The sequence below is a fragment of the Humulus lupulus genome, chromosome 9 (genome assembly GCF_963169125.1).
Source record: "Humulus lupulus chromosome 9, drHumLupu1.1, whole genome shotgun sequence".
Taxonomy (NCBI): domain Eukaryota; kingdom Viridiplantae; phylum Streptophyta; class Magnoliopsida; order Rosales; family Cannabaceae; genus Humulus; species Humulus lupulus.
Window position 1 is genome coordinate 72,910,590 of NC_084801.1, and position 144,179 is coordinate 73,054,768.

A 144,179-nucleotide genomic window follows, 5' to 3' on the forward strand; every position below is an offset into this window, starting at 1 on the left:
GCTTGTGATAAATTCAGACCATATCTGATTGGTAACAAAGTGATTGTCTACACTGATCACTCTGCCATTAAATATTTGATGTCAAAGAAAGATGCCAAGCCTCGCCTGATTAGATGGATTCTTTTGCTTCAAGAATTTGACTTGGATATTCGTGACAAGAAGGGCAGCGAGAATGTGGTGGCTGATCATCTCTCTAGACTTGAGGTGGGGGAGACTGAAAATAAGAAAGCAATGCAAATCAATGATCACTTTCCTGATGAGCAGTTGTTTGGGGTAAGTGAGACTTTAGTTGTCCCTTGGTTTGCTGACATAGTGAATTTCTTGGTCGCCAAGATTGTGCCTCCTGAAATGTCAAAGCAGCAATTAAAGAAATTCTTTTCTGAGGTGAAACACTACTATTGGGAGGAACCTATTCTCTATAGGCACTGTGTTGATCGGATTATCAGAAGGTGTGTTCCTGAAGAAGAGATGCAGTCCATTCTTAATCACTGTCATACTCAACAATGTGGAGGGCACTTTGGAGCATCAAGAATGGCGGCTAAGGTATTACAAAGTGGTTTTTATTGGCCTTCATCATTCAAGGATGCCAATGTTTTTGTCAAGGCTTATGATAGATGTCAGCGAACTGGTAACATCTCGAGGAGAAATGAAATGCCTCTACAGGGGATTCTTGAAGTGGAACTGTTTGATGTATGGGGCATCGATTTCATGGGGCCTTTTCCACCGTCTTACAACAATGAATATATTCTATTGGCAGTGGATTATGTATCCAAATGGGTGGAGGCTGCAGCAACTAGAGCCAATGACAGTAAAACTGTGCTTAATTTTCTGCATAAACATATTTTTACTAGATTTGGCACTCCCCGAGCTCTGATTAGTGATGAAGGGAAACACTTTGTGAATAAGCAACTGGATGCATTGCTGGCTCGTTATGGAGTTTATCACCGAAAAGCATTGCCTTACCATCCTCAATCAAATGGGCAAGCTGAAGTTTCAAATAGAGAAATCAAAAGCATCCTTGAGAAGACCGTTGACAGTTCAAGGAAAAATTGGTCGAAAAAGTTAGATGATGCGATTTGGGCTTACAGAACAGCATTCAAAACACCAATAGGCATGTCTCCTTACAGGTTGGTGTTTGGTAAAGCATGTCATCTACCAGTTGAATTGGAGCATAGGGCATTCTGGGCTATGAAAAAGTTGAATTTTGATTGGAGTGCCGCTAGTGAACGAAGGCTGTTGCAACTGAATGAACTTGATGAGTTCAGAAATGAGGCTTATGAGAATGCCAAGATTTATAAAGAAAGAACAAAGGCTTGGCATGACAAGAACTTAATCAGAAAAGAGTTCCAACCAAGGCAGCAGGTACTTCTTTTCAATTCAAGACTACGACTGTTTCCTGGAAAATTGAAGTCAAGATGGTCAGGCCATTCACTGTTGTTCAAGTTTTTCCGTATGGTTCTGTAGAAGTTCGGGGCAACTCAGGTGATTCTTTTAAAGTCAATGGTCAGAGATTGAAGCCCTACTTGGGTGGTAGTTTTGATCAAGCGAAGTCTATCCTCCTTCTGAAGCCTCTCTGAAGAGGGGTTCAGCGTCCGGCTAAATGACGTTAACGACAGCGCTTGTAGGAGGCACCCTATGTTTTACTTGTTATTTATTTTACTTTTGTATTTGTAAACAATGGATATTTGGTTTATTTTTGGACTTTTAGAATCGTGAAAAACGTGAAAAATAAAAAAAAACTTTAATAAAATCAAAAAAATAAAAAAAAATAGAAAATCCTTAAGGGTCGCGGCATAGCCATACGATGCCGCGGCATTGGGGGTTCCAGAGGCCCACAGATTTTGAAGTATAGGGGTGGGCCGTGGCATGGATGAGGAGGGCCGCGGCATTAAACCCCAGTTTTCCCAGAATGTCGAGGCGGGCCGCGGCATAGGTATCATGATGCCGCGGCATTATTCACTGGAGATTTGATGCGGGCCGCGGCATGGTCAAAGTAATGCCGCGACCCGAGTCCGAAATTTGGGATAAAAAGCCCTAATTTGGCCAAATTCTCACTCATTATCACTTTCAGAATTTGTTCTCCTACTCAAAACCTCTTTTTCTCTCTAATTCTTGAGACTTCCATTAGCCAAGGAGACAAAAAGGAGAACTTTTGTGCCATTCAAGTAAGTGTCTCCTATATATTCTAGTGCTTTTGATTGGAGAATAGTTTGCATTGTGGTATTGTGGATTGCTCTATGCTTTTCTTGTGAGACATTTAAGGGGTTTATCGATTGTTTATCTGGGAATTAGTGTTTGGGCTGTTGATTGTGTTAATCAGTAAGTTTTGGGGGAGTGACACCAAAGGAAAATTGTACTCAAGTTCTTGAAAACCTATTTGGGGGTTTACTTTGTTCTTGTTTTGAAAGACACTATGGGTCCTAAGAGAAATACCCCTAGAGGTACCTCCTCAAAGAAAGCCTCCTCATCCCGCACTCAACCACCACCAACACCACCTGCCCCAGCTGATTATGACACGAATTTATTTGTCAATAAGGACGCAGCTGATTTATTTAAAAAGATTCATAAGAGATTGGTGGTAAGGGAAAGGGGGTTTGAGCTTAATGAGGCCACTATTGTACAAAACCCTGCTTATGACATTATCAAAGTTGAAATAGTGCGACGTAATTGGGGTTTCCTATGTGACTCTACTTATGTGGGCTCAGGCAACTGCTCTCAGATATATGAATTCTTTGCCAACTTCTCATATCTTGATGCAGAACAGAACAATTTTATCAGGGGTAAATTGGTGCTTACAACATCTTATGCTTTTAACCAATTACTGGGCCTCCCCTCTTTGTCTACACAAGAGGATGAACATTGGCAGTTGGCCCATTTTGAGGAGCCCGACTATGATGCTGTCGCTGCCATTTTGAGTGTGGAAGGTGCACGCTTTAACTATCATAACAGAAAGCCCAAAGAGTTGTACAGGTGGCAGCTAGATCCAATTGCGAAGACGTGGGTTTATTTTGTGAGTTCACGTTTACTGCCGACATCTCATCTGTCTTCTATTGATCGAGAGCGCTGCTTGTTGGTGTATGCTATCATGACTCAAATGAAAGTTGATGTGGGCCGCGTAATCCGCTATAGCATTTGCAACATTAGCAGATTCAATACTACAGCTGGTGTTGCCCATGGTACTTTCCTCTCGACTCTATGCAACACTAATGAGGTACCAGTCTACACCAGCGATCTAGTCCGGAGGCCAATGGGGGCAATCAATCAGACTATGTTTACGGCATTCCCTTCAGCCTCTCTTACGCCGCCTGCCTCTAGCCAGCAAAATAAGCGCAGCCGGGCTGATGACATAGTGGACATCGATCAAGCTGAGGAGGAGGAAGCAGATGAAGCAGGTCCCAGTAACCCACCTTCGAATTTGGAAATTGGTGGACTGATTGATGAGCACACGCAGCACATGCAGCGCACGCATGCTCGATTGGATTACCTTATTCAGCATAATCAATACTTAATCCAATCGCATCATGCGCAAAATCAGCACTATAATGACTTCATGGTGCAACAAAATGAGTACGGGCGGGTTCACATTGAGGAGTTGGATGCTTTAGTAACAAGGTAAACTATGAGCTCCGCTGATGAGAATTACTTCACTCCTCTGCCCTAGTACACTCCATACCAGTGGCCACCTCCACCACCTCCTCTGCCATACTGATGTGGCGCCCGGTAAGTTCTCTTCCCTTGTTCTTTCTTTACCACATTGGGGACAATGTGCATTTTAAGTTTGGGGGGGAGCTTATTTTGTTTTGTTTTCTTTTATGCGTTGTTTAGTTTAGTTTTTAGTCTGTTGTATTATTTTCTGTGTTGTTTAGTGTAACTGTTAAGCCATCATTCTTGTCTGTTGTTGCTTTGTCTTTGCTCGTGAAAAGGAAATTGAATTCAACTGTGTGCTTGGCTCAATTGTTTTAGAGTTTAATCTAAAAGTTTTGTGGGAAATTTTTAATATTTTTTGAAAATGCAACATTTTGGATTTTATTATATGAGCTTGACTACGGTTGGTGGAATGACAATTTGACTTTGATAGAACTTGCATTATTTGGCCTTTGAGGCGAAATCATTGATGACATGTGTTTAGAAAAGTGATTTAGGCAATTTTATTGGATCGATTTTGCCTTTCAAGCCAACCTTGATTTAATTATCCTTAGTTACCCTTTTTGAGCCTTAAACTTGGTTTTTGTTCTTGATTATACTATTTGAGCCTAAATTTCCTAACTTCTTTATTTTTGTTTTCCTTTTCCTTTGTTATCATAAGCATATAATTTGTGGGAAAGAAGAATGAAAAATAGTAAGGAATTGGTATGATTGGAATGTAGTATGATTGTACAAAAAAGAGAGAGAGAGAAGTCTTTGAGAAAAAAAAGAAAAGAAAAAGAGAATCACTTTGTCACACTCCTTGATTATATAGATATAGAAAATCTTAAGTTTGGGGGAGTGTGATTAAAAAAAAAAAAAAAAGAAGAAAATGATGAAAGTGTTGTAATCTCTCTCTCTCTAATTGTATAAAAGGGTGAATTTTGGTGTGGTGAAGAGAAATTTGGCTGGTTTCAAGGTTTTTATGCTTATGGTAATGATTGATCCTAAATGACAATTTTATCTACCCTTGCCTAAGCCTAACGCTATAACCTGTGAAAGTCCTTTTGATTTCAAAACACGTGTTATTGACATTAGTGGAGAAGGTCAAGTAATGCAAGCATATTGAAGAGTTGGTTTGTGGAATTGTCTGGAATGAGTTGAGCACATATGACAGAATCCAAGTGTTGTAGTCATTTTCATGATATATTATTGATTTCCCTAATTGAACTGTACAAATTGGACTTTAAGGCAATTGAGCTGAAATTCTGGTTATAAATATTGCAATTGAGATTTCATGAGTTTTGGCAAAGCATTGTAGATGGTAATGATGGTTTAGCTCGTTCGTTTGTGTTTGTTTCTTTTTGTTAGTTTAACTTGGTCTTTACTCGAGGGCGAGTAAAGGTTAAGTTTGGGGGAGTTTGTTGAGTCTAGTTTTTGTTATGTTTTGGTGATGTTTTTAGTAGTCTTTTATTTCATTTTTCTTTCATTTAGTGCGGGTTTATGCTTTGTTTGTCTGTCTTTGTGAATATCAGGAAGAATTGAGCATGTGGAAGAAAATGCCAAAGAAAGGGAAGAAATAACCAAGTTTTTCATCATATTTTGATAAAGAATGGTTCTCAACACAATTTGGAAGTGTTGGTGAAATTTTGGGATGAAAACTTGAAGAATTGAGAAATCCCTTAAGAGCCACGGCATGAGCAAAGTGGAGCCGCGACTAGGGGGGAAACAGAAGCATTGTTTTTTAAGGAAATCTTCGGGCCGCGGCATGGCTTCAGATGGCCGTGGCATGGAGAGGGCTTTTTCCCCAGGAATTTGGACACGGGCCGCGGCATACTGTATGTAGAGCCGCGGCCCGCCTCTTTAAAATTTTAAATCCTAGGTTTTAATATGGCGAAAAAGAAGAGAGAAGGAACGTACGGACGAGCGAGAGAGGGGCTGGTTTTGAAGACTCAAGCTTAGAGTATTTTTACATGTTTTTCTTCTTCCTGATGTTATTCTTAATTTCTGTTGTGATTAGCACTATGGCTAGGAACTAATTTTCTGTTTAGGATGTTTAATTGAATCAATTGAATCTCTGTTATGAACTAATGCAATTTTAATATTATTCTTTTTCAATCTTCTTCAATTCCATATAACATGTTCTTATAGATTGATTATGTGTTGGCCATCTTTAGTCATTTACATATGTTTTTAAGTCAAAATCTGAGAAGTGAGATTTAATTCTGCTGTGGTTATATTGGACATAATTCTAATTTAGAACGAAAGTATCTGTATTAATTGTGTAACTGTTATAAGTTGTTGAGATTAATGCTACCTCTGTGGTTCAATTTACCATAGAAATATGGGAAAATTGTCACCTAGGTTGAGTTTATAATTCATAGTATGATTATAGGCTGCTGTATCAACTTGTTAATTGAATTAGGTAAAAAGAAGAAGAATTCACACTTTGCATTAGGGAATAATAGGGAGGATAGTTGATGAGATTGAATATCCTAATTGTTTCTCAGTGATTAAATTAAAAAAATTTCTATTAGTTGTTATTCCATTCAATTTTTAATTATTGTTTCTGCAATTTATAGTTTCTTTTGGTGTATTTACAAAAATCAAGAATTTCAATTCATCAAATAGAACAAGAAATTAATTGACTGGTAATTGATAAATCAGTCCTTGAGGACGACACTTGGTTTTACCATTTTATTACGAGTTTGCGACTGTGTGCACTTGCATAGCAAAAATATCGCAATAGCCCTCGACGGGCTAAAATCACAAACATACCCCTAATATATAAACGAGGCCCACATGCATATTTAATTCAACTAAATATGCATCTCTATCACATATTCGCATAAATTCACATATTATAACAATAATTCACTTATTGCCCTCCAGGCACACTAATCAAGTCCCTAAGCCTAATTAGCAAATTTGGTTCGTTACAAATAATCTCCTAATATCTACGACATTAAATATCACAGCCTGGCCATAGACGATCGTATGAAGTATCCGGGTCTTCAGGGATCAGCAGACACGCCATATCTCCAAGTTGCCCCGAGTTGGATATACCGTCGAGCTCGTACTATGGAAGCCATGCCTTCTAAATATTATAAGCTCGCACTTATCAATTTATGCATCCCTAGCTTGTACGACCATCATGAAAACCGTGTTGTCTGCATGTGTTTACCATAGATTTGGCCAATGACACGGAGTCAAATAAATGATAAAAAACAAAAGGAAAACAAGAAGAGAATCAAATGGAAGGAAAATTACACAAGCGATTTATAGTGGTTCGGCCCCAACTAGATGGTAATGACCTACGTCCACTTAGTGTTCTTATTGATATTGAATCCCAATATTGTGATCAATGAACTTGGGTTCACGAGTTTCACAAGCCTTAAGAGGATTACAATTTCAGTGGATAATCACACTTGTAACGCCCTACTCCCTTAGAGCCGTTACTAAGTGAATTTTTAAGACAAAACAGTGCAATGAACTCGCTAACCGAGGTTTTGAGGCAAAAGTGTGACTAATAAAAGTTAAGGCTGTATTCCTTGAAAATGCGTTGACTCAATAAAAACTTCTAGTTTTAAACAATTGGGATCCCAAAAATAAGGTTTGAAAACCATTTTCATCTTGAAGTAAGTTTACAGTTGATCAGTTATAAAATCATAGATTATTACAGCCAATTTCAAATAAACCCCCAACCAAAGCAGTCGGGCAGGCCAAACATGTACGCGTCGCTTCACGCTCTCCGTACTCATGGTTGGTTGACTCAGTCTTTGCCCTACCTGCAACACGGAGCACCCGTGAGCCGAAGCCCAGCAAGAAAACTCATGCAGAACATAACATATGCAGTTAATACAGTTTATCATAACAGATAATCCTCAGATAAACAAGTCAATCAATAGACTAAGCAAACACGGCCATGCCGCCCCAGAGCCTTACCAAAGCCCTGGGGTATCGGTTCTCACCGCGAGGATAACTCATGTATCCCTTGGGTCCCACCCTGAATATAGCATCCCATGTGCTAGGTGTTACTTTCGGCCCACAGCCGCCCCGGCCTACGCCGTTCTCGGCACTTGCCGTTCATTTCATCATAATTACACATATAGTACATTCAAAATAATCATTCACACATCATGATTCATTTAAGGTTAAACATTTGCACACAACACAATCTGGGGCCATGCCCTGCAATCATCTCATCATGCAACATGCAATATAGGGCCATGCCCGGCAATCACACTATGGGCCCATGCCCTATCCTACGGGTGTTATAGTTTTCTTACCTTAGTTCCAAATGCTTTAAATAGAAAATGACGGCCCCCGAGCACGATCCACTTCCCGAGCACTAGCTTAACACCTAGTCACAACCAAGATAATGGATACCAATAAGATTAATCTTAAATGAGTTTCTAAACCAAGTTCTAGTACTCGGAACGTTGAAATTCAGCAAACATTGTAAAAGACTCAACCCCGAGCACCCTAGGTTAAATTCCCAAGCCCAAATTCTCAAAATCCCAAAATTCCTTAAGCGCCGCGGCATGGCCCAACCATGCCGCGGCATGGCCCCCAAATAGAGCCACAAAATGCCCAGAAACAGGAAAGGGCCGCGGCCCTACATGGACCATGCCGCGGCCCGCCCTCCATCCTCAGCACAACTAAGCCTTCAAGGGCCGCGACCCTCCAAGAACCATGCCGCGGCCCGACCCTTCGAACCCAGAAAAACCCACCATTTTCAAGCTTAAAACCTCACCTTAAGCCATCCCAAAGCTCCCAAATCAAAACCAATTAATAATCACAACATTAGGATGGTTTAAACAACACAATTCCACCAAAAATCCAACCTAACACTCACCAAGATCCCAATTCCAAATTTCTGAAATTTCAAACCTAAAACTCAAAACCAACCATGGAAATTCTCAATTTCAACCATCAAACTTTAATTTAAACCTTACCTCAGTTGTAGAATCATTTCCCAAAGGATCCCATGACCTATCTTCAAAGTTTCAAGCCTCAAACTCCACCTTGAACATCAAAATCCATAAACATTCACAACCCAACAAAATCTCAGAAATTTAACTTGAGAAAAAGAATTAATTGCTTACCTTTACCCTGATTTGTTCTTGATTAACTCTTGAGCTAAACCTCCAAATCCCACAATCAATTTTCAGAAATTCAAGCTTGATTTCTCCTAAGATTTCTGTGGATTCATGAAAGAAAGAGGAAAGAAAGAAGAAGAAGAGAGGGTGGAGGCTGGGTCGGTTTCTCTAAGTCTCCAAATGGTTTATTTGTTTTGTTTTTATAACTTAAGCTGGTTACCTCAAGGTTCGGGGTACCAAAATATCCCCGAGGCAAAAAATGGTAAAATCCCCCAGTATTCCCGCCTAGACATCCTAACCTCAAATATATCTCCAATTATTTATTTCCATAACCCAACATCAAAAATACTCCTTGACTCGCTCAAAGTCAAACATAATGCCCCGTTGTGACTTTTCCCCGCTATCCAGCTCTAGGATCGTCTCGTGCCGAAAGTTACACATCACGGATATACCCACATACCACTGTGGTCTCAACAATCATCACATATTAATACAGTTATGCCCAACATGGCCAAAATTACAATTATGCCCTTCTAACGCAATCCGGGCCTACATGCATACTAATATACATAGTCATGCATCTCAAATAATCAAATAGTCACATAACACGCTTTAAATCATAACCATGCATTTAACTCATAAAATCACACATAAATCCCAACATGCCCTCCTGGCACACTAATCAAGGCCCTTAAGCCTTATTAGCGAATTTGGGTCGTTACAACTATCCCCTCCTCATAAAAATTTCGTCCTCGAAATTTATCCAACACATCAGTCAGTATCGCAACTCGGACCATAATTTCCAAGGCCCACCGCCTTTACTTTACTTTCCAATGACACTCTCACAAGAGTAACAATCTTGCCCCTCAAGATTTTGTCTAATAGCCAAGTTCTCAATAGCTCCTCGCTTACACCGCAACCTTGCTGAAGCCTCAGGGTCTGCCTAGACTACAATGACCAATTCATTGTCTTATTCCTGATTCCAGAGATACTCAAAAGTCATCACCTCTACCAGGTGGGATCAACTTGTAGGCCCCGCTGGCCTAACCCTTAGTACAACTTCGGAATTTTATGTTGAATCCAGAGTCAGAACTCTCCCTTCTTTCTCTGAACACCTTACAGGTCCTCGTCTGTTATTGCGCAGAGATGCAAGTCTTTCCTTCCGGAGCTTTGTTTCCTCGTAATTTAACAATTTACCAGCTCTTATGCTTTCAAATAGACAGACACTCTTGCCTTAAGAAGTTTCAACGACCTTCTTGGCTTTCCCTCTGAACTAAAGCCAAACTGTAGTATTCACTATCCTTCACCTCTTACCATGTCCTATGTCGTGTTACTTTAACAAGACGCCAGCATTTGCCACCACGGCCAACTCAACAGGGATTACACTTCCCTTAATACCTCAAGTATTCGCCTACTCAGCGCTTAATTCCTTAAGATATCCGATAAGCTTTCAGACTGCCACTACACTTGCAATCAACTGATAATCCCAGATTCCCACTCTGTTCTTTTCGTTCTCTAAATCCATTCCAAAATTTAAAATACTATAGGGTCTCAATTCGATATCATCGATGCTCCATCCTGAAACTAGTTCACTTGACCCAACCACATTAACTCCATTAACTGAGTTAAAACTTTTCATGTACAAACACCTTACTCAAGGTCTAAAGTGGTCTATTCCCATCATACACTACCACATCACTTAACCCCTCAGGGTCCAAAGGAAAACACTAGATTCTGCCACCTGCTCAACCCTCCCGGTACGACGTACCCTAGGAGGTGGAATGATATCCATTCAGAATTCTCGTTCATAAACCAAATCTAATTGGATCCTTCATCCATTCCTGGTATCCCAACTTGTACTACCTTAGCAGGGTCCTTCCTTGCTTCAACTCAAGCCAACACTTTAAATTCCATAGATCATTGACACTCACCAGCTAATCATACCTACTAGCGTTACGCCAAACTCGGTCGTCGCCTTGTCCACTCTATCACAGTCTATGGCGCTATCCCCTGACTGACACACGCCTCACAGCTAGGAGTTCCGTCTCCAATTATAACTCCCCTCGCTCAATCGAGGATTTCAAACACTGATCATCCGTCTGTTACTTTTCACCACATCTGTGTCTCAACGCTATCTCTCTTACTATTACCCAATACTCAAGCACCTTATGATATGCATAACTGTCAACTTAATGTTCTAAGTGTATCAACCAGGTTCATACTTTCATCTCCCGCAAGGTTCGATCCAACCTCGCGCCAGGTGCGCCTGTGCGTGCCTAATCTGTGATGCGCCCCTACAAGTCCATGTCCTCATCATAGATCAAGTCCTTTATGCCATCACTCTTTACTTAATCATAACACACAAAAATTCCATCATCGTCCGTAACCAATCAAATCTTACCTTGTCTTCTGAATTTCTTTCTGATTTGACACCCCTCAATCCGTCTAACCTCAAGTTTTGCTGTTCTTCTCATCTCTGATGTAGTCGTCTCCGGAGGTGCTTGTGCAATAAATGACGCTCTTACCGGTCTTGTCATGCTTTCAATTCTTCAGACGCTCTTCATTAGCTTCTTTGCGGCTTCAGATCAATTCTTCTATTACCTGTCCTTTCTTCTTGCAGCTGTAATTTGAGAACTCCTGACGACACCCAACTAACACTCCGTAGAACCTTACCTGAGACTCTGCTTTCTGGGTACTAACGTCTTCAGCATAATAATCAGTTGCTCACCATTTCCGTCTGGGAGTAATCCACATGCACTGCTCGTGAGCTTGAAGGGGACTTGCCCACGCCGTTCATGCATTCTCTGTCTAAAGAACTTACCTGTGCTACTATAGCTTGAACCATTCCAGAATCTTTGTTACCAACTCCTCACACTCTAGCCGGCGCAAACTAGACCATCCACGAAATGTCTCTATCCTCGGTTTCCAACTGGCAATAACCATGTCATAGACCAACTCTTGGGGACATCGTCCCATCTTGTATCCAACATTGTACTTTTCGTCCTAACCCGACGATACTAGCAATCCTCGCAGTATAACACTCTGGCTAATCCAAGATCAAATTCCTTCGATTGCTTCATTAGATTTTCTGCCAGCCATAACCGTCCTTTACCTCGTTCCTTATACCAATCCTATCTGTAGTCCAACCTTGAAGTACTCCCAAATATTTCTTTTCATACCCACATAATTTTTCCACTGGTCAGCTCTGTCTCCTTTACGTACTCCAGATGATATCCTCGACAATCCATCTGCCAGAGTTTCTAATTCCTTCTCAATAAGTATTACTGTCTTCGGCCTCTCAAATGGCACCTTTGAGGTAACCTCTCTATGTCCATCTCCTTCTCGGAACATTCTTAACACCGAGCCCTTCCAGTTCGTTACATGTCCAAAGTATAAGTTCGTCAGTTAAATACTCATCCTTGAGGACTCAGCCTCGAACCTCGAATGTATCGATGCATTCCAGTTCTCCGTTTCCCGCACCATGGGAAATCCATCCTAACATCCCGAGTCATTCTACGTAGAAGTCATGTCCTCACCTGACCTCCTCTCAGGTGGCATCCTCCTCCTCATGTGCATACCAATTAACCTCCTGGTTCCTGTCGCCATCTCGATAACTACCCTTTTCGATCAGGCTTCCTTCCAATCTCAATCTAGGTGCCCAAGCACTGTCTGGAGTCCTTTTTCCCTCAAAATTGAGAATCCGACCTCGCTGCGTTCTGTCAACAAAAGTACCGTCTTATCAGTTAGACTTTCCCCCCCTTTCTTGGCAATCCAGAAGCCACAACACTATCCGGGGTTCTTTCAACTTGATTATCACGAATCTATCTTTACTAATTCCATCAAAGGAAGCACCGCCCTTGCGGCTCTAGCACTCCTGCTCTAATCATCAACCATCAGTTCCTCGAACAACATGGCCCTCTCTGCCATCAACATGCAGACGATAAACTCAGTCCAAACCAAACTTATAAGTCCACCAGTCTCCACAGTTCAATTCACGTATTTATAACCTCTAACAATTCATCATCTAGGTTCTTCCCAACCTATTAAGCCAGTACCTGAGCCCAGTACCAACTCCAGGCATCCCTCTACCTCAACATTTAACATAACCCTCTAATCAGGATCTCTCATCCTCTTAACCATGGGTGGAGTTAACTCTGCTCGTCTATTGATAAATTCCTTGTCAACTCGAACCTTCCTCAACACTAGAGGACAACACCCTATACCCCTTTCATATAGTACCCTTATCTGTCCATACCTCACAGTAAACCAACACCGGTAACCTTACTGTTAAAACCTCAAAATTAGCTATTTCCCCCGAGAAATCCGCTGATCACTTATCCCATCTCGACTAACAAACTCCACAGCTTACCCACACACTAGTGACCCTCTGCTGCTGCATCCAGGGATAACTGGAGATCCCCACTCCAACTTATATCTAGAATCCCCTCTTTAACACAATATCAGGTCCACGAAACCCTTCTAGGAACAACCAACACGAGTTCACCCGTCAAACCGACCAAACTCCTGAACTCTGTGGTTCATACCCTGAACCAAACCACAACTAGGTCCAAATATCCACAGGTATAATGCACACACAAGCATATACTAGGTCAAATCCACAATAATATGCATTTAGCTACCAGATTCTATCATCACTAAGTATAACCATACTCATCATGCTTCATACAAGCCAATATACAGATATAACATATGAATTAAATCCAGAAAATTATCCACATACACTCAATATGCGAACCATTATGCCAATATTCATCCATATGCATAATAGTACTATTCAGCATGCATCAATCTCAACATGCAATAATCAAGGGCTCAGCCCAACAGCATCTCCTGCATATGTCAACTCATTTCTCATGCTCCATATAGATAAGCAGGCAAACAGGGCAATCAAACATATATTCAAGCATATTAATCATTCATAACAACCAACCCTGAGTCGAGCTTGTCACTGACAGCGAGCGTACATGTTCGGTCGATCTCCAGAACCAATAAACCTTGGCTCGCTCTGATACCAAGTTGTAACGCCCTACTCCCTTAGAGCCGTTACTAAGTGAATTTTTAAGACAAAACAGTGCAATGAACTCGCTAACCGAGGTTTTGAGGCAAAAGTGTGACTAATAAAAGTTAAGGCTGTAATCCTTGAAAATGCGTTGACTCAATAAAAACTTCTAGTTTTAAACAATTGGGATCCCAAAAATAAGGTTTGAAAACCATTTTCATCTTGAAGTAAGTTTACAGTTGATCAGTTATAAAATCATAGATTATTACAGCCAATTTCAAATAAACCCCCAACCAAAGCAGTCGGGCAGGCCAAACATGTACGCGTCGCTTCACGCTCTCCGTACTCATGGTTGGTTGACTCAGTCTTTGCCCTACCTGCAACACGGAGCACCCGTGAGCCGAAGCCCAGCAACAAAACTCATGCAGAACATAACATATGCAGTTAATACAGTTTATCATAACAGATAATCCACAGATAAACAAGTCAATCAATAGACTAAGCAAACACGGCCATGCCGCCCCAGAGCCTTACCAAAGCCCTGGGGTATCGGTTCTCACCGCGAGGATAACTCATGTATCCCTTGGGTCCCACCCTGAATATAGCATCCCATGTGCTAGGTGTTACTTTCGGCCCACGGCCGCCCCGGCCTACGCCGTACTCGGCCCTTGCCGTTCATTTCATCATAATCACACATTTAGTACATTCAAAATAATCATTCACACATCATGATTCATTTAAGGTTAAACATTTGCACACAACACAATCTGGGGCCATGCCCTGCAATCATCTCATCATGCAACATGCAATATAGGGCCATGCCCGGCAATCACACTATGGGCCCATGCCCTGTCCTACGGGTGTTATAGTTTTCTTACCTTAGTTCCAAATGCTTTAAATAGAAAATGATGGCCCCCGAGCACGATCCACTTCCCGAGCACTAGCTTAACACCTAGTCACAACCAAGATAATGGATACCAATAAGATTAATCTCAAATGAGTTTCTAAACCAAGTTCTAGTACTAGGAACGTTGAAATTCACCAAACATTGTAAAAGACTCAACCCCGAGCACCCTAGGTTAAATTCCCAAGCCCAAATTCTCAAAATCCCAAAATTCCTTAAGCGCCGCGGCATGGCCCAACCATGCCGCGGCATGGCCCCCAAACAGAGCCACAAAATGCCCAGAAACAGGTAAGGGCCGCGGCCCTACATGGACCATGCCGCGGCCCGCCCTCCATCCTCAGCACAACTAAGCCTTCAAGGGCCGCGGCCCTCCAAGAACCATGCCGCGGCCCGACCCTTCGAACCCAGAAAAACCCACCATTTTCAAGCTTAAAACCTCACCTTAAGCCATCCCAAAGCTCCCAAATCAAAACCAATTAATAATCACAACATTAGGATGGTTTAAACAACACAATTCCACCAAAAATCCAACCTAACACTCACCAAGATCCCAATTCCAAATTTCTGAAATTTCAAACCTAAAACTCAAAACCAACCATGGAAATTCTCAATTTCAACCATCAAACTTTAATTTAAACCTTACCTCAGTTGTAGAATCATTTCCCAAAGGATCCCATGACCTATCTTCAAAGTTTCAAGCCTCAAACTCCACCTTGAACATCAAAATCCATAAACATTCACAACCCAACAAAATCTCAGAAATTTAACTTGAGAAAAAGAATTAATTGCTTACCTTTACCCTGATTTGTTCTTGATTAACTCTTGAGCTAAACCTCCAAATCCCACAATCAATTTTCAGAAATTCAAGCTTGATTTCTCCTAAGATTTCTGTGGATTCATGAAAGAAAGAGGAAAGAAAGAAGAAGAAGAGAGGGTGGAGGCTGGGTCGGTTTCTCTAAGTCTCCAAATGGTTTATTTGTTTTGTTTTTATAACTTAAGCTGGTTACTTCAAGTTTCGGGGTACCAAAATATCCCCGAGGCAAAAAATGGTAAAATCCCCTAGTATTCCCGCCTAGACATCCTAACCTCAAATATATCTCCAATTATTTATTTCCATAACCCAACATCAAAAATACTCCTTGACTCGCTCAAAGTCAAACATAATGCCCCGTTGTGACTTTTCCCCGCTATCCAGCTCTAGGATCGCCTCGTGCCGAAAGTTACACATCACGGATATACCCACATACCACTGTGGTCTCAACAATCATCACATATTAAAACAGTTATGCCCAACATGGTCAAAATTACAATTATGCCCTTCTAACGCAATCCGGGCCTACATGCATACTAATATACATAGTCATGCATCTCAAATAATCAAATAGTCACATAACACGCTTTAAATCATAACCATGCATTTAACTCATAAAATCACACATAAATCCCAACATGCCCTCCTGGCACACTAATCAAGGCCCTTAAGCCTTATTAGCGAATTTGGGTCGTTACAACTGTACTCTTTTCTCCGAATACCAAGATCAAAAGTTCAAAAGTCCCTCCCTTGAGTTCTTTGATTCTTATTTATAGGTTCAAGAAGGTTACATGGGCCAACGGGCCTTAATTACAATTAAGATTTTTGTATCAAGGTAATAAAGGAAAATACAATTCATGCAAATATTACAAGCTTACGCATCCAAAAGGAAATAGATGAAAGTGTGCGACCAGACTGGTCGCACCTAAGCATGAGGCTTGACAAATCAATAACTATCTTGTCGATAGTCATACAAGACTCATTTATCTACAGTTACCACGTGTAAGTCAATCCTACCACGTCACCATGAGCCGTTTTTGGGTAAACATTTGCCCCCCAAGTTTATTTTAATAAGGCCAACATAAAGTAAACTTGAGCAACCACCTTTTCGTATGCCCTATCAAATCTGACAGAGCTGCCCATGGCTTCTCGATAAGGCCAACCAATCATGTATTATCGGTTTCCCAAAAGTGGTCTGACGGCAATTACACTTACCCATGCCTCAGAAAGTTACCCCTTATGATTACCTTGGAAACTGTTCCTTGTTTAATATAAATAACCCCTCACAATCATTTTTCACTTTTTACGTTTCACCTTATCCTCACGAACACCGAAGAACAAGGCATACAAACTCAAAATCCCAAACGATCCACAAAACTCCTGCCCAGCCAAATCGACTTAGCATCTCAGAAATTTACTCCAACTTTTATCTAAGTAAGTTTCTCAAACTTTTCAGTCGTTGAGATGCCATGCTATATCTTTTTCATATCTGTTGCTTTTAACCTAATATGGTAGGAAAATAACACTTTGCAGGGATTAAGAATCAGTTTCAGAGTAAGGATTATTAACTTAGGGCGTAAAATCGAAGTAAAAATTCAATTTTTAAGCTTTTAGAAAAAACTAGGTCTTTCCCACCCCTTCAAAGTCGAAAAGTTTTTTCTGAAAAACATTTCACTTTTGCTTTTTAATCCGTTTTCCGAACTGTTCCCTTAGATTTCAGTATTTTTTCTAGAATGCTGCTGGTTGTATAAAAGCTTAACTTTTATACACGAGCAACGTTGTTCCAACTTTCACACTTCTTGGTCTTTTAGTTGTTGATTCTCATCTCCCCTTCTCTGCTCGTAGATTTTCATGCACGATCTGTGGGGAGGTGAGAGGTTAATTGACGACGACCAGCTAGCTCAACTGCTCGAAGACAAAGAACATCCTTCGTTGCTGATTCAAGAAATTCCTTTTTCTCGTAACCCTTCAGATAATCCTTCGACCAGACCGCAAAACATGGGTCGAGTAAAATCCATTACCCAAAAGAAAAGGCAAACAAACATTCCTGCCAAACAGCCTGCTCCTCAGGCTGAAATTCCTTCGTCCAGACCTCCACCCGAAAATACACCCCAGCAAGAAATCCAAACAAAGGCCCAACTCCAAGACGTCTTTCGACCAGAGGTCGAATGGTACGTGGCACCACCTAGAAACATCATTGTTAGGATGGTAGGGAACTATCTCAAAAAGTAGAGACTTTCTGGGATAACCCTAACTTAACCTTCCATCAACCAACGGGCAAACTTGCCTTGGGGTGCTTACAGCGCCTGGCCGAGATTCCATAATGAGCCAGGGGGAACCTTGCCTCTTCATCCATTTTTACAGGGGGTGGCCAACTATTTTGAGTGTAACGCCCTACTACCTTAGAGCCGTTACGAAGTGAGTTTAAAAACATGCATTCAACTAGCTAATCGAGGTTTTAGGTCAAATTGTGTAATTAAGCTATAAACAGAGGAAAAACTTTAGAGAAAACATTTTCCATAATAAATCAGAAAAGTTTTACACTTGGGATCCCAAAATACAGTTTAGAAAAATTTACAACATTTAAACTGAACCAAGTCGACTAAACGAAAAAATCTAGGTTTATTTACAAGCAACTCCCAAAATCCTCTGGCAGTGGCAGCCAGGCTGGCCAAACATGTACACGCCGCCTCACGCCTGCAACACTCATGGTTGGTTGGCCTTCTCTTTACCCTTACCTGCACCACAAAGCATCTGTGAACCGAAGCCTAGCAAGAAAACCCACAAACAGATAACATATGCAACACATATATCAATCTTATAAATAGGCCACCAATGGCTAAACACATACGGCCTAGCCATCCCAGGTGTTTGCCAAGCCCTGGGATCGCGGACCACGCCGTGAGGATATCCCAGGTATCCTTTTAGGGACACGCCCTGGTAACTCGCACTCCACGTGCTCAACTCTGCACCCGGCCCCCTACTGTTCTCGACCTTGCACTCAACGTGCCCAACGCCGTTCCCGGCCCTTTGCCGTTCTCGGCCTACACCGCTCCCAGCTCTTGCCGATCATTCACACAATAGCATACATAGCATAACAAGCAAGTACTGAATTATAGCATATTCAGTTAAAGGGCTGTACCCCGCAGTTCAAACACAATGGGCTCAGCCCTGCATACCAGTTCTACTCAAACATACTTGGCTCAGCCCTGCATACAAGCTCTATGGGAACAAGGGTTTTCTTACCTGAGTCCCGAGCTCTCCGAGTACCGATCTCCCAATTGCAGTCCTCTAACTTGAGCCTCTCCGAAACCCTAGTCACAACATTTTAACAACATCCATTCATCAAGTTCAAATCCAATAAACAACTTTGAGCCATAACCCTAACCTCCGGGTCCTTGAATTCTATCATTCTGGGTGATAAAATCCAAACCGAGCCTTAACCATTGAATTCCCAAGATTAAACACCCTTAAAAATGCAGACTAGCACTAAGAACCACGGCCCCACCCTCAAGCGCCGCGGCTAGCCTCAAAACAGAGGCTAGCACACCCTTGCAACACACACAGGCCGCGGCGCGCACACCAAGCGCTGCGGCGCGCATGAACTCCTCGGCCACACTCAACCGCAAATGCACACGGGCCGCGGCGCGCCACTCCTAGGGCCGCGGCCCTCACCTCCAAACCCAAAATTCTCCATCACCTTCCCTGCACTTTCCTCAAACTAACTCACTCAAAGCTTATCTAACAAACCCAGATAATTAACACATACTTCCCAGCTCTATATCAACATCAAAACCCCATTAAATCCTGCTCCAAAGCTCAACTAAAACAATTAAGATAGATCAAACTTAACCAACATGCAAACTCTTACAAACCAGCAGCAAATCTGAGCATAACCTTATAATTAAATCTTACCCCTTGCTGAATTCAATCCCTGAAGTTGATCCTTATTCCACAAGCTCCCAGCTCCCAAGATTTCTCAGCTGAAATCCTTCTAGCTTCTAGCTAATTTCCCCAAGTTCTCCTTAAGCCTCCAAAGAGAAGATAAGAGTGGTGAGAAGCTATCCTTAGCTGAAAGGAGGGGTATAGGTCCGTTTCCCAAAGTTTCTAAGAGATTCCTCTTTTTTTTGTTTTACTTAACTTATGTCTATAGGGTTACCCCAAGGCTCGGGGTACCAAAGCGTCCCCGAGGGCAAAATGGTAAATTTCCCCAATATTCCCTCTGAGACATTCTATCCTCAAATATATATCCAAATATTTATTTTCATGTTCTGATAACCCCAAAATATATCTAATACCCAAATTACCCCTCAACTCGCCCCGAGTCTGAATCTCAACCCTGTTGTGACCCTCTGCCTAACCGCTCCCTAGGACTGTCTCGGATCGTGTTCACAGACATATCACATATATATCACATTTATCACACTTCTACCCCTAATATCCTGACGAGGCCCACATGCACATTTAACTCAACTAAACATGCATCATTATCATTTATTCACATAAATCCATATGTAAGCATATTAAATCATTTATTGCTCTCTAGGCACACTAACCAAGGCCCTAAGCCCGATTAGCAAATTCGAGTCGTTACATTGAGGTCACCCCCTTCCAAATTACCCTAAACGGATATAAAGTGCTTTCTGCTCTCTATATTCTGTACAGCCACAAGAAGTGGCTTGTGCCTACACCGCATGATATCAATTACCTATTTGATCTCAAGTCCAACCCCAATCACAACAACATGTTTTTTTTTCAATTTTGTCATCATGAATCTGCTTGCACTTTCCTAAGTGAGACCACCTACTAGTCCATTGTAGGAAAGTACTTCCAGGAGTACTTTTTAACCACAGACCTGGTCGCCAACAACGTGGCCTTCACTGAAGGAGGTAAATTATTTATTCACTTGCCACTTAAATTCCTTTAGCTTTCCCATGCGTTTCTTAGAACATTTATGCCATTCAGGTCCATGGCATCGGCCAGCTCCCAGTCCATATATGGAAATACAAGAACCAACTTTGGCTAGCATGACTGACGTAGATAAAAGTGTCAAATAGCTGGTTACAGAGGCCAATCTAAGGTTGGTTGGTCTTTTGGCACCTCACCAGGATGTGAGGGAATCAACGGCAGGGAGTGATAATCGAGCAGAAGTTCCCGAGCAGCACCAAGACGTGTCACGACCTCCGAGAAGGATAATGACTAGGGTGACAATCAGGGAACCCTCCAGCACCCCGCAAGTAGCTGCTCCCCCTGTGTAACGCCCTACTTCCTTAGAGCCGTTACTAAGTGAGTTTTAAGGCAAAACAGTGCAATGAGCTCGCTAACCGAGGTTTTGAAACGAAAGTGTGACTAATAAGGAAGTTAAGGCTGTAATCTTTGAAAATGTGTTGACTCAATAAAACTTCTAGTATTAAACAATTGGGATCCCAAAATAAGGTTTGAAAACTAGTTACATCTTGAAATAAGTTTACAGTTGATAAATTCTAAAATCATAGATTATTACAGCCATTTTCAAATAAACCCCCAACCAAAGCAGTCGGGCAGGCCAAACATGTACGCTCTCCGTACTCATGGTTGGTTGACTCAGCCTTTGCCCTACTTGCAACACGGAGCACCCGTGAGCCGAAGCCCAACAAGAAAACTCATGCAGAACATAACATATGCAAATATATATGGTTAATCATATCAGATAATCCACCAATAAACAAGTCAACCATTAGACTAAGCAAACACGGCCATGCCGCCCCAGAGCCTTACCGAAGCCTGGGGTATCGGTTCTCACCGCGAGGATAACTCATGTATCCCTTGGGTCCCACCCTGAATATAGCATCCCATGTGCTAGGTGTTACTTTCGGCCCACGGCCGCCCCGGCCTACGCCGTACTCGGCCCTTGCCGTTCATTTCATCATAATCACACATTTAGTACATTCAAAATAATCATTCACACACATCATGATTCATTTAAGGTTAAACATTTGCACACAACACAATCTGGGGCCATGCCCTGCAATCATCTCATCATGCAACATGCAATATAGGGCCATGCCCGGCAATCACACTATGGGCCCACGCCCTATCCTACGGGTGTTATAGTTTTCTTACCTTTCCTTCAAGAGCTTAGATCACCTGACTGCTTGAGCACGATCCCACCCGAGCCTTAGCGCACACCTAGGCACAAACATAGGTCAAAGTCAACACCGAACCCCAAGTCCGAATACCTAGCCTCGGGACCAATCCCGAGCCCCCGGGAAGTCCTAAATCCCCAAAACAAAGCGGCGGAATCGAGCCCTGAACCCTAGGTCAAAATCCCTCATAAAAACCCAAAAATTCACCTCTGTGAACAGTGCAGCGCTACAGCGCACTGAAGAGGGCGTTGTAGCGCTACAAGCAGAACACTCCCCCCAGAACAGGGGCTAGCGCTACAGCGCCCACTGACTAGCGCTGTAGCGCTAGTTGCAGCCCAGCAGAACCAAAAATCGCATCTTGCGATTTTCTCCTCCCATTTCAACTCCAAACTTGTCCAAACCTTTTCCAAACCCAAAATCAAGCTTGTACACACTCCACACTCATCCCAAGCGTCCCAAGAACTCAAAACCCAATCACATTCAACCCAAATCTCAAAATCTAACATGATGAACTCAAAAACCAGAAATTCAATCAACAACAAAGTTAAAGGCTTAGAATTCTTACCATTGATGCAATTTCGACCTTGATTCAACCCTAGGCCTCCTTAGCTTGTTCATCCTCAAAGCTTGCCCAGAAATCCCCTAAAGTTCCCAACAACTCAGTTCAAATCACAGCTCAAACCAGCCAAAACCCTAAAACAGAAATCCTCAAGAACTTACCTCAAGTTTCAGATGTTCTTGCTAATCCTTGCCAAGTCTTCAAGTGTGACCTTAAGATTCTTGATGCACAGCCTATCCTAGCTCCCCACTAAGCTTGACCTCAAGAAAAATGAAGAGAAGAGGTGCTAGAACCCCCAAATTGATCCCTTAGAAAACCCATCAGCTTTCTCTCTTTTCTTTCTTTCCTTTTTCCTTTCTTTTTCAGCCCCTTTACTCTATTCTACAAAATCCACTAAGTGTATAAAGCCTTATTTATTCTATCTTCAAAAGCCAATTGACCAAAATGCCCTCCCCATTAATTCTAGACCCTTTTACCCAAGTAGGGCCATTTTAGTCATTTACCCAATTCGCGCTAATCCTCAAGTGTCTCTAATATTTTCCCGTTGCTCTCCAACACCCGATAAACCACCAAATAAATATCCCCCATCATCAAAAATAAATCTCAATCTATTCTCTGAATTCCTGTTCATACCCCCAGGCTCGCCCCGAGCCGGGTATAAATTCCCGTCATCACTTTCCGCTAGCCTGCTCACTGGGATCGCCTCGAGTCACAAATCGCAGATACACCCACACACCACTAGGGTCTCAACAATCAACACATATCAATACAGTTATGCCCAACATGGCCAAAATTACAATTATGCCCTTCTAACACGATCCGGGCCTACATGCATACTAATATACATAGTCATGCATCTCAGATAACAAATAGTCATATAACATGCTTTAACTCATAACCATGCATTTAATTCATAAAATAATCTCACATAAGTTCCATCATGCCCTCCTGGCACGCTAATCAAGGCCCTTAAGCCTTATTAGCTATTTTGGGTCGTTACACCCTGCTCCTTTGGGGAAGGGAAAAATGAATGTTTTCGAACACCCTGCGCCCATTGATGAATCTTTAGATGAGAACGGTACTAACCTCTCACTCTTAAACAAATTTCCCATTCCCTATCATTTATTTGACGGGGACGGCAACCTTAAATACACACCCAATTTAAATTCAGATTTCATCCACGTAGTGAGTGAGTGTAGAGGTAGTACAGTAAATAATGTAGCGACCAATAGTTATATCTTGAGTATTTCACTTGTGGTTTCCCTGCTCTTATGTCCTTGACATAGTAGCACTTGTATTCATATTGTCTAACTGCTCATATGTTTGAGCTTTATAGCGTACCCGTTGCTCCTCCGAGCAAGAAAAAGGAGAGCAAGCAACACCGTGGAGAGAGCAGCAAGGCCCCTCCAATGAAAAAGGCTCGGACTGGGGATCCTCCAGCAGCAGTTCCATCAAAGGAAATAATGCCTTCTTCGTCTCCCCTCAACCAGATGTCTCCCCCAACACCAGTCAACCAGAACCCTCCTCCACCAGCACCTGTCGACCAGACACCTCCTGACCAAACTGGAGATGTCCTGAAAAATGTCGTGGTTAGCTCAGCCAGAGAGAGAATGACCAAACTCTCAAGGCACAAACACAGTCGAGAGGCCAGTGTCAGCACAGACTCCATGGAGGTCGACCAGATAATTAATCAAGAACTGAATGAAATAGCCATCATAAGCTGCTATCTATTGCTGAGCCTTTATTTAGGCGAGTTTCCTGATGTGTTCCCAGTAGACTTGCCAGGGTTACCACGACACCGAGAGATCGAGTTCGTCATAGAATTGGTGCAAGGGGCGAATTCCTATCTAGGACACCTTATAGAATGGCTCCAGGGGGTTGAAGGAACTGATGATACAGTTGCAGGAGTTACTAGATTTGGGATTCATTAGACCGAGTTTTTTTCCATAGGGTGCTCCATTGTTGTTCGTCAAGAAGAAGGATGGATCCTTAAGGATGTGTATTGACCGTAGAGAGTTGAATAAGTTGACCATCAACAATAAGTACCCACTGCCCAGGATCAACGACTTGTTTGACCAACAACAGGGGAAAAATGTTCTCCAAGAATGACCTTCAGCCAGGTTACCACCAGTTAAGGATTAAAGAGGAGGACATACCAAAGACCGCATTTCGCACGCGGTATGGAGACTATGACTTCCTGGTCATGTCCTTTGGATTAAATAATGCCCGAGCAGCCTTTATGGATTTGATGAATAGGGTCTTTAGGGATTATTTTGACAAGTTTTTGTTCGTATTCATTGATGACACATGTACTCTCAGTCAGAGGCATACCACGAGCAACACCTTCGCCTTGTACTACAACGGTTAAGAGAGAACAAGTTATATGCTATGTTCAGCAAGTGTGACTTTTGATTACCTAAGTAACATTTATGGGCTACATTGTCGGCAAGGAGGGGATTCTGGTAGACCCAAGAAAGATTGAAGCGGTGAGAGATTGTGTAACGCCCTACTTCCTTAGAGTCGTTACTAAGTGAGTTTAAAGTGTGCTAATCACTCGCTAATCGAGGTTTAGGTTAAAAGTGTACCTAAGTTGAGACAAAACCCTTTTCCAGTCATTAATTACAATATATTTGGATATTTATTGAAATGTCAGAAAGTTTTACAGTTGGGATTCCAAAACAGTGTTTCGAAAATGTACATGTCGCTTCATGCTCTCCATAGTCATGGTTGGTAGACCTCTCCCTTAACCTTACCTGTACCATAGAGCACCTGTGAGCCGAAGCCCAGCAAGAAAACTCAACACAAACAACTAACATATGCATATCTATCAATCAGCATATAACAAATCAGCAAACAGGCTTAACACATAACGGCCATGCCATCCCAGGCTCTTTACCAGACCCTGGGTTTGCGATCTACACCGTGAGGATGACTCATGCATCCATGAAGGGTCTCACCCTAGCGGCTTGCACTCCACGTGCTCAACGCCACTTCTGGCCCCTTGCCATACTCAGCCTTGCACTCCACATGCTTAACGTTATTCCCAGCCCATTGCCGTACCAGGCTTCTTGCCATTCTCGGTCTACGTCATTCCCGACCTTCATCGTTCATTTACAAATTTGCAATACGTAGCATATAATCAACAAATACTTAAATAAATATAATCATAGACAATAGGGCTACACCCTGCAATTCAATCACATAGGGCGTGCCCTGTAATACAAACTATAGGGCCACGCCCTGCTCTATGGGTACAACAATTTTCTTACCTGTGACCCAAGCTTCCTAAGCACCGCAATCCCCAATCCGACCCTTGCTGAAAGCCTAGTCACAATGCATTGACAAAAGCTATCCATCAAGCTCTATTCCATCAAACAACTTTGGACTGTAATTCTAGTCTCTGGGACCTTGGATTCTATCAATCGGGGTGACAAAATTCATCTCGATCCCTAACTTTTGGGTTCCCAAACCAAGAACCAACAAAAGGACAAAATAATGAATTAGGGGTGCGGTCCAGCCCCTTAAGGGTTGCAACGTGCCCCAAAATAGAGACACAATGCCTCCCTGCTGGGAGATAGGGGCCACAGTGTGCTTCAAGAAGAGAGGCCTCCTCAGGCTTCCACGCACACACGGGCCGAGGCTCGCACACCCAAACCTAGAAAACCTCCATTTTCCCTGCATTTTCCTCGAGCTCAAACCTCAACTTTCACAATTCAAACATCTCTTAAGCTCATAATTGACCTAAATTCCTTATACACATACCCTAATTAACACAAGAAGCCCAACAACAACCCCATACATCAGAAAATAGCCATGATCAATCTCTAGAACTTATACTCATGGAAGCTTATATTTCAAGAAGAATTCAACAACCAAACAAGTAAAATAAGTTAGATTAACCCTTACCTCTGTGGTATCTGTAACGCCCTACTTCCTTAGAGCCGTTACCAAGTGAGTTTTAAGACAAAACAGTGTGCAATGAACTCGCTAACCGAGGTTTTTAAAACAAAAGTGTGACTAATCAAAAGTTAAGGCTGCAATCTTTGAAAATGCGTTGTTTCATTAAAAACTTCTAGTATTAAACATTTGGGATCCCAAAATAAGGTTTGAAAACTATTTACATCTTAAAATAAGTTTACAGTTGATTAGTTATAAAAATCATAGATTATTGCAGCCATTTCTCGAATAAACCCCCAACCAAAGCAGTCGGGCAGGCCAAACATGTACGCGTCGCTTCACGCTCTCCGTACTCATGGCTGGTTGACTCAATCTATGCCCTTACCTGCAACATAGAGCACCCGTGAGCCGAAGCCCAGCAAGAAAACTCAAGCAGTACATAACATATGCAAATTATACAGTTAATCATATCAGATAGTCCACAGATAAACAGGTCAACCAATAGACTTAAGCGATCCGGCCATGCCACCCCAGAAGTCTTACCAAAGTCTGGGGTCTCGGTCCTTACCGTAAGGATATCACATGTATCCATGGGGTTCCACCCTGACTACAAGAACTTCACGTGCTAAGTGGTACTTCTGACCCCACTGCCGTTCCCGGCCTTTCGCCGTTCTCGGCCTTTCGCTGTTCTCGGCCTTTCGCTGTTCTCGGCCTTTCGCCGCTCTCGGCCTTTCGCCGTTCTCGGCCTTACGCCGTTCTCGGCCTTACGTCGTTTCATTCAACTATAATCACATATAGTCTAACTCGAATAACAATTGAACATATATCAATACAATCAAGTCTGCACCCTAACATGTAATGCAATATAAGGCCGTGCCCTGCAACCACACTATGGGCCCATGCCCTGTCCTATGAGTGCAATAGTTTTCTTACCTGTCAATTTGATAGCTTTCAACACTTGACTCCTTGAGCACGATCCCACTCGAGCCTTAGCGCACACCTAAACACAGCCATAGGTCAAAGTCAACACCGAACCCCAAGTCCGAAAACCTAGCCTCGGGACCAATCCCGAGCCCCCGGGAGGTCCTAGATCCCCAAAACAAAGTGATGGAATCGAGCCCCGAACCCTAGGTCAAAATCCCTCAACGAAAGCCCAAAAATCCCTTTCTGTGAACAGTGCAGCGCTACAGCGCTCTAAAGACGGCGATGTAGCGCTACAAGCAGAACCTCACCCCCCAGAAACAGGGCCTAGCGCTACAGCGCCCACTAACTAGCGCTGTAGCGGTAGTTGTAGCCAGACCACACCCAAAAATCGTTTCTGTGATTTTCCTTCAACCATTCTCAACCCAAACTTCCCCAAATCTTTACCAAACTCAAAATCAAGCTTACAAACAATCTCCACTCATCCCAAGCATCCCCAAATCTCAAAACCCAAGCTCATGCATCCCAAATCTCAAGATTCACCATAGATGAACCCTAAACCCATAAATTCAGTCAAACACAAATTTCAAGGCTTAGAATTCATACCGTTGATGCAAATTTGACCTTGATTCCTTTCCTAGACCTCCTTAGCTTGCTCTTCCTCAAAGCTTGCCCAAAAATTCCCTAAAATTCCCATCATCTCAGCCCAAAACACAGCTCAAACCAGCCAAACCCTTAAAAACTGAAAACTCTAAAAACTTACCTCAAAAGTTGATGTGTTCTTGTTAATCCTTGCCAAATCTTCAAGCCTAACTTTAAGATCCTTGATGCTCAGCCTATCCTAGCTCTCCACTGAGCTTTGCCCCAAGAAAAATGGAGACAAATGGTGCAAGAATGCACAAACCGATCCTTTAGAAAAACCCCTCTGTTTTCTCTCTTTTCTTTCTTTCCTTTTCTTTCTTTTCGTTCTTTCTCTCCACAGCCAACACACTTTCTCTATAAATCCCACTAAGTGTAAAGCCTTATTTAATCTATCTCTAAAAAGCCAAATGACCAAAATGCCCTCCCTATTAATTCTAAACCCTTTTGTCCAAGTAGGGCCATTTTAGTCATTTTACCCAATTCCCGCTAATCCTCAAGTGTCTCTAATATTTTCCCGTTGCTTTCCAATACCTGATAAATCACCAAATAATATTCCTCGATATCAAAATAAACGCCAATAAACTCAACAGATCCTATTTATACCCCAGGCTCGCCCCGAGCCGGGTACAAATTCCCGCCATGACTTTTCTGCTAACCTGCTCTCCGGGATCGTCTCGAGTCACAAATCATAGAGGCACCCACATCACAATGTGGTCTCAACAATCATCACATATCGATACTGTTATGCCCAAAATGGCCAAAATTACAATTATGCACTTCTAACACAATCAGGGCCTACATGCATACTAATACACATAGTCATGCATCTCAAATAGTCAAATAGTCATATGACACGCTTTAAATCATAACCATGCATTTAACTCATAAAAATAACACATAAATCCCAACATGCCCTCCTGGCACACTAATCAAGGCCCTTAAGCCTTATTAGCGATTTTGGGTCGTTACAACTATTCCCTCCTCATAAAAATTTCGTCCTCGAAATTTACCCGTACACATCAGTCGGTAAACCCGCAACTCTGACCATGATTTCCAAGGTCCACCACCTTTACTTTAGTTCCCAACAACACTCTTTCAGGAGTAACAATCTTGCCCCACAAGATTTTGTCTAATTGCCATACCTTTGTTAGCCTCTTGTTTACACCGCAACCCTGCTGAAACTTCAGAGTCTGCTTAAATTACAATGATTACCTCGCTGTCTTATTCCCAATACCAGAGATATTCATAAGCCAGCACCCCTACCAGGTGGGATCAACTTGTAGGCCCCCCTGGCCTAACCCTTGTTACAACTTCAGAATCTTTATTGAATCAAGGGTCAGAACTCTCCCTTCTTTCCCTGAATACCATACAAATCCTTGTCTGTTATTACGTAGAGATACAAATCTTTCCTTCCGGAACTTTATTTTCCCAAAATTTAACAATTTACAAGTTCTTTTATTCTTTCAAATAGGCAGACACTCCTGCCTTAAGAGTTCCAACAACCTCTTTGGCTTTCTCTCTGAACCAATGCCAAATCGTAGTATTCACTATCCTTCGCCTCTTACCATGTCCTATGTCGTGTTACTTTAACAAGACGCCAGCATTTGCCACCACGACTAACTCATCAGGGATTACGCTTCCCTTAATATCTCGAGTCTTCGCATACTCAGTGCTCAATTCTTTAAGATATCTGATAAACTTTCAGACTGCCATTCCACTTGCAATAAACTGATAATTCCAGGTTCCCACTCTGTTCTTTTTGTTCTCTAGATCCTTTCCAAAATTTAAAATACTATAGGGTCTCAATTCAGTATCATTGACGTTCTACCCTGAAACCAGTTCACTTGACCCAACAACATTAACTCGATCAACAGAGTTAAAACTTTTCATGTCTGGATACCTGACTTAATGTCTATTGTGGTCTATTCCCACGATGCACCACCACATCACCTAACCCCATAGGGTCCAAAGGAAAACGCTAGATTCTGTCACCCGCTCCACCCTCCCGGTACGACATACCCTAGGAGGTGGAATGATATCCATTCAGAATTCTCATTCATAACCCAAATCTAATTGGATCTTTCATCCAATCCTGGTATCCTAACTAGTACCACCTTGGCAGGGTTCCTCCCTGCTTCAACCAAAGGCAACACTTCAGATTCCATAGTTCAATGGCACTCACCAGCTAATCATTACTTACTAACGTTACGCCGAACTCAGTCGTTGTCTTGTCCACTCCATTACAATCTATGGCGTTATTCCCTGAGTGACACACGCCTCACAGTTAGGAGTTCCGCCTCCAATTAAATTTCCCCTCGCTCAATCGAGGATTTCAAACACTGATCATCCGTCCATTACTTTTCACCACATCTGGGTCTCAACGTTATCTTTCTTACTAATACCCAATACTCAAGCACCTTATGATATGCATAACTGTCAACTTAACACTCCGAGTGTATCAACCATGTTCATTCTTTAACCTCTCGCAAGTTCGATCCATCATCACATAAATTTGCACCTGGGCGTGCCCAATCTATGGAGCACCCCCACAGTTCCATATCCTCATCATGGATCAAGTCCTTTATGCTATCACTCTACACTTAACCAGATGGCACACATATTCCAGCATCGCCAGATACCAATCAATTCTTACCTTGCCTTCTGAATTTTTCTGACTAGACACTACTCATTCCATCTAACCTCAAGTTTTACTGTTCTCCTCATCTCTAATGTAGTTGTCCCCAGAGGTACTTATGCAATAGATGACGCGCTTACCAGTCTTGTTATGCTTCTACTCTTTAGATATTCTTCATTAGCTTCTTTGTGGCTTCAGATCAAATCTCCTCATACCTGTCCTTTCTTCCTATAGCTCTATTCTGAGTACTCTTAACGACACCCAAACTGACACTCCGTAGAACCTTACCTGTGACCCTGCCTCCTGGGAACTAACGTCTTCAGCATAATAATCAGTTGCTCACCATTTCCGTCTAGGAGTAATCCACAAACATTGCTCATGAGCTTGAAGGGGACTTGCCCATACCGTTCATGCATTCTCTACCTAAAGAACTTACCTGTGTTGTTGTAGCTTGAACCATTCTAGAATCTTTGTTACCAACTCCTCACACCCTACCCGATGCAAAATAGACAAATTCACGAAATGTCTCTTTCCTTGGTTTCCAGCTGGCAATAACCAGGTCATAGATCGACTCTTGGAGACATCGTTCCATCTTGTATCCAACATTGTACTTTTCGTTCTAACCCGACGATGCTAACAATCCCCGCAGTATAACACTCTTGGCTACTCCAGGGTCAAATTCCTTTGATTGCCTCGATAGATTTTCTGTCCGCCAAAACCATCTTTTACAACATTCCTTATACCAATACTATCTGTAGTCCGACCTTGAAGTACCCCCAAATCTTTCTTTACATACTCACATAATTTTCCCACTGGCCAGCTCAGTTTCCACTCAGTCTCATTTACATACCCCAGATGATATCCTCTACAATCCATCTGCCAAAGTTTCTAATTCCTTCTCAATAAGTATTAATATCTTCAGCCTCTCGTATAACACCTATGAGGCAAACTCTCTATGTCTAACTCCCTCTCGGAACATTCTCAACACCGAGTTCTTCCAGTCCATTACGTAACCAAAGCATAACCATTCAGTTGAACACTCATCCTCGAGGAATCAGCCTCGAACTACGAATGTAGCGAGGCATTCAAGTTTTCTGTTCCCTCACTATGGGAAGTCCATCCTAACATATCGAGTCATTCTATGTAGAAGTCATGCCCTCACCTGACCTCTTTCCAGGTGGCATCCTCTTCCTCATGCGCATACCAATTAACCTCCCTGGTTCCTGTCACCATCTTGATGACTACCTTTTCAATCAGGGTTCTTTCCAATCTCAAATTAGGTGCCCTAGCACTGTCTGGGGTCCTTCTACCTCAAAATTGAGAATCTGTCCTTGCTGCATTCTATCAATAAAAGTACCATCTTATCAATCAGACTTTTCCCCCATTCTGGCAAAACCAGAAGCCACAGATCTATCCGGGGTTCTTTTAACTCGGTTATCACAAATCTATCTTTACTAACTCCATCAAAGGAAGCACTGCCATTGCAGTTCTGGTACTTAGGCTCTATGCATCATTCATCAGTTCCTCGAACAACATGGCCCTCTCCGCCATCCACATACAGACGATAAGTCCTTACATCAGAGCGGCCCAAATACCTTAGAATATTCCAGATTTCAAATCCTTAAATGGGTCGCCAACTATTCCAGATACATCCATCAGTATAAATTTCCGAAATGAATTACCCAATTCACCAAACCCATTGATTTACACTATTGTTACCCTATCAGTCCAAACCAAACTTATGAGCCCACCAGTCTCCACAGTTCAAACCATGTCTTTATAACCTCCTCTATCAATCACCATCTGAGTTCTTTCCAGCCCATTAAGCCAGTACCTCAGCCCGAGTACCATTTCCAGGTATCTCTCTGCCTCAACATTTAACACAACCCTCTAATCAGGATCTCTCATCCTCTTAACCAAGGGTGGAATTAACTTTGCCCATCTATTGATAAATTCCTTGTCAGCCCGAACTCTCCTCAAAACCAGAGGATAACACCCTTTAAGCCTTTCATATAATACCCTTTTCTGTCCATATCCTCACAGTAAACCAACACTGGTAACCTTACTGTTAAAACATCGGAATCAGCTATTTTCCCAGAGAAATCCGTTGTTCTTCTGTTCCATCTCAACTAATAAACTCCACAGCTTACTCACACACTGGAGACCTTCTGCTGCTGCCTTCAGGGATAAATGGAGATCTCTAACTCCAACTTATATCTAGAATCCCCCTTTCAACGCAATGTCAGATCCACTTAGCCATTCTAGGAGTCAACAAATTGAGTTCATCCGCCACTACTGACCAACTCCTGAACTCTGTGGTTCATACTCTGAACCAAACCACAACTAGTTCCAAATATCCATAGATATCATGCACACACAAAGCATATTTAGGCTAAATCCACAATGATATACATTTAGCTACCAGATTTTAACATCACCAAGTATACCCAGGTCTCAACATGCTTCATACAAGCCAATAAACGGATATTACATACGAATTCAATTTAAACAATTAACCACATAAACTCAATATGTAAACCATTATGCCAATATTCATCCACATGCATAATAATGTTATTTAGCACACATCAATCTCAACATGCAATAGTCAAGGGCCCAGCCCCAACAGTATCTCATGCATATGTCAACTCATTCCTCATGCTCCATATAAATAAGCAGGAAAACAGGGCATTCAAACATATGTTCAAGCATGTCAATCATTCATACCAACCAACCCTAAGTTGAGCTTGTCACTGACAGCGAGCGTACATGTTCGGTCGATCTCCAGAACCAATAAACCTCGGCTCGCTCTGATACCAAGTAGTAACGCCCTACTTCCTTAGAGCCGTTACCAAGTGAGTTTTAAGACAAAGCAGTATGCAATGAACTCGCTAACCGAGGTTTTTAAAAAAAAAGTGTGACTAATCAAAAGTTAAGGCTGTAATCTTTGAAAATGCGTTGTTTCATTAAAAACTTCTAGTATTAAACATTTGGGATCCCAAAATAAGGTTTGAAAACTATTTACATCTTAAAATAAGTTTACAGTTGATTAGTTATAAAAATCATAGATTATTACAGCCATTTCTCGAATAAACCCCCAACCAAAGCAGTCGGGCAGGCCAAACATATACGCGTCGCTTCACGCTCTCCGTACTCATGGCTGGTTGACTCAATCTATGCCCTTACCAGCAACACAGAGCACCCGTGAGCCGAAGCCCAGCAAGAAAACTCAAGCAGTACATAACATATGCAAATTATACAGTTAATCATATCAGATAGTCCATAGAAAAACAGGTCAACCAATAGACTTAAGCGACCCGTCCATGCCGCCCCAGAAGCCTTACCAAAGCCTAGGGTCTCGGTCCTTACCGTAAGGATATCACATGTATCCATGGGGTTCCACCCTGACTACAAGAACTTCACGTGCTAAGTGGTACTTCCGGCCCCACTACCATTCCCGACCTTTCGCCGTTCTCGGCCTTACGCCGTTTCATTCAACTATAATCACAGATAGTCTAACTCGAATAACATTTGAACATATATCAATACAATCAAGTCTGCACCCTAACATGTAATGCAGTATAGGGTCGTGCCCTGCAACCACACTATGGGCCCATGCCCTGTCCTATGGGTGCAATAGTTTTCTTACCTGTCAATTTGATAACTTTCAACACTTGACTCCTTGAGCACGATCCCACTCGAGCCTTAGCGCACACCTAAACACAGCCATAGGTCAAAGTCAACACCGAACCCCAAGTCCGGAAACCTAGCCTCGGGACCAATCCCGAGTCCCCGGGAAGTCCTAGATTCCCAAAACAAGGTGATGGAATCGAGCCCCGAACCCTAGGTCAAAATCCGTCAACAAATGCCCAAAAATCCCTTTCTATGAACAGTGCAGTGCTACAGCGCTCTAAAGACGGCGCTGTAGCGCTACAAGCAGAACCTCACCCCCCAGAAACAGGGCCTAGCGCTACAGCGCCCACTAACTAGCGCTGTAGCGGTAGTTGCAGCCAGACCACACCCAAAAATCGTTTCTGTGATTTTCCTTCAACCAGTGTCAACCCAAACTTCCCCAAATCTTTACCAAACTCAAAATCAAGCTTACAAACACTCTCCACTCATCCCAAGCATCCCCAAATCTCAAAACCCAAGCTCATTCATCCCAAATCTCAAGATTCACCATAGATGAACCCTAAACCCAGAAATTCAGTCAAACACAAAGTTAAAGGCTTAGAATTCATACCGTTGATGCAAATTTGACCTTGATTCCTTTCCTAGACCTCCTTAGCTTGCTCTTCCTCAAAGCTTGCCCAAAAATTCCCTAAAATTCCCATCATCTCAGCCCAAAACACAGCTCAAACCAGCCAAACCCTTAAAAACTGAAAACTCTAAAAACTTACCTCAAAAGTTGATGTATTCTTGTTAATCCTTGCCAAATCTTCAAGCCTAACTTTAAGATCCTCGATGCTCAGCCTATCCTAGCTCTCCACTGAGCTTTGCCCCAAGAAAAATGGAGACAAATGGTGCAAGAATGCACAAACCGATCCTTTAGAAAAACCCCTCTGTTTTCTCTCTTTTCTTTCTTTCGTTTTTCTTTCTTTTCGTTCTTTCTCTCCACAGCCAACACACTTTCTCTATAAATCCCACTAAGTGTAAAGCCTTATTTAATCTATCTCTAAAAAGCCAAATGACCAAAATGCCCTCCCTATTAATTCTAAACCCTTTTGTCCAAGTAGGGCCATTTTAGTCATTTTACCCAATTCCCGCTAATCCTCAAGTGTCTCTAATATTTTCCCGTTGCTTTCCAATACCTGATAAATCACCAAATAATATTCCTCGATATCAAAATAAACGCCAATAAACTCAACAGATCCTATTTATTCCCCAGGCTCGCCCCGAGCCGGGTACAAATTCCCGCCATGACTTTTCTGCTAACCTGCTCTCCGGGATCGTCTCGAGTCACAAATCATAGAGGCACCCACATCACAATGTGGTCTCAACAATCATCACATATCGATATAGTTATCCCCAAAATGGCCAAAATTACAATTATGCCCTTCTAACACAATCAGGGCCTACATGCATACTAATACACATAGGCATGCATCTCAAATAGTCAAATAGTCATATAACACGCTTTAAATCATAACCATGCATTTAACTCATAAAAATAACACATAAATCCCAGCATGCCCTCCTGGCACACTAATCAAGGCCCTTAAGCCTTATTAGCGATTTTGGGTCGTTACAGTATCTCCTCCCCTAGACTGATTCCCTAAAACAGAGTAACCTAAGTCCCTCAATTCTTCAGCTTATGGCTCACAAATTCCTTCAAGATTCTCAATCACCAAAGAGAAGAGTGTAAACCGAATGGGAGAGAGACTTAGGAGTTTTAACTTTTCTTTCTCCTGCATTCTAGTGTTTTCCTCAAGCCTCTAACTGTATTTCAATTTTCCAAAAAGACTACATTACCCCTAAGCCTAACTCACCCCTTTAGTACCACCAAGGGCATTTCATTCATTTGCCAAATCCCATTACGTCCTCGAGTATTCCTATAGATCCGTGTGTTAATCCCGTTATGTCCAATAACTACTAAACTACTACCCATTACTCAATAAATTCCAAACACATATTATATATCCAAAATGCCCCAAGGCTCTTCCCGGGCTGGGTATTTGACCCTGTTGTCACCTTCTAACTAAACCGCTCCCTAGGACTGTCTCGGATCGTGTATCACAAATATATCACCACTCACACGTGGAGTCAATCACAATATACACAAATATTGCATTTATGGCCCTTAGCAAGCTAAAATTACAAACATGCCCCTAACAACCAAAAGGAACCGACATACGTATATAATTAACCTAAACATGCATTTCTAATCACATACAAATCAAATTCACAATTTAATACAATAAATCAATTATTGCCCTCCATGCACACTAATCAAGGTCCCAAGCCTTATTAGCAAATTTGGGACTCTACAACAATCCCTTCCTTATAGAAATTTCATCCTCGAAATTACCTGAATAACTCGGGATACCAATCTAGCATATATGACTCAAGCTCCCACGCCGCCTCTTCTATCTTGCTGTTTCTCCATATCACTTTCACCAAGGCAATGGTCTTATTTCGCAAGACTTTATCCTTCCTGTTGAGAATCTGAACTGGCTTCTCCTCATAAGACAAATCATGGTCCCGCTCCAAGTTCTCATAGCTCAGCACGTGCGTAGAATCTAATACATACTTCCGGAGCATGGACACGTGAAATACATCATAAACCCGTAATAGAGCTGGAGGCATCTCCAATCTGTAAGCTACCTCTCCAACCCGTTCTACAATCTCAAAGTGGCCAGCAAACCTAGCGCTCAGCTTGCCCCAAACACCAAACTGGTTCACTCCTCTCAAGGGAGAAACCCAGAGAAACACATGGTCAACGAATTGAAACTATACACTCCTGCATTTCAAGTCCGAGTAGCTCTTCTAGCGACTTTGGGAGGCGAGCATTCAAGCTCTAATCTTTTTAATCACCTCATTGATTCTCTCAACCATCTCAGGACCCAAGTATCTCCTCTCACCCGTCTCATCCCAGTGTATAGTTGATCTGCACTTCCTCCCATATAACAACTCATACAAAGCCACTCCAATAGTCGCCTGGTAATTGTTGTTGTATGAAAACTCAATCAAATGAAGATACTTACTCCAAGATTCCCCAAAATCCAGCACACAAGCTCGTAACATATCCTCCAGCATCTGAATCATCCTCTCAGACTATCCATCCATCTTAGGATGCTAAGCGGTACAAAACCGCAGCTGCATGCCCAAAGCCTTCTGCAAGCTCTCCCAAAACTTGGAGGTGAAGGTTGGAACACTATCAGATACTATCAACCTTGGAGCCCCATGAAGTCAAATAATTTCCTTTACATACAACTCAGCATAGTGCTCCACATTATAAGTCATCCTCACTGGAAAAAAGTGTGCGACTTTTGTATACCTATACACAACCAACCACATTGAATCATGTTGTCCAACAGTCTTTGGCAAACCAACCACGAAGTCCATGGTAATATCCTCCCACTTCCACTCTGGAATCCCTAGAGTATACAATAACCCTGCTGGCCTCTGATGTTCAGACTTTACTTGATGACAAGTTAAGCACTTGGCCACATAATCTACCACATCCCTCTTCGTTCCCGACCACCAATACAAGGTTCTCAAATCTTGGTACATCTTCAACGTACCTGGATGTAAAGAATAGGGAGTGGTATGAAATTCATCCAAGATCTCTCGCCGGATAATAGAATCCATCAAAATTCAGATCCAACCTTTGTACTTCAGTAGTCCCATCTCTGAAATAGAGAAGTCCCTAGCCACTCCGACTAAGACACTCTCTTTATGCCCTCTTAATTGGGGATCCTCCCTGTAGCGACCCAAATTTTCTAATAAGGCTTGGAGCCTTGATTAGTGTGCCTGGAAAGAAATAATTGCTATATTATATTAATATATGTGAATTTAATGAATACGTGATTAGAGTGCATGTTTAGGCGATTAAATATGCATGTGAGCCCCATTTGGTGGTCAGGGGCATATTTGTAATTTTAGCCCGTTGAGGGCATAAATGTTATATATGTGATATAATGGTGATATATTTGAGATGCACAATCTGAGACGGTCCTAGGGAGCTATTTAGCTAGGAAGTCACAACGGGTTCAAATACCCGGCTCAGAAGGAGCCTAGGGGTATTTCAGGAATATTATAACGTGAGTTTGGGAATTTGTGGGTAATGGTTAATGGCACTTTGGGAACTTGGGTAACTATAGGTAACCTTTGAGGATAGTTACTTTAGGTGTTGAAGTGGTATTCTTGCAAAAGGATAGGGAAAAGTCTAGGTTTCCCTTGAGGATTAGTTAGACTATAGGTTATATGGGAGGGCAAATGGGTCATTTTGGCCTTGGGAGTAGATAAATTTGGCTGAGGAAAAGTCATTCACGTTACTTTATTCTAGGTATAATATGAATGTTGTGTTGGGGAAACTAAAGGAATCAAGAAGCTAGAAGGAAAGGTGGAAGAGGGAGAGAGATGGGTATTTTGAGGATAAGAAGGAGAATCAAGGCTGGATTGAGGCAACTAAAATCAAGCATAGGTCAAGATTGATCTAGAGGTAAGCTTTATCTCTGAATTTTGGTGTTCTTGCAAGTTCTTTTAGAGTTTGGGTTGAATTCTAAAAGTTGGGTTTTGGTTTAATAATTATGGGAATTCAGCTTGGGAATCAAGAGGGATTAACTTGAAGCTTGAAATGGAGGAAGCTCAGAGTTGAATTTCAATTTAAGGTAAGAGTTTCATGCACCTCTGTTTTGTTGAGCTGCTGTGGTTTAAGTTTCTAGTTTGTTGGTTTATGTTTTATAGACTTTTAAATCAAATTGTTAATTATGGGTTTGATTGTGTGCCTAGGCTTGTTGTTGATGTTTCTGAGGTGTTAGATGGTTTATATGAGGTTTTGGATTGAATTTGAGACTTAGGTATACATTGGGAAGTGTTTTGGCTCGGGAAAATGTTGGGGAAAAACCCAGAAATCTGGGTTCGCGAAGGGGCGTCGCGGCCCTGCTCTTCTGCGCCGCGGCGCTAGGCTGCATCAAGTGGCGGGGGCCCTTCTGGGTGCCGCGGCCCTCTTAGGATGGCGCCGCGGTGCTAGGCCATTTCTGGGCAGGGGGAAATTTTAGTTTTTAGGCTTTGTTTCAAGGGGCTCGGGGGACGCTTTCGCCACCTTGTGTGGGGGTCCGGGAGGTGTTTTTGAATTGGTTAGTAATGGGAGTGCTCTGTATGTGATGTGACTAGGTTCTCGGTGAGGCTCGGTCTACAGGATCGTGCTCGAGGGTTTAGTGCTCAAGAAGCTTGGGACACAGGTAAGAAAGTTGTTGTACCCATATGTAATGTCCCAACTACTCTAGACTTTGGACCATTAACGAAAACTATAGATAGACACTAATCCTTAATAAAAATTACACATGAAATGATCATAACTTTATTAAAAACTTGTAAAAATAAATGTTAAACTTACATAAAATTTAAAGTAGGTTATGGGATCCCATTGTTTTAAAAGGAAAACATAACATAATTGTAATTAAAAGAGATTACATAAATAAGTGCGGAAAAATACACATAAAACCATAAGTAAAGACTTCATCCTCGAATCGAAACTCTCGGCTCTTTGAATCCATTCCGCCTCAATACACATTCCCCAAGCTTCCAAGAACCTTTCCCGCCACTAAAGATATTTTCTTGCACATATAAACATAAAGGAAGTGAGCCTAATACCCAGCAAGGAAAATCTAACACATAGACCATATACATAAATTTCATAAAGAAACATAAAACATATAATAACACTTATATCACATACATACTATAATGGCCATTATTACTTGGGGTCCCATAAACTAAACAAGTCATATGCCCACTAAATTAGTGGGGCTCGCTAGCTAAGCAAGTCATATGCCCATAATCTATTTGGGGCTTGTTAGTTGTATAGGTCATATGCCCAAGTCTACAAACATACTTAACATAACATATTACATAATATAAAATCATAAGATAACATATAAAATCATAAAACACATAAATCCTATCCTATTTTCCTTACAAAAATTACCGGGAAATGAGGACAGAGTTGGGACTTTGGAACACTCCTAAAAACCATTTATAACAGGGTGAGTATATTGAAGAATAGGGATGAAAAGAATGGAAGAACTATACCATTGAGAATATACTTACCAAAAACTTATGTGCAAGTTCTTAAATTTCCTAATCAAGAATAAAGAGTAAGGTTAGAATGGTAAGTAGAAGACTATGAGAACTTAAAGAAAAATAATACCAATTGAACTAGAGTTTGGAAATACCTTGAAGACATATATGACCAATCTAAAACTTGAACTGAAATGAGAATAAACCTTACTTCCCCAAGTGTTTGGTAAGCTTATAGTGATCAAGCTTATGATCCCCAACCCAAGTGTTTACACTCTCACAACAACCTAGCAACTTGCAGCCTCAGAACTTAGCTTGAAGAATGAATAAATGGCTGGGTACTAGGTCCTATTTATATAGTTTAGGAATGAACATATCTTCATTTAACTTGAATAAAAATAATGGCTTTTTAAGTGAACAACATTTGAATTATCGTTCAGCAGAGGCTGAAGACTCGTTCAGAAAGATGCTGGACTTATCAAGAGGTTGAAGATTTGAATGGAGAACATTTTCAAAATGTTTCAAAATGCCCTGAAGGAGGAGATATATCGCCCTCTGTAGGCCAGTATGCCCGAGGCTATCGTGCAACGTTTCGTGTTTTTCGTATCCCCGTGCTGCGATATATCGCCCCCTATAGTTGCGATATATCGGCATACGCTGATTATTTAAACACGAAATTACACGTTTTTAGCTTAATTTGAATTGAGTAAATAACCTTGACTAATCCCTCTAACGTTTTCAAAGCTGCTGACTAACCCTAGGATATTCAAATTTCAAACTTAATAAACGTATTCCTCAATATCAGCCTTAAATTTATCTTAATAAACGTATTCCTCAAATTTCAAACTTATCTTATTGGGTCTTATATAAACCTTATAATATAATAAATATCACCCTCAATATCAGTGATTTTAGTCAAACCTTAGGTTAAAATTAATATTCTTAAACTATAGCTTAAACTTAGAAAATCTACAAGTGTTACTATGAGTGTTCAAATAAATCCCGGTCTGAACCATAATCCACAGTCATAAAAATTCTACTACTATTAACTAGCTAAGTAAAGTTCTTGGACTCTACAATTCTCCCCTACTAAAAATAATTTCCTTCTCGAAATTTACTTACCAAATAACTCTGGATACCGGCCTTGCATGTCCTCTTCCATCTCCCACGTTGCCTCTCGTTCAGAACTATTACTCCATAGGACTTTGACTATAGGAAAGCTCTTGGACCGTAACTGCTTCATCCCCCTATCTAGGATGCTAACCAGTCATTCCTCGTAACTCATGTCTTTCTGGAGTGCTATCGTATCGTACTTGAGGACGTGAGATGGGTCTGACACATACTTGCATAGCATCGAGATGTGGAACACATTGTGACTATCTGCTAGTGCTGGCGGTAGGGCTAGTCTATACGCAACTGCTCCCACTTTGTCCGATTTCTCAAAAGGACCTATGAATAGGGGACTTTGAACTCCCAAACCGCTTTACACCTTTCATAGGAGATATCTTCAAGAAGACTTGATCTCCGACTTTGAACTCCACATCGCGTCGCTTGGCATCCGCATAGCTTTTCTGACAGCTTTGAGCAGCAAGCATACGCTGTCTAATAAGCGCTACTACTTCTTGAGCTTGTCTAACAGTTTCGGGACCAAGTAGCTGCCTTTCTCCTACCTCGTCCCAGTGCAATGGTGATCGACACCTTCTTCCATATAGAAACTCATAAGGTGCCATCCTAATCTTTTACTAGTAGCTATTTTTGTAGGAGAATTCTATCAACGGTAAGTACTTATTCCATGATCCTCCGAAATCAAGTACACACATGCATAGCATATCCTCTAAAATCTAAATCGTACGCTCGGACTGCCCGTCTTTCTGAGGATGAAAAGCTGTACTAAGACTTAACTTAGTACCCATAGCTTGCTGTAAACTTCCCCAAAATCTCGATGTAAACACCGATCCTCTATCCAACACTATCTTCTTGGGGATTCCATGCAACCGTACTATCTCTTGGATATAGATGTCTGCATATTGGTCTGCTGTATATGAAGTCTTAACAGGCAGGAAATGAGCCATTTGGTTAGTCTATCTATTACTATCCAAGCAGAATCATGTTGCTTATTCGTCTTTGGCAGACCCATCACGAAGCCCATGGCTATATCGTCCCATTTCCATTCTGGTACGCTAAGCGGTTACAATAAGCCCGCAGGCCACTGATGCTCTGCTGTCACTTGCTGGAATATAAGACACTTGGACACAAATTCAGCTATGTCCTTCTTCATCCCTGGCCACCAATAGATTGCCTTGATGTCATGAGTCATCTTGGTAGACCCTGGGTGAACTGAGTACGGGGTGCTGTGCGCTTCTTCCAGAATCCTCCTCTTAATCTTCTGATCATTTCGCACGCATACCTGATCCTTATATCTCAATAAACCTTGACTAGATATTGAGAAATCTGTAGTCTTGCCTTCTCTGACTGCGTCCATATGTGCTGCTAGTGTGTCATCATATACCTAACCATATATCTTCTAGTAGATTCGACTGGATAGACAAGTTAGCCAGCTTGCCTACAACTACTTCTATTCCGGCACTGATCAGCTCCTGCTGTAGCGTCTTTTCTATTCTGGCTAAAGCTGCTAAATTTCCATAACTTTTCGTACTAAGTGCATCGACAACTACGTTAGCCTTCCCCGGGTGGTATAGGATTTCGCAGTCGTAATCCTTTACTAACTCCAACCACCTGCGCTGCCTCATGTTGAGCTCCTTTTGAGTAAAGAAGTACTTTAAACTCTTGTGGTCCGTATAAATCTCACACCATTCTCGGTAAAGATAATGGCGCCAGATTTTCAACGCAAAGACCACCACTGCCAACTCCATATCGTGAGTTGGATAGCGCTGCTCGTACTCCTTCAATTGTTGTGACGCATAGGCTATCACCTTGTCATTTTGCATTAGCACGCAACCTAATCCTTGCTTTGATGCATCGTGGTAGACTACGAACTTATTGTTGGGTGTCGGTACACTGAGTACTGGTGTTGAGCAAAGCTTATCCTTAAGCAATTGGAAGCTGTCTTCACACCTATCATTCCAGTTAAATCTTTGTTGTTTCCGGGTCAGGTTGGTGAGCGGAGTGGCTATCTTAGAAAAGCCCTCTACAAACTTCCTATAATAACCTGCTAACCCTAGAAAGCTTCTTACTTAAGATGCGTTCTTTGGTCTGGGCCAATCCTTGACGGCCTCCACCTTTGATGGGTCTACTGCAACTCCGTCTTTCAATATAATGTGCCCAAGGAATGCCACTTGCGAAAGCCAAAATTCACTTTTCTTGAACTTGGCGTACAGTTGATGCTCCTTCAATCTCATCAAGATCCACCTCAAATGTCCCTCGCGCTCTACATCATCCTTGAAGAATATTAAAATGTCATCGATGAACACAACGATGAATTTATCTAAGTAATCCTTGAAGACCCTATTCATTAAGTCCATAAACGCGCCTGGTGCATTAGTAAGACCAAAGGACATAACCAAGAACTCGTAATGTCCATAACGAGTCCTACAGACTGTCTTAGGAATATCTTCTCCCTTTACTTTGAGCTGATGATACCCGGACTGTAAATCAATCTTTCAAAATACAGTCGCGCCTCGAAGTTGATCAAACAAGTCGTCGATCTGAGGTAGCGGTTACTTGTTCTTAATTGTTACCTTGTTCAGCTCACGATAGTCTATACACATCCGCATACTTCCGTCCTTCTTCACGAATAGCACTGGAGCTCCCCATGGCGAATGGCTCGGCCTAATAAAACCCAAGTCTAGGAGTTCTTGTAGCTGCGTCTTTAACTCCTTGAGTTTCGTAGGTGCCATCTGGTATAGTGCCTTAGAGATAGGCTTGGTGCCTGGTACTAATTCTATCATGAAGTATATTTCCCGAGTTGGCTGCAATCCTGGCAAGTCATCGGGAAATACCTCTGGAAATTCTCGTATAACACGGACATCTCCAACCTTAAGTGGTGTCTCCCTTTCCTCATTTGTGATGCTGGCTAAGAACGCTTGACATCCTTTCTCCATCATTCTCTGAGCTTTGAGAGATGATACTAACTGGGTGTGTAATCCTGAAACTTGTCCCATGAAGAATAGTCTTTGGCCGTCAGGGGTCTCGAACATCACCTTCTTGTGTTTATAGTCGATGGTTGCGCCATGCCGTGCTAGCCAATCCATGACTAGTATCACATTAAAGTCCTTGATCACCAATTCTATCAGGTCTCCTTCTAGTTCTACATCCTCAATCTTGATCTGTACGCCTCGTACTATATGTGATGATAGAACTACTTTGCCCGAAGGCAACTCGATTACAAACCTAGTTCTAAATCTTGCACAAGGTTTGTCTAGTTTTTCTATCATTCCTAACGAGATATACAAATGAGTGGCTCCCGAATCAAATAATACAGAACATAAGTTATTGAGGATAGAAACCTGACCTGTGACCACCTTATTGCTAGCATCAGCGTCTCCTTGGGTTAATGTAAAAACCCTAGCAGGAACCATCTTGTCATTTTTCTTCCCTTCTGGCTTGCGCTGGGGACAATCTCTTTTCCGATGCCCTTCCTGACCACAGTTAAAACATTCCTTGGTGTTTCCGCGACATTCTCCAGGATGTTTCCTCTGACACTTAGCACATGGCGGGTATTCCACGTAACTCGGCCTATTTCCCCTATTATTCGTCCGTGCCCTCTTATCACTGTCGAATTGCTTGTTATCCAGATGCCCTCTTTTCTGGCTGTTACCATTGTTGCCGGACTGATTGTTGCCATTATGGTTGTTGTTCCGACTGATCTGAGGTTGACGCTGCTGTCTAGGTTCAGGCTTACTGGCTTCCTCTTTACTTACATTGGCCTGCAACCTCTCTACTTCTATTGCTGTCTCAAGAACGTCGGCATATGTAGTATTCCCTGGGTTCGCTCGCTTAACCCCCATCTCTATCTTCGGTCGAAGTCCTCTAACAAACTTGATTACCCTCAGAAAATCGGTTGGAACCATCTCAGATGCGAACTTAGCTAAGCGGTCGAACTGACGAGCATACTCTGCCACTGATAAATTTCCTTACTTCAAGTTGGCAAACTCCTCGATTCTTGAAGCGAGTACAACCAAATTGTAGTACTTCTTGTGGAACAGCTCCACAAATCGAGTCCATGTCATGGTGGCAACATCATGCGATTGCTGGACCAAGTCCCACCATATCCTGGCATCCTTCTTGAGCAATGTCGAGACGCAGGATATACGGTCTGCATTACTGAGATTCATGTGCGTCAGAATTGGCTCCACATTCCTTAGCCACTCTTCTGCCTCAAAGGGGTCTGTAGTCCCTTCAAAGTTTGGAGCGTGCTGTTTGCGAAATCTTTCATACACTGGCTCCATATTCTGTACTGGATATGGCGCGTAGTTCGCCACTGGCCATCCCCCATATGGACCAAGTTGTTGGGGTGATGAGGCCATTCGTTGTTGCTGCGGCTGCGGTGGAGGCTGAGGCTGAGTCTGAGTCTGAGCCTGTTGGCATTGTTGCTGCAAAAATTCCTCGACTTGTTGTCGCAGTCTGGCGATCTCCGCAGTGTTGTCAGCTTGTGGTGCCGGTGCGTTGCGACTAGCAGTAGCACACACTCCCCTTCTGCAAACTGGAGGGGCTTCATTGGTCGCGGGAATAGCGTTGGAGGCGTTTCCGTTGGTGCGTGCAGATCTTTGGAGTGACATCGTAGCAGAGTTCTAACAGTTGAAAGAAACATGTTAGAACTTTACCTAATAGGCTTTAAGGCAAAAACTTATTCTAAACCAAACATATCTCGGACCTATTTATTATGACTTCTTATGAAAAATTATGTAAGTCTTTATTTATTATTTAGAGTGGGTTTTTATACTTAGAAAAACAAGCCATCTTTATTTTCTTAGTCTGTTTCTAATTATCCTATATGACTTAATTCTCAGGCTCGAAACTTATCATTGTTCCAAAGTTAACCATATTGAGGGAGGGCTGGGATCAATAAAATCGTTCCCACTACTATGGCCCCCTAACTCTCAATAAGGAAACTTGGTTCATTGATTTGTATCCACCCTCACCGAACTTAGTCATTATTCATTTTATTTATTATTTATTATGATTGAAAAAATAAAATCAAACTCATACATGATAATAAAATAACATGATATTCATTTGGAAAAATAGTTTTTCACTTATTACAACCATAAAATAAACATTAAATAAAACAAACAATGAAAAACTAACTATTTTAAAATCCAGATCTTCTACATCCGATCCTTCATCTAGCATATCATCATCCAATTCTTAATAATCCTCATTGTCATGTGCATCAAAATGTCCTCTAGGAAGGTTTGTGAAAATCCTATGTTTTTGCTCATTACTAAACTGAAATTCGGATTTTGAAGTGAACCTAATTAGAAGAAAGTAATATCGCATTGCTGCTGGTAGTTCATCCTCATCATCCATTGTTTCCCATATTTCCTCTAAGGCTGCTATTATAGGATGAAAATCTTTAAACAGTCTAATTACTAATACATATTGTTCCGTTGCTCTCATCATGATTTGCTTAGATTCTTGAAGATGACCTATCTCTCGATGGAGCAAAAGCAATCTCCGAGTGATTCTCTCTAGTGTTCCTATGGTGTTTCTTGGTTCCCTTATTCTTTTTAAAGCCTTAATGGCTCGGATATCCTCATAAGTTAATGTTCCGTTCATACTTAACTGAAAACATAAATACTAGAAATCGTTAGCTATACACATAAGTAAAATAACTATAACTTAAATACTTACCTGGCAGTCAAATTCGGAGCTTTTGAGTGTGTGTAACAAGGAGATCTTCATGCGAAGGAACCTGGCTCTGATACCAACTGTAATGACCTAACTACTCTAGACTTTGGACCATTAACAAAAACTATACATAGACACTAATCCTTAATAAAACTTAACGTGAAATGATCATAACTTTATTAAAAACTTGTAAAAATAAATGTTAAACTTACATAAAATTTAAAGTAGGATATGGGATCCCATTGTTTTAAAAGGAAAACATAACATAATTATAATTAAAAGAGATTACATAAATAAGTGCGGAAAAATACACATAAAACCATAAGTAAAGACTTCATCCTCGAATCGAAACTCTCGGCTCTTTGAATCCATTCCGCCTCAATACACATTCCCCAAGCTTCCAAGAACCTTTCCCGCCACTAAAGCTATTTTCCTACACATATAAACATAAAAGGAGTGAGCCTAATGCCCAGCAAGGAAAATCTAACACATAGACCATATACATAAATTTCATAAAGAAACATAAAACATATAATAACACTTATGTCACATACATACTATAATGGCCATTATTACTTGGGGTCCCATAAACTAAACAAGTCATATGCCCACTAAATTAGTGGGGCTTGCTAGCTAAGCAAGTCATATGCCCAAGTCTACAAACATACTTAACATAGCATATTACATAACATAAAATCATAAGATAACATATAAAATCATATAACATAAATCCTATCCTATTTTCCTTACAAAATTTACCGGGAAATGAGGATATAGTTGGGACATTGGAACACTCCTAAAAACCATTTATAACAAGGTGAGTATATTGAAGAAAAGGGATGAAAATAATGGAAGAACTATACCATTGAGAATATACTTACTAAAAACTTATGTGCAAGTTCTTAGATTTCCTAATCAAGAATAAAGAGTAAGGTTAGAATGCCGAGTAGAAGACTATGAGAACTTAAAGAAAAATAATACCAATTGAACTAGAGTTTGGAAATACCTTGAAGACTTATATGACCAATCTAAACCTTGAACTGAAATGTGAATAAACCTTACTTCCCGAAGTGTTTGGTAAGCTTATAGTGATCAAGCTTATGATCCCCAACCCAAGTGTTTACACTCTCACAATAACCTAGCAACTTGCAGCCTCAGAACTTAGCTTGAAGAATGAATAAATGGTTGGGTACTAGGTCCTATTTATAGAGTTTAGGAATGAACAGATCTTCATTTAACTTGAATAAAAATAATGGCTTTTTAAGTGAAAAACATTTGAATTATTGTTCAGCAGAGGCTGAAGACTCATTCAGAAAGATGCTGGACTTATCAAAATGCCCTGAAGGAGGCGATATATCGCCCCCTTTAGGCCAGTATGCCCGAGGCTATTGTGCAACATTTCGTGTTTTTCGTATCCCCGTGCTGCGATATATCGCCCCCTATACTTGCAATATATCGGCATACGCTGAATATTTAAACACGAAATTACACGTTTTTAGCTTAATTTGAATTGAGTAAATAACCTTGACTAATCCCTCTAACGTTTTCAAAGTTGCTGACTAACCCTAGGATATTCAAATTTCAAACTTAATAAACGTATTCCTCAAAAATACGTAATCATTATTAAACATACACATGACATGTGCTATTATCTTATTGGGTCTTATATAAACCTTATAATATAATAAATATCACCCTCAATTTCAGTCATATTAATCAAACCTTAGGTTAAAATTAATATTCTTAAACTATAGGTTAAACTTAGAAAATCTACAAGTGTTACTATGAGTGTCCAAATAAATCCCGGTCTGTACCATAATCGACAGTCATAAAAATACTACCACTATTAACTAGCTAAGTAAAGTTCTTGGACTCTACACCGTAGAGCAGGGCAAGGCCCCATAGTTGTGTTGCAGGGTACGACCCTATATAATTATGTGTTAGGTGTAGCCCATCATTTATGCTGGTATACGCTTATGATATGTTTAATTAAGCTGGGTATGCATATTTGTGAATAATCGGCAAGGGCCGGGAACGGCGAAGGCCGGGAACGGTGAAGGCCGAGAACGGCTAGGGGCCAGGAGGAACGTTTATCACGTGGAGTGCGAGTTGCCAGGGTAAGACCCTAGGGGATACCTGGGATATCCTTATGGTGTAGACCGCAACTCAGGGACTGGTAAAGCGCCTGAGGCAGCATTTCCATACATGTTTAGCTTGTTAACAAATTGGTTATATGCTAAATGGTTCATATGTATATGTTATCTATTTATGTGGAGTTTTCTTGCTGGACTTCGGCTCACGGGTGCTCCGTGGTGCAAGTAAGGGAAAAGAGAAAGTAAAATGATCATGAGTGTGGAGAGCGTGACGCGACGCATACATGTTTGGTCTTCCTGGCTGCCACGGCCAGGGGTATTTTTGGAAGTTGTTTGTAAAGAACCCTATTTTTTCATTTAGTCAACCTTAAGTATATTTTGAGTTGTAAATATTTATAAACAGTATTTTGGGATCCCAAATGTTAAATGTTTTATGATTTTCAGTAAAAGGAATTATTCTCCAAGTTTATGTCTCTGTTTATGATTTAATTACACATTTACCTTAAAACGTCGATTAGCGAGCTAGAAGCACATTTTAAACTCACTTAGTAACGACTCTAAGGAATTATGGCGTTACACTCCCCCTGCACTTCCTTGATCCTTCCAAGGAGTGTAGACTGAAGAGTGATGTTGCCTAACCGACCAAGCACCAACTCTATACCCGCTCTAGTCATTTCCTCAGCTAACTTAACAGATATCTGCCTCGAACTGAACAATTATCTTGGGCCCTTCTGTAGAGTCCCAGAACTTTACTTAGCTAAATGTAGTAGTAGTAGTAGCTAGTAGTAGTTATAGTATGATAGTAACTGTGGTTTTTGGGTTCAAGTCGGGACTTAGTTGAACACTCGTAGCAACACTTATAGATTTTATAAGTTTAACCTATAGTTTAAGAATATTAATTATAAGATAAGGTTTGATTAATATAGCTGAATATAAAGATGTCATTTATTATACTATAAGGTTTAGATAGAATTATTAAGAACATGACACTTTTCGTGTGCATGTTTATTTAAGGATTTAATTAAGAAAGTTCTAGAAACTCTAGAATCTTTCAAGACCATTAAGAGCATGACACTTGTCATAATCTTATTTATTTGAGGATTCAAGCATTTTAAGTGGATAATTCAAAAATAGAAGTTTCTAGAAGCTCTAGACCCTTCTAGAACTTGCTGGAATCACGTATTACTCAGTCAAACCTAATTAATCAATTTAAATTATGTTGAAAAAGTGCAATTACCTGTTTAATATATTCATGTATGGCGATATATCACAGCATAAGGGCCGATATATCGCCTACGGAAGATACGAAAAACACGTCGACTTTGCACGAACAATTGAACCAGCCTTGGGAATACTGTGAGAGGCGATATATCACCTATAGGGGGCGATATATCGGCCCCACCTATGTATTTTTGAAAGTTCAATTTTTCAATTTTAAAAATAGCCTTAACCTCTTGACTTGCCTCTGAACGTTTTTGACCAAGTCTTAAGCACCTGCTGAACAAATATTCTAATATTTGTCAATTAATATTCATTATTTTATTCACGCTAAATGGAGGTAGTTTCACTCCTTACACTCTATAAATAGGACCTAGTACCCGACCATTTTTCTGATTCTTCAAGCTGTGTTTAGAGCCTTCAAGCTGCTAAGGTTACTATAGAGTGATAAACACTTTGGTTGGGATAAAAGCTTTATCATCTTAAGCTTTATAAACACTTGGGAAGTGAGATATAGAGTTTGTTTTTAATATCGAGGTGTGGATCAGTTCTAGTGCATCCAAAGGTATTCTTATTCTCAAGTTAATTTTTGTATGGTTCTTTAGTTCTAAGTTTTCTTTACTCAAATCCTAACTCATTGTTTTCGATTCTTGGTTAGGTGTTTAAGTTCTTTGAACTTAAGGTTTGTCTTTGGTAAGTTTCTTCTTGGTGGTTTAGTTCTTTTCTTTATCATCTATTATCCTTAGAAATACTCACCATCTTTATTGTTGGTTTTAGGAGTGTTCCAAATCACATCCTTGTTCTCAAATATCCCGGTGTTGGTAAGGAAAATAGGATCATTTTTATATGCTTATATGTTATGATATGTTATGATATACATATATATATGAATATGTTTTTATGTTGCTAGGGGCTCATAGGTGCTTAGCTAGCAAACCTCAACGTATTTTGAGGCTCATAGTTGCTTAGCTAGTAAACCCCAATGTTTTTATGTTATCTAGGGCTCATAGTTGCTTAGCTAGCAAACCCTAATGTTTACCATGTACATTGTTCAAAGTTGTGATATATGTTTTATAGTGTATGATATGTTTTTTAGTCTTATGTTTATGTTTAATGTTGTATGTGCTAGTAGATTTTCCTTGCTGGGCATTAGGCTCATTCCTCTATTTTTTTTTATGTATGCAGGAAAATAGTTGTGGTGGTGGAAGGGTTCTTAGTAGCTTGGTTTGTGTATTAAGGATGAAGGGATTCGATGGACTGCGTGATGATTCGAGGACGACGTTATTTTTAGTCTCTTTGAATTATGTTTTTATGTAGTTTTCCGCATTTACCTTTGTAAACAATTTCCTTTAGTTTAAAGATATGTTTTCTTTTAAAACAATGGGATCCCATCCTGCTCATTTATGTATTCCAATGTTTAGTTTGGAGTTTTTAATAAAGTTATGAATATTCCTTATTTATGTCTTATTTAAGTTCGTAGCTATCTCTAGTAGTTTTAATGGCCCAAGGTCTTAGAAATAGGGGGTTATTACACCTTCCAACTTAATGCATCAACCACTACATTAGCCTTCCCAGGATGGTATAGGATATCGCAATCATAATCCTTTACCAGTTCCAGCAACCATCTCTAGCGCATATTCAGATCCCTCATAATAAAGAAGTACTTCAAACTCTTATGGTCGGGGTATATTTCGCACTTCTCACCATATAGATAATGTCTCCAAACCTTATGTGAAAATACCACCACTGCCAACTATAGATAATGCATGGGATATATTTTCCCATACTCCTTCAGCTGTCTCGATGCATAGGCTATCACTTTTCTGGCTTGCATCGGTACACACCCCAAACCCTGTCTGGAAGCATCACAATAAATCACAAACTTCTTATTGTCTGATGGCAGACTCAATACTGGAGTGGTGATCAGTCGCCACTTCAATTCCTTGAAGCTGTTCTCACACTAGTTTGTCCACACATACTTAGTCTTCTTTCGCGTCAATTCAGTCAACGGTGTGGCTATTCTAGAGAACCCCTCAATGAACTTCCGATAATACCCTGCCAATCCCAGAAAGCTCCTAACTTCTGGTACACTGCTCGGTCTAGGCCAATCTCTCACTGCCTCAATCTTGCTTGGGTCAACAAAAATCCCCTCCCTACTGACAATATGGCTCTGAAACGTAACTTGCAGTAGCCAAAACTCGCACTTGCTGAACTTAGCATATAACCTATGCTCTCTCAACCACTGTAATAGCAGGCTTAAATGCTGCTTGTGCTTTGTCTCTGACTGATAATACACCAATATGTTGTCAATGAACACAATCACAAACTTATCCAAATAGTCCTTGAAGACCCTATTCATCAAATCCCTGAAATTTGCTGAGGCGTTGGTTAATCCAATGGACATAACTAGGAATTCATAGTGTCCATATCTCGTGCGGAAAGCGGTCTTCGGTATGTCCTCATCTTTAATCCTTAACTTGACGGATGGTCAATCTTAGAAAATAGCATCTTCCCCTGTAGCTAGTCAACTTGCTCAGCTCCCTGAAGTCAATACACATCCTAAGAGATCCATCCTTCTTCTTGACGAACAACATTAGAGCACCCCATGACAAGGAACTCTTTCTGATGAACCCCAAATCTAGTAGCTCTTGTGACTGAATCTTCAACGTCATTAACTCTGCCGGAGCCATTCTATAAGGTGTCCTAGATACTGGCTCCGCCCCTAGAGCCAACACTATTACAAACTCGTTCTCCCAAGGTGGCGGCAACCCTGGCAATTCTGCGGGAAAAGAATCTGGAAACTCACTTACCAATTTGGTCTTACTCGATCCAACTGACACAACTCTAGAGTTATCCACAATGTTTGCTAGGAATCCTATGCAACCTTCCAACATCAGGTCTCTAGCCTTCATTGTCGAAATCGTAGGTACTCGTGGTCCACTAACTGTCCCCACAAATACAAAGGGTGCCTCCCCTTCTGGTTCAAAAGTCACGATCCTGCGCTTGCAGTCAATCATCGCTCCATACTTTGATAACAAATCCATCCCTAGGATCATATCGAAGTCATCCATCGCCAACTCAATAAGATCGGCAGACAACTCTCTACTGTCTATCTCTACAAGTAATGCTCTAACCCATCTTCCTAGAGAGTACAAGTTCCCCAGTCGGCAACAAAGTCTGAAATCCCGAAGCATAAAAATCACTAGGACTACACAGTTGATCTATCACTCTAGCAGACACAAATGAATGAGTAGCCCCAGATCAATCACTATAGTAAAAGAAGAACCAGCACTAGAAATCTTACATGTCACGACCGATGGACTAGCCTCAACCTCAGTCTAGGTCAAGGTGAATACTCCGGAAGGAGCGAGACTTTCTCTCTGCTTCGGCTCCTCTTTCCTAGCTTGTGGCCAGTCCTTCTTCAAATGGTTTACACTCCCACAAATAAAGCAGGCCCTGATGCTGCACTCTCCCTCATGCCATCGTCTACATCGAGGACACACTGGGAAACTCCTCCAATTGTCACCCCTGCCCCGACAGCCGCTGAAAGCACCCCATGATTTTCCATTCGAGATAGGAGGAACGAAAGAGTCTGAGGCCTTTCACTTCTTCTCACTGGGGCCATTGCCTCAACTAGATCCGGAAAACGGGGGCACTATCCTCCGAGCATCGCACCTAACAACACACTCTCTCCATATCTGATACTCGGCCCCCTCAGCTGTGAGGGCCTTGTCCACTACACGAGCATACGTAGTAGTCCCCGCACAAACCTATCCCTTCGTGCCGCATCGGTTGGCACCAAATTCGGCGCAAACTTTTCCAACCTATCAAACCTCAAGGCATACTCAGTAACCGTCATCTAGTTCTGAGTCAGGTTGGTAAACTCATCAACCTTTGCAACTCAGACTGCGACACTGTAATACTTCTTGTTAAAAATGTTTTCGAACTTTTCTCAAGTCATAACTGCAACATTTCTTCTCTGAGTTACCACATCCCACCAGATCCGGGCATCCTCTCTAAACATGTAACCGGCACAAGCTACCCTCTCATTCCCTTCAACCCTAATGAAGTCCATAATGGAAGAAGACATGTTCATCCACTGCTTCGCCCGCAGTGGGTCTGGTCCACCCTCGAAGGTGGGAGGATGCTGCTTCTTGAACCTTTCATACAAGGGTTCAAATCTATTCTCCATGACAGGCTGAACTGGCACTAGCGCAACAACATGTTGAACCTAAAACCAAATGCCCTGAGGAGGGGCCTGTTGCCTCAGCTATTGAAGCTCTTCTTCTGTTCAATGAAGTCTAGCATCCATTTTGACAAACAACTGTTGCCAATTATGTGGGGCAGGTGGAGGGTCCTGACCCTGGTTGTCATCCTTGGCCATAATGTCGCGAAGTCTGATTGATCATCGAGGCATCTCAACTATTTTCCTGCAATCAATGACACGTCTCATCAGGCATGATAACAACATCCAAAACCACCTCCCAATACATAACAACGTACCATAAACAACAGTCCACAAAACACAGATTGAACACAACAATCAAGGGGCCAGGACCTAACATAATGCATATGATAACACATTCAACATGCTCTATATAAAATAATCAGGCAAACAGGGCACTTAAACACGTAATCAAGCATATAACTCAATCATTATCAACCAACCCTGAGTCGAGCTTGTCACTGGCAACGAGCGTACATGTTCGGTCAATCTCTAGAAACCATAAACCTTGGCTTGCTCTGAGACCAAGTTGTAACGTCCTACTTCCTTAGAGCCGTTACTAAGTGAGTTTAAAGTGTGCTAATCACTCGCTAATCGAGGTTTATGTTAAAAGTGTAGCTAAGTTGAGACCAAACCCATTTCCAGTCATTAAATACAAAACATTTGGATATTCATTAACATGTCATAAAGTTTTACTATTGGGATCCCAAAATAGTGTTTAGAAAATATTTAAAACTCAAAATATAAATAAGGTCGACTAGGTGTCAAAATTCAGGTTAATGCATTACATTTCCCAAAAATACCCCTGGCCGTGGCAGTCAGGCAGGCCGAACATGTACACGTCGCTTCACGCTCTCTGTACTCAAGGTTTGTCGACCTTTCCCTTGCCCTTACCTACACCATAGAGCAACCGTGAACCGAAGCCCAACAAGAAAAATCAACACAAACAACTAACATATTCATATCTATCAATCAGCATATAACAAAGCAACCAACAGGCTTATGACATAGTGGCCATGTCGTCTCAAGTGCTTTACCAGGCCCTGGGTTTGCGGTCTACACCGCGAGTATGACTCATGCATATGTGACATGTCTCACCCTAGCGGCTTCCACTCCGCGTGCTGAACGCCACTTCCGGTCCCTTGCCGTACTCAGGCTTGCACTACAAAGGCTTAACACCGTTCCTGGCCCCTTTCCGTACCTGGCTTCCTATCGTTCTCGGCATACGTCATTGCCGACCTTCGCCGTTCATTCATAAATATGCATTACGTAGCATATAATCAACAAATATTTAAATAAATACAAACATAGACAATAGGAATATGCCCTACATTTCAATCACATAGGGTCGTGCCCTACAATACAAACTATAGGGCTAAGCCCTGCTCTACGAGTACAACAATTTTCTTGCCGGCAATCCCCAACACAATCCTCTAGTCAAAGCCTCGCTAAAAACCTAGTCACAATGCATTGGCAAATGTTATCCATCAAGCTCTAATCCATTAAATAACTTTGGAATGGAATTCTAGTCTCCAGGACCTCGAATTCCATCAATCAGGGTGATAAAATCCATCCCTAGCCCTAACATTTGGGTTCCCAAACAAAGAACTAGCAAAAGGCCAAAACATTGAATTAGGGTCACGGCCTAGCCCTTTAAGGGCCGTGGTGCGCCCCAAAACAGAGGCACAATGCCTCCCTTCTGGGAGACACACATCATGGCATGCTTTGCCTATGCCTGCGGCACGCCTCAAGAATAGCAGCCTCCCCAAGCTTCCATGCACACACGGACCACGACTCGCATCCCCAAACCTAGAAAACTTCCATTTTTCCTGCATTTTCCTCATGTTCAAACCTCACCTTTACAATTCAAACATCTCTTAAGCTCATAATTGACCTGAAGTCCTTATACACATACCCTAACCAACACAACAAGCCCATAATCAAACCCAAACACCAGAAAACAGCCATGATTAATCTCTAAAATGCATCCTCATGCAAGCTTATATTTCAAGAAGAATTCAATAGCCAAATTAGTAAAATAAGTTAGATTAACCCTTACCTCCATGGTATCTCCTCCCCTAAACTGATTCCCTAAAACACAGCAAGCTAAGTCTCTTAATTCTTTAGCTTAAGGCTCTCAAATTCCTTCAAAATTCTCAAGCACCAAAGAGGAGAGTGTAAACCGAATGGGAGAGAGACTTGAGAGTTTTAACTTGTCCTTCCTTTGAGTTCTAGTGTTTTCCTCAAGCCTCTAAGTTTATATCCATTTTCCAAAAAGACTAAATTGCCCCTAAGCCTAACTTCCCCCCTTTAGTGCCACCAAAGGCATTTCAGTCATTTGTCGAATCTTGTTAAGTCCTCGAGTATTTCTATAAATCCCTGTTTAATCCTGATATGTCCAATAACTACCAAACTAATACATGTTACTCAATAAAATCCAAACATATATTATATACCAAAAAATACCCCTAGGTTCTTCCCGAGCAGGGTGTTTGACCCAGTTGTGACTTTCTAGCCAACCCCGTTGTGAGAACAGTTTGAAGAAGTTGAAGCTGGACTGATCACCGCTCAAGTATTGAGTGAGTTGTCATACAATGAGAATTTTGTAGTCTACTACGATGCTTCCAGACAGGGTTTGGGGTGTGTATTCATGCAAGCTAGAAAGATAATAGCCTAAGCATCGAGACAGCTGAAGGAGTATTAGCTGAGATATTCCACACATGATCTGGAGTTAGCAGCAGTGGTATTTACACTGAAGGTTTGGAGGCATTATTTGTATTGCTAGAAGTGCCAAATATACATCGACCATAAGAGTTTGAGGTACTTCTTTACTCAGAAGGATCTGAATATGTGCCAGAGGCATTGGCTAGACTTGGTAAAGGATTACGACTGTGATATTCTATACCCTCCTGGAAAGGCCAATGTAGTGGCTGATGCATTGAGTCGGAAGGGCCCTGGACAATTATTCAGTTCGAGGTAGATATTAGATATGTTAGCTGAAGAGATGACTAGAGGAGATATTGAGTTTGTATTTGGTCAGCTAGCAAACATCACTCTTCACTCCACACTCCTTGAGATGATCAATTAGGCATAGGGGGAGGATCCCCAGTTGAGAGAACACAAAGAGGGCATCTAAGGCAGAAAAGTTAAGAACTTTTCTATTTCGTTGATGGGTTTCTAAGATATCAAGGTCGGATTTGCGTTCAGATAGATTTCGATATCCGACAAGAGATTTTAGATGAGTCTTGTACCACTCCCTATTCCTTACATCTGGGTACGATGAAGATGTACATGGATTTGAGAACCTTGTATTGGTGGCCGGGAATGAAGAAGGATGTGGTTGATTATGTGGCCAAGTATTTGACTTGTCACCACGTAAATGTTGAACATTAGAGGCCAGAAGGGTTAATGTAGTCTTGAGGGATTCCAGAGTTAAAATGGGAGGATATAATCATGGACTTCGTCGTTGGATTACCAAAGACTGTGGGACAACATGATTCAGTATGGGTGACTGTGGATAGGTACACCAAATCAGCCCACTTTTTGCCTATTAGGACAACTTATAGTGTAGCAGTACACTTAATTATATGTGAAGGAAATTGTGTAACTACATGGGGCACGAGGTCAATAGTATCCGATAGGGACCCAACCTTCACCACCATGTTTTGGGAGAGTCTGCAAAATGCTATGGGTACACAGTTGCGGTTTAGTACTGCCTATCATCCTAAGATGGATGGACAGTCTGAGAGGACGATTCAGATACAAGAGGATATGTTGCGAGCCTCGTAATTGATTTTGGGGGATCTTGGAGTAAGTATCTCCCTTTGATTGAGTTTTCGTACAATAACAGTTATCAGGTAACTATCGTAGTAGCTCCATATGAGATGTTATATGGGAGGAAGTGTAGATCACCCATCCATTGGTGAGACTAGTGAGAGGATGTATTTAGGTTCTGAGGTTGTTCAGAGAACCAATGAGGTGATTGAGAAGATTAGAGCTCAAATGTTCGCCTCCTAGAGTTAGCAGAAGATTTACTCAGACTTGAGACGTAGGAGTGCAGAGTTTCAGGTCGGTGATCACGTGTTTCTTAGAGTTTCTCCCTTCAAAGGGGTGAAACAGTTTGGGGTAAGGGGAAAGTTGAGCCCTAGGTTTGTTGGCCCCTTTGAGATTCTCGAATGGGATGGAGAGGTAGCCTAAAGATTGGCGATGCCTCTAGCTCTATCAAGGGTTCACAATGTATTTCATGTATCAATGCTCTAGAAACATGTACCAGATTCTATACACGTGCTGAGTTTTGAAAACCTCAGAATGGATCAGGATTTATCTTATGAGGAGAAGCTTGTTCAAAATCTAGACCAAAAAGATAAATTCTTGTGGAGCAAGACCATCGCCTTAGTGAAAGTGTTGTGGAAGAACTGCAGAATGGAAGTGGCGACTTGGGAGCTTGAGACTGATATGTCGGATTAGTATCCTGAGTTATTTAGGTCAATTTCCAGGATGAAATTCTATAAGTAGGGGATAATTGTAGCGTCCCAAATTTTCTAATAAGGTATAGGGCCTTGATTAACGTGTTGGGAGGGAAATAATTGATTTAATTATGTTAATATGTGAATTAAATGATTATATGACAAAAAATGCATGTATAGGTGAATTAAATATGCATGTGGACCCCATTTAGTTATTAGGAGCATATATGTAATTTTAGCCCGTTGAGGGCATAATGGTGATACATGTGTTTATTGTGATTGATACCCCGAGTGTGTGGAGACATGTTTTTAATGTGCGATTCGAGACGGTTCTAGGGAACGAAATAGTTAAATTGTCACAATGGGGTCGAATACCTAGCTCGAGAGGAGCTTAGGGGTATTTTGGGAATATAGTATGTGTTCGGGAATTGCCGGGTAACGGGTGGTGATTTAATTTTTATTTCAGTGTATCAGGAATTAAATGGGGATTTATAAGAACACTAGAGTGTTTAGCGAGATGTGGCAATTGACAGAATTTCCCTTGGTGATACTAGAGTCTTTAGGGCATTTTGGAATTCCTGGGACACAGATAGACTTAAACATTGGGTAGCTGAGACTCTATAACCACTTAGAAGAAAAAAACAGTTCTCATAGCTATCTTACTCTCTCTTTCTCTCTCACGGCTCCCTCTATCTCTCTTTTGTGCTTGGAAATTTGAGGAATTCTTGAGGACTCCAGGCTAAGGACATGGAGGATTGGACTAGCTAATGTAACGACCCGAATTCGCTAATCGGACTTCGGGCCTTGATTAGTGTGCCTAGAGGGCAATAAATGGACTAATATGTTAATATATGGATTTATGAGAATATATGATAATGATGCATGTTTAGTTGAGTTAAATGTGCATGTGGGCCCCGTCTGGATATTAGGGGTATAAATGTGATAAATGTTATATATATGTGATTGGTCTGTGCAGCACGAACCGAGACAGTCCTGGGGAGCGGTTAGTTAGAATGTCACAACAGGGTTGAGATTCGGACTCAAGGTGAGTCGAGGGGTAATTTGGGTATGAGGTGTGTTATGGGATAATCGGGATATGGAAATAAATATCTGGAGATATATTTGAGGATAGAATGTCTAGGAGGGAATACTGGGGGAAATTCACCATTTTTCCCTCGGGGACGTTTTGGTACCCCGAGGCTTGAGGTAACCACATAGACATAAGTTGAATAAGACAAACCTTAGAACTATAAAGAACACTTAAGGAACCGACTCATTCTTTCTCTCTAAGCAAGTGGATATCTTCTCTTTGGAGGCTTAAGGAGAACTTGGGGAAAACATCTAGAGGTTAGAGGGATTCAACTAAGAGCTTGTGGATTACGGATCAACTTCAGGGATTGAATTCTGCAAGGGGTAAGCTTTAAATATAAGATTATGCTTAGATTTGTTGCTGGTTTTTAAGAGTTTGCATGTTGGTTAAGTTTGATTTGTCTTAAGTATTCTAGCTGAGTCTTGGAGCAGATTTTAATGGGGTTTTGATGTTGATATTGAGCAGGAATGTGTGTGCTATTTACCTGGGCTTGTTAGATAAGCTCTGAGTGAATTCTCTTAAGGAAAATGCAGGGAAGAAGATGGAAAATTCTGGGTTTGGAGATGAGGGTCGCGGTCCTAGGAGGGGAGCGCCGCGGCCCGTGTGCGCGCGCGGCCGCGATCCTAGGAGGGGCGCGCCGCGGCCCGTGTGTGTTGCAGGGGAGTGCTAGCCTCTGTTTTGAGGCTAGCCGCGGCGCTTAAGGGTGGAGCCGCGCCTCTTAGTGCTAGTTTGCATTTTTTTAAGGATATTTAGGCTTGGGAATTCAATGGTTAAGGCTGGGGATGGATTTTATCACCCGGATTGATAGGATTCAAGCTCTTGGAAGTTAGGGTTATAGCATAAAGTTATTTATTGGATTAGAACTTGATGGATGGATATTGTTAATATGTTGTGACTAGGGTTTCGGAGAGGCTCAAGTTAGAGGACTGTGCACGAGACATCGGTGCTCGGAGAGCTCGGGACTCAGGTAAGAAAACCCTTGTTCCCATAGAGCTTGTGTGCAGGGCTGAGCTCAATGTGTTTGAATAGAATTGGTATGCAGGGCTGAGCCCAATACGTTAGAGCTGTGGGGCGTAACCCTTTAACTAAATATGCTAGAATTCTGTACTCGCTTGTTATGCTATATATGTTATCATGTGAACGATCGGCAAGAGGCGGGAACGGTGTAGGCCGAGAACGGCGAAGGGCCGGGACCGGCGTTGGGCACGTTGAGTGCAAGGGTGAGAACAGCAAGGGGCCGAGAGCAGCGTTGAGCACGTGGAGTGCGAGTTGCTAGGTTGAGTCCCTAAAAGGTTACCTCGGATATCCTCACAGCGTGGTTTGTGAATCCAAGGCTTGGTAAACGCCTGGGACGGCCAGGCTGTATGTGTGACGCCCCACGTCACTATGGCTGCTTTCTGGAATGACGACTTGCCCTACAAACCAAGACAAGTCTTTCCAGCGTGCTTTGTCCTCACTCACACACTTCCTGGGAAAACATCGTAAGAGGTCACCCATCCCTAGATTACTCCAGGCCAAGCACGCTTAACCATGGAGTTCTCAAGTGATGGGCTACTGAAAAGAAGATGCACCTTCCTGATATAGGTAGTACCCATCAATCCATTTAAGCCCTCTTCAACTGTGTAGTCCCATACCTACACAGTCTTAGAATCATCATACTTGACCTTCCCCAGGTGGTGTGGGAATGTACAACTTACCTGGTCTTTCCCCTTACGGATCACAGGATACTGACTATCACAATCACCCCCCCTTATGGGCCCGACGTCCTCATTGGCCACACTTCCGGCTGGGTCAAGGCTCTGATACCATTATGTGACGCCCCACGTCACTATGGCTGCTTTTTGGAATGACGACTGGCCCTACAAACCAAGACAAGTCTTTCCAGCGTGCTTTGTCCTCACTCAGACACTTCCCGGGAATCTTCCCAGGAGGTCACCCATCCCTAGATTACTCCAGGCCAAGCACGCTTAACCATGGAGTTCTCAAGTGATGGGCTACCGAAAAGAAGATGCACCTTCCTGATATAGGTAGTACCCATCAATCTATTTAAGCCCTCTTCAACTGTGTAGTCCCATACCTACACAGTCTTAGAATCATCACACTTGACCTTCCCTAGGCGGTGTGGGATTGCACAGCTTACCCGGTCTTTCCCCTTACGGATCACAGGATTCTGACTGTCACAGTATGTGTTTAGCCCATTGGTGGCCTGTTTATATGCTTGTTATATATGTTGCATATGTTATCTGTTTGTGGGTTTTCTTGCTGGGCTTCAGCTCACAGATGCTCTGTGGTGCAGGTAAGGGTAAAGAGAACGTCAACCAACCATGAGTGTAGCAGGTGTGAGGCGGCGTGTACATGTTGGGCCAGCCTGGTTGCCACAGCCAGAGAATTTTGGGAGATGTTTTGTAAATAAACTTGGATTTTGTCGTTTAGTCGACTTGGCTCAATTTTTATGTTGTAAATACTTCTAAACTGTACTTTGGGATCCCAGGTGTCAAACTTTTATGATTTTCAATGCCATGGTGTTATTTCTAAAGTTTTTCCCCTGTTTATGGCTTAATTACACTGTTTTACGTAAAACCTCGATTAACGAGTTGAAAGCACGTTTTTAAACTCACTTAGTAACGACTCTAAGGAAGTAGGGCATTACAGCTAAGCTTGAGGATTAGCTTAAGGTTGAAGGTGTCTCAGAGGTAAGGGTTTAAATTTGAGTTAATTTCTTCTTAATTTTGCTGAAAATTTGAAAGTTGCATGGGAGTTGTGTTTTGATTTGGTTTTGGGTGTATGGTACGGGTTTTTTTCTTATTGTTGTAAGGTCTAGGCTATGTGGATGAGGATTCTAGACTTGATTCTAGAATTAAGTGGTGTTTGGAGTGGGAATTATTGATTTAGGCTTGGGAAAAATGTAGGGAAATGGTTGATTTCTGGGTTTTTGGGACACACGTCGCGGCCCTATTCTACAGGCAGTGCGTCCCGTGTGTGCGAAAGGGCCTGGGTAGCCCTGAGATATCTCAGGCGTCATGGCGCAGGGCTTAGCATGATGCAGTTTGTGTCCTCCAGTAGGGAGGGCTTTGCCCTCTGACTTGTCGCTGGTCGCGGCCCTAGGGATATGTCGCGACTCAAAATGGAAAGAAAAAGGAGAAATGAAGGTTTATAGCATGGGAACCCAAATGTTAAGTCTCGGGCTGGATTCTACTACCCGGTTTAGTAGATTTCAAGGTCCCACAGGCTAGATTAATGTTTTGAAGTTATTAACTCGTTTAAGGCTGTAACGACCCAAATTCGCTAATAAGGCTTAAGGGCCTTGATTAGCGTGCCAGGAGGGCATGATGGGATTGATGTGTGATTTTAATTATTTAAATGCATGGTTATGATTTAAAGCATGTTATATGACTATTTGTTTATCTGAGATGCATTACTATGTAGGTTAGTGTGCATGTAGGCCCGGATCGTGTTAGAAGGGCATAATTGTAATTTTGGCCAGGATTGGGCGTAACTGTATTGATATGTGTTGATTGTTGAGGCCACAGTGGTATGTGGATGTATCTGTGCCTTGTGACTCGAGGCGATCCCAATGAGCAGGCTAGCGGAAAGTGTTGACAGGAATTTATACCCAGCTCGGGGCGAGCCTGGGGGTATAAGCAGGAATTCAGAGAAATGGATTGAGATTTATTTTGATGATGGGGGATAATTATTTGGTGATTTATCACGTATTGGGAAGCAACGGGAAAATATTAGAGACACTTGAGGATTAGCGGGAATTGGGTGAATGACTAAAATGGCCCTACTTGAACAAAAGGATTTAGAATTTATAGGGAGGGCGTTTTGGTCATTTGGCTTTTGGAGATAGGTTTTTACAAGGCTTTATAGAGAGAGGGAATGCTGAAAGAAAAAGAAAAGAAAGAAGAAGGAAAGAAAGAAAAGAGGGAAAAACAGGTGGGTTTTCTCAAGGAACGGTTTGTGCATTCTTGCACCGTTCCTCTCCGTTTTTCTTGGGGAAAAGCTCGGTGGAGAGTAAGGGTAGGCTGAGCATCAAGGATCTTGGGTTAGACTTGAAGATTTGGCAAGAACACATCAATGTTTGAGGTAAGTTTTAGAGATTTTCGGTTTTAAGGGTTTTGATGGTTTGAGCTGTGTTTTGAGCTGGATTGATGGGAATCTCAGGGGATTTCTGGGCAAGCTTTGAGGGAGAGCAAGCTAAGGAGGCCTAGGGTTGAATCAAGGTCGAAAATTGCAGCAATGGTATGATTTCTAAGACTTTAACTTTGTGGTTTGCTTGAATTTCTGGTTTAGGGTTGTTCATGGTAGATTTTGAGATTTGGGATAAATAATCTTGGGATTTGAGGATTTGGGATGCTTGGGATGAATGGAGAGTGTTCATAAGCTTGATTTTGAGTTTGGTAAAGATTTGGGGAAGTTTGGTTTGAGATTGGGTGAAAGAAATCGCAGAAATGCGATTTTGGGATTTCTGGGCTGCAACTAGCGCTACAGCGCTAGTCAGTGGGCGCTGTAGCGCTAGTCCCTGTTTCTGGAGGGGTGTTCTGCTTGTAGCGCTACAGCGCCCTCTTTAGAGCGCTGTAGCGCTGCACTGTTCACAGAGGGGAATTTTTGAGTTTTGATGATGGATTTTGACCTAGGGTTCGGGGCTTGTTTCCGCCACTTTGTTTTGGGGATTTGGGACTTCCTGGGGGCTTGGGATTGGTCCCGAGGCTAGGTATTCGGACTTGGGGTTCGGTGTTGACTTTGACCTATGTTTGTGCCTAGGTGTGCGCTAAGGCTCGGTTGGGATCGTGCTCAAGGAGTCAGGTGATCTAAGCTATTGATTGGAAAGGTAAGAAAACTATAACACCCGAGGTTAGGGCATGGCCCCAGATTGTATTATGTGCAAATGTTTAAACCTTAAATGAATCATGATGTGTGTGAATGATTATTTCGAATGTACTATATGTGTGATTATGATGAAATGAGCGGCTGTGGGCCGAGTACGGCGTAAGCCGGGGCGGCTGTGGGCCGAGTACGGCGTAAGCCGGGGCGGCCATGGGCCGAAAGTAACACCTAGCACATGGGATGCTATAATCAGGGCGGGGCCCGGTGGATTCATGTGTTATGCTATAATCAGGGCGGGGCCCGGTGGATACATGTGTTTGCTTAGTCTAAATGGTTGACTTATTTATTTGTGGATTATCTGTTATGATAAAACTGTATACATTGCATATGTTATGTTCTGCATGAGTTTTCTTGCTGGGCTTCGGCTCACGGGTGCTCTGTGTTGCAAGTAAGGGCAATGACTGAGTCAACCAACCATGAGTACGGAGAGCGTGAAGCGACGTGTACATGTTTGGTCTGCCCGACTGCTTTGGTTGGGGGTTTATTCGAAAATGGCTGTAATAATCTATGATTTTATGATTTCTCAACTGTAACCTTATTTCAAGATGTAATTAGTTTTCAAACCTTATTTTGGGATCCCAAATGTTTAATAATAGGAGTTTTAATGAAATGACGCATTTTCAAAGATTACAGCCTTAACTTTTAATTAGTCACACTTTTGTTTCAAAACCTCGGTTAGCGAGTCCATTGCACACTATTTTGTCTTAAAAACTCACTTAGTAACGGCTCTAAGGAAGTAGGGCGTTACAAAGGCTTGATGGATGGTTATTATGAATGCGCTGTGACTAGGTTTTCAATGAGGATCGGGTTAGAGGACTGTGCTTGGGATCGCAGTACTCAGACAAGTCGGGACACAGGTAAGAAAACTATTGTACCTATAGAGTAGAGCACGAGCCTATTGTCTGTGTTTCAGGGTGCGAACCTATTGTTTATGTTTAATATCTGTGATTATTATGTTGTCTTATGCATGTTTATGAGTGAACGGTGAAGGCCGAGAACAGGATAGGTCAAAAATGGTGAAGGCTAAGAAAGGCAAGAAGTTGGGTACGACAAAGAGCCGGGATCGATATTGAGCATGCTAAGTGCAAGAGGTTAGGGTGAGACCCTCCAAGGGTGTTGTATGCACCCGCTTGGTGAAAACTGCGAACTAGGGCTTGGTAAAGCACCTGGGTCGGCATAGGCCGCTGTGTGTTTAGTCTGTTGACTGTTTTGCTATATATTGTGGATTAATATGTGTAGTTTATTATGCATTGAGTTTTCTTGCTGGCCTTTGACTCACGGGTGCTCTATGGTGCAGGTATTCATAATACTAGTGAATCGTAATAACATTATTTGATCAATTACATGTATTCATAATACTAGTGAACCATAATTACAGTATTTGATCCAAAGAATCCACATAACTTTGTTTTACTGCGAACTGTTTAAATTTGTTCCCTACAATCTTAATTTTCTCATACCAATAAAAGATTGTTGTCACAATAACGAATTGGATAATTTTCTGATATTCATATAATATTATTCTAATAATAATAATAAACGAACAATATATGCAAAAATTCATTTCAATTACTTATTTCATAAAGCATTGTTAAAAACATATGCTTTAAAAGGAACTTATCCCAACAATCTTGCACTTGCCCTAAAGCAAATGAGGCATCTCCCTTAAATCCATATTACTATCTTCATAACACCCTACACCTCCTTCGTGAACAATATCCCTAATCAACGGATATTTCCTTTCAATATGCTTTCCCTCTTCTGACTTCTCGTTTCCTTTGAGTTAGATACTGCCCTACTGTTTTCACAGTATAGGACACGTGGCTTATTCATATCTGGAATAATTTCCAGATCAGAATAGAACTTCTTTAGTCACACAACCTCCTTTTCTGCTTCACAAGCCACTATGTACTTGACCTCCATGCCAGAATCTACGATATTGGTTTGTTTAATACTACGCTAGACCATAACTTCTACACCATGTGTGAGCACTGATCCAAAAGTCGATTTTCTACTATCTCTGTCTAATTGAAAAACAGAATCAATGTATCTAGTGGGTTTCAGGTCACCACTTGAATATACAAGCATATATTCTCTATTTTTTGGAAGATGCTTAAGAATATTCTTTATTGCAATCCAATGGCTCAATCTAGGATTGGATTGATATTGACTAACTATCTCTACTACATAACAAATGTCAGGTCTTCTACACACCATAGCATACAATAGACTGCCAACCCTAGAGGCATAGTGTTACTGTCTCATATCCTCTTGTTCTTGAGGTGTTTTTAGGACACTGCTCTTTAGAAAGGGTAATTCCATGATGGGTTGGCATATCACCCTTCTTGGAATTTTGCATCCCAAATCTCTCCAGTACCTTATCTATATAAGTAATTTCAGATAGAACAAAAACTATGTTCTGATGATCCCAAAGGATCCTTATGCCTAGAACATAGTTTGCGTCTCCCAAATATTTCATATGGAATTCCTCGGCTAGCCATTTCTTTACTTTTGTCAATGTTCTCACATCATTCCCAAAGAGTAGTGTAATGCCCTACTACCTTAGATCGATTACTATGTGAGTTATAAATGTGTTATTAGCTCGCTAATCGAGGTTTTAGGTTAAAAGTGTGACTAAATTGAAATAAAACTCATTTAATTACATTACTGATAAAGATTTGGACATTCACTGAAATCATAAAAAGTTATACAGTGTGGATTCAAAAATATTGTTTTGAAATTATATTACAACTCAAACATATAATTATCGTCGACCTAGGCGACAAAGCAGTTCATTACAGTACTATTCCCAATATAAACCTATCCGTGGTAGGCAGGTAGGCTGAACATGTACCCGTCGCTCATGGTTGGTCAACTTTCCCTTTGCCTTTATGTAATTGAGATCCGGATTACTGATGTAGTAGGACATCATAGTGGAGGTACTTTGTATAAAGTGGTTATACATGAACAGGACCTGATCTCCTATTAATAATTAATAATACTGTTTACTTTATATGTATTAATTAAACATATCAATAAGATGATCATATAAAAATTGATCTTAATCCTTAAGTTATTATGAACTCTTGTTTATGTCATAAAAGTTCTTTGATTGACTCGTTATGGTTTGTGAGAATGATCTAGCTGAAAAATTTTGTTTTGGGAACTCATTGATGTAAATGGTTGCGGAAATAATATACAGTTACGAAATCTATAACTTTCTAAGAGGAATTGAATAATGGTTCTCTTAAGGGTTGGCTTTCGCAACTGAAAGGTTATTGACCTCAAATTCATAAATCAAATCATGAATTAACCTTCACTAGTAATGTTAATGGTATTTAAGGAAACAAGATATAATTAAAGAGGTTAACTGGTAATTAATTCCTACTTTATTTATAAACCATTAATAGAGGATGAAATTGTATGTAGTGAATAAATTGATGGATACTTTTGTGTTTTAAAAGTAATCAATAAAAAAATATCTATAATTACAATAGAGCAATCTCATATTTTTAGTGGAATAATATTAAGATTAATAAATTAAAGTTATTATATTAACGAGTTTTAACTAATAATCTAAATTTATTGGAGCTTGAAATTATAGACCAATAGGTCCCCTAGATGACTCTTATCAACACTATTCAAGGTAAGAGTTGATATTGGGAAATATCAGGAAAATGACATATTTGGAAGAAATTTGTACTTCAGGGTCAAATATGCAATTGATACAAATTGATTAATTAATATATTTATTTTTTAAATTAATAAATTATATTTTAGAAAATTATTTTTTTAATTAATATAATAATTCAAAAAAAATATTTTGATAATTCAAATTGGATTTGAATTTGAAATAATATTTATTCTTTAATTAATCTGAAAAATAAGTTATGAGGTTCAGATATTTTTGAATAAATAAATATTATATAATAACTAAAAGAAAATTGATGGAACACATCCTGAAAATAGGGATTTTCTTCACACCAACTACAGTGGATCCATTGTAGTTGGCGTGTAGCAGAGTCTAAGAATTGGTCTTGGATATTTTTTTTATTTATTTAATTATTTAATAATTGATTTTTAATTTAAATTTAGAATTTTGAATTTAAAAAATTTAATCAATTCTTTTATAAATTTATAAGATGTACATATTTTTCAAGAAGAACAAGACTTTTGAAAGAATAGAAAAGAGATTGTATTATTTTTCTCTATCCGTGGAAACTGTCTTAGACCTAATATTCCAAGATCTCATGTGGTGAGAATATCTAATGATTAAAAAAAAAATTCCTACCATTATTATACGTACCCACACACGTGTTGAGGTGTAGAGATACATCTTGGAAGATCTTGGTTTGAGTATTTTAAAGAACTGCTTTGGATTGGATGTTCGTTGAACATACAAAAAGATAGCGAGTATTCTTGATAATTCTTCTACTTGTAAATTCTCATCTTTTATTTCTCTATGATTAATGTATTGCATTTTAATGGATCTGATTATTTACGTTTGTTTATTTTTTTTAAATCTCTGGGCCTAACACGCCTATGCTTTCCGCTGCGCACATGGTATACTTGTTACCAAAACTCGTACTGGTCGTTCTTCATTACTGAAATCTTGCTTTAACTTTAGAGCCTCGTAATTTAGCACATGGGATGGATCAGATACATACTTCCTTATCATGGATATGTTGAAAGAATTATGCGTTTTAGCTAACGATAGAGGTAGAGCCAACCAATATGCTACTTGTCCCAGTTTGTCCAATATCTCAAAACGACCTATAAAGCTCATGCTTAGCTTTCCTATATTTCTAAAATACATAATCCCCTTCGTTGGAGATACTTTTAGAGTCAACATAGCTCTTTTGTCGACTTTGAGTAGCAATAATCCTTTATCGTGTCTTTTCTACTCCTTCTATTGCTTCTCTTACAGCTTTGGGTCCTAAGTATATTCTTTCTCCAACCTCATCCCAATGAAATGGTGATCGAAACTTTCGTCCATAAAGCAATTCATAAGGTGTCATGCCTATCGTAGCTCGATAATTGTTATTGTAAGAGAACTCTATCAACGGTAGATACTTACTCCATGATCCTGAGAAATCTAATGCACATGCCCTTAGTATATCTTCTGATATTTGGATGGTGGGTTCTGATTGACCATCTGTTTGAGGGTGAAAAGTTGTATTTAATATAACTTAGTGTCCATAGCACGCTATAGACTTACTGAGAATTTTGAAGTAAATACCGATCATCTATCAGAGACTATTGTCTTTGAAACTCCATACAATCTCATTGTATCTGAAACATAAATCTCTACATATTGTTGTGCATTGAAAGTTGTTATTATTGGCAAGAAGTGAGCTGACTTTGTAAATTTTACTATAATCACCCAAACAGAGTCATGTCGATTGGTGGTCCTTGGTAACCTTGTTACAATGTCCATGGTTGTAATGTCCCCTCGGGAATTTCTAAGTTCGAGCGAGTCTCTTATGTTCAGCCTTAACTTGTTGACAAGTAAGGCACTTGGATACAAATTCTTCTATATCCTTCTTCATTCCCGGCCACCATTACATTGTCTTGAAATTATTGTACATTTTGTCTGCCTCGAATGAAGCGAGTATGGAGTGGTATGCACCTCTTGCATATACTATTTCTTAATTCTCCCTTGTCAGGCACTCACACTTAGATTCTAGATCTTGAATGTAGCTACTTCTGGATGTCAAGCCCAAATGAAGGGGACTAGCTCCAACCCTTTGGATTAGGACCCAATAGGTTCCTCCCCCAGCTCCTTGGGATCCTACAAACATCTTGCAAGTCGTCTGAGCCGCAACCTTAGCTATTGTAATCCCATGTCCTCACATCGAGGTGGGGAAACATCCAGTACCCTGCATGGTTTACTCCAGGAGATCGTGACCCACATCATGGAGAATTCAGACTGAGTCAGCACCACGAAGCGACAGACCACAGCAGGGAAACCCTCAGCGACCGTCCTCGACTTCGTGTTGGAGATTTCTCTCACAGTACGTCCTTTCCTTATCCTCATTCTTTCATTCCATGTTTTCACCAAATAACCCCTCATTAAATGATGGCTGCATTATTGCGTGGCTATTGATTAGATCTGAGATGATCTGGATGTGGCCAAGGCATCTCTGGAAACCTCATAGAGTAAAGAAAAAATTTCCTAGGCGCAAGCTTTGGAGGGGATCCATGGTCGCCATCAGCTTCTGAAGGAGGTCGAGGACCTTAAGTTGAAGGTCTCAGAGGTCGAGGATAAGTCACTTTCAAGGCCAAGGACGATGCTGCTTGGATCGAGGAGCTTCAACTTTAGGTGAAGGCCACAGGGCCCAGATTATGAGCTCCTTGAACAAGATGTTCTATCAATTTTGGGCGTATAATAAGGATGTGGATTTCTCATTCCTGGATGCGGATGTCTAGGAGCGCTACCTCACCAAGTTTCAAGACCAGTTGCCAAAGGAGCCCGCGGAGATGAAGAGGTGTCATCCCAAGAGAAAATGGTCAAAGATCAGGGATGAGAAGACTCTTCTATATATATGTTGTATTTATTATTTTTTTAATGTTTGGGGTATAACAAACCATTGAAAGGAGGCCTTTTAGACCGACGAAATTGCCTTAGGGCACTAGTTTTAGGCTAATTATCATCGTTCAATTTCTTACACATATTTTCCTTATATATTTTGAATATTTTTATGTTCAATTTTTCTGCTCCCCCTTTCAATTTTTTTATGTTCAATCTTTCTGCTCCCCCTTTCAATTTTTTTATGTTCGATTTTTATACACTTGCATAGTTGTAGGGAGTGCTTTTCAGATCGAGACATGTGCCTGATGGCTTGACCAGTTAATTTCTATTCATTGGTCTGGTTATATCGAGGAGTTTTGATCTCCTATTTGACCATACCTATTAGGATTCAAGCCTCGAACCTAGTTAGGTTCTAGGATTTTTGTACCTGGTTAAATTCTAGGATTTTTATTTTCCTTTGAGTTTTCATAACATTGTTTGCTTTCATAATTAATTTGAAAAATCGAGCTTTAAAAAGTTGTAGACTTTCAAAATTTCCAAATTCCAAGTGCCATAATTTAAATTTTTAGAATATTTCAATGACTATCGAGGGTTATATGCCCCCCAAGTGATCAAAATTTAAAAATATTGTAGATCGCTTTTACATAATCAATGCATGTTAAATAGATTGAAAAATTCTAGCACCGTGTTTAAATTACACAATCACCTTATGCTATTCAAATTGAAACAATAGAAAATTTGACTTTTACACTTAACCCTTATAAGAGATAAAATAAATAGTGTATAACAAAGATTTCTTATCACTGGTAATACTTCTTTAGAAGCAAGGTATTCCAAGTTCATCGAACCATTTCTCCATTTAACCGAGCTAGTGTTAAGGTTCCTTCCCATAAGATCTCTACGATCTAATAGGGTCCTTACAAGTTTGGTCCTAGGACACCGTCTTTAGAGTCTTTGTTAGCTAGAAACATGCTCCGGAGCTCCAAATATCCAAGTTCGAGTCTCTACTCTTTACCATTTAAGCTGAAGTAGCATGTCACACTTTGCTGGTAATGGGCAAGCTATAGCTGAGATTCTTCACGTTACTCTTAAATTAAATCCAGGGATGCATTAAGTAGGTCTTGATTCGGATTCTGGTCAAAGGGCTTTTTCCTATGTGATGTTAGCAAAGCCTCGAGTGGGAGCATAGCTTCGCTTCCAAAAGTTATAGACAAGGGATTATGCCTAGTGGATGTGTGATGTGAGGTCCTGTAGGCAAAGAGAAACACTTAACTATGCAATATTTCTCACAGATAATTGTGAACAGGTTGTTGTCAAATTGAGACCTATTTTCCGACAAAATAAAGTCATTCACCATAAATTATAGTATTTTATTCGAGGTTATAGTTGCTAGCGGTTCAGCCTAAACCCAATTCATGAAAGAGTCAATTACAACAACTGCGTAGCGAACTCCTCCCTTTCCAATTGGAAACGATCCAATTAGGACAAATGGCTAGGGCAAGGATATTATCGTTAGCTCCATGGGTACGAATCGGGCGATGGTGGCAAAGCGTTGGCATTTGTCACACTTGAGGACATATAAGGCTGAGTCTTTTTTCAATGTGGGCTAAAAATAGCCTAGACTAAACACCTTTAAGGATAAATTCCCTAATTAGACTTAGTGTGTTGATTAGGGGGCCAGGACGACAATAATTGGATTAATTATGTGTGTCTGTGATATTACATGCATTTTTATGATAATATGCATGATTATATGAATTATGTGAGTTATATTATGATATTACTAGTGTTGCATGTTTATGTGTATTAAGCATGCATGTTGGCCAGTTTCTTATTAAAAGGGTATTTTTGTAATTTTGACCCATTCGAGTTATATTTGTAAAAATATGTGTTTTATGATTGAGACCACATTATTATGTGGATATATTTGAGTTATTCAGCACGAGATGATCCTAGTGAGCATGTTAGCGATTTAAACACAACAGGGTCAAATACCCAGCTCGGGGTGAGCCTAGGGGTATTTTGAAAATTTAGTACATTACCAGGATTTATCGGGTAATGGGAAGGTATTTTGTGATTACTTGGGAAATTATGAGTGATAATTGAGATTGGCGAGAAATGGTGGTAAAATACCATTTTTCCCTTGAGGGCATTAATGAAATAAGTAAAGTGTAGGGGCATTTTGGTCTTTCCAAAGACTTAGAAACTAAAGGAAAGACATTTCACTCAGCTTACTCTCTCTCGCTCTCTCGTTTCTCTCTTTCTCTCTTACTGGGTTTTGGGATTTTGAGATTTTTGAAGAAGGATTCTTGAATTGAAAAGCTTGGAGGTGATATTAGAACAGGGAAATTGTTTAAGGTGAAGCTCGGATGTCGAATCCCAAATGAGGTAACAATTTTGGTCCTGTAATCTCTAAGTTTCCATTTTCATTTTTGGTGTTCTTCTGCTTCAAATCTCAAGATGGGATTTATTGGTTTCAATGGAGATTTTGGTTATATTGTGGTGTTATATTGTCATTCTGAATAAATTATTTTGAGTTTTTAACTCAATTATGGTTTGGATGTTAGTTGGGGTGCATTCTGTGGGATTTGGCATGGAGAAAAGCTTTGAAATCTGGGTTCGCAGAGTTGTGCCGCGACGCTGTTCTTGTAGCGCCGTGACCCAAAAGAACTTAGAGGCTAGGGTGGTTCTTTGAATTTTCTTGGCATCGCGATGCCTATTGGGCTGCGCCGCAACACGTGTCTACGGGGATAGCTTGGAGGGCTCTATGACTTGAGGCGCGTCGTTTCCCTTCAAGGGTGCACCGCAGTGCTGGTTAGAAAAGTTGGCCAAGTGAGGTTTCCAGCTGTGTGGACTCGAACATAAGTGCTTGGGAAGGACTGTACTACCCCGTTTTGTAGAATTCCAGGTACTCAAGGCTAGAACCTGGTCCTCAAGCCTTTATTTACTAAGATGGAGATCGTGCTCAAGGGTTTTTTTTATTCAGCCAGTGCCTAGACCAGAGGTAAGAAAACTACACCCAATATGTGATTTATCTGATTAGGGCATGACCCGGTTATTGAACATGGTTATGACCATGCTTGGGCTGTTTTGCTAGAAATGTTAACTATGTTGTCCATACTTGTGATATATGATGTATGCTTATCTATATTATCTGATTTAAAGGCTTGACTTATAAGTCAAGGGCGACAATACCGCGCTGAGCGGAAGCCGATATGATTAGGCGTATCCAGGAGCGTGGTATATGCTTGACCGACCCTATGGTCATTTGGAAAATAAAGCGTCAGGTATGCTTGTCCTGCCCTAAGGCTGGTTATATAGATGATTGGGAAATGGGTCCCAGGGTGACTTTACAATCACTTATCCTGAATCGATGGGTCCCGGGGTGACTCTACGGTCACTTATATAGGGCAATGGGACCCAGAGTAACTTCATAGTCACTTATCTGGATGCATGAGTAGGGTTATTACTGCTTGGAATGCTGATTATGATTTTGTAATATGTTATTAACTTCTTATAAGCATGTTTAAGTTTTCTTGTTGAGCCTTGGCTCATGGGTGCTATATCGTGCATGTAAGCGGAAATGGAAGTTGGACCAGCTATGAGTTGGAGAGCTTCGGTGGTGACATGTACATATGCAGCTTGCTCGACCACCATGGTCGGGGACTCACAAAGGATCTAGAGTCGGCCACCTATGTACACTCTTTTCCCCTGCGACAACAATGTATCAGGAGCTATTTGAGTTACACTATAAATAGACCTTCACCCCTCAAGCAAAGGTGTTGGAAAATTGACTGTGTACTATGGCAATTTAGTAATATACGAGCATCTTTGCTCCATTGTTGTTCAAAGCTTATACTCTTCAAGTTTTCTCTAACTTCCTTCTAAGTTCATCATTTTCTTAAATATATCTTTAAGTTTTCCAACCTTATATCGTAGACGAGTTCTCACCGTCAACAGTTTGGCGCCATCTGTCGAAAGAACAAGTATCAAACCATTATTCTTCCATCAATTATGACAACGAAAAATGCTAAGGCCTTCAAGACGCCTATGTGAATCACAAGATATTGAGGTCCACCTTGACGGAGACTAACAGAGAGCTTCCAGGAGAGGCCCTCCACCGCCTGAGAATGAAGGTATGTTAAAGGAGCATGCAGCCACGGGAGAGGAGAAGGAGGCGTCAACCTTGGTTGTTCAACCTAACGGAGGTCATCCAAAACCACCAGCCTCCCCTGTAACGACCCAAATTTGCTAATAAGGCTTAGGGCATTGATTAGCGTGCCTGGAGGGCAATAAGTGAATTATTGTTATAATATGTGAATTTGTGTGAATATGTGATTAGTAATGGATGTTTAGGTGAATTAAATATGCATGTGGGCCCTGTTTGGTTATTAGGGGCATGATTGTAATTTTATCCCATTGAGGGTATAACATGATAATTGTGATATACTTGTGATATATTTGTGTTGCACAATCCTAGACAGTCCTAGGGAGCGGTTAGCTAGACGGTCACAACGGGGTCGAAAATCTAACTCGGGGCAAGTCGAGGGGTATTTCGGGTGTTAGTCATTTTATGAGGCTATCGGGTTATGGAGATAAATATTTGGAGATATATTTGAGGTTAGAATGTCTAGGAGGGAATATTGGAGAAAGTTACCATTTTGCCCTCGGGGATGTTTTTGGTACTCCGAGCCTTGAGGTAACCTTAGGGACTAAGTTAAATAAAAAAAAGCATTAGATGCTCTCAGAACTTATGAACCGACCCACTTACTCTATCTCCCACTCTCATCTTTCCCTTGGAAGCTTGGAGGCCTAGTGACATCTTGGAGGAAATTAGTCAAAAACTAATGAATTGGAGCTGGGATTTTGGGGAGCTTGAGGCCTGGAGCTTGGAGCATAGGAGATCAACTCAGAGACTCAACTAAGCAGTGGTAAGTTTCTAAATTGTTTGATTTGTGCTTGAAATTTCTGTTGGTGTATTAAGAGTTTGCATGTTGGAGAGATGAAGACTCAACCTTCAGTTTGATGAGGCTTTGAACTAGAATTCTGGATTGGTTTTGCTGCTGAATTTATAGTATAACTTCTAAGATGAATGTTTGGATTGTTAGGTTGATTTCTATGGATAATTGGCTTGGTTTTAGGAGAGGAAATGGAGGAATTTTCTGGGTTTGAAGGGTCGGGTCGCGACCCTGTTCTTGCTGAGCCGCGACCCCTTAGAACTTGGGGCTTCTGGAAATGGAAGTGCACTGCGACACCCTTCAGGAAGGGCGACGGCGCATGTGGGCTATTTTAAGGTAGGGCCTCAGATTGAGTTGGGGGCCATGGCATGAGTCTCTAGGGCCGCGACGCTTAGTGTATTTTTGGGTTTTTAAGAGGTTTTAGGCTCGGCAATTCAATAGTTAAGGCTCAGGACGGATTTTATCACCCGGATTGATAGAATTCAATGTCTCAGAGATTAGAACTATGACCCGAAGCTATTTAATGGATAAGAACTTGATGGGTGGATATTGTTAATGCGTTGTGACTAGGGTATCGACGAGGCTCGGACTAAGGATATGTGCTCGGGTCGTCGGTGCTTGGAAAGCTCGGGACACAGGTAAGAAAACTACTGTTCCCAATGAGATTATGTTGCAGGGCTCAGCCCTATATGATTGAGTTTCAGGGCGCGGCCCTATATGACTGTGTTGCAGGGCGTGGCCCTTTGATTGAATTTATATGCGTTTAAATATCTGTTTAGTTATATTATGTGTGTATATAAATTATGGAATGGCGATGGCCAGGAACGGTGAAGACCGGGAACGCTGAAGGCCGAGAACGGCAAGGGGCCGAGAGCAGCGTTTAGCACGCGGAGTGTGAGTTGCCTGGGCGAGACCCCAAGTGTAACGACCCAAATTTGCTAATAAGGCTTAGAGCCTTGATTAGCGTGCCTGGAGGGCAATAAATGATTTATTGTGTTAATATGTGAACTTATGTGATCGAAATGCATGTTTAGTTGAATTGATTATGCATGTGGGCCCGTTTGGATTTTAGAGGTATGTTTGTGATTTTATCCCATTGAGGGCATAAATGTCATAAATATGATATGTATGTGATATGTATCTGAGTAGATCGATCCGCGACAGTTCTAGGGAGGAGTTAGCCAAAAAGTCACAATGGGGTTGAGAATCCGATTGAGGGCAAGTCGAGGGGTATTTTGGTTATTATGGGGTTATCGGGTTATGGAAATAAATATTCAGAGATATATTTGAGGTTAGAATGTCTAGGAGAGAATATTGAGGAAATTTACCATTTTGCCCTCAGGGACGTTTTTGGCACCCTGAGCCTTGAGCTAACCTTAAAGCTTAAGTTAAATAAAACAAAACTTAGAATTGTTTAGATCACTCAGAAACTGACCAGTATTTCCCTCATCACTTGGTTTTCTTTTCCCTTCATCTTTCTCTAAGGTTTAGCAAGGGAAAACTTGGTGAACCTTACTTAAGGCTAAGAAATTCAGCTGGGTTTTAGGGGAGCTTGAAGTTTGGAGCTTAGGAAACTGGTTCAAAGATTCAATCCAGCAAGGGTAAGCTTTAAATTATAAGGATTATATTTGGAATTTCTGCTGGTTTAATAGAATTTGCATGTTAGTTAAGTTTGAATTTGTTCTTGATTTTTTGGCTGAGTTTTGGGGCTAGTCTTTGTTAGATTTTGATGCTGAGTTTGTGTTAGAACTTTTATGTTAGTTGGTCTGGATTGTTGGCTTGATTTTGGGGGAAATTGGACTGATTTTAGAGGTGGAAATGTTGAGTTTTTCTAGGTTCGAGGGGTAGGGCTGCGGCTCTGTTCTTGCTGAGCCGCAGCCCCTTTGAACTTGGGGCGTCAGGATTTGGAGGCGCACCGCGGCACCCTTTAGCAAGGGTCGCGACGTGTGTGGGAAATTGTGAGGCAATACCTCAGGTTGAGCTGGGGGCCGCGGCATGGGTCCCTAGAGCCACGACGCTTAAGGTATTTTTGGGTTCTAGAGGGGTTTTAGGCTCTGGAACACAATAGTTTAGGATCTAGACGGATTTTATCACCCGGATTGATAAAATTCAAAGCCCCAGTGATTGTAATTATGGTTTGAGACTAATTATTGGATTAGAACTTGATGGATGAATATTGATAATGCGTTGTGACTAGGGTTTCGGTGAGGCTCAAGTTAGGGGACTGTGCTTGGGTTATCGGTGCTCGGAGAGCTCGGGATGCAAGTAAGAGGACCACTGTTTCCATAGAGCTTGTATGCAGGGCAAAGCCCTATATGTTTGAATTGCAGGGCGTAGCCCTTGATTGAATTTGTTGATGTTCGATATATGTTTTATTATGCTATGAATGCAATATTGTGAATGTTCGGCAAGAGTTGGGAACGGCACAAGCCGAGGTCGGCAGGGGCTGGGAACAGCAAGGGGCCGGGAACAGCGTTAAGCACGTTGAGTGCAAGGCCGAGTGCGGCAAGGCGTCGGGTGCAGCATTGAGCACGTGGAGTGTGAGTTGCCAGGGCGAGACCCTAAAGGATACCTAGGATATCCTCACGGTGTGGACCGCAAACCCAGGGCCTGGTAAAGCGCCTGGGACGGCATGGCTGTATGTGTTTAGCCTATTGATGACCTGTTTATATGCTAAGTGTTTGTTATGCATATGTTTTTACTTGTGAGGGTTTTCTTGCTAGGCTTCGGCTCACAGGTGCTCTGTGGTGCAGGTAAGGGCAAGGGGAAAATATACCAACCATGAGTATGAAGAGCGTGAAGCGGCGCGTACATGTTTGGCCTGCCTGGTTGCCACAGACAGTGGTTTTGAGAGATGATTGTATTAAAACCTAGATTTTGTCATCTAGTCGACTTGGTTTGTACTAATGTGTTGTAAATATTTCTAAACAGTATTTTGGGATCCCAAGTGTCAAACACTTTATGATTTTTAGTAAATGGAATTATTTTCAAAGTTTATAACTCTACTTATGATTAAATTACACTTTTTGACCTAAAATCTCGATTAGCGAGTTGGATGTACATTTTAAACTCACTTAGAAATGGCTCTAATGATACCAGGGATATCCTTACGGTATAGACCGCGAACCCAGGGCCTGGCAAAGCGCCTGGGACGGCATGGCCATACATGTATAACCTGGTGATGGCTTGATTTAAATTAAGTGTTTGATATGCATATATTATTTATTTGTGAGGGTTTTCTTGCTGGGCTTCAGCTCACGATTGCTCTATGGTGCAGGTAAAGGCAAGGGAATAGTCAATCAACCTTGAGTATGGTGAGCGTGACGAGCGGCGCGTACATGTCTGGTCTACTTGGCTGCCACGGCCAGGGGTGTTTTTGAGAGATGATTGTACTAAGCTTGAATTTGTCGTTTAGTCGACTATTGTTATATTTTGAGTTGTTAATATTTCTAAACAATATTTTTGGGATCCCAAGTGTTAAATGTCTTATAATTTTCAATGAAAAGTTTATTCTCAAATTGATGACTTTGATTATGGTTTAATTACACTTTTTGTCTTAAGACCTCGATTATTGAGTTAATTGCACATTTTAAACTTACTTAGTAACGGCTCTAAGGCAGTAGGGCGTTACAGCACTGGTAGGTGGCCTGGGTAAGCACCCTCCTCCTCGACCTCCGACTACGCCACACTCCGAGCACTGCGATCCAAGTCCCTTTATGCACAGGCTTGGCAAGATCCCTCGTGAGCTCTACCTCCAGAACTCGCTTTTATATGGATTAGATTCAAAAGTTGCACAAAAATAATCCAAGGCTGGAAACCACAGGAATGAACATGCACAAGGTGCTGAATGACTTGCTGCAAGGAAAGTCGAGCATGCCTGTAACACATTAAATTTGCTAATTAGCATGTCGGGAGGGCAATGATTTATTTAATTATGTGATTACATGGTTAATTGTGATATATGTGTATCATTATGTGATTACATGGATTAAATGATTATATGATTGATATGCATGTTTAGGTGAGTAAAATAAGGGCATATTTGTAATTTTGGTTCATTGAGGACATAAATGTGATTATGTGTGTGTGTTGTACTTAAGACCACAGTATTACGGAGATATATATGTGATGTCTGGTCCGAGACAGTCCTAGGGAGCAGATTAGTGGAACAGTCGAATACCAAGCTTGGGACAAGACTAGGGGTATTTTGGGAACGTAGCACGTGTTCGGGGTTACTGGGTAATAGGAAGCTATTTATGGATTATTTTGGCATGTTAGAATTAATTGGGGATTTATAGGATTACTCGAGGAATTAGCGGGAATGTGGGGAATGACGGGATTTCCCTTCGAGGCATTAAGTGGTTCAAGGTTAACCTAGGGTTATTCTAGTCATTTTCTAAGGATAGGCTTGGGTAAAACTGTAAACTCAGTCAGAAGGAAAAAGGGAAACACTTAGAAACTCTCAGCCTTTTCTCAACTCTCTCTCTCCCTCTACTCGTTTCTCTTTCACTCTCTCTTTCCTTTGGTGTGTTTGGTAATTTTGGTGAAATTCTTGGGGAAATTGACTGAAGATTTAAGGAACATAAAGCTTGAAGTAATTGGGGTTTAGCTCAGTTTTGAATTATCAATTGAGTTATGAATTTTATGCTGATTTGTTGAGTTCTTCTGCTGTGATTTAGAGGTTTTGTTTATGTTTAAACCTTAGGACTGATTTTTTATTTTGGTAGGGCTAAGGGATAGTTTTTGGGGGTGTTTATACTAGTTATTTTTCTTTGATGTAGACTCTAGACTAAATTACGTGTTTAAACGTTGATTTGGATGGATTTTAGAGGGTTTGGCTCGTAAAAATGTAGGGGGAAATTCTGGATTTTGGGGCTCGAGCTGCAGCCTTGTTCTTCAAGTGTTGCGCCGCGTAAGAAACCGCCCATGCACTGCGACGTAGGTAGGGCGCACCGCGGTCCGTGTCCCCCAGAAGAGAGCCTTGGGGTTTTGTTACATGTAGCGCGTCGGGGCCAAATCATGATTTTTTGCTCAGGAATTCAAATTGAAGGGCTCGAAAAGGATTCTACTACCTAGTTTTGTAAAATTCGAGGTCAAAGAGGCTAGAATATAATTCTAAAGCTCGAAATAGGTTTAGGGCTTGATGCATGTTTATTATAATTGTGTTGCGACTACGTTTTATCGCCAAGGCTAGAGATCGCACTAGTCAGTCAGCTCAGGACACAGGTAGAAAATTCGTTTGCGCTAGTAGAGCAGGACATGGCCCGATTGTTTGTGTATACTGCTATGTTTGAATGTTTATAATTGTTATGCCATGTTTGTATGATTATAACTGATCATCGAAGGTCAAGATCGACAAAGGCTAGGAGTGGCGATAAGAATTCTTAATACAGGCTGCCATGGCATAGCCATCTTGGGTGTTGTACTTACCTATTCGGTGAAGCCCGTGACCCCGATGCCTGGTAATGAACCTCAGTCAGCGTAGGTCGTTATGTGAATAGTACATTATATGTTTAAAGTTATGTATTTACTAGAGTAAATTGTTATATGCTATGTGTGGAGTTTACTTGTTGGGCCTTGGTTCACGGGTGCTCTATGGTGCAAGTAAGGGCAAAGAAAAGGCCCACCAAGCATGAGTTGGAGGGCATGGAGCGGCGCGTATATGTTTGGCCTACCAGGTCATCACGACTGGGTTGTTTTGAAGGATTTGTTGCAAACATTTGATTTTTTCACTTAGGTCAACTGTTCCCTACTTTTGGATTGTAAATATATTTCAAAATAGTATTTTGGGATCCCGATGTAACTCTTTTAAAAGTTTAATGAATGTCCACCCCATTTATACATAATTCACAGTAACTGAGTCTTTATTTTGATTAATCACACTTTTAGTCTAAAACCTCAATTAGCGAGCTAATGACACATTTTGATATCATATTGTAATGAATCTAGGGTAGTATGGCATGACAACTAGGTATCATAGCATGCCAAGGTTTATGGTTCTCGGAGAATGACCAAACATGTATGCTCACTACCAGAGACAAGCTCGACTCAGAGTTGATCAGTATTAATTGAATTATAGGTTTAATTGCTTGTTTGAATTGTATGGTTTTCCTAATTAATATAAATAGAGCATGATGAGTGTATATAATCCTAGGCCACGACCCCTTTGATTGCTATATGTTTATACTGGATGTGGATTGTGTTGATTTGATGTTTATGGTTGATTGATTGGATTGGGAATTGGTTTTTGGACGTTGTTGTCATCCTAATGTGCAAAATCATTGATTGCAGGCATATTGAAGTTATGTCTCGAGGATTAATTAGACTCCGTGACAATATGGCAGAAGATGAGAACCAGGGTTAGGACCCTTCACCTGCCCCATAGAACTGGCAAAAAATGTTCGTAGAAATGCAAGCTAGACTTTAGATAATTGAAGATGAACTACGAGAATTGAGGGAGAATGCTCCTTCTCGGGATGTTGGCTACAAACCCCACAAGTTATGGCAACAGTGCCTGCCTAGCCCGTGATGGAGAATAGGTGGGAGCCTTTTATGAAAGGTTCAAAAAGCAGTAACCTCCCACTTTGACGGCGGTCCAGACCCACTCCGGACATAGCAGCGGATAAACACAACTTCCTCTATCCTAGATTTCATGAGGGTGGAAGCAAATGAGACGCAGACTTGTGCTTGTTACATGTTGAGGGAAGACGCCCGCATCTGGCAGGAAGTTGTGTCCTAGAGGAAGGATGTCTCTACTATGACCTGGGATGAATCCAGAGATATATTTTATGAGAAGTATTATAGTGTTGCAGTCCGAGCTGACTCAGAACAGAATGAACTTCATAGAATATACTCTCAAGTTTGACCGATTGGCGAAGTTCGCGTCGGATTTGGTGCCTACTGATATGGCACTAAGGGATTGCTTTGTACGGGGACTGAATGTGATGATTTCCCGTGATGCTAAGATAACATTAGATTCGGGGACTACCATTTATGCTCAAGTGATCGAGAAAGCCCTTACAACTGAGAGAAGGCACTACAATGCGCGATGATTGGAGGACGGTGCCTCCCTTCACTGGTTCAAGCCGAGGTATTGGCCTCAGCGAGTAGAAGAGAAGGGTCATTGAATGTTTTGTTCCTCCTGGTCAACATAGGAGGGCATGGGGTGCTTCTCAGTGTTTCCACGGTTTAGGCTGCAACATCTGAGGGAATGTAGAGTCAAAGAATGCCTCATCTGTTGGAGTGTCAGTAACTTGAGGATGGACTGCCAAGAAGCCAGAAATGAAGAACCCAAGAGGAATGACAATCTCTCTCCAGCCAAATTGTTCACGAACCAGTGAGCCGAAGCTCATGAAGAAAACTTGAACATGGTCATGAACAAGTAATAACATTTCACTGAATCATAATAGGCGTGCCTAGCAATAATAGCCCTATTTATGCATGCAAGTAAGTCCAAATAAATGATTATGGGCCCTGCCCCCTGTATAGATGACTATCAAGTCAATCTGGGAATAGATGGCTAATGTGTCCATCTTTGAATAGGTGACAAATGAATCACACACTTAGGCTCCACACCCTAATCAAATAAGTGAGTAATGAGTCATGCACTTGAGCTCTGCACCCTAATCAGATAAGTGACAAATGAGTCACGCACTTGGGCTCCGCACCCTAATCAGATAAGTGACAAATAAGTCACGCACTTGGGCTCTGCAACCTAAGCCATGTGACATTACAGTCACCTGAGCCTTTTGGCTCTGGCTCTAAGTATCTAGCCTTTGGACTAGAATAGTGATTTTAGTTTTCATCGAACTTAGGGTCGGTCAAGCATTTAATGCTTATGTTGATTATATCTAATCATTTCGGCTCTGTGTTCAATACGCCTATGCCACTTTTGACTCATAGGTCAATTCCATACGAGTTGTGCCGTTTCTAACTAATGAGTCGGTTCCACTCACAAATAAACAATCCACCCAGGCATATATCATATGTCAAATATCCAAATATAAGACATTCAACATGCTTACTCAACATTTTCTAGCACATGTATCATGCACATTCATAGAGACTCAAGCTCTGATCAATCTCGTATTCAACATTCATGTCATGCCCTAATCACATGTATCTTATGCATCACATGCATCACATACTGGATGCATTTTTCTTACCTTTGGTCCAAGCACAGGTTTCCAATAAACGAGCCACAAGCACGATCCTATTTCCATGCCCTTAGCGATAACCTAGTCACAACAATAATATAAAACCCCATCAAAATGAGTAAACAAATACTTCTAGACCCAAACCTAGCCTCCGGGACGTCGAATCCTACTCAACTGGGTAGTAGGATCGATCCCAAGCTCTTAGAGTTAAGTTCCCACGACTAAAAACCAAATTTGGTCAAAACTACCCTTAAGCACCGCGGCCCTCCAGCCTGAGTCGCAACCTGCCTCTAGACAGAAGCCAGACCACCTCTCTACCTGCACCACGCACCGCATCGCACTTACCTTGTGCCGCGACACTATCTGGTCATCACCCAATTTCATCATTTGCATCAAGGCTAGGCCGCGGCGCCCAAGAACAGGATTGCGGACCGACCGCAACATAGCCATTTTAACTCGTTTTCTTCTTTTAAAAACATTCCAAAAACCTATCCAAACATCTCCAAATCCCAAAATCAAAGTTCCCAAACATCCTAATTATCCAAAACAAATAAAACCCAAGCTTCAATTCATCTAAAAGCTCATCAAAACATAAAATCCAATTCAAGCATAAAAACTCAAAACATAAAACTTGGATTACCTCCAATTGAGTCGTTTCCCATCTAAATCCTCCGGCTAAAAGGCTTCTAATCTTCCCTAGAATTGCTATGCCTCGATCCTTGCCTGTATCCGAGTCCTAAAACTCAAGTTTTCCTTCAAAATGTGATCGGTGTCAAAAAGGGAACGAGAAAGAGAGAGAACGTACTGAACGTTCTTTTTATGTTTCTGAGAGGTTACTTCAAGCTTAAGTATCCTCAATTAAATACTAATGCTCGGGGTCCCGAAAATGCCCCCCGGGTGTAAAATAGTAAAAATTCCCAGAATTTCCCCTTGATCTCACTAACTCCCAATTTATCATCAAATATTTATTCCCATTACCCAATATCCCGACAATGTGCCAAATACCCAATATACTCCTTAACTCACTCCGACTCAAGCATGAATCCCGTTGTGACATTCCCACTAGCTTGCCCCCTAGGATTGTCTTGTGCTGAGTAACCCAAGCATCATCAAAAAATAATGAAGCACCACACACATACCATATATATGCCAAATATACCTGAAGCAGGACAAATTATGAAAATTTCCCAATTGAATAGAAATGGACCCACATGCATATTTAATATACCTAAACATGCATATCTTGTCATACTATAATATAACTCACATAATCACGTAATGATACACATAAATATCACAAAATCATATAATTTCATAATTTTCCATCCTACCCCCTAATCAAGGCCCTAAGCCATATTAGGAAATTTGTTTCGTTACATGATACGGCGACTCGTCATCGCTCCGATACTATGTCTTCCATCAGACAAGGAGAAGTTTGTGGTCTACTGCGATGCTTCGCGGCAAGGTTTAGGGTGTGTGTTGATGCATGCTGGGAAGGTGATAGCCCACGCATCTAGACAGCGGAAGGAGTATGAACAGAGGCATCCCACTTTCAATCTGGAACTGGCAGCGTTGTTATTCGCACTGAAGGTATGAAGGCATTATTTTTTTGGGGAGAAGTATAAAATATACTCAGAAGGATCTGAATATGTGTAATGCCCTGGATAGCCAAGACCATTACACTGTGTATTTTAAATAAGGCATGACTTGCTAATCAAGTCGTTTCAAAATAAACGTGTTTTTAAAGTCAACTAACGAGTTAGGGTTAAAAGATTTTGATCGTAAAATAGTTGGCTTTCTTTAAAATATGAGTTGGCACATGGGATCCCACAAATAATGTTTACAAGGCAATAACAACCCTGAAAAGTAAATACAACTGAAGCCAGTCTAAATAGAAAAATAAAATATTGGCTCTAGTCCTTGTCAAACCATCGGCTGTGGCGGTCGAGCAACTGCTAGTGTACACACTGCCCCCAAAGTTCTCCAACTCACGGCTCGTACAGCTTTCCCGAGCCCTTACCTGCACGATAAAGCGCCCGTGAGCCAAGGCTCAACAAGAAAACTTAATTGAAAAAGCACAAATAAACAACAGTATATGCATAGTAAACTTTGATCAACAAGTTCAATCAACAGCAGAATATAAGCAATAAGCTTAACAGAAATGTTCAGTTCAAACAACTACATAAACCATCTGTTAGGAGTGTGTCCTAAAAGCATGTTAAGACATTTGTTTTTCTGTGAATAAATAAATACAATGGTTTATTATTATTGTTATATTTAGATTGTTAAATTATTGTTCGAATACTTTTGTAAATATAAAAAAAATTCCATATTCATTATTGAGGATGTGATCTTGTATTAGTAAGAGAGAATTAAGATCACATGAATGAATAAAAATAGTCAACAACAACAAATTAAAGTTATGGAATTCTTTAACTGGAGTTGTAAGTATGGTTTACTGAGTATCATAATGTTACAAATAATCTTGATTCAGATTATTGATGTGGCAAGACATCTTGGTAAAGGTGCTTTATATAATATGATTATATATGACATGGACCGATATGAATTAAAGTCTTTATCCAAAAACCATTTAACAATAAAGACTTGTAATTCATATCATAACTAATGATCATTTATAGATCAACCTAAATCCTAAGGGTTCATGAACTTTGTTGACGCGGTTCTTCGCCAACAGGTAATTAAGAAAATAAGAGGAAGGGATTAGTGCTTATGTTGAACCGAAATAGATGAATGATCTTTTCAGAAATGGGCTGGTGACACAATTACGTTTTTAGGTGGTTCAAAGGTGAAAATCCTTCTACTCCACCAGTCTATTATTGCTATATGCTTGGTATTATTTTACAGGGTATTTCTTACACAATAGAATCCAACCCTTTGCAACTCCCAAGGTCTCCATATTTATAGGAGAGGGCACCTGGGAGTTGGTAAGAAGGTCATCCCGTGACCTTCTTACCTATCACGTCAACTCTATGACATTCATGATTAATTCCTAAAACCTGACACATGAAATGTGGTCTAATCAATAGGTAAGGGGGATAATGGGCCGCATGGCCCAACCCAGTCGTGGGTGCCAGAATGCGCACGTTCATGCTGCGTGTCCGAGAAGTCAGGGATATATCAGACACGTGATGTCTGATATATGCATGTTTACCTTGCGTGGTTGACTTTATAAAAGGTCACAACCTCCAACTCTAGCTCGTACCTTGAGCTAGACGCTTCCCTCGACCTGTGGCCTTCAAAGTCCAAACTCAGTCTAATCTTGCCGAACCCTTAGGTTACCTCAAGCTGAGGAGGTAGGATCTTTCGAGTGGCAGCTCCGGTCTTGGGGATGTCCATGTGGTAGACATGATTAGGCCGTATCACAGCTTGCTAATAGCCCGTGGGAAAACTAGGGCGTACAAACTCCTATTCATGTTTATTAATTCTTTTGATTCATTCGTTAAGGTCTCTTCAAAGAACGAGGCTAATGACTTTTGTTTTGGAGATTTAATATCATGGATGACTGGGAACATGTATCAACAATACGAAATCTAATCTTTCCTAATGGATCGTATATTAGTTCCCTTAAGGGTTAATTCTGGAACTGAATGATTTTTAGCTCAAATCTATAATTAGATTATAGATTAATTATTCACTAGTGAATTAATGGCACTTAAGGAATAAGAAGTAAATTAGAAAGGTAAAATCGTAATTCTTCCATTCTAATTTATGAACTAATTAATTAGAGGGTTGAACTATTGTAAGATGGTTATATCAATGGAGGACTTAAGATTTTTGTCAAAGTATATCTATAACATAAAGAGTGCAATTCTAAATTTATAGTGGAGAAATATCAGAATTAATAAATTAACTATTATAGTTAAAGAGTTTAATTATTTAGTTTATTTATTGGAGCTTGATGTTATAGGTCCATGGTCCCCAAAATGGCTCAAACAAACACTGACAAAGGTAAATACAAAAATGGGCAAAAAGGACTTATGTGATAAGTAAAATATTTTTCTATGTATCAAACATAATTATTGTGTAATTATGTGTAATTAATTAATTAAGAATTAATTAATTATTTGATTTAACAAATATATAATTAATTTTGAATTAATTTATTTTTGGCATTTTTTGTATTTAAATAATAATAAAAATTGGGAAAAATCACATGCCATCATTGGCATATGGTACACATGTAGCACAGTGTACAGTCACTGAGCTACACGCATAAGAGACTGTGAGCAGTTTCTAGGTTCCACAATTTTAGTTATTTAAATATTTTATAAATAATGAGATATGTAATATGATTAAAACATTATTATTTAAACAAAAATTTGAAAACTAATTAGTTATTTTCAAATTGTTTAAAATAACTATGATTTTATTTTAATATATTGGATATATTAAATATAGGATATCAGTTTTTCCAGAACATACTTGTATGGGATTAAATTAACAATTTGATTGTTGTTCCGCTGTGTATAATCTCTGATTTGATCAATAAAAACAACACCATCTACATCAATAAATAAATTAGTTAAGTGAAAGCCACACTTTTGTTTTTTGTACAATAGTCAAGCCCAGTGCCCTTAGGGCGAGTCTTCTACTCTGAAAGCTGACCCCGGCACCCTAAGCGCCTTCGAAATAGATATCATCAAAAATATGCATCACACATCTGGTAATTAAAGGCAACCTATACAAGTATGCATAACTAGACATTCTCATATACAGAAATATTCAAGACCAGGGTGCAGTTTTTTTACCTCGAATTCTGAGCGGTGGAAGTCGAGCGGCCTCGAGCATAATTCTTAATCCCGAGCATTAACAGTAACCCTAGTCAAAAATCGATAATGGACAACTATCGAAATCTAACCAAATTGAAAGTTTTTTAATAACATAGTAGCCTTCGGGACCTCAAATTCTACTAATTAGGGTAGTAGAATCCATCCCGAGCCAAAAAACCAAACTTGGCTATTTAACTCAATTTGAGCCGCGACCCGCCCCCCTAGGGTCATGGCGCTCTACAAGTCAGAGAGCCCCGAGGATCTCTTCTAGGGAACACGGGCCATGATGCCTGGACAAAAATTCAGAGGCTCCCAGCCTCGACTCGAGCCCAAAAACATAGAAAACCTGGCTATTTTCTCTACGTTCTTCCTCAGCATAATTCACCAAAATCCAACATAATGTGCACCAAATCTAGAATTAAGCCTCTACAGCTCAATAGTAATATTTGAGCCACACAATAACCTAGAAATCTAACAAAAATCATCCTAGGAACTAAGAATTCAGCCAAAGCCTTATAAACTTAAAGAACAAAAGAAAACCTATAGTAACAACAGAATTATACCATGAAATCAAGTCATGAATTTTACCTCAAGAGTGATTTCAACCATGAACTGATCTTCAAATAGTCCTAGCTCCAATTCTCAGCTAAATCAACAACTTCCAGCCCTAATTCTAAGCATTCTCTTCTAAACCCCAACACTTTAGAGAAAGTGAGAGAAGAATGTGAGAGTGATGGAGGGAGAGAGGATGTCCTGATTGTTCTGGCTTGTTCCTACGTATATCCCCTAGTAAAAAGACCAAAATACCCTTAGTATTACTTCAGCTCTTTATTTCCCTTAAGGGAAAAATGGTCATTAGCTCTCTTTCACTCTAATTCCTCGAGCCGTCCTACAAATTCCCAATTAGTTATGATATATCAAACTAATCGCCAAATAATTATTCGTACACCAATACTTCCCAATTATGAAATAACTCCCTAAAATACCCCTAGGCTCACCCTAAGCCGTGTATTAAACCCCATTGTGACTATTTTGCTAATCCGCTCACCAGGATTGCCTCGAGCAGAATACAGCAAATATATCAACATAATAATGTGGTCTCAATCATTTACACACATATTATCTCATTTATGCCCTCAACAGGCCAAAATCATGTATATGTCCTATTCATATTATCATATAAATCATGTATGCCATGCAGTCACACATTTAGTCAATTAATTACACACATATATACAATTAGGCCTGTTATCCAGATTTCCGGATAGCGTTTAGATGGATATCCTCGGGGAAGCAAAATTATCAATGTCTTTCACGGTAGGTGACCAGAGCTCGCGGATGGACAGAAAGGCTTCGCCTCTCCCGTTTAGTGTCCGCTCCCGAAGGGGTATCCTTCGGGGAAGCTCCTTCCTCGCATGGAACAAGACCAGGGGGTCGAGTCATGGAGGAGGCATAGTTGGAATGATATCCGCCTGACACAGAATCCCGCCTGACACGCCCGACAGGTCAAAGCCGCACACATCCCAGCACGCCTAAAAGTACTATTTCGCCTACTGTTCCGCTGACAACTTGGAAAAGACGGCTGCCTTTGTGCATTCCCCATACTTTCACGTAAATATACCCACATAGAGCCTGGTAGCCAGGTGACTACGGTAATTGTATCCCCTATTTATGGCTGGTGTAATTAAGACTCATGTGAGTAGAGAAAAACCCTAATCCAAAGCCCTAGCTATAAAGACCCCCTCATTTTACAATAGGGGGGACGGCCAACAAATCACATAGCAAGAACTCTACTAAAATCGCTCTAGCTTCATCTTCTCCAAGAGAACCCGAGAGCAACACTGTGAGGTTGTGAGTTCCTTATACACCAGCTGTTTGACTGTTATTCTCTACAAGTATAATAACATCGACTCGTGGACTAGGGCTCGTTAACGCCTGAACCACGTAAAAACACTGTTTGTTTATTTACATTTCTGCATTTCTATAGCTCTTGTCTTTTTATTATTCCGTTCGTATTCGTTTCCGAAAACCTCGGTAAACATTTTGGTGCTTTCATTGAGAGCTGTAGGAAGTTGTTAGTCAGCTCTTTTTCTGTGTATTGAAAAGATGGTGACTACAAGAAAATCTGCGGTTGACAAAAGTGCTAGGGTCGACCCCGATACTATGATGGAAGATGTGGTACAAAACGAACCCTTGGACCACCACGGTGAAGAACCGACATCCCGCCAGGATCGGGTCAGCACTGAAGGTACGACATACCTAGAAAGCGAGGAAGAGTATGTCCGAGACGGTTACTACAAAGACGGCTACTACTACGAGAAGGATACAGAACTGGTCCAAGTAGCCGAAGAACTGGTGGTCACTAAGGCCAAGCTTGCTGAGCAGGAGCGCGTCTCCGAAAAAATGCAGCGCATGATGGAGCGCCTCCAGAGCAAGTTCGGAGACCTAGGCGACTCGGACGAGGATACCTTTGTTCCAGGTGGTGCTGATGCCACCATGCCGGATCCAGCCGCCGCTGGACCATCCAAAACCGCCCCTAACAAGGGCAAAGAAAAGGTTGGGGAGCCTGCACGCACTAACGCCCCTGCACCTCCTAAAGGCGTGGATCACCAGGCCGACTGCCCCCCCCCACGCGCAGAAGGTCTCTGGCGCTTCTAAGCCCAGACGTCCTTCAGCCCCAAGGGGGCACTCTGTGCCTAAAGGGCCCGGTGCTAAGGCACCCAGGCCTAGGGGAAGGAACAACCGCCCCAGTGATTCCGTCAACCAGGACGGTCGGGCTGCGGAAACGCACTCTGAAGATAGCTGGTCCACGGTGGATCTAAGAAGAAGGTTGGAGGCCAAGTATGAAAAGGCCAAAGGAGAAAAGGCCCGGCCTCGCGGAGATGACCTGCGAAATCATCTTAATGACAAGGTCCGGGGACGTGACCTCCTGGAGAGTGATACAAAGAGGCTCGAGGAACAGATCGCTGCCTTGACCATGCTGGTCCGGAAGCAAAGCGGGGCCCTGTCAGACTCCGAGGAGGAGGACCCGGAACCATGTATTCGGAGGATCGCGGAAACGTCCCTCCCGGATAACTTCAAAATGCCCCACATAGAATTATATGACGGGAGGACAGACCCGCGCACCCATCTAGCTAAATACAACAAAATGATGCAAGTGGCGCGCGTAAGTGAAGATGCCAAATGCATGTGCTTCTCACTCACCCTTACCAAGTCCGCGGAGGACTGGTGGAAAAGATTAGCTCCCGGATCCATCCACAGTTGGAAGGAGCTACAGTCCGCGTTCAGAAGGCAGTTCATTGCTGCCCGAGACCACGACATGGAAGTTGGTTCCTTAACCAACATCAAGCAGCTACCCAATGAGAACCTCAAAGCTTTCATTCAGAGAATGATGGAAGATGCTGCAATGACCAAGGTCAGCGATGACATGAAGCTGATCGCCCTTCAATCGGGCCTTACTGTCGGCTCCCTGCTATGGGGGGAAATGCAAAGGAGACGGGCAGAAACGCTATCCGAATTCATGTCAAAAGCTCAGGGAATCATCAACCTTGAGGATGCCTACCAGCAGGCCTTTGGAGTTCCCCCAGCTCCGACGCCTTCCGTGACTGCGCCGAGCTTTGCTTCGCAAGCTCCGGCACCAGCCCTCACGCTTCCAGGAGCCCAATTCACTCCAAGTGTGTATGGGCCTTCCGCGTCTGCTCAGACGCCGAGTCAAACCCATTTCTCTGGGTACGGAGCTGTACAAACCGGATGTAGTATCGCTCCTGGTCTGCCGTAGCCTCAAGCGGAAGGCCCAGAACGAAATTTGAGCCAATCGCGAAGTAAACGAAGCGGAAGAAACTCCAACCGGGGAGACCATTCAAAGAAACCCCGGAAGGACTATGAGCCCAAGTTCACGGAGTATACCAGTTTGATAGACTCGCGAGAGAATGTCTATCGGGCGACCTGTAATATGGTCAACTACAGGAAGCCCCCGAAAGTGTCTCACGGAGGAAGGCGTCCGCGAGACTCCAATAAGAGGTGTGAGTTCCACGGAGACGTGGGGCACACCACGAACGAGTGCCTTCAGCTGAAGGATGAGATCGAGTCCCTGGCAAGAGCGGGACACCTCGGTCAGTGGGTGAGGATACCCATAATCTGTCCCGGACAGGGAGTAGTTCACGGAGCTGCATATTCTCCGGGACAAAGGGGGACCGCTAGCTCTCCTGGAGCCGGTCACCCCCAAGCTCCCGGGTCTCAGTTCCCAGCGCTTCCTGCTCTAACCGCTCCGGCACCCATTGCCTTGTTGGCTCCAGGACCTGGCAACCCATATCCGCCCAGCCTTGCTCCGCCACCCTATGACGGACACGTAGCCACCAATTCCGGAGGACCACACCTTGCCGGAAGCACCCGCAACTCCCAGAAAAGGTACTTGAGGGAGTTAGAACACACCGGGGAGATGTGCGCCTTGGTTCAATCACCTGCTCAACGTCCCCGAATGATGGACCTTCCCATCACCTTCACGGAGGACGAAGCCCGACATGTGCACTTCCCCCACAACGATCCCCTCGTGGTGGAAGCCTAGATTGCCAATAAGAAAGTCTCACGGATCTTGGTCGATAACGGAAGCTCCGTAAACATCCTCTTCAAAGCAGCCTTCCACGCGATCGGATTAATCGAGACAGACCTGACCCCATGCCCCATCCAGCTTCAAGGGTTCAATGGGGATGCACTCATGCCATTAGGCAAAATTCAACTTCTAGTCACCCTCAGAGGAGAAAGCGACGCTTGTGCCTTCAAGCACAGCACATTCGTGGTGGTCGACTGCCCCACGGCGTATAATGCCATCCTAGGCCGACCGGTCCTAATAGATTGTGGGGCCATAACCTCGATACGCCACTTATGCTTGAAGTTTCCATGCGACGATGGGCGTATCGGCACCCTCCGAGGAGACCAACGAAGTGCACGAAGCTGTTATAACGTCTCCGTCCGATCCGTCTACACCGTCCAGGAGACGGTTGCTGCCATTCCTTTGGCGGAAGAATTACCAGAAACTGGGGGTGCTCAAGAGGCATACTTTGACGAACTCGACCCAAGAGTGGGAATCGAGAAAGCGATAGAGCCGATGGAGGAAGTCGAAGAGGTGATCCTCAACCCAGGAGATCCCACCAAAGTCATTCAGGTGGGGAAAAACCTGCCATCGGCCATTCGAGATAAGATCGTGGCCACTGTGAATAATAATCAGGATATCCTGGCATGGTGCCACGCTGATATGACGGGGATTAATCCTAATGTTGCGTGCCACGCACTCAACATAGACCCATCTGCAACTCCAGTTCGCCAAAAGAGGAGGCCGTTAGACCCAGTGAGGGCCGAAGCCGTCAAAGCTGAAGTGGACAAGCTGATGTCCATAGGTTTTCTCCAGGAGTCACACTATCCCGTGTGGTTGGCCAACCCAGTTCTGGTCCCGAAACCCGATGGGTCCTGGAGAATGTGCATTGACTTCACGGACCTAAACAAAGCCTGCCCGAAAGATTGTTTCCCTCTTCCGCGAATCGATCAGATGGTAGACGCTACTTCCGGGTATGAACTCTTATCCTTCATGGATGCGTACTCCGGATACAACCAGATCAAGATGCATGCCGCGGACCAGGAACACACCAGCTTCCTCACGGACAAGGGTGTCTACTGTTACGTGGTCATGCCTTTCGGTTTGAAGAATGCTGGGGCGACGTACCAGCGTCTAGTAAACAGGATGTTCAAGGACCAACTGGGGAGGAACATGGAGGTGTACGTGGACGACATGTTGGTAAAATCCAAGACCTCCAGGGACCATAGTGACGACCTTGAGGAAGCTTTCGCCGTGATCCGAAAGTACGGAATGAAACTGAATCCGAAGAAATGTACTTTCGGGGTCTCGTCTGGGAAGTTCCTCGGTTTCATTGTCAGCTCCCGCGGAGTGGAGGCCAACCCTGAGAAAATTAAAGCATTCATAGATATGCCTTCTCCCCGAAAGCATAAGGACGTCCAAAGCGTTACCGGAAGGATAGCTGCTCTCAGCCGCTTCGTATCCAAGGCCACTGACAAGTGTATCGCCTTCTTCAATGTGTTGCGAGGAAACAAGAAGTTCGAGTGGACCCCCGAATGCGAAGCAGCCTTCCAACACCTCAAGGAAAATTTAACCCGAGCTCCCATTCTGTCCAAACCTGTCGAAGGAGAGGCGTTGTTCTTATACTTAGCTGTAACAGAGCACGCAGTGAGTGCCGCTGTCGTCCGGGAAGATGGCCGTATCCAGCTCCCTGTGTATTACGTAAGCAAGAGGTTACTGGACGCCGAGTCCAGATATTCAATGATCGAAAAACTCTCCCTCTGCTTGCTAATTGCTTCGCGGAGGCTAAGGCCATATTTCCAGGCGCACACCATCAAAGTACTCACCAACCACCCTCTTTGACAAGTCTTGCAGAAGCCCGAGTCTTCTGGCAGATTGCTTAAATGGGCCATGGAACTGAGCCAATTTGACATCCACTACCAGCCACGTGTTTCCATAAAAGGACAAGCTCTCGCAGACTTTATTGTGGAATGCTCAGGAATGAATGACCTCCCGGAAGATCCTGTCCCGGAACTTCCCGCATGGAAGGTCTACGTAGACGGAGCCTCAAATGAAAAAGATGGCTGCCTACGTGTCTCTCTCCCGCGGCCTCCTGCAGCATTTCAAAGGCTACCAAATCCGCCAGGTCCCCCGGGACCATAACTCACTCGCGGACACACTGGCCAAGCTTGCAACAGACCCGGAGATTGAACAATATGGCCTAGTGCCCATCGGGCACTTAGAAGCACCTAGTACCAAGACACAGAGGGTAAATGCCATCATCGACCATTCCCATTCCTGGATAGGACCCATCCTCAGATTTCTCACCACCGGAGAGCTCCCCACTGATAAAGCTGACGCAAGAAAGCTCCAGTATCAAGCTCCCCGATACGTGGTTATGGATGGAAAGCTTTACTGCAGGGGGTTGTCCATACCCTTCCTTAGGTGTGTGGCGTCCAGAACCGAAGTCAGCGCCATCATCCATGAGGTTCACGGAGGCTTCTGTGGCGTCCTTACCTCCGGGCTGAGCCTCTCCAAAAAGATCCTTCGACAAGGATACTTCTGGCCCACCATGAAGAAGGATTGTGTGGATTATGTCAGAAAATGTGAGCAATGCCAGAGGTACGCCAAGGTTCCGCGAGCGCCTTCTACAGAAATTACCTTAATGACCAGCCCCTGGCCGTTCGCCATCTGGGGCATTGACCTAGTAGGTTCCCTTTCAACTGGAAGGGGCGGAGTGAAGTATGCCATAGTCGCGGTAGACTACTTCACCAAATGGGTTGAAGCTGAACCTATGAACACGGTCACGTCTAAGAAGGCACTGGACTTTGTCATCAGGAATATAGTGTGTCGTTTTGGGCTTCCACGAAAAATTGTGTCCGACAACGAGAAGCAATTTGATAGTGAACATTTCACGAACTTCTGTGCTTCGCATGGAATTATCAAAAGCTTTTCCGCAGTTGCCAGACCCCGAGCTAATGGGCAAGTGGAGGCAGTAAACAAAATCTTAAAGACCACATTGAAGAAAAAACTCTAAGCCTGCAAGGCTCACTGGCCGGAAGAACTTCCGCGAGTACTTTGGGCCTATCGCACAACAGAGAGAACTTCGACGGGGCACACGCCTTATTCCATGACCTTCGGTTGCGAGGCTGTCATCCCAGTAGAAACTATGATCCCCTCTCACAGGCAGGATACCTACGACCCTACCCGGAACCACGCCCTTCTCCAGGAGTCCCTGGACATGATCGAAGAGCTCCGGGAGCAGTCGCAGGTCCAACTAAAAATGTACCAAGGCAAGATAGCCCGACACATTAACATAAGAGTCAAGAGCCGTACATTCGAAGTTGGGGATCTTGTCCTACGGAGAGTATTTCCTGCTACGCAGGATCCGGGAGTGGGAGTCCTCGGACCCAACTGGGAAGGCCCCTATGAAGTCCAAGAAAAAGTGGGCCATGGGACGTATCACTTAAAGAGACTCGACGGATCTAAAGTCCCGCGCGCCTGGAACGAGGAGCACCTCCGCCGTTACTATCAGTAGGCCCCGGACTATCTAGTCGAAAGTCCTTGGTGGACGTAGCAAAAGTGTAAAATGTGGAGATAATCCTCCCCGCTGTAAAACACATGCCTCAGGCTAATTTAATGAAACACGGAGAGGTTCACTCCGCTTTTACTGCATTTTTTATCCCTGTGTTCAAGGCTGCGTTTCAACAAGTGACCACGCGGTCCAGAGACGTCCGGACCCCATGCTCACTTGGGGGGGGTATACATGGCTAAGGCATAGCCATACGCCCCTTGAACAAAATATACGCAGAACACCACTCGTATGCTAGCATTTTTTAAATTGTTAAGCTTAGGTTAATTTGTTATTTCCATAAACATACTTGCATTACGTGTCATGTGCGCATTATGTGTTTTTGCCATAAACATACTTGCATTACGTGTCATGTGCGCATTATGTGTTTTTGCCATAAACATACTTGCATTGCGTGTCATGTGCGCATTATGTGTTTTTGTGAAAATTTCCATTGAAATGCCTGCCATTATGCATCATGAAAATTATCTCCTATAGCCCAGCGATGAACAGGACTGGGGGTTGGGGCACATTCAGAGAGCTACGCCGAAACACCCCCAACTCTCTGACAAGTCCTTTGCAGAATATTCTGCGACTGTTGTAGAGCTTTGCTTCGCAAGCTCCAGCTCCGGGTCCCGCAAGGCGAAAGATGGCAAGATCCGCGACCATTGTAAGCCTTGCTTCGCAGGCTTCAGCTCCGGATCTCACAAAATAATGCATGGCGAGCTCCTCGACCACTGCAAGTTTCAGCTCCAGGAGCAGACATGGTCGATCCCCCACTCACAGCAGGCCTTGCTTCGCAAAGCCCCTGCTCCGGGATCACACCTGGTGGGCGTGGCAATTTCCCCGACAGCAACGAGCCTTGCCTCGCAGGGCTCCATGCCAGGTCCCTGAAGTCAGCCACCATGAGGTTCGCAACGATAGTTAGTTTTGCTTCGCAAAGATCTAACCTTAAGTCTAGCGACGCTCACCAAAAGAACTCCCTTTCCGAGCCATGGAACGGCTCACCTTAGCAATCCCAGCGAACAGTATGACTACAAGTCCCGGGATTGGATATTTTCCTTAGGAAAGCTAAAATACGGTGAAAGGAGTCTGGCCGTTGGAACCAGGAAACCTTCGTAACCTAGAAACTACGTGGGAAAAGACATCAGCCGTTAGAGCTTCAAGTTGGAAGTGCATAGGTTCTGGCCGTTGGAACCAAAACCTCATGCGCCCCTACAGCAGTTTCTACCGTATAAAAGTCTACCCTAAACGCAAAGATAAATAAAGAACTCGGCAGAAAAGAAAGGAGAATGCTATAATTATGGCAAATATGTCTGCAATGAGAAAAGAGTACAAGGAGCTTCGCCTCAAAGAAAAACTCAAATGAAAAATAATTAAAGATAAGGCCCCTTCAAGCATTGGGGGTGGCAGCAGTGTCCGCATCCAAGGCCTTGAGGTCGGCGGTTTCAACTGGGGCTGGCGGAGTCAGCTCGTTGGAAGGTGGAACGTCATCACGGGCAGGTTCAGAGGTCCCCGCCTCTCTGGTATCTCCTGCCTCAGGGGCTCCAGCAGGTTCGTCAATGTTGTAAGTTTGGACGTACACCTCCGGGCCTTGATCCCACACCTGTAGCTTCTCCCTCATGGCGTCGGCATCCTCTCCCAGATAGCCTAGTACCTCCGGGTTCATTTTCCAGAGTTGATGCATGAGGACCACGTGCGATATATTAATCGTCCTGTTCAGTACCACCTCGACATCCTCCTTCTCCTTCAAACGCTCCGCCTCGGAAGTTGCCAGCTTTGCCTCCGCGATAGCTAATTGATCTTTCAGTTTTTCCACCTCGGTCTTGGATGCATCCCGCTCTCCCTTAAGAGAATCAATCTCCTTGTGCTGCATCTTATTCTGGTTCAGCACGGATTGCTTCTCGGTCACATGCCCCCTGGCGGTGAATTGCAAGGCTCCGGTCTCTTTATCCTTCTCGGCGAGCCACAACTCCAGCATAGACACGAGATCCCTACTCCTCTTATGAAATTGCTCCTCCTCGTTCAACTTGTTCTGAAGAGTGGCATATTCCTCTTGCCGCTTAAGGAGGAGATCATTTTTCGATTGCAAGCGGGCTTCCAAGGTATCCTTCTCCACCCTGGTTTGGGATAGCTCTTCCCGGAGCTTGGAGTTTTCGGCCTTCAAGTCATCCGACCGCTGTTTGAACTCAGTCTCTGCACTGGCCCGGTACTCCCGGTATTTGGCAAGATATTTCTTCTCCGCCTCTTCCTCAGCCGCGCGCCGGGCCTGGTCAATCTTCTCCGAAGCCTCCCCACTTGTGCTCTCGACCTGTTGGGTCAGTTTCTGCTTCTCCGCCTCCAAGGCCTGGCGAGCCACCTAGCTCTCCTCCAGCTGAACCAGAACTGCACCCACCTCCCGGAACGAGCGTTCCGCGATCAGAGAGGCCTGCATGGAAAGACAACAGAATGAGTTAAGCAGAACCAAATGTGCTAAGACAGATGATCCCAAAGCTTAACTGACGGCTTACCCCGGACAATTGTTGCTTCACGGCATGTGTCAGCAACAGCGGATCCTTACTGCTACTGATGGCCCATTTCTCAGAATTGAGCTCGCACAAGCTCAGGGCCATGTCCTCCATCATCTCCGCCCCGAACGGCGCCAATGCACGTCCGAGCCTAGGCACCAGCCTCTTCTCCAAGGCTGGGCCATCCAAAACCGCTCCAGCCGGGTGAAGAGACCTCACCCCCTCGGCCAACTCAGCTCTCTTCACGGCAGACAAGTTGTCTGCCCTTCCCTGAGTAACAGCCTTCTCAGCCTCCAACCGCCTCTTCAAAAAATTATCGGCCCGTCTTACACCCTCCATGAGGGCAGCGGGGAAACGGGTTGGTTTCTGCGGGAAGTGGAACTTCAGGCCAGGCAGAGGAAGGTTTGTTTGCTGAGAAGAAGGAGACCCCGAAAGGGTGGACTCCCTTTGGGCTGGAGGAGGAGGCAGACGGGGTATTAAGGCCCCGGTATGTTGTTGTTGCTGGTGTTGCTGTTGTTTTTGCTGCTGCGGTGGCGGAGGTGACTCCCTTTGTTGTTGTTGTTGCTTTTGCTGCTGCGGCAGCGGAAGTAATTGCCATTGTTGTTGCTGCTGGTTTGGATGTTGTTGTTGCTGCCGCTGTGGCGTTGGTGATTGTCTCTGTTGTTCTTGTTGCTGCTGTTGTTGTAGTTGTGGTTGCTGTCGTTGCTGTTGTTGTTGCCTTCGACCGGGAGAAGAGTGTCTAAGGCGTTTCTTCTCGGCGCCCTCAGCATCCCCTCCGGGACGCTTGCTCACCCCAGTCGTCTTCACGGGGAACACAAGCCCTTCCCCATCGCTGCTACTACTCGAGTTCTCCATGGACTCGGAAGGCCCCTTGGCAGGAGATCTCTCCACCGCCGAAGACACATGCGCCTCGCCACCTGTCTTCTTGGATGTGGCAGCTTTACCTCCCCTACCGGCTCCGGCTTTTCGTCCTTTCCCCTTGGACGGATCTTGGCTGGTGGCGGCTTTCTTGATGAGTAAGGTAACTCTCCCCAACATCTTGGCTTCGGGAAATTCTGCAAGAAACGTACGAAGCAAGGTTAACGAACCAGCAAGCAATGTGAAAGAAGATAAGCAGAAGACAAGACAATCAGCAACATAAAAGCACAAGCAAGTCCGCCAGCAGGGAACAAGAAACAAGAAAAAGAAAAGTTTGAAAGGGACGACCATGCACGAGAAACGTGGATGGCCTTCCCCGAGCAAAACAAAACACCGCTTCCTGCTCCAGGAAGCTCCCGTACTCCTTGAAGTCCGGGAATGACATGCTGAGGGAAGAAGGGTCAACCATGATGACACCTTCTGGCAGACTACCGTCACTCAGACACCCGAGGAGCTCATCTACCCTATCGCAATATCTGTCAAAGGGTATCCTACGCGGATCTAGCCTAAGGAAGCGGGGATCGAACCCCATCTGAGAGGTCTGGGAAACCTCAGACAGGCTGGGGGTGTGGATCAATCGAAAACTAGTCTTACCTCTCCCGGAGGTACCAGCCCCCGGAGTCCCTTCGTTGGGGTAAGCTACGGCGTGGCGAGCCTCGATCTCCTCTTCCTCCGGCTGGGGATCGGGGAACCTCTCCGCCCAACTAGGGGATAAAGTATTCTCGTCCCGGGCTGCTTGGCTGATCACCTTGGACAACTCCAGGGCAATCTGCTCCCGGATGTCAGCTGACACCTGACTTTGCCCCCTGCCACTCACTGGCTCGATGTTTTGGAAAGAAGCGAGTAGCCCATACTCCCTCAAAGATTCGGAGGTCACAAGTCCCTCCACTTTCAACTCTTCCTTCGAGAGCCCTTCGTAGAACTTTGACCTCCTTATCATCTCCGCACAGCGAGGTGTACGCGGGACGACTTCTTCAAAATCCAAATACAAGAATTTGAGATCCTCCCGAAAGGCGAATCAAACGTAAAGAAAAAAAGTTGAAAAGGAGAGGAAGGAGCACTTACCAGGGACTTTGAAGTCCAAAGATAGGGCTGGCACCCTCTTCAGTGGGAAGCCAGTCGTCAGGAACCAGTACTCCCGGAGGTCTGGAACCCTCGCGGTATGACAGGTGGAACACATCACGTCCGGGTGCCTCTCCAGCCTATAAAATCCCACCTTGTCTGGATGACCTCTCATGGGCTGAGACTTCAACCCGTAGAAGTACAGCACCTCCTCCGGGGTAGGAGCCTCCAGGTTCCGGGACTTGCAAAAGATGAACCACCCCGCTAGGAGCTTGTAGCTGGGCGGAATCAACTAAAAGGGGGCAATCCCCGCCTTCACACAGAAATTGGCAAAGTAACTTCTTAGGGGCAAGTGCGCCCCACACACTATGTGTGCCCAGCTCCAGGCACCAAAACCCTCGTGGCTCTGACTAGCCGACTCGCCCAGCACCGACAGACGGTGCCACATCAGGCCTGGGATGTTCTTCAGACCTGCCTCCAAGGAGTACAGCTCTAGCATGCCGTAGTTCCTGAACAGGTTCGGCTTCTGGTCCATCTCCCAGATTGAACTATTGGTAGACGGTGGGCTAGCCGCGACCACTTTTGTCTTTCCTTTCCCCTTTGCGCCGGCGACAGAAGAACCCTTCTCCCGGGCAGAATCAGCCTCTACCACAGCGATGAGTTGTTCCTTTGAGATGTTCGTCACTGAACAACAGAAACAAAGAAGAAAACACTCTAAGCAGTTAGCACCCTTGTCATACCCTAGTGGTATCAAAGGCGTCGGGGAGACCCTCCCCGAAAACTGCTTGGAGAGGCTCCCACCGAGCTTGCCGAAGGGTTGGCACCATGCCACCCGAAGGGCAGCAAGGAACCAAACTCAGACTCCGAACCTAAGCCCGCTGAGAGAAGTGTTTTTCCAGAGAAAGACACCCTAAAGGCGTTCATACTTATGCCCTAAAACAGCAAACCAGAACTGCACAAGCAAGACAAGGAACGACTTTCCAAATGCAAATCGTCAAAGCATGCAAAGAGATTACTTATCGACTCACATCAATCGCATGCCTATCAAAGCCCTATTCACACATGCACATAGGCAGTACTAGCATAAAACTCAACTCTAACAACTACCAACAACCTTAGGTTTGGGAGGAAAGAGCAAAGTAGAAATACTTACTGGTATTCGGGTAGTTGAAGGATGAAGGAGTAACCGGATCACTGCACAGCACGATCGCGAGAAGTAAAAGCTGGAAAGATGAACGGCGATTCCAACCCTGAACTTCGGCCAATAAACCCACTGCCAAATCAAAAGAAAAGTTTCTAAATTCCTTACCAAAAGAAGTGGCAAGTTCGATGGAATGGAAGCTTGGAAGCCTGAGAGTTCGAAGGTTTGGGAATCTGAAAATCCGAAAGATAGAGAATTTGAAAGCGTAAAGAGGAAGAAAGGTCCGTTCCCTCGTTTTTATAGCAGGAAAGAAGTCGTTTCAAATTCCTCAAGTGGACGGTCCCGATCTTCCCATTCCGTGTGCATCGGATCCAACGGCTGGAGATGAAGCGACGATCCTATTTATGACTCCTCGGATGGGAATAAAGTATTTATTTCCCATCATTATACCACCTCAAGCCCGGTGTACCATTAAAAACCGTCAAATCATTACTCAGATGACTGACGCACGCATACTCAGCCGGTCGCCTCACACACACGTCTTGGTCGCAGAGCCATTCCCGGCATGACGCGTGGCCATTGCCGTGCTTGAATACTTGAGTTCAAACAGAAGAAATTTCCTTTCTTTTTCATACTAACACTCAAGCGGGAAAAAGGAACCCTTCCAGGAACACAGGAGGTGGCCCCTCGCCTAATCTAAGAAACCGGAATACCTGGAGGACTGTACAAGCTCCCGGATCTCTCAAAGCTCCGTGACCTTGGGGGGTAAATGTTATCCAGATTTCTGGATAGCGTTTAGATGGATATCCTCGGGGAAGCAGAATTATCAATGTCTTTCACGGTAGGTGACCAGAGCTCGCGGATGGACAGAAAGGCTTCGCCTCTCCCGTTTAGTGTCCGCTCCCGAAGGGGTATCCTTCGGGGAAGCTCCTTCCAGGAGAAGCTCTTCAAGTGGTCTTCGCGGAAACAGTTCCGTGCCTCGCATGAAACAAGACCAGGGGGTCGAGTCATGGAGGAGGCATAGTTGGAATGATATCCGCCTGACACAGAATCCCGCCAGACACGCCCGACAGGTCAAAGCCGCACACATCCCAGCACGCCTGAAAGTACTATTTCGCCTACTGTTCCGCTGACAACTTGGAAAAGACGGCTGCCTTTGTGCATTCCCCATACTTTCACGTAAATATACCCACATAGAGCCTGGTAGCCAGGTGACTACGGTTATTGTATCCCTTATTTATGGCTGGTGTAATTAAGACTCATGTGAGTAGAGAAAAACCCTAATCCAAAGCCCTAGCTATAAAGACCCCCTCATTTTACAATAGGGGGGACGGCCAACAAATCACATAGCAAGAACTCTACTAAAATCGCTCTAGCTTCATCTTCTCCAAGAGAACCCGAGAGAAACACTGTGAGGTTGTGAGTTCCTTATACACCAGCTGTTTGACTGTTATTCTCTACAAGTATAATAACATCGGCTCGTGGACTAGGGCTCGTTAACGCCTGAACCACGTAAAAACACTGTTTGTTTATTTACATTTCTGCATTTCTATAGCTCTTGTCTTTTTATTATTCCGTTCGTATTCGTTTCCGAAAACCTCGATAAACAAGGCCCTCCTAGCACACTAATCAAGGCACTAAACCTTATTAGCGTTTTTTGGACGTTACAACTATCCCCTCCTACTGAAAATTTCATCCTTGAAATTTACCTGAATAATTAGGGATGTTGATCACGCATAACCAACTCTTACTCCCCGGTTGCCTCCTCGACCTTGCTATTCCTCCATAAGACTTTTACTAGAGGAATCGTCTTGTTCCTTAGAACCTTGTCCTTTCTGTCTAGAATCTGAATTGGTTCCAAATCCTCATAGCCCAATACATGGGTCGTACTAATACATACTTTCGAAGCATTGAGATGTGGCACATATCATAAATCCTGATAATGACAGGGGCAAAGCCAATCTATAGGCTACCTTCCCGATCCTCTCCGCGATCCCAAAAGGTTCTACAAATCAAGGGCTTAGCTTGCCCTTTTTCCCAAATCTCCTTATCTCTCGCAATGTCGAAACTCATAAATACATGGTCCACTACCTGGAACTCAACGTCCCTACGCTTATGGTCAGTGTAGCTGTTTTGTCTGCTCTGCGAAGCCAGCATTTAAGCTCGTGTAACGCCCTGGATAACCATAACCGTGACACTATGTACTTGAAATAGTTATAGACATGATAATCAAGTCTTTTGAATAAAAATGTGATCCTAAAGTCATAATCAGGTTAGGTTTAAAAGATTTTGACCATAAATGGTTAGCTTTCATTAAAATAGATATTTGGTACATGTGATCCCAGAACCAGGGTTTAAAAGACAATTTACAAACTCTCAAAAGTTATATACAATCAGAGGCCATTGTAATGGAAAAAAACAAATTTTAGATTTTTGTCCCTGTACAATCCCATGGTCGTGGCAGATGAGCAGCTGACAATGTACACCTCACCTCCAGAGCTCTCCAACTCATGCTTAATCCATCTTTCCCTTGCCTTTGCCTCCACCACATAGCACCTGTGAGCCAAGGCATAGAAAGAAAACCATAACAACATAACATAATGAATGATGACAATCACATAACTCACAAGAGAGTTAACCAGATATTAAACAAGCCATAACATCAGGCTAACAATAATAAACATCTATATTCAACAGTTGATATCATTCGATACATAATACTCACGGTCGATGCCCTTAGGCCGCACCCTCTATTTAACCCACTGACTTCTGCTCGCTTAGATCGAGTCTAGTGTCTATCTAGCTGACCCCAGCTCACAGTGGCCGAGCCGTGTCCTGTGCGCAAATTATCATATCCGAAACTTTTAGCCCGTTCATTTCATGCTCACATGACATTATCACATTTATACAACATATGTATTCAAATACAAATAATCTCAGTCACAACATAGCCACACAAGGATGCAGTTTTCTTACATTTAATTCCAACCGGAGATAATGGAATGGTCCTGAGCACGACCCTCAGTCTCGAGCCTTGGCGATAAACCTAGTCACAGTGGCCAAAGAATAATCATCAACTTTCAATCAAAATAAATACTTAGGAGATAGAAACTAGCCTCCAAGACCGTAATTTCTACTAAACTGGGTAGTAGAAATTGTCCCAAGCGCCTAGGTTCGAACCCCCGAGCCTTACCAATTTGAAAAACCACTCCTAGGCTAAAATCCCTAGGCAGGTGGAGACTTGCCCCCATGTCAGAGAAGAAGGGCACAAGCTATAGGGTAGGCGGGTCGTGAATTGGCTTAGTTGGTCATGGCGCAGCCCCATCTCATAGACCAACCCAGGCTCTTCTGGACACACGCGTTGCGGTGCCCCAGAGCTGGATCGCAGCGCGCCGTTTTTGAACAAAGAAATTCTGAGGTTTTCTCATGTTTCTCCCAACCAATTTTCCCAGAATTCAAACCCAATATGCCTCCCAATCAGAACTAAACCCAGCTATGAATTCAGGATTAAATCAGATACTTTAACCACTAAATTCCTATCAATTATACTAGAATCAATACCGCAATTCAGTAGAAATCACTACTCAACACTCAGCTATTTTAAAACCCAAATCTCAGTCTAATCCACACAAATACAAGAATTCCTTAACATGATCAGTGATGAAAAACTTACCTCAATTGTAATTGAATCTCCCACCAACTTTCTACCTTCTAGTCTTGAGCTTAAATCCCTATGCTCCCTAGCTAAATTCCTTGGGTCGACACTTTAATTCCTCAAGGTTTCAACATAGAATTTCCCCAAGCTTTCCTTTGAACATCAGAAAATTATTCCTAGGCTCCTAGAGAGAGAAGAACCGTGAGATGGAGAGAAAATAAGGACTGAAAGCTTCTACTTCTTTCTGAGATAATCCCACTTGATTACTAACCATATCCCCTATCCAAACGAAAGAACAAAATTCCCTCCCTTAAACGACTTAGCCACTTAATTGTTCTAAGGGTAAAATGGTCATTTTCCCTAGTTCGCGCTAATTCCTCAAATGTTCGTAATATTTACCAATCAATCCCGTCATCCAGTTCATTACCATTTATTTATTCAATATCCATAACTCCCAAAATATCCACTAAATTTCCTTCCAAATACCCCCAGGCTTCCCCGAGGCGAGCATTAAACCCTGCTGTGACTATTTCGCCAATCTGCTCATTAGCACCGTCTCGAGCCATATGCTCCTAATATATCCACATAATAATGTGGTCTCACCAATTTATCATATTTATGCCGTTAACGGGAAAAAATTATAAATATACCCTTATAAACGATAAAGGAACCACATGCTTCTATAATACCCATAATCATGCCTATAATATATCTATATGATCATATTAATCATGCATGCCACATAATCAAGCATTTAAACATTTAAGTCACACATATACAATTCATGCCCTCGTGGCACACTAATTAAGGCCCTTAAGCTTTATTAGCAATTTTGGGTCATTATAGCTCGGATCTTCTCAATAGCTTCATTAGTTTTCTAAACCATCTAGGGTCCCAGATACTTCCTTTCCCCGCTCAGTGAATAGGTGATCTACACTTTTTGCCATACAACATCTCGTACAGAGCTACTCCAATTGTTGACTGATAACTATTGTTGTGTGGAAATTCAATCAACATAAGGTACTTACTCAAGTACCCCTCGAAGTCTAGCACACATGCTCTAAGCATGTCCTCCAATACCTGAATTGTTCTCTCAGTCTGCTCGCCTTTCTAAGGAAGAAAGGCTATACTGAACTTCAACTGAGTCCCCATAGCTTTCTGCAAGCAATCCCAAAACTTGGAGGTAGATATGAGATCTCGCTCCGATACTATAGACTTTGGAACCCCATGGAGACATAAAATTTCGCTAACATACAGCTCTGCATACTGGTCCACAGTATAGGTTGTCCTCACTAGCAGAATGTGTGCAGAATTGGTGTATCTATCTACTATTACCCACACCGAGTCACATTGCCCAACCGTCCTGGGAAAACACCCTAAAAAATCCATGGTAATATCTTCCCACTTCAACATGGGAATACCTAAAGGCTGTAACAACATTGCTATCCCCTGGTGTTCATCCTTCACCTGCTGACAGGTTAAACACTTTGTTATGTAATCAACCTCGCCCTTCTTCATCCTAGGCCACAAATACAATGAACGTAGATCCTGATACATCTTCGTGGTTCCCGGATGTAGTGTGTATGGTGTATTATGAGATTCATCAAGAATCTCTCGACCGATACTCGTATCCATCAGAACACAGATATGATCCTTATATCTTAGCAAACCCATTTGTGAAATGGAATAATCCTTAGTTACTCCAACTAGGAGATCCCCTCTAATCTCCTGCAACAATGTATCACCCAGCTAGGCCTCTTTTATCCTTTCCAACAAGGTAGATTGTAAGGTAATATTGGCAAACTGGCCCACTACCAATTCTATCTTTGCTCTAGTCATCTCTTCTGCCAATTCCTTCGATATTTGCTTCATGCTAAACAACTGTCTTGGGCCCCTACGGCTCAAAGCGTTTGCAACTACATTGTCTTTTTCCTTGGTGATAAAGGATGTCACAGTCATAATCCTTCCCCAATGCTAGCCAATGCCCTATCTCATATTTAAATTCTTTTAGGTGAAGATGTACTTCAAACTTTTATGATTGGCGTATATCTCGCACTTCTCTCCATACAAATAGTGTCGCCACACTTTCAGTGTGAATACCACCGTTGCGAGCTCCAAATCATGGGTAGGGTATCGCTACTAATATTCCTTTTGCTGTCTTGATACGTAGGCAATTACCTTCCCACTCTGCATCAACACACATCCTAATCCCAGTTAGGATGTGTCACAGTAGACTTCAAATTTGTCCTTATCTAAAGGAAGACTCAGGACTGGAGCAGTAATTAGTAGTCGCTTTAGTTCTTGGAAACCACCCTCGCATTTGTCTGACCATGCGAACAACCTTTGATTCTTTCATGTCAACTCAGTCAATGGTGTGGCAATCTTCAAAAACCCTTCCATGAACCATCTGTAATATCCTACTAACCCACGGAAACTCCTAACCTCTCAGGCCTTCCTTGGCCTTGGCCAATCCCTAACTGCTTCTACTTTGGGAAGATCTACCTTAATCCCGTCTCCACCCACAACATGTCCAAGGAATGTCACCTCTGGTAGACAGAACTCACACTTCTTAAATTTAGAATACAACTGATGCTCCCTCAACCTCTGCAATATCAATCGGAGATAATGCTCATGCTCTTCCTTTGAACGAGAGTAAACCAAGATGTCGTCGATGAAGACAATCACGAACTGATCTAACTAATGCTTGAACACCTTGTCCATCAAATCCATAAACGCTGCTAGGGCATTTATCAATCCAAATGACATGACGAAGAACTCATAATGCCCGTAACATATGCGGCAGGAAGTCTTTGGAATATCCTTGTCTTGATCCCTAGTTGGTGATAACCAGATCGAATATCATTCTTCGAGAATAATGTCTTACCCTGTAACTTATTGAACAGGTCGTTTATCCTCGATAGTGGGTACATGTTTTTGATAGTCAAAAAATTTCATTCCCTATAGTTTATGCACATCCTCAGGGTCCCATCATTTTTCTTCACAAACAAAACTGAAGCACCCCATGGAGAGAAGCAAGGTATGATAAATTCTAAGTCTAGTAGCTCCTGTAACTGTTTCTTCAACTCTTTAGGCACTGCTAGAGCCATTCTATATGGTGTTCTCGACAATGGTTCGGTACCCAATCCTAACTCAATGATGTACTTGATCTCTCGCTGCAGTGGCAGTCACAGTAAGTCCTCAGGGAACACATCCAAGAACTCACATACCAATCCAATCTAATCCCATCCCTAGTGGTCCACCACACTCTAGCTAGAAAACCTATACAACCTCCTTGTAGTAGGTCTCTGGCCCTGAATACTTATGCCATGGGCATGCGAGGTCCATGCACCGTACCAACATAAATGAACGGGTCCTCACCCTCAAGCTCAAAAGTCACCATCTTTTTTATATAGTCTATAGTTACTCCATATCTGACTCACCAATCCGTCCCCAAGATCATGTCGAAGTCATCCATACCCAACTCAAACAAGTCTACTGATAGTTCCCTGCTATCCACCATCATTGGCAGTGCTTTAATCCATCTCTTAGAAACTTCCAGTTCCCATGTAGGTAGTATAGGCCTAAACCCTGCAGTATAATACTCACTTGGCCTACACAATCTATCAATCACTTTGCTAGAAACAAATGAATGTGTAGCACCAGAGTCAATCAATATAGTATACGAGGAGCCAGTGTAACACCCACTTCCTTAGAGTCGTTACCATGTGATTTATAAATGTGCCATTAGCTCAATAATTGATGTTTTAGGTTAAAAATGTGATTAAAATTGAAATAAACACTCATTTGACAACATTGGATATAAAGAGTTGGACATATATTAAAATAATAAAAGTTATACATTTAGGATCCCAAAATACTGTTTAGAAATGTATTAGAACTCAAAAATAAAATTAGGGTCGACCTAGGAGACAAAGCAATCTATTACAATACTTTTTCCCAAAATAACCCTGGAAGTGGCAGCCAAGTAGGCTGAACATGTACCCGTCGCTCCACGCTATCTGTACTCATGGTTGGTCGACCTTTCCTTTGCCCTTACTTGCCATAGAGCACCCGTGAGCCGAAGCCCAATAAGAAAACTCAATGCAATCAAAGCATAATCCAATCCAATAATAATAATAATACAAATAATCAATAGACTAAACACATAGTTGCCTACGCCAACCCAGGTGCTTTACCAGGCCCTGGGTTCATGGTCTTCACAGACCGGGTGGACACAACACCCTCGGAGGGTCTCACCCTAGTGGGGCACTCAGCGTGCTCAACGCCAATCCTTGCCCCTTTGCATACCAGGATTATTGTTGTTCTTTACCTTCGTCGTTCCAGACCTTCTCCATTCCCGACCTTCGTCGTTGGTTCATAAACATGCATAACATAGCATAACATTCATATATATTCACACATATATTAAACATAAAATAAAATATGGCCATGCCTTACTCTAAGGGTAGTTTTCTTACCTGTCTCGAGCTGATTGATTACCACGATCCCGAGCATAGTCATCTAAATCAAGCCAAAACAAAATAAGAGCTTGAGAATATTAATCTAGCCTCCGGGACCTTGAATTCTACTAAATCGGGTAGTAGAATCTTTCTAGAGCCTTTACATTTGGGTTCTATAGCTTAAAACCCTCAAACAACCAATATTTATTCAGCGAAAATAACTCTCCCCTGTTCCGCTATATATTTTTTTATTGATGAAGATTTCTTTAAAAGGTATAGCCCATTGGCGAGGGTAAAACAGAAAAATTGGCACCCTTCCGAAGATAATCCTCAAATTGCCAAGCACATCACTCAAGGATCTTCGCCTAGCTCTTCTCAGATCTCTTATTAGTGTAGTACTCACCGTGGCTCTCAGGGCACATCTCACCAAAGTCATTGTTCTCAACAGAGTCAGTTTGGTCAGTGAGATTCCTTGCAATGCCCTCTGCACTGGGATACCAGTCAGGTTCCCCATCACTCTTCTTCTCAGCGAGAACATACCAAGGGCTCTCATCGCCAAGCTACTCTCCCTCAAGAGTGTTCTATTCATAAGTTTCATCCTAAGGTGGCTCGCCTTTCTCCCAAGAGCAAGAAAGTCTTGCCAGCTACACATTAGAAGAATAGACGGCAGAAAGAGTTCCACTCATCAGATTCTGGGGCCACCTTTGCAAGTATGATGATATGGAAACCGGTTGAGAAGCCTTGCCTTCCTGATTGAAGAGAAGGTAAAGAACTTAAGGAAGACCTTCAACCTTTCTGGCATTTCTATAACTATCCCTGGTCCAGATGACAGAGCTTAGGACCCCCCTTTGGGTATGTGTGCTTGGACACGCTCTTCCATCTTGTTTGGAACCCTAATTCCTCTTCATCCGTACTTTGAGAGCGTGGTGGATTATTTTGGTATTAGTCCCTCTCAATTGGCTACCAACACTATCTTGGTGTTTTCTATGTTGTACATTATCTATCATCATAGAAAATGGTCTTCTCTAGTAGCTCATGAGATCAATTACTTATTTGATCTGATAATGAACCCTTCTCAGTGCAACTTGGGGTACTTCCACTTTAACCATTATACAAGTGAGGGTATCGACACTTTCTTGGGAGAGATCTCTGGAAACAACAAGGTATTTAGATATGCCGACAACTATTTCTCAAGTAAGGAGGCACAGGCCAACTACTCCAAGTTTAAGCATGTTGGGCCTTTTTATAGACCGCTCTCGACCCAGGCCATGACTGTTAGGGCTAAGGCATTGATTTCCAATACCGTTGAGGAGAAGAATGTCAAGGTTCTTGTTACTTCATAGAACCTTAGGAAGGTTGGGTTGTTTCCTTCTACTGTCGCCGATGTTCCAGTTAAATATGGTACCGACGCTGTGAATGCCATAGACTCTCCAGGGCCTATTCAGATCGAGGAGGTACCCTCTTCGCCCATTTTTGCTAGACAGGAGGGTGATGAGGTGGGTGCATCCATGCACCCATTTCTTGCTTCAGATGACTTTGATAAAGCCATGTTCGAACCTGAGTCTCATTCAGAAGGTTTGACACTTTTATCATAATTACGTCATGTTTCATCTGTGTTGATATCTTGCTAATATTTGATCTTCTTTTGCAGGTTTAGATATGTTCGACTTTGTTCAGACTCAACAAAGGTCAACTCCAACTGAGACTAGTCCTGCTGTCTCAGTGGCCAAGAGGGCCAGGGTTGAGCTTGCGCTGCAATGGAGGCCCTTCCTAAGCCTCTTTCGACTCCACTCCATGGGTGATAGGCCAACCCCCTATAGGGTTGATGGTCAGGTCGACCACCTTATAAGGGATTTGGCTAGGACTCTCCCTACCAATGCCTTTTTTGTTTTTGTTTTTTGCACGTTCAGAATATATGTTGAAAAAACTTCCTAGAAAATTTTGGAAAGGTCACGTCCTCATTGCATGTGTATACCCCGATCGGTATGTACTATATGCCCCCCAAGTGATCATGGGTTTAAAAGCCTTGGTTACTTGCTACTTGACCATGCCTTGCTTCGAGCATTTAGACAAGTAGTACTATCCTTTTCACCCAATGATGCAAGCAGCAAATGCTTGTCCCTCATTGGCAGTCGGGTGATTGTTTCATACTCAGTAGTAATGATACCTATACACAAATGTAGATTTTGTAGCAAGTGTTGACCACGACCTATGGAATCTCTCATGTACTAATTATAATAATTGTAGACAAAAGTGTCTAAGTTGGCCCAATCGAGTCTTAATGCGCTAATTGAGCCTGTAACGTGTCTTAGATCAAATTACCGATCGGTCCCTCAAGGACTAGATTCGAATTTGATCTGATGATGGCGACTGGTGTTCATACTAGTCTCTTTTTTGATTGTATGGATAGATAGGTTCCTCAAGGACCTATCTCTCTTTTCGATCGTATGGGTGGATAGGTCCCTAAGGGACCATAATCAAACATGATCCGATTATTTGATGACAAGGTCCTAGGACCTGTCTCTCTTTTGGATCATATGGGTCGATAGGTCCCTTAAGGACTGTAACGCCCTACTTCCTTAGAGTCGTTGCTAAGTGAGTTTAAAACGTGCAATTAACTCGCTAATCAAGGTTTTAGGTTAAAATTGTGGCTAAACTATAATAAAAGTCATATAATTCAAAAATGTAACCACTCATTGAAATTATAAAGTGTTAAATATTTGGGATCCCAAAATACTGTTTCGAAATATTTACAACGCAAAATATTATCAAAGTCGACTAAACGAAAAAATTTTGATTAAGACAAAATACCCCTGGCCGTGACAAATAGGCAGGCCGAACATGTACACGCCACTTCACGCTCTCTATAATCATGGTTGGTCGACCTTTCCCTTGCCCTTACCAGCACCATAGAACACCCATGAAGCCCAACAAGAAAACTCAACACAAACAATTAACATATGCATAGCTATCAGTCAGCATATAACAAAGCAGCCAAAAAAAACTAAACACATAGCGGTCATGCCATCCCAGGCGCTCTACGAGGCCTTGGGTTCGCGGTCTACATCGTGAGGATGACTCAGGCATTCGAGAAGAGTCTAATCCTAGCAGCTTGCACTTTGCCTGCTTAATGCCACTCCAGGCCCTTGCCGTACTCGGCCCCACACTCCGCGTGCATAACGCCGTTCTCGGCCCCTTGCCGTACTTGGCTTCCTGCCTTTCTCGGCCTTCACCGTTCATTCATAGATATGGAAGAAATAGCATATATTAAAAAATATATAAACAAATACACACATAAACAATAGGGCTACGCCCTGCAACACAATCATATAGGGTCGTGCCCTGCATTACAAACTATAGGGCCACACCCTGGTCTACGGGTTACAACAGTTTTCTTACCTGTGCCCCAAGCTTCCCGAGCATCAATATCCTGTGCACAGTCCTCTAGTCCAAACCTCACTGAAAACCTAGTCACAATGTGTAACGCCCTACCTCCTTAGAGTCGCTACTAAGTGAGTTTAAAACATGCAACTAACTCGCTAATCAAGGTTTTAGGTTAAAACTGTAGCTAAACTGTAATAAAAGTCATATAATTTAAAAATGTAATCATTCATTGAAATTATAAAGCGTTATATATTTGGGATCCCAAAATACAGATAGAAATATTTACAATTCAAAATATAATTAAAGGTGGCTAGATGACAAAATTAGGTTTAATACACATCATCTCTAAAAAATTCTCCTGGTCGTGGCAGCCAGGCAGGACAAACATGTACACGCCGCTTCACGCTCTCCTTACTCATGGTTGATCGACCTTTCCCTTGCCCTTACCTGCACAATTGAGCACTCGTGAGCCGAAGCCCAGCAAGAAAACTCCACACAAGCAATCAACATATGTATAACTATCAATTAGAATATAACAAAGCCGCTAACAGGCTAAACACATAATGGCCATGTCGTCCCAAGCACTTTACAACTCCCTAGGTTCGCGGTCTAAACCGTGAGGATATCCCAGGTATCCAAAATGGGTCTCACTTTAGCAACTTGCACTCCACATGCTTAGCGCTGCTCCCTGCCCCTTGCCATACTCGACCTTGCCATTCTCAGCCTTCGCCATTCCCGGCACTTGTTGTTCTCAACCTTTGCTGTTCCCAGCCTTTGCCGTACATTTACAAATATGCAACACATAGCATAAACTTAACAAATACTAATGCAAATACAAACATTATTAATAGGGCTACACCCTGAACCACAATCACATAGGGCCATGCCATGCGATCCAAACTATAGGGCCTTGCCCTACTCTACGGGTATAACAGTTTTCTTACCTGTGTCCCAAGATTCCCGAGCTCTGATATCTTGAGCACAGTCCTCTAGTCCGAACCTCGCTGAAAACCTAGTCACAAACTGTCAACAACATCTACCCATCAAGCTCTAATCACTTAAATAACTTTGGTTATAATTCTAGTTTCCGGGACCTTCAATTTTATCAATCTAGCTGAGAAAATCCATCCCGAGCCTTAACAACTAGGTTCCCAAGCCAAAATCCTACAAAACAACCTATACATTAAATTAGGGTCGCGCCCATCCCCTTAAAGGCCGTGGCGAGTCCCAAAACAGAGGCACAATGCCACCATACTGGGAGACGCGGGACGCGGCATGCCCTACCTAGGGCCGCGACGCGCATCAAGAATAGAGGCCTCCCCAGGCCTCCACGCACAAGTGGGCTGCGACATGCCCAGCCTTAGGCCGCAGCTCGCACCTCCAAACCCAGAAAACCTCCATTTTTCCCTGCATTTCCTTCGACCCAATCCTTCTAAAATCATCCCAACTCAATATCTAAACCCATAATTAGGCTTGGACTTCCCTACCATACCATCTAGGCTCCATAACAAGTCCAAAACAGTCATATAAACTCAGCTCATAACTAAACTTAACTCAAGAAGATAGTTCATGTGGAACTTACAATTCTGACCATAATTCAACGGAAACTCAAGGAATTTAATGTTAGGCTCCTTATCTCAGCTAATAGCTTTGCCCTTGAGCTAATCCCCAACCTCAGCCACCTTCAATTCCTTAAGAACTAAGCCCAAAATTCTCTAATACATAAAAGTCTTCAAGCACAAGGAAGAGGAAGGAGGGAACCGAAGGAGAGAGAGAGTCTTGAGTTATGCCTTATCTTTTCTAAGTTACAGTGGTTTCTCAAGGTTCTAAGTGTATACCCATTAGTCAAAAAGACCAAATTTCCCATGAGCCTATCCTCAACCCTTTAATGTCATAAGGGTATTTCAGTCATTTGCAAAATCCCGCTAAGTCCTCGAATATTCCTATAAATCCCTGTTTAATCCCAACATATCTCAATCATTACTAAATTACTACCTGTTACTCAATAATTCCCGAACACATATAATATTCCCAAAATACCCCTAGACTCCCCTCGAGCCGGGTATTCGACCCCATTGTGACTTTCTAGCTAAACCACTCCCTAGGACTGTCTCGGATCGTGCATCACAAATATATCACCACTCACACGTGGTAAAGATCACAATAATCACAAATATTGAATTTATGCCGTCAACGGGCTAAAATTACAAACATGCCCCTAATAACCAAATGGGGCCTACTTGCGTATTTAATTCACCTAAACATGCATATTTAATTAATAAATCACTTATTGCCTTCCAGGCACGCTAATCAAGGACCTAAGCCCTATTAGCAAATTCGGGACGCTACACAACGTATCAACAACAACCATCCATCAAGTTCTAATCCATTAAATAACTTTGGAATGAAATTCTAGTCCCCAGGACCTTGACTTTTATCAATCCGGGTTATAAAATCCATCCCGAGCCTTAACTTTTGGATTCCTGAGCCAAAAACCTTCTTGGGGTCCAGAAATCCCTTAAGAGTGGCGACCCCAAGGCCTTGTGTCGTGGCCCGCCTAAACCAGAGGCTCAGCATCCCTTTTCTGGAGATGCGCACTGCGGCCCAACCAAAGGGGCGCCGCGACCCGCCCTTCATTGTGGCCTCCCATCTATTCTAGAGGGCCAGCTCACCTAGAATAGAGCCGCGGCCCATCCCCCTTCAAACCTTGAAAATCGCCCCTTTTAACAACCATAACCCAGCCAATTTAACCCATAGTCAATCCCACAACTCAATTTAATCATCACAGTAGTTCTAGAATGGTTGCCACAACAAAACCTAAAACTCAAAACTCACCCAAATAACCAAGAGTGATCCACCATTCATCTTACATGCATAAACTTACAATTCTAACAAAACTCAAATAATTTAATGCTAGGCTTCTTATGTCAAGGATGAATTCAGGCCACACTTGCTCTTCAACTTCCCAAGCTTACTCCTCCCATAATCCAAGCTTGAGATTTATGAATTCCTAGCTTAATCCCCCTAGAACTTTCTTCAGCCTTCAAACTCCCAAAGAGAGAGAAACGGAGTGATAAGGAGATAGGGTTGGTTTGGGAAAAATTCTAAGTTTTTCTCTGCTTTGTCTTACTTAGCTCCAAGGCTTAGGATACCAAAAACGTCCCCAAGGGCAAAAATGTAAATCTCCCCGATATTCCAACCTAAACGTTCTATCTTCAAATATATCTCCAAATATTTATTTTCGTCACCCGATATCCCAATAAAATGTCTAATACTCGAAATACCCCTTGACTCGCCCGTTGTGACTTCCTAGCTAAACCGCCCCTTAGGACTGTCTTAGATCGTGCATCTCAAATATATCCCCACTCACACATGGTAAAGAACACAATATCCACAATTATTGCTTTATGGCCCACACCGGGCTAAAATTACAAACATGCCCCTAATAACCATATGGGGCCCACAAGCATATTTAATTCGCCTAAACATGCATTTCTATTAACATGCTCATCAAATTTACATATTAATATAATAAATGACTTATTACCCTCTAGGTCTACTAATCAGGACCCTGAGCCTTATTAGAGACTGTGGGATGCTACAACTATCCCCTCCTTACATAAATTTCATCTTCAAAATTACCAGAATAACTCGGGATACCTCTCCCGCTTATCTGACTCAAGTTCCCATATTGCCTCCTCATTCCTGTTGTTCCTCCACAACACTTTCACCAAGGTGATGTTCTTGTTCCACAAGACTTTATCCTTCTGGTTGAGAATCTGAACCGGCTTCTCCTCATATGATAAATCCTAGTCCAGCTCCAAGTTCTCATAACTTAGTACATGCGTAAAATCAGATACATACTTCCGGAGCATGGACACATGAAAAACATCATGAACCCCTGATAAAGCTAGAGGCATCGGCAATCAGTAAGCTACCTCTTCAACCCGTTCCAAAATTTGAAAGGGACCAACAAACCTAGGGCTCAGCTTGCCCCGAACATCAAACCGTTTCACTCCTCTCAAGGGAGAAACACGTGGTCATCAACTTAAAACTCTACCCTCCTGCGTTTCAAGTCCGAGTAACTCTTCTGGCGACTTTGGGAGGTGAGTATTCAAGATTTAATCTTTTCAATCACCTCATTGGTCCACTGAACCATCTTAGGACCCAAGTATCTCCTTTCACCCATCTTATCCCAATGGATAGGCGATCTGCACTTCCTCCCATATAACATCTCATACGGAGCCACTCCGATAGTCGCCTGATAACTGTGATTGTATGAAAACTCAATCAAAGGGAGATACTTACTCCATGATCCCCCAAAATCCAGCACATAAGCTCGTATCATATCCTCCAGTATCTGAATCATCCTCTCAAACTGTCCATCTGTCTGAGGATGATAAGCGGTACCAAACCGCAACTGCGTGCCCATAGCCTTCTGCAAGCTCTCCCAAAACTTGGAGGTGAAGGTGGGGTCCTTTTCGGATACTATCGACCTCGGAGCCCCATCCAAACGAGCAATTTCCTTCACATACAATTCAGCATACTGCTCCATAGTATAAGTCATCCTAACAGGCAAAAAGTGGGCGGACTTGGTATACCTATCCACAATCATCCACACTGAATCATGTTGTCCCACGGTCTTGGGAAAACCAACCATGAAGTCCATGGTGATATCCTCAAACTTTCACTCTGAAATCCCTCAAGGCTGCTAACCCTGCTGGCCTTTGATGTTCAGCCTTTACCTGCTGACAAGTTAAGCACATAGCCACATAGTCCACATCGTCCCTCTTCATTCCCGACCACCAATACAAGGTTCTCAAATCTTGGTACATCTTCGTCGTCCATGGATGTAAAGAGTAGGGAGTGGTATGAGATTCATCCAAGATCTCTCGCTAGATATCAAACTCCTTCGACTAAAACACTCTCTCTGTGCCCTCTCAACTGGGATCCTCCCCCTGCGATTCCTAGATCTTCTCACAGAGTGTAGATTGAAGAGTAATGTTGGCTAACTGACCAACCACCAACTCTATACCCGCTCTAATCATCTCCTCAGCTAACTTATCAGATATCTGCCTTGAACTGAATAATTGTCCTACGCCCTACTGACTCAATGCATCAGCCACTACATTAGACTTCCCATGATGGTATAGGATATCATAATCATAATCCTTTACTAATTCCAGCCACCGTCTCCGGTGCATATTCAAATCCTTCTGAGTAAAGAAGTACTTCAAACTCTTATGGTCGGTGTATATTTCATAATTCTCACCATATAAATAATGTCTCCAAACCTTAAGTGCAAATACCACCGCTGCTAACTCCAGATCATGCTTGGGATATCTCTGCTTGTACTCCTTTACCTGTCTCGATGCATATACTATCACCTTTTCGACTTGCATCACAGTAAACCACAAACTTCTCAGCGTCTATCGACAGACTCAACACTAGAGCGGGGATCAGTCCCCGCTTCAATTCCTTGAAACTGTTCTCACACCTGTCTATCCACACATACTTAGTCCTCTTTCTCGTCAATTCAGTCAACGGTGTGGCTATCCTAGAGAACCCCTCAACGAACCATCGATAATACCCTGCCAATCCCAGAAAACTCATAACTTCTGGGACACTGCTCGGTCTAGGCCAATCCCTCACTACCACAATCTTACTTGGGTCAACCAGAATCCCCCCCAAACTAACAATATGGCTTAGAAACGTGACTTGCTATCGCCAAAACTCGCACTTGCTGAACATAGGATATAATTTATGCTCTCTCAACCAATAAAATACCAGGCATAAATGATATTCATGCTCTGACTCTGACTGAGAGTACACCAGTATGTCATCAATAAACACAATCATGAACTTGTCAAAATAGTCCTTAAAGACCCTATTCATCAAATCCATAAAGGCTTTTGGGGCGTTGGTTAATCCAAAGGACATAACCAGGAATTCATAGTGCCCATACCTCGTGCGGAAAGTGGTCTTTGGTATGTTGTCCTCTTTAATCCTTAATTGGTGATAACCTGACCGGAGGTCGATCTTAGAGAATACTGTCTTCCCTTGTAACTGGTCAAACAAGTCATCGATCCTAGGTAATGGGTGCTTGCTCTTAACTGTCAACTTGTCCAGATCCTTGTAGTCAATACACATCCTAAGAGATCCATCCTTCTTCTTGAAGAACAACATTGGAGCACCCCATGGAGAGAAACTTGGTCTGATGAACCCCAAATCTAGTAACTCCACCAACTAAATCTTCCATTCCTTCAACTCTGCCGAAGCCATTCTACAAGGTGTCCTAGATACTGGCTCCACCCCTAGTGCCAACTGTATAACAAACTCGATATCCCGTTGTGCCATCAACCCTGACAAGTCTACTGGAAATAAATTTGGAAACTCACATACCCGTCTGGTCTCACTCGGTCCAACTGGCACAACTCTAGAAGTATCCATAATGTTCACTAGAAATCCTATGCAACCTACTTGCATCAGGTCTCTAGCCTTCAGTGTATAGATCATAGGTACTCATGGTCCACTTATTGTCCCCAAAAACACAAATGGTACCTCCCCTTCTGGTTCGAAAGTCACCATCCTACGCTTGCAGTCAATCGTCACCCCATACTACGATAGCCAATCCCTACCAAGAATGATATCGAAGTCATTCATCACTAATTCAATCAGATCAACAGCCAAATCTCTACCGTCTATCTCTACTGGCAATGCTCTAATCCATATCCTAGAGACTACCAGCTCCCCAGTCAGCAATAAAGTCTGAAATACGCTAGCATACAACTCACTAGGTCTACACAGCTGATCTATCACTCTAGCACACACAAATGAATGAGTAGCCCCCAAATCAATCAATGCAGTAAAAGAAGAACTAGCACTAGATATCTGACATGTCATGACCGAGGGGCCAGCCTCAGCCTCAGTTTGGGTTAAGGAGAATACTCTGGTAGGAGCGAGGTTGTCTCTCTGCTTCGGCTCCTCTTTCCTGGCTTGTGGGCAGTTTTTCTTCAAATGGTTGACACTCCCACAAATAAAGCAGGCTCTGATCCTACAATCTCCCTGATGTCTTCGTCTATATCGAGGACACACAGGGAAACTCCTCCAGTTGTAACCTCCACCCTTACGGCCGCTAAAACCACCTTGTGCCCTCCTATCCGAGCTAGGAGAAACGAAAGAATCTGAGGCCTTTCTCTTATGCTCATTGGGGCCACTACCCCGACTACATCCAGTGAAAGGAGGCATCATCCTCTTGGCATCACGGCTAGCAGCGCCCTCTCTCCATATCAGATCCTCGCCCCCTTAGCTGTAAGGGCCTTCTCCACTACCTGAGCATACGTGATAGGCCCCGGGTCAAAATTTATCTTAACATCACGAGCGATCATGACATTCAACACCCGCATAAACTGATTCCTTTGTGTCACATCAGTGAGCATTGAATCCGATGCGAACTTCGCCAATCGGTCAAATCTCAAGGCATACTCTACAATCGTCATCTGGTTCTGGGTTAGATTGGTAAACTCATCAACCTTTGCAGCTTGGACTATAACACTATAATACTTCTTATTAAAGATGTTTATGAACTCTTCCCAAGTCATAACTGCAACATTTCTCTCTATGTCACTACATCCCACTGAATTCGAGCATCCTCTCTGAACATGTAGCTGGCTCTGCCCGCAGTGGGTCTGGTCCACCCTCGAAGGTGGGAGGATGCTGCTTCTTGAACCTCTCATACAAAGGTTCCCACCTATTCTCCATAACAGGTTGAACTGGCACTGGCGCTACAGCCTGCAAAGCTTGCAACCAAGTGCCCGAAGGAGGGGCACGTTGCCTCATCTGTCGAAGCTTTTATTCTGTTCGGTGCAGTCTAGCTCCCATGTCGGTAAACAACTTTTGCCAATTCTGTGGGGCAGGTCGAGGGTAATAACTCTGGTTGTCATCCTCGGCGCTATTGTCGTGGAGTCTAGTTGATTATCGAGGCATCTCAATAATATGCCTACAATCAACGATGCCGCTAATGAGGCATGATAACAACATCCAAAACCACCTCCCAATTCACATCAACCAACCATAAACAACAGTCCACATAACACAAATAACATACAACACTTAAGGGGGCCATGCCCTAACATCATGCATATGTTAAATAATTCATCACACTCTATATAAATAATTAGGCAAACAAGGCACTCAAGGACATTATGAAGCATATAATTCAAACATTACCAACCAACCCTGAGTCGAGCTTGTCACTGACAGTGAGCGTACATGTTTGGTCAATATCTAGGAATAATAATGCCCTACATCGTTAGATTCATTACTAAGTGAGTTTAAAACGTGCAATTAACTCATTAATCGAGGTTTTAGGTTAAAAGTGTGGCTAAACTATAATAAAAGTCATATAATTAAAAAATGTAACCATTCATTAAAATTATAAAGCGTTAATCATTCAGGATCCCAAAATACTGCTTAGAAATATTTACAACTCTAAATATGATTAAAGTGGACTAAATGACAAAATTTGGATAAAGACATAACATCTCCTAAAAATACACCTGGCCGTAACAGCCAGGCAGGTCAACCATGTACATGCCGCTTCACGCTCTCAATACTAATGGTTGGCTGACCTTTCCCTTGCCCTAACCTGCACCATAGAGCACCCGTGAGCTGAAGCCCAACAAGACAACTCAACACAAACAATTAACATATGCATAGCTATTAGTCAGCATATAACAAAGCAGCAAAAAAAAAACTAAATACATTGCGGCCATGTTGTCCCAAGCGCTTTACCAGGCCCTGGGTTCGCGTTCTACACTGTGAGGATGACTCAGGCATCTAAGAAGGGTCTAACCCTAGCGACTTCCACTCAGCATGCTTAATGTCACTCTCTGCCCTTGCCGTACTCGGCTTTCTACCATTCTCGCCCTTCGCCGTTCCCGGCCTTCGCCGTTCATTTACATATATTCAACACATAGCATATATTCAACAAATATATAAACAAATACACACATAAACTATAGGGCTACGCCCTGCAACACAATCACATTGGGTCGAGCCCTGCAATACAAACTATAAGCTTATGCCCTCCCGAGCATCGATATACTGAGCACAGTCTCCTAGTCCGAACATCATTGAAAACCTAGTCATAATGTATCAACAACATCCATCCATCAAGTTCTAATCCATTAAATAACTTTTGAATGAAATTCTACTCGTTGGGACCTTGAATTCTATCAATCCAGGTGATAAAATCCATCCCGAGCCTTAACTTTTGGATTCCCGAGCCTAAAACCTTCTCGGGGTCCAGAAACCCCACAAGAGTCACGGCCTCAAGGGCTTGTGCCACGGCCCGCCTGAACCAGAGGCTCAACCTCCCCTTTCTGCAGATGCGCGTCGCGGCCCAACCAAAGGGGCGCCGCGGCCCGCCCTTCGAACCTAGAAAATCCCCCATTTTAACAACCAAAACCCAGCCAATTTAACCCACAATCAATGCCACAACACAATTTAATCATCACAGTAGTTCTAGAATGGTCGCAGCAGCAAAACCTAACAAAAAATAATCCCAAAACTCACCCAAATAACCAAGAGTGATCCACCATTCAACTTACATGCATAAACTTACAATTCTAACAAAACTCAGCAAAAACTCAAATAATTTAATGCTAGGCTTCTTACCTTAAGGATGAATTCTGACCACACTTGCTCTTCAACTTCCCAAGCTTAATCCTGCCACAATCCAAGCCTTAGAATTTTGAATTCCTAGATTAATTTGCCTAGAACTTTCTTAAACCTTCAAACTCCCAAAGAGAGAGAAACTGAGTGATAGGGAGATAGGGTCAGTTTGGGAAAAATTCAAAGTGTTTGTCTGCTTTGTCTTACTTAGACTAAGTCACTTAAGTTATGTGGAAGCACAATATTCCACGCCCATAAAAGAACCAAGGCGCGCGCTAAGGTCCCTTAGAGGCCTAAATGCAATCTTAACCCACGAGATGCGAGAGCCACCACCCTCTCGCAATGGCCTCGCATGCCTAGGACCGTGCTTCGCGAAATGATCTCACGCGCCCAGGTTCACGTCCCAGTGCCCATGGCCTCGCGTCCAAGCCCACGTGGCCTCATCGAAGTACCCTCGGCGTCTTGCCCTAGCGCAGTGGCCTCGCGCCCCAGCAGGCGTTCGACCTCGTCCAGCCATGCCCAGAGTACCCTCGGTGTCGCACCCATGCGCCGTGGCCTCGTGCCACAATAGGTGTTTGGCCTCGCACAGCCATGCCCGGAGTACCCTCGGCGTCGCGCCCCAGCACCGTGGCCTCGCGCCCCAACAGGCGTTCGGCCTCGCGCTACCACGCCCGAAGCACTCTCGGTGTCGCGCCCTAGGGCCGTGGCCTCGCGCCCCAGCAGGCGTTCAGGCTCGCGCAGCCACGCCCGAAGCACCCTCGGCCTCGTGCCTCAGCGTTGTGGCCTCACGCCTCAGCAGGCCTTCGGCCTCGCGCAGCCACGCCCGAAGCACCCTCGGCCTCCCGCCTCAGCGCCGTGGCCTAGCGCCCCAGCAGGCATTTGGCCTCGCACCCCTAGCAAACCACGCCATCATGTGGCCACGCGAAGGGGGGAGGGCCTCGTGAAGGGGACTCGTGAGAAGCTAGGTGGCCGCGCCATCAATAGGATTTCCAAGGATGAGTCGCGAAGGAATAGGAGCCACGCCATGGCCATCAAGGTCTGAGTGGCATGGGAGCCGCGCCACCCGGTGACCACACGAGTGAGGCCGCGTATCAAGGGAGCCGCGCCCCCAAGGGGCTCGCGAGGAAGGCGTTTCGCCTCGCACCCTTAGACATCTATCGAGGCCGCATGCCTATCACCCATGCTCGTGGGTGACCTTGGGGTGCTTCAGGCATCTCATGCCAACGACCCGAGAGCCTCGCCTCACGTCACGACCATTGGATGCACCTAGTGTCCTGTTCCCTATACCTTGAGACCGCAATGCTTAGAGGTTCGGGTACGAGTAGAATGGAACATACTTGTACGACCTAGTACTGGGTACAGCCATTAAGACCCTGGGTGTCGAGTACTGACACCCATACCAGTAGGGGAGTGGGACTGCTGGGATATGATTTATGGCCCGTACGTCTACGGCAAGGAGTCAGAATCGACACAACTACCACCTGTGCCACTATGTCTGTCACCACTCCTCTGACATGGGTACGGACAAGTAGTGGAGGCATCCTCCTGATGCCTGCCCCTGTACTGGATGCAAGACCACAACCTCTGAAACCACTCTCCTGACAGAGTACTTATGTAATGTTTGGTCTCCTGGACCACCATGTACCCAGGGCCATTAGAGCCTACTATAAAATGAACTCTAACTCCACCTGAAAAGGGTTTGGAAAAATTATTGTAGCATGTGCTTAAGAGTGAATGAAAGATTGATTTCTCCATTGTTGTTCTGTCACTGTTCTTGAGTTATTACTTAAATTTCTACAACTTTCTTATTGACTATCTTTACTTGATAATTATTTCCAACCCAACTTAGTTGACGAGTTCTCACCGTCAACATTTTGGCGCCGTCTGTGGGAACGTAAGTTCCAAGCTACTATTCTACCATTACTTCCCGCAAGAAGAAATGCCAAGACGTTCAAAGCGACTCAAGGAGCCACTGGAGGTGGAGGTCCACCTTACCGGAGTCCAGCTGAAGGCCTCCATGAAGGACCCTCCTCCACCTGGAGACGTGGAGCCCCCAAGGGATCCTGCGGTTCACGAAGGTGATAGAGAGGCCTCGTCACTGGCCACTCCACCTGGAGAGAGTCCTCCAATAGCACCACCAAAAAATGCTAACGAGTTCCCTCTCCCTAAATCACCACAGGCACCGAACACCGGACGGCAGGACCCGGGCCCTTCTACCCGTAGGCATGATAAGCATCCCTGGGTTCATTCCGTGAGCTCGAGTTTTAAGTCTCGATTCTATGAAGAAGAAATATGTGAGCTCCACCGTAAGAACCAAAGACTGGAGACCACCCTGGAAAACATGCAAGAGGTGCTGAATGGCCTATTGCAGGGTAAGTCAAGCATGACCTTGCCTAAGGGGAAGGAAAAAGGTCGGGAGGGGGTGGAGACCACTGTACCAGTAGATGATGGGAGGACCCGGCATTCTACTAGTAACACTCCCCGAGCGAAGTGACGCGAACATCCTGACCCACTGAAGCAGGCCCAGAAACCAGAGCCAAGGACCAACGCTGCCCCTCGCAACGAGGATGAGGTCACCTACAAGAGAGCACCCTCGGATCTACGAGAGGAGCTCAATAAAAAGAGGGCGGGTAAAGGGACCACGCCCCCTATGGCGTCTCGGGAGGGCAAAGAGGGGGGTGACCATAACCCGTCCGCTTTAAAGGACTCCTTAAGCAAGAGAAGGTAGGACTTGGACACAAAAATGAAGAGCCTACGAAGCAAGTTCGTCATCGCCTCAGGAGGTTAGATTTTTGAGGAGGAGTTCGACCATGAGTCACCTTTTGTCAGGGAGATCCAGGCCATCAGGCTCCCTGCCAACTTTAAAGAGCCCCACATGATCCCCTACGAAGGAAGCACAGATCCGAAATATCATCTAGACACATTTAACGACCTGATGAAGCTGAGGGGAATTGGCAGCGGGGCGTGATGTCATTGCTTCGCTGTCACATTAAAAGGACCTACGTATAAATGGTTCAAGAGGCTTAGACTGTGGTCCATCCGATCTTGGCAACAAATTTCTGATGAGTTCCTCCAACAGCACCACGCTGTTCGAGACTACACGATGCCGGGCACCAGCCTCGCCAATGTGAAGCAAGGTGAAAACGAGAGTTTGAAGAGCTATATCCACAGGTTCAACATGGAGGCGGCTAAGGTAGGAAGCCTGACCCGCCGAGAGCTGAAAATGGCCATCACAGCAGGAGTACACCCAGGGAGCAAGTTATGGGATAACATGCTCAAGAGAGAGGTCACAGACTTGGATGATGTAATGCCCTACTACCTTAGAGCCGTTACCAAGTGAGTTTTAAGACAAAACAGTGCAATGAACTCGCTAACCGAGGTTTTTAAAACAAAATTGTGACTAATAAAATAGTTAAGGCTATAATCTTTAAAAATGCGTCATTTCATTAAAACTTCTAGTATTAAACATTTGGGATCCCAAACTATGGTTTGAAAACTATTTACATCTTAAAATAAGTTTACAGTTGACTAGTTATAAAAATCATAGGTTATTACAGCCATTTCTCGTATAAACCCCCAACCAAAGCAGTCGGGCAGGCCAAACATGTACGCGTCGCTTCACGCTCTCCTTGCTCATGGTTGGTTGACTCAGTCTTTGCCCTTACCTGCAACACAGAGCACCCGTGAGCCGAAGCCCAGCAAGAAAACTCATGCAGTTCATAACATATGTAAAATATACAGTTAATCATATCAGATAGTCCACAGATAAACAAGTCAACCATTAGACTAAGCAAACACGCCCATGCCGCCCCAGAAGCCTTACCAAAGCCTGGGATCTCGGTACTCATCGTAAGGATATCACACGTATCCACTGGGTCCTACCCTGACCATAAGCATCCCATGTGCTAAGTGTTACTACCGGCCCCACTGCCGTTCTCGGCCTTTCGCCGTCCTCGGCTCCATTGCCGTTCTCGGCTCCGCGCCGTATCATTCCACTATAACCACATATAGTATGACTCAAACAACATTCAAACAAATATCAATTCATTTAAGTCTACACCCTAACATGTAATGCAAAATATAGGGCCGTGCCCTGCAATCATCTCATCATGCAATATAGGGTCGTGCCCCGCAATCACACTATGGGCCCATGCCCTATCCTAGGGGTGTGGTAGTTTTCTTACCTGCATCCCGAGCTTCACAATGCACCAAAGTCACGAGCACGGTCCTCTAGCACGAACCTCTCCAATAGCCTATTCACAACACACATAAAACGTCCTTTAATACTAATCAATTCAAAACCACTTCCCGGGACCAATCCCACACTCTCGGGACTCCCAAATTCCTAAAACAATTCATCGGAAACATCCCCCGAACCCCCGGAGCAAAGGCTCAAAATTGCGAAATTTCCCATCCTGAAAAAGGTGTAGCGCCACGGCGCTACCCGCAAGGGCCGCGGCACCCAGAGAAGTCAAAGAGCTCCCTGACTGCAAACAGCCTTGCGCCGCGGCGCCCAAGAACAGGGCCGCGGCGCTCCTTCGCGAACCCAGAAAAACTGGGTTTTTTCCCCTGCATTTCATCATTCAAAACACTCCCAAATCATCCCAAGCAGGTACCCAAGCCCCGAAATCAATTCAAAACCTCAAATGAACCACCCAACAACCCATAAACACTAGCATCAAGATCAAAACATAATCACACTCAAAATCCACCCTTTGATTTCTACTTTCAGCAAACTCAAACAAAACTTAAAACTTAACTCATGCATTTAAATTCCTCAAATCAAAAATAGAAACAAACCTAAAGATTGCATAAAATCCTTACCTCAAGAGAGAATTCAACCTTTAAGCTTCCTTGATTCTCCCCCTAAATCCTTCAAGTTTCAGCTCCCTTCTTCTCTTCTTCCTCTTCTTGCCCTAACTTTTCTTCTTCTAGTTTTTCTTTTCTTTATTTTTAACAAAACCAAACAATGACAAGCCTAAACCGAGTACCCCATATAACCCAGCTGCAATTTGTCTAAACCCCTTGCCAAATGACCATTTTACCCCTTCATCAAAACCCTTTGCTAACTAAACCTCAAGGGCACTCTAGTCCTTCCACTTATATTTCAATTCTACCATTTTCCAACTAAACTTGTTACTCACAGCAGTAACTAATGGTTACCCAGGTTACTCAATCACCAATAACCATTACCCGCTAAATCTCAATTTAACCATAACAATTCCCAAAGTACCCCTAGGCTCCTCCCGAGCCGGGTATAAAATCCCGTTGTGACTTTTGAGTAAACTAGCTTTCTAGGACCGTCTCGGCACGTGCATCACAATAATAACACCACACACACTTGGTACAATTCACATAATACAATTATCACATATCAATGCAGTTATGCCCAACATGGCCAAAATTACAGTTATGCCCTTCTAACACGATCCGGGCCTACATGCATACTAATATACATAGTCATGCATCTCAGATAAACAAATAGTCATATAACATGCTTTAAATCATAATCATGCATTTAACTCATCAAAGTCACACATAAATCCCATCATGCCCTCCTTGCACGCTAATCAAGGCCCTTAAGCCTTATTAGAAAATTTGGGTCGTTACAGATGATTTCTACGAGCGAGCGCAAAAGTACATTCGTGTGGAGGATGGTCACGAGAACCTAAAAGCTGGAAAAGGCCCATCGCCCCCAAAACTTTCTGTAACGCCCTGGATAGCCAAGACCGTTACACTGTGTGTTTATAAAGTGCCAGACTTGCTAACCAAGTCATTAAAGTAAAAACGTGTTACTGAAACAGTAGAGGAACTAGGGTTAAAAGTGTTTTGGTCTCAAAAGTTACATTTTCATTACTAAACATTGTTTCATTACATGGGATCCCAAAAATGACAGTTTCAAAGGTCATTTACAAAATTTACAAGGTTTAAATACATTAGCGGCCGTACTAAGGCAAAATGAGCAGTTAGGTAGTCTCTGTCCTGACACACTCCTCGACCATGGTGATCGAACGGCTGGCTATGTACATTACACCTCGGAGCTCTCCACCTCAGGCCCGGTCCTGCTTGCCATTGCCCTTACCTGCACCACGAAGCACCCGTGAGCCAAGGCCCAGCAAGAAAACACAGCTTCATCAGAGCATGAACAACTAGCAATCAAGTCATTTACTCATATAGCATCTCATAAACTTCAAGTATATCATCATCCAAGCATACCACATACTAAGGATTTCATCTCATAAAACATAATGCACAGACGATAACCAGGGCTAGCGCCCACAGGCTGCTCCCTCTGTTATCCTAATGTTTCTGGCTCCCAGTGGCCAATTCGCGCCCCGTGCGCTAAAATCATGAACGGTACTCTTACACCGCTTATACGTTTCCCTTGGCATAATACCAACGATGACACAATACAACTCTCGGGAGCACTTAGTCCCATTCACAACCATATATTCGGGTGCGGTTCTCTTACCTTTCAATTCACTGGTTTTCGATGCCACGTAGCCGCAAGCACGGTCCTCTACCCCGAGCCTCTCCAAAGTCCTAATCACAACACAAATAATATTCTTTGTCATTAACCAATCCAAGACTACCTTCCCGGTACCTAACCCACACTCTCGGAACCCCCAAAACCTTAGAACAACACCCCGGAGACATCCCCCGAACCCCCGGGGCAAAGGCCTAAAATTGTCAAAAATAACACCCTGAAATTAGCCTTGTGCCGCGGCACCACATCCTTGTGCCGCGGCACCCACCAGTCAGAGCCTCCAAGCCGCGGCACACAAAACCCGTGCCGCGGCACGCCTTCGTAGCCCAGAATTCTGGGTTTTTCCTTCGCATTTTCCCGAGCTCCAACCTCTCCAATTCACCCCAAACTCCATCCTAAGGCCCAAAATCAACTCTAAACCTCTAACAAACCTCACAACAACCCAAAGACATCATGCCCAAGCTCACTCACACCTTCAATCCTAAAATTCACTCTTGAATTTCACACTTAACAACTCAAACCAGAAAAATTATGAACAGCTTGAACTCAACCACAACTCACACTTCAAACTCCCTATACCTTAACAAAAACAAGCCTAATAAACATACAGAGACCTTACCTTAAGTGATGGGTTCAATCTCCAGCTCTTGAACTCCTTCCCCCTTGATTTCCAATTCTCTGAGTATTCTTGGTCTAAGCCTGCTTGACAACTTCAATCACTCTTGATTCTCCTTCCAAAAGATAAATTCAGTCTCTCCCTTCTTCCTCTTAAGTTTGCTCTTCCTCTAGGTTTCTAATTTAAGCATAAACCCATCTCCCCAAATATAATACGTATATGATATTCCCCCTTCCGCTGATAATCATCCATCCTACCAAATGTCTACTCTACCCTTCCACTAATAACCATTCCTAACCTAACCTCAAGGCCATACTTGTCTTTTCACTAGCTTTGCAATTCTACCACTTTCCCATAAAACCTGTTACTCTCTATGGTTACTAACAGTTACGCAGGTTACCAAATCACCAGTTACCACTATCTAGTTCCTAGGATCGTCTCGGCACGTGCATCACATTGGTATCACAGCACCCACGTGGTACGATTCACACATCATAGTTATCACATAACATAATTCACACATTCATATAACATGCTTAAAATCATATTCATACATCTTAATCATAATAATCACACATAATTCCCATCATGCCCTCCCGGCACACTAATCAAGGCCCTTAAGCCTTATTAGTGAATTTGGGTCGTTACACCTTCAGTCCGGGATAACCAAAGCGATGCAAAGAAGAAGGGGGCTTATGAAGGAACGAGGGATGATCGACCCCAGAAGCACCAACGCTCTAATGAGTGCACACAGAGCCCCTACACCTTTTACACTGACCTCACCCACGCGAGGGAAGATATTTTCATTACGAACGAAAATCAGGTCCCTTTCAATAGGCCCTCGCCGATAAAAAAAGATTGGTCTAAAAGAGACCCCAGCAAGTATTGCCAATATCAAAAGGATATCGGTCATACTACCGCGGAGTGCAATCATTTGAAGGTGGAAATTGAGGATCTCATCCACCGAGGACATTTGGGCAGGTATGTGCGCAAGGATAACTAGAGGCTAGAAGAAGGAGTGTCCCCATTGCGGGCACGAGGGGTGGCCCCAGAAGTGCAAGGAGAGGTTAGGACCATCTTTGGAGGACCAGGATTCAGAGGCGATTCAAGGAAAGGGCGAGATAGGTATGCCAAGTAGGCCCGACGAAGTCCACCACCTTGTGTTTTAAGTTTGGATCAGCACCCCCCCGAAGAGCTTCAAGGGCGAGTATGACTCAATAACTTTTACTGAAGAAGATGCGCAGGGGGTGCATTTCCCTCATAATGACCCCCTGGTGTTAAGCGCCCAGCTTACTAACATGAGGGTACATCGGGTCATGGTGTATAACGGGAGCTCTATGGACATTTTGTATCGACCGGCGCTGGAGAAGATGGGATTGAGCCTCCGTCACCTAAAGCCTTGCACTACGACTTTGTATGGGTTTACAGGAGATTCGATGCAACCCCTGGGGACAATCGAATTAGTCCTTACCATGGGGGAGCAACCCAGGCAAACCACCGTAATGGCTAATTTTGTCGTGGTAGATTGCACCTTAGCCTTCAATGCGGTATTAGGGAGACCCTCTCTAAGGGAATTGAAGGCGATAACTTATGTGTATCACCTAGCTATGAAATTCCCAACCCTTGGGGGAGTAGCATGCGTGAAAGGGGAGCAGAAGGAAGCGAGGGAACGCTATAACATGTCCCTCCGCGCAGCCACCAAACCATCTATACCAATGACAATGGCTATGTATGAAGGAGCGACCTACACAAGTTAGATCCGCACAAGACCAGACCCATGGGTTACGAAGCCTCTCGAGAAGTGCTACCAGCAAGGCTTCGGCACTCAGTGCAAAAAGAAACTATGTTTAGTCTGTTCCACGTTGTTTTAGCTTAAGTAAGTAAGAATCAAAGAGGCTACCTAGGTAACCTCCTAATTAGATTTAACCCCTTTTATTTATAAAGTCGGCTGTAAACCGCATGCTATTAAAGAAATTGTTTGCAACTTCATATGTTGTTTTTCTTCGCTGCGCGAGCATCAGCCAAAGTGCCTGCCGAAATAAATTTCACCAAACACTTGGGGGGCAGGACAGGAGGCAAAAACTGTAACGACCCAAAATAGCTAATAAGGCTTAAGGGCCTTGATTAGCGTGCCAGGAGGGCATGATGGAATTTATGTGTGATTATTTTATGAATTAAATGCATGGTTATGAGTTAAAGCATGTTATATGACTATTTGTTATCTGAGATGCATGACTATGTATATTAGTATGCATGTAGGCCCGGATCGTGTTAGAAGGGCATAATTGTAATTTTGGCCATGTTGGGCATAACTGTATTGATATGTGTTGATTGTTGAGACCACAGTGGTATGTGGGTGTATCTGTGCTTTGCGACTCGAGGCGATCCCAGTGAGCAGGCTAGCGGAAAGTCATGACGGGAATTTATACCCGGCTCGGGACGAGCCTGGGGGTATGAACAGGAATTCAGAGAATAGATTGGGATTTATTTTGATAATGGGGAATATTTTATTTGGTGGTTTATCAAGTGTTGGAAAGCAACGGGAAAATATTAGGGACACTTGAGGATTAGCGGGAATTGGGTAAAATGACTAAAACGGCCCTATTGGGACAAAAGGATTTAGAGTTAATAGGAAGGGCATTTTGGTCATTTGGCTTTTAAAAATAGGTTTTATGAGGCTTTACACTTAGTGGATTTTGTAGAAAAGAGTATAGGCTGAAAAGAAAGAAAGAAAAAAAAAAGAAAGAAAGAAAGAGAGGAAAACAGATGGGTTTTGAAGGGATCGGTTTGGGGTTCTAGCACCTCTTCTCTTCAAATTTCTTGGGGCAAAGCTTAGTGGAGAGCAAGGATAGGCTGAGAATCAAGGATCTTGGGTTAGACTTGAAGATTTGGCAAGAACACATCAATGTTTGAGGTAAGTGTTAGAGATTTTCGGTTTTAAGGGTTTTGATGGTTTGAGCTGTGTTTTGAGCTGAGTTAATGGGAATTTTAGGGATTTCTGGGCAAGCTTTGAGGGAGAGCAAGCTAAGGAGGCCTAGGGTTGAATCAAGGTCGAAATTTGCAGCAATGGTATGATTTCTAAGACTCTAACTTTGTGGTTTGCATGGATTTCTGGTTTAGGGTTGTTCATGGTAGATTTTGAGATTTGGGATAAATTTTCTTGGGATTTGCGGATTTGGGATGCTTGGGATGAATGGAGAGTGATCATAAGATTGATTTTTGAGTTTGGTAAAGATTTGGGGAAGTTTGGTTTGAGATTGGTTGGAAGAAATCGCAGAAATGCGATTTTTGGATTTCTGGGCTGCAACTAGCGCTACAGCGCTAGTCAGTGGGCACTGTAGCGCTAGTCCCTGTTTCTGGGGGGGTGCATTCTGCTTGTAGCGCTACAGCGCCCTCTTTAGAGGGCTGTAGCGCTGCACTGTTCACAGAGGGGAATTTTTGAGTTTTGATGAGGGATTTTGACCTAGGGTTCGGGGCTTGATTCCGCCACTTTGTTTTGGGGATTTAGGACTTCCCGGGGGCTCGGGATTGGTCCCGAGGCTAGGTATTCGGACTTGGGGTTCGATGTTGACTTTGACCTATGTTTGTGCCTAGGTGTGCGCTAAGGCTCGTGTGGGATCGTTCTCAAGGAGTCAGGTGATCTAAGCTATTGAAGGGAAAGGTAAGAAAACTATAACACCCGTAGGATAGGGCATGGGCCCATAGTGTGATTGCGGGGCACGGCCCTATATTGCATGTTGCATGATGAGATGATTGCCGGGCATGGCCCTATATTTTGCATTACATGTTAGGGTGTAGATTTAAATAAATTGGCATATATTTGAATGTGCTTGATTTATGCTATATATGCTTGTAATGGAATGAACGGCAAGGGCCGAGTGCGGCGTAGGCCGGGTACGGCAATGGAGCCGGAAGTAACACCTAGCACATGGGATGCTATAGTCAGGGTGGGACCCAAGGGATACATGAGTTATCCTCGCAGTGAGAACCGATACCCCAGGGCTTTGGTAAGGTTTCTGGGGCGGCATGGCCGTGTTTGCTTAGTCTAATGATTGACTTGTTTATTTGTGGATTATCTGTTATGATAAACTGTATACATTGCATATGTTATGTTCTGCATGAGTTTTCTTGCTGGGCTTCGGCTCACGGGTGCTCTGTGTTGCAGGTAAGGGCAATGGCTGAGTCAACCAACCATGAGTACGGAGAGCGTGAAGCGACGTGTACATGTTCGGCCTGCCCGACTGTTTTGGTTGGGGGTTTATTTGAAAATGGCTGTAATAATCTATGATTTTGTAACTGATCAACTGTAAACTTATTTCAAGATGTAAATGGTTTTCAAACCTTATTTTGGGATCCCAATTGTCTATTACTAGAAGTTTTTATTTAGTCAACGCATTTTTAAAGATTACAGCCTTAACTTTTATTAGTCACACTTTTGCTTCAAAACCTCGGTTAGCGAGTTCATTGCACTGTTTTGTCTCAAAACTCACTTAGTAACGGCTCTAAGGAAGTAGGGCGTTACAACTTGGTATCAGAGCGAGCCAAGGTTTATTGGTTCTGGAGATCGACCGAACATGTACGCTCGGTGTCAGTGACAAGCTCGACTCAGGGTTGGTTGGTATGATTAATTGACATGTCTGAATATATGTTTGAATGCCCTGTTTGCCTGCTTATTTTTATGGAGCATGAGGAATGAAGTGACATATGCATGAGATACTGATAGGGCCTGGCCCTTGACTATTGCATGTTGAGATTGATGCATGCTGAATAATACTATTATGCATATGGATGAATATTGGCATAATGGTTCGCATATTGAGTGTATGTGGTTAATTTTCTGAATTTATTCATTAGTTATATCTGTTTATTTGCTTGTGTGAAGCATGTTGAGATCTGGGTATACTTAGTGATGATAGAATCTGGTAGCTAAATGTTGATCATTGTGATTTCGGCCTATTTATGCTTTTTGGGTGCATGATATCTGTGGTCGTTGGAATCTAGTTGTGGTTTGGTTCGGAGTATGAACCACGGAGCTCGGGAGTTGGTCAGCTTTGACAGGTGAACTCGTGTTGTTGTTTCCTAGAAGGGTTTGTGAACCTGGTATTGGATTGAAAGGGGGAAATTCTAGATATAAGTTGGAGTTGAGATCTCCAGTTATCCCTATTAGCAGCAGCAGAAAGTGACTAGTGTGTGAGTAGGCTGTGGGGTTTGTTAGTTGAGATGGGATAGAAGAACAGCGGATTTCTCTAGGGGGGAAATAGCTGATTTGGATGTTCTAACAGTAGGGTTGCCAGTGTTGGTTTACTGTGAGGTATGGACAGATAAGGGTACTGTATGAAAGGCTTAAAGGGTATTATCCTCGGGTGTTGAGGAGAGTACAGGTTGACAAGGAAATTATCAATAGACGGGCAGAGTTAATTCCACCCTTGGTTAAGAGGATGAGAGATCCTGATTAGAGGGTTGTATTAAATGTTGAGGCAGAGAGATGCCTGGAATTGGTACTCGGGATGAGGTACTGACTCAATGGGTTGGGAGGAACCTAGTTGGTGATTGATAAAAGAGGTTATAAGACATGATTTGAACCGTGGAGACGGGTGGACTTGTAAGTTTGGCTTGGACTGTTGGGGGTAAAAACAGTGTAGATCAATGGGTTTGGTGAATTGGATAATTCATTTGGGAATTTATACTGATGGATGTATTTGGAATTGATGGCGACCCATTTAAGGATTTGAGATATGGAATAGTCTAAGTAGTTTGGGCTGTTCTGATGTAAGGATTTATCGTCTGTACGTGGATGGCAGAGAGAGCCATGGGGTTCGAGGAACTGATGGTTGATGATTAGAGCACGAGTGCTAGAGCCGCAGGGGCAGTGCTTCCTTTGATGGAATTAGTAAGGAGAGAATTGTGATAATCGAGTTGAAGGGACCCCAGACAGTGCTTGGGCACCTAATTTGAGATTTGAATGAAGCTTGATTGCTAAGGTGGTTGTCGAGCTGGCGACAGGAACCAGGGAGGTTAGTTAGTATGCGCATAGGGGAGAGGATGCCACCTAAGAGGAGGTCAGGTGAGGACTTCTACATAGAATGACTCGATATGTTGGGATGGATTTCCCATAGTGAGGGGACAGAGAACTGGAATGCATCGATACGTTCAAAGTTCGAGGCTGAGTCCTCAAGGATGAGTATTTAACTGGCGAGCTTATGCTTTGGGCATGTAGCGAACTAGAAGGGCTCGGTGTTGAGAATGTTCCGCGAGGGAGATGGACATAGAGAGGTTGCCTCAAAGGTGCCATTTGAGAGGCCGAGGACAGTAATACTTATTGAGAAGGAATTAGAAACTCTGGCAGATGGATCGTTGAGGATTTCATCTGGAGTACGTAAAGGAGACAGAGCTGATCAGTGGGGAGATTATGCAAGTATGTAAAGAAAGATTTAGGGGATACTTCAAGGTCAGACTACAGATAGGATTGGTATAAGGAATGTTGTAAAAGACAGTTTTGGCCGATAGAAAGTCTATTGAAGCGATCGAAGGAATCTGAGCCTGGGTAGCCAGAGTGTTGTACTGCGGGGACTGTTAGCATCGCAGGGTTAGGACGAAAAAGTACAAAGGTTGGATACAAGGTGGGACGATGTCCCTAAGAATTGATCTATGACCTGTTTATTACCAGTTGGAAACCAAGGAAAGAGACATTTCAGGAATTTTGTTTTGAACTGAGTAAAGTGTGAGGAGTTGGTAACAAAGATTCTAGATTTGGTTCAAGCTACGGCAGCACAGGTAAGTTCTTTAAGTAGAGAATACAAGAATGGTTCAGGAAAGTTCCCTTCAAGTTCACGAGCATTACATGTGGATTACTCCCAGACGGAAATGGTGAGCAAGTGACTACGCGAAAGACGTTAGTACCCAGAAGGCAGAGTCTCAGGTAAGGTTCTACGGATTGTTAGTTTGAGCGTCATCAGGAATACTCAGATTAGAGCTACAAGGAGAAAGGACAGACATGAGGAGATTTGATCTGAAGCCATAAAGAAGCTAATGAAGAACGTTTGAAGAACAGAAAGCCTAACAAGACTGGTAAGCGCGTCATCTATTGCATAAGCAACTCCAGAGACAACTACATCAGAGATGAAAAGAACAGTAAAACTTGAGGTTAGACAGACTGAGTGGTGTCAAATCAGAAAGAAATTCAGAAGACAAGGTAAGAATTGATTAATATCTGGTAATGCTGGAATGTGTGTGTGTTATGGTTAAGTTAAGAGTGGTGGCATAAAGGACCTGATCTATGGTAGGGTTATGGAAATGTGGGAGTGTATCACGAGTTGGGCACGCCCAGGAATAAACTGACGTGAGGATGGATTGAACCTTGCGGGAGATGAAAGAATGGATCATGGTTGATATCCTTGGAGTGTTAAGTCGACTGTTGTGCAGGGCATGAGGTACGTGAGTGTTGGGTATTAGTAAGAAATATAGCATTGAGACACAGAGGTGGTGAAAGGTAACAGACGGATGATCAGTGTTTAAAATCCTCGAGGGAGCGAGGGGAGATATAATTGGAGGCGGAACTCCTAGTTGTGAGGTGTGTGTCGGTCAGGTAATGACGCCATAGATTGTAAGGGAGTGGTCAAGGCAACGACTGAGGTTGGCGTAACGTTAGTAGGTTTGAGTAGCTGGTGAGGGTCACTGAGCTATGGAATCCGAAGTGTCGGCTTGGGTCGAAGCAGGGAAGAACCCTGCTAAGGTGGTACAAGTTAGGATACCAGGAATTGATAAAGGATCCAATTAGATTTGGTTTATGAATGAGAATTCTGAATGGACATTATTCCACCTCCTAGGGTACGTCGTACCGGGAGGGTCGAGCGGGTGCCGGAATATAGCGTTTTCCTTTGGACCTTGAGGGGTTAGGTGATGTGGTAGTGTATCATGGGAATAGACCACTTTAGACCTTGAGTAAATTGTTTGGACATGAAAAGTTTAACTCAGATTGAGGGAGTTAATGTTGTTGGGTCAAGTGAACTGGTTTCGAGATAGAACGTCGATGATGCTGAATTGAGCGCTGAGTATGCGAAAACTTGAGATTTTAAGGGAAGCGTTATCCCTGGTGAGATAGCCGTGGTGGCAAATGTTGGCGTCTTGTTAAAGTAACACGACATAGGACATGGTAAGAGACGAAGGATAATGAATACTACGGTCTGGCTTTAGTTCAGAGAGAAAGCCAAAGAGATTGTTGGAACTCTTAAGGCAGGAGTGTCTGCCTATTTGAAAGGATAAAAGAGCTGATAAATTGCTAATTTATGAGGAAATAAAGTTCCGGAAGGAAAGAGTTGCGTCTCTGCGTAATAACAGACGAGGATCTGTAAGGTGTTCAGAGAGGGAAGGGAGAGTTCTGACTCTTAATTCACCTTAGCATTCCGAAGTTGTACTAAGGGTTAGGCCAGCGGGGCCTACAAGTTAGTCCCACCTAGTAAAGGTAACGACGTTTGAGTATCTCTGGAATCAGGATTAAGACAATGAATTGGTCATTGTAACCTAGGCAGACCCTGGGCTTCGGCAGGGTTGCGGTGTAACGAGAGGCTATCGAGAGTATGGCTATTAGACAAGATCTTGTGGGGCAAGATTGTTACTCTTGTAAGAGTGTAGTTGGAAAGTAAAGTAAAGGCAGTGGGCCTTGAAAATTATGGTTAGAGTTGCGGGTTTACTGACTGATGTGTTGGATAAATTTCGAGGATGAAATTTTTATAAGGAGGGGATAGTTGTAACGATCCAAAATAGCTAATAAGGCTTAAGGGCCTTGATTAGCGTGCCAGGAGGGCATGATGGAATTTATGTGTGATTATTTTATGAATTAAATGCATGGTTATGAGTTAAAGCATGTTATATGACTATTTGTTATCTGAGATGCATGACTATGTATATTAGTATGCATGTAGGCCCGGATCGTGTTAGAAGGGCATAATTGTAATTTTGGCCATGTTGGGCATAACTGTATTGATATGTGTTGATTGTTGAGACCACAGTGGTATGTGGGTGTATCTGTGCTTTGCGACTCGAGGCGATCCCAGTGAGTAGGCTAGCGGAAAGTCATGACGGGAATTTATACCCGGCTCGGGACGAGCCTGGGGGTATGAACAGGAATTCAGAGAATAGATTGGGATTTATTTTGATGATGGGGAATATTTTATTTGGTGGTTTATCAAGTGTTGGAAAGCAACGGGAAAATATTAGGGACACTTGAGGATTAGCGGGAATTGGGTAAAATGACTAAAACGGCCCTATTGGGACAAAAGGATTTAGAGTTAATAGGAAGGGCATTTTGGTCATTTGGCTTTTAAAAATAGGTTTTATGAGGCTTTACACTTAGTGGATTTTGTAGAAAAGAGTATAGGCTGAAAAGAAAGAAAGAAAAAAAAAAGAAAGAAAGAAAGAGAGGAAAACAGATGGGTTTTGAAGGGATCGGTTTGGGGTTCTAGCACCTCTTCTCTTCAAATTTCCTGGGGCAAAGCTTAGTGGAGAGCAAGGATAGGCTGAGCATCAAGGATCTTGGGTTAGACTTGAAGATTTGGCAAGAACACATCAATGTTTGAGGTAAGTGTTAGAGATTTTCGGTTTTAAGGGTTTTGATGGTTTGAGCTGTGTTTTGAGCTGAGTTAATGGGAATTTTAGGGATTTCTGGGCAAGCTTTGAGGGAGAGCAAGCTAAGGAGGCCTAGGGTTGAATCAAGGTCGAAATTTGCAGCAATGGTATGATTTCTAAGACTCTAACTTTGTGGTTTGCATGGATTTCTGGTTTAGGGTTGTTCATGGTAGATTTTGAGATTTGGGATAAATGTTCTTGGGATTTGAGGATTTGGGATGCTTGGGATGAATGGAGAGTGATCATAAGATTGATTTTTGAGTTTGGTAAACATTTGGGGAAGTTTGGTTTGAGATTGGTTGGAAGAAATCGCAGAAATGCGATTTTGGGATTTCTGGGCTGCAACTAGCGCTACAGCGCTAGTCAGTGGGCGCTGTAGCGCTAGTCCCTGTTTCTGGGGGGGTGCATTCTGCTTGTAGCGCTACAGCGCCCTCTTTAGAGCGCTGTAGCGCTGCACTGTTCACAGAGGGGAATTTTTGAGTTTTGATGAGGGATTTTGACCTAGGGTTCGGGGCTTGATTCCGCCACTTTGTTTTGGGGATTTAGGACTTCCCGGGGGCTCGGGATTGGTCCCGAGGCTAGGTATTCGGACTTGGGGTTCGGTGTTGACTTTGACCTATGTTTGTGCCTAGGTGTGCGCTAAGGCTCGTGTGGGATCGTGCTCAAGGAGTCAGGTGATCTAAGCTATTGAAGGGAAAGGTAAGAAAACTATAACACCCGTAGGATAGGGCATGGGCCCATAGTGTGATTGCGGGGCACGGCCCTATATTGCATGTTGCATGATGAGATGATTGCCGGGCATGGCCCTATATTTTGCATTACATGTTAGGGTGTAGATTTAAATAAATTGGCATATATTTGAATGTGCTTGATTTATGCTATATATGCTTGTAATGGAATGAACGGCAAGGGCCGAGTGCGGCGTAGGCCGGGTACGGCAATGGAGCCGGAAGTAACACCTAGCACATGGGATGCTATAGTCAGGGTGGGACCCAAGGGATACATGAGTTATCCTCGCGGTGAGAACCGATACCCCAGGGCTTTGGTAAGGTTTCTGGGGCGGCATGGCCGTGTTTGCTTAGTCTAATGATTGACTTGTTTATTTGTGGATTATCTGTTATGATAAACTGTATACATTGCATATGTTATGTTCTGCATGAGTTTTCTTGCTGGGCTTCGGCTCACGGGTGCTCTGTGTTGCAGGTAAGGGCAATGGCTGAGTCAACCAACCATGAGTACGGAGAGCGTGAACCGACGTGTACATGTTCGGCCTGCCCGACTGCTTTGGTTGGGGGTTTATTTGAAAATGGCTGTAATAATCTATGATTTTGTAACTGATCAACTGTAAACTTATTTCAAGATGTAAATGGTTTTCAAACCTTATTTTGGGATCCCAATTGTCTATTACTAGAAGTTTTTATTTAGTCAACGCATTTTTAAAGATTACAGCCTTAACTTTTATTAGTCACACTTTTGCTTCAAAACCTCGGTTAGCGAGTTCATTGCACTGTTTTGTCTCAAAACTCACTTAGTAACGGCTCTAAGGAAGTAGGGCGTTACAAAAACATACAGTCAACAAGGGGAACCTAAAAAAAAAAAGGAGCTCTTAAAAAGGACCCTCTAACGGAGGATCCTAAAAAGGACCCCTTGCCCTCTTAAAAAGGAGGCTCCTAAAAAGAACCCTCTATCAGGAGGATGGTAAACAGGAGGCTCCTAAAAAGGGCCCTCTATTAGGAGGACCCTAGAAATGATCCTTAATCAGGAGGACTCAAAAGGGACCACGACCCTAAAAAGGACCCTTTAGCGGGGGATCCCGGAGGGACCCCTCATTTCAGGGCCTTAAGCGAACTCCTTACAAGGCATCCCCTGGGTTCACAAGGATTAGCTACCCTTGTGGACATCAAGGAGGCCAAAGGGACTTACAAAAAAAAAAAACATGGTAACGACAGTAATAAGTCTAGAGCGGCCAGCAAGCCGTCTAGCCAAAAAGGGTCCTAAAAGAGACCCTTGAAAAAATAGTACTATGAATAACGACGAGAAGGACGCTTCTCGCAACAAATAATAAGCGCGTGCAATAATATATAAAAAGATAGTTAGGACGCAAGGGGTCAAAATATCCTTATAAAAGTAATCAAGAGGCACCAAAAGAGGTCCCAGTGAACACTTTCACATGGGTTCCAAAGGACCTCTATCCTGGTAAATAAAAGAGGGGAACCAACCAAACCCCATCATACAGGCTCAAAAGAACCTCAAATGCAGTAGAATAAAAGATAAATAGCAACACATGTATATACACATTGAAAAAGAAAGTTTTGAAGACAGTACAAGAGTTACAAAAGAAAAGTAGTAGTGATAATGGTATTACAGCGTCAAAGGAAAAAAAAAAGGGAGAGAGCGTACACCCATGGTGGGCTAGCTAACAAAAGTTATGAAATGACTACTTCAGGGCCTCCTACCATGGGCGCTCCACATGGCCGCTCAAGCGACGGCATGCTCACCAAAAGAAGAGAAGTCAAAATTGGGATCCTGCCTCCATACGTTGTAAAGGGTATGGTCTATGGACCTGTAGTCAGTGGTAGTCTTCTCCGCCTCCAAGGAAGCATTTCTCTCCTGCAACGTAGCGACATTGGTCCTTGTAGTCTGGAGTTCGACCCTGATAGACTCGAATTCGGCCTCTAAATAAGTAACCCTCTCCTGTGACACTGTCACGATATCCTTGGTCACCTGGAGTTCGCTCTTCAGGCTGGCAACTTGGTCCTTCAGCTCCTTGGCCTTGGCAACCGCCTTCAGCTTCCTTCCCGACGAGGTGGCAATTTCAGCCTGAACCTTCTTTAGCCCAGACTGGGTTTTCTCAAGCTCTTTCTCGATCTCCTGGACCAGGGTTGTAAGGCAGTCCCTCTCAGCAGTAGATGCGGAGAGGTTTCTAGACGTGTCGGCAAACCGCATAGCTAGCGTATAGGCCTGCACAAAAAAGTTAACAACAGCAACAATAAGTGATAAAAGCAAAAGACATGTACATAAAAACCTATACATAATAGGGCCGACGCGAGGTGGAGGAGCTCACCCTAGTCATGGTACGCCATAGGTTCTCCCCAAGGTCTGTCTGAGCAATGTTCCCAAGGCCACTCCAGTCAGATACGGGGAGGCTCGAGGCAAGTTGGATATATCGCTGCCCAAAAGACGTCGCCATCCGAGTCACCCAGGGTTCCCCATCCGCACCAGGGGCACTGGGCTAGATGAGGACGGATGACCCGCTCGCCGAAATGGGAGGGGGCGCGGTGAAGGTGGAAAACAGAGGAT